The sequence below is a fragment of the Trichogramma pretiosum genome, unplaced genomic scaffold, assembly GCF_000599845.2.
Source record: "Trichogramma pretiosum strain Unisexual culture from Peru unplaced genomic scaffold, Tpre_2.0 scaffold130, whole genome shotgun sequence".
NCBI lineage: Eukaryota > Metazoa > Arthropoda > Insecta > Hymenoptera > Trichogrammatidae > Trichogramma > Trichogramma pretiosum.
Window position 1 is genome coordinate 84904 of NW_019640806.1, and position 144179 is coordinate 229082.

General features: G+C 38.3%; 7 protein-coding genes across 11 annotated transcripts in view; 4 read left to right on the forward strand and 3 right to left on the reverse strand.

Annotated features, from left to right (window-relative positions):
• The first annotated feature begins 7209 nt into the window (after nt 1-7209).
• Nucleotides 7210-24391, forward strand: LOC106660466 (zinc finger protein ZIC 1). Of its 2 annotated transcripts, none has more exons than XM_014383434.2 (3): nt 7210-8546; nt 23187-23356; nt 23437-24391. In XM_014383434.2, exons 1-3 carry the CDS (start codon nt 7478-7480, stop codon nt 24142-24144), a joined length of 1947 nt encoding a protein of 648 aa, XP_014238920.1. In that variant the 5' UTR covers nt 7210-7477; the 3' UTR covers nt 24145-24391. The 2 variants fall into 2 exon arrangements, with proteins under 2 accessions (XP_014238920.1, XP_014238921.1); XM_014383435.2 differs by having other exon boundaries at nt 23461-24391.
• Nucleotides 24392-35377: 10986 nt separating this feature from the next.
• On the forward strand, nt 35378-38769 carry LOC106660282 (atlastin-like). Its single transcript, XM_023460246.1, has 6 exons — nt 35378-35404; nt 35666-35873; nt 36580-36941; nt 37040-37451; nt 37524-37727; nt 37802-38769. Exons 2-6 carry the CDS (start codon nt 35679-35681, stop codon nt 37961-37963), a joined length of 1335 nt encoding a protein of 444 aa, XP_023316014.1. The 5' UTR covers nt 35378-35404; nt 35666-35678; the 3' UTR covers nt 37964-38769.
• A 25817-nt stretch (nt 38770-64586) lies between these two features.
• LOC106648048 (dedicator of cytokinesis protein 2) lies at nt 64587-76889 on the reverse strand. Of its 3 annotated transcripts, XM_014364699.2 has the most exons (19): nt 75414-76888; nt 74798-75039; nt 73979-74721; nt 73772-73913; nt 73139-73690; nt 72838-73053; nt 72444-72766; nt 72029-72377; nt 70261-70359; nt 69856-70046; nt 69145-69772; nt 68827-69074; nt 68108-68743; nt 67722-68003; nt 67332-67641; nt 67156-67262; nt 66867-66989; nt 66095-66362; nt 64587-66010 (listed from the first exon to the last, which is right to left on the reverse strand). In XM_014364699.2, the coding sequence occupies exons 1-19, from the start codon at nt 75460-75462 to the stop codon at nt 65513-65515; spliced, it is 6006 nt and encodes a 2001-aa protein (XP_014220185.1). In that variant the 5' UTR covers nt 75463-76888; the 3' UTR covers nt 64587-65512. The 3 variants fall into 3 exon arrangements, with proteins under 3 accessions (XP_014220185.1, XP_014220187.1, XP_014220186.1); XM_014364701.2 differs by lacking the exon at nt 66867-66989 and having other exon boundaries at nt 75414-76889; XM_014364700.2 differs by lacking the exon at nt 70261-70359 and having other exon boundaries at nt 75414-76887.
• A 2310-nt stretch (nt 76890-79199) lies between these two features.
• Nucleotides 79200-83846, reverse strand: LOC106660395 (UPF0430 protein CG31712-like). Its single transcript, XM_014383343.2, has 6 exons — nt 83159-83846; nt 82548-83071; nt 82061-82207; nt 81737-81962; nt 79976-80059; nt 79200-79716 (listed from the first exon to the last, which is right to left on the reverse strand). Exons 2-6 carry the CDS (start codon nt 82856-82858, stop codon nt 79552-79554), a joined length of 933 nt encoding a protein of 310 aa, XP_014238829.1. The 5' UTR covers nt 82859-83071; nt 83159-83846; the 3' UTR covers nt 79200-79551.
• A 17993-nt stretch (nt 83847-101839) lies between these two features.
• Nucleotides 101840-128744, forward strand: LOC106648061 (serine/threonine-protein kinase svkA). The gene is made up of 11 exons (XM_014364719.2): nt 101840-102515; nt 112269-112846; nt 119097-119321; nt 125846-126011; nt 126172-126329; nt 126776-126961; nt 127231-127376; nt 127476-127668; nt 127831-127980; nt 128046-128357; nt 128520-128744. The coding sequence occupies exons 2-11, from the start codon at nt 112514-112516 to the stop codon at nt 128742-128744; spliced, it is 2094 nt and encodes a 697-aa protein (XP_014220205.1). The 5' UTR covers nt 101840-102515; nt 112269-112513.
• Nucleotides 128745-137570: 8826 nt separating this feature from the next.
• Nucleotides 137571-144179, forward strand: part of LOC106648036 (uncharacterized protein DDB_G0287625) — a 23391-nt gene continuing 16782 nt past the window's right edge. For both annotated transcript variants that reach the window (XM_023460214.1, XM_023460217.1), the window contains exons 1-5: nt 137571-137851; nt 137935-138059; nt 138137-138269; nt 138434-138689; nt 138935-139050. In XM_023460214.1, the coding sequence (XP_023315982.1) occupies nt 137586-137851; nt 137935-138059; nt 138137-138269; nt 138434-138689; nt 138935-139050 (896 nt within the window). In that variant the 5' untranslated portion in view covers nt 137571-137585. The remainder of the gene's footprint in view (nt 137852-137934; nt 138060-138136; nt 138270-138433; nt 138690-138934; nt 139051-144179) is intronic.
• On the reverse strand, nt 140107-142232 carry LOC106648038 (prolyl 3-hydroxylase OGFOD1). Its single transcript, XM_014364683.2, has one exon. The coding sequence runs from the start codon at nt 141774-141776 to the stop codon at nt 140196-140198; it is 1581 nt and encodes a 526-aa protein (XP_014220169.1). The 5' UTR covers nt 141777-142232; the 3' UTR covers nt 140107-140195.

Genomic DNA, 144179 nt, shown 5'->3' on the forward strand with positions numbered 1-144179 from the left:
TGATTCACGGCGCACGAATTTCTGCTCATTCAACGCATACAGAGTATGAATATATTTTTGTGAAATATTATAGTCTAAAATGAATAATGCTATATCGGCTCGATGTCACAGAGTCGGCGCCACTATAATTTGCCTTCATTCTCTTTACTAAAACTTTATTCTCCTTAGATATTTTTGCACTTAAAAAGACACACAAGAAATACATATTTATATTATTAAAAAAAGAGCTCCACTGACGTATAAATTTAATAAGATGTATATTCATAAAAATGCGATGTCTAAGAGGCAAAACGAAATCTTATCGTGCGTTATATAATGAAAAAATATACACGAAAACTGTCCGATGATTTATTAGACAACAAGGATCGTTCTCTTATGCGTTTTTTATATTGGCAAGGAAAAATATGCCTGCATGAGAGATATATAATATAACATAATGCAGTGAAGTTCAAATTTGTCGACGGTCGCACGATGATTACACGATGATCGCAGAAAAAACGTGAAATCGTTGTCATAAAAAAAAAATCCTAATGAAAACGACCAAAAAATTGTCAAAGGAATCGAATGCCCAAACATCTTAAAGAACGAAATAACATCCTTTTTGCTCAGTTTCTATCCGAGTGTGAGAAAATTTTTTACGTAATTACTTGGTCCCACTGTGATTTACACTCCGTATAATTGCATTTAACTCGTCTGTATTTTACGCGAAGAAACTCATTAGAATACGATTCGTACATTTAAGATTAGACATTTGCAGCTTATGTCAAGTAAAATTCGAGCAGAAAATAACTTGGCCAAAACATGACAATCATAAGGTAATCGTGAATTTTCAAGATTTTTATTTGGCGCCATGCAGTTGCATAAAAAGCAGAAGATTGACGAAAAAAAAACATTATCAGAAATCTAGCAGCGATAAAAATCGTCAGGTATAGATAAAGATCTTGTAGCTAACAGCTAACGTGTTGTTATATCAACTTTTGCAGGCCAAGAACAAGCAGAGAAAAGATGGAGAGTAAAAAAGAAATTTTTGAGCGGGGGCGTAATTACGAGAACAAGCTGCAACATCGTCGTAGCTTCAAATCACATGCGCGCACGTCTAGACATTTTAAATTTAAATAATATTTTTATGAATGACCAATAGCACCATTAATCGAAAAACTACGGTAAAAATCTCGAGGGAGCTTAGTATGCTGTTCCATATCATGCTGAAAACTTAGATTCGTTGTAGCATATAATTGTAAGGTATATGTAAAGTAAAAGAGTTGTTTCATAGAACTTGAAAATAGTAAAAAGCGAAACAATGGGAATTCTACACTAATGCATGGTAACTCTAGCCCCGGTTCGTTTGCAACTTATACTTTTAAGTCATGAAAAAATAAACACGATTTGACACATAAATTACCTTTGTGTATTTTGAGTCATAACTCCGAACAGCAAGTTTTTGAATTCGCTTATACCGAGGGATAGTTGTAAATCAAAAACCACGAATACGCGAAAATCGCAAATATTGAAACCGCGAATAGCGAGATTCACCTGTTGTAGACTACATGTCCAGGGAGAAAAAAACTGGAAAACCTCAAAGCACGTGCAATAATAAACATTTCGTTTTCGAGACGATCGCAGAGTTTCCTCTAGAAGGTAGCAAGAAAGTCAACATAAGTAGTACAAAGAACAAAAACTATGAATAAAAGAATACTTTTACTAATAACCAATACCCAAAATAATTTCAAGGATAACTAATACTATCCAAACAACAATTTTTCCATCCAGAAGTATGCGAGTAAAGTGAAAAAGAGGCAACATTTTTTTTGAAAAATTATGATTTTGAAGCCGGATATAACGAGCAAAAATTTTGAAAAATTTTGGAAAATTTACGTTTGCAGAAATACAATAGCAGAAATTTGTAAAAAAAGCTTTGTTTAAACAAGTTTAATGATTCGATCTTACATACATAATACAGATTTGAAAAAAAGACACTTTTCGCTGTCCCGCAGTGCAGTTAAAATGCGCATGAGATTCGATATTGGTATACGTAGCACAAGTTGAATTCAGCTAGAGATATATACGCATGCGCTGGTACACACCATAAAAGACGTCCAGAAAAGCTCGGTAAAAAAATCGAACAAGCAGGAGCTATGCCACACGGCAACAACAACAGCAGCAATAACCTAAAGATGCTCGCCATTTCTCGCGGTCGAAAGCAATAGCTCGCGAAGAAAATACGCGAAGCAAAACAACGAGACAGATGAACTAATGCCAAAAGAGCCGCAGGGGGCGAGTATACTCAGCAAAGAGCTCTTTCTTGCGTCCCAGCATCCAATGATTTAGATCGCCTTCTCTAGCGGAACGTGCCTTTAGGTTACTTTTCCACTAGTAATCATAGCAAATACTGCCCAAAACTTATTTTATTTATTTATGTAGCGTAAGCATGTAAGACTGAAAATAATGCTCTGCGGAAAGGAAATTTAAAAAATTTGAAAGTAATATACCGATCGTTTCATGTAAAAGCGCACTTGACCACACTAGCTAAAATTAAAATTCATTTTGGTCAAATGCATAATCAGTATTTTAGTCATCGCGGCCTACTTCGAAGCATTAAATTTTTTAACCACATATCATACAATTTTTTCGGTAAAAGGTAAAAAAGAATTCATTGAGCGTGCCAATAGTTTTCTAATACGCAAGAAAAGTAAAACCCATACCATCACTCTAGGCAGTGATGTATTTGTACTCCTATTTCGTTGCCATTGCAATTAGAACTTTACCCCGATACGTTTACTTGTAAAAATATGAATCGATAGAGCTGACATTGATTCGATAGAAACATGTAAAAGATCATCAATTTTGATATGAAAAAGAAAGTATCATAATAGTTCGTCCAAATGGGTCGAAATGTACCTTCATGCTTTTTTACCTTTTATTCCGTTCCAAATATATATATTAGATAATAAGAAATAAAATAAATGAAAAAGGTCTTGATGGATTCCCGGAACATTTTCCGATGGACCCTCGCTCGGCAGACAACTGCAGAATACTAATAATAGTCTTTATGTTGTAGCAAAATAAAACGAGCCTCTGACCGTATACAGCACCCACACACACGCACACATAATAATGCATCCTAAAGGGAGTTGTCGTCTCGAGGACGATCGGCGTTCAGGAAATCGAGCTCAAACAGATCTACAACGGCATTACAATATTTCAAGATGCAATGTGGTTTGCCAAAGAATCGTGGCTAAGGTGCACCCCTCGTTATGGCAATAGTACTATTATGTGCTCATGAAATATATGACTTTAGAACGTACGGACTAAGAAAGCTTGAAATTGACTCTACGACAAAAGCTTTGTATTTGTCGAAAAAATATTTGGATAAAAAAGTAGAGAATGAGAATAGATGTATCTATATTTTGCTCTCTTACGATCGCCTATGCTACAGAATGGTTCCAGAGGAAAAAGGAATGACTACGACTAGCTTCACGCAGCGTGAGGGACTACTGCAGGTTCAACTTGGCATATCATCTAACCTTTACTCTTGTGCACCTCTGTAACAAATGACAAAAAACGTCGAGGTCCTGGAAAGATTTTTTACGTTTTAAATTATCGATATATCTTTATAGCGAGAATAAATATATTTTTCTTTTCAAAATCAACAATGCTAACGCCTACGCTCTTAACAATAACGCTATTTACCTCCAACTAATTATAGCATGGTTGTCTAAAAACGACTATAATAAAAATTGAGTAAGTTGAAAAGATATTTTGATCGAGATAACGTCAAATTTTGCAGAGTTTAGCTTACCTACAATTGTTGCATGTATTTAAAATGTAAGAAAACTATTTCAAAAGTATATTCAATGCTACTTTGCAAATATACTTCTCACACGAAGGGTAGACATTCAACAGACTTTTCATTGATGATAATTACAAAACTCCTTTTAGATTTCCGGTACCGCTAATTATTAATGTTAACACGTTATTCCAATGTGTCTGCCATAATGGAACTTGGTGATGAATTACACGAAACTAACTTGTATCAATTTTTACGATTAGTGAAATAAAATTATTCGACAAAGTAATGTATTGTTCGTGCACTGACGAATAAATATGAGCAGGCGCTGAGTGACAGCTGCTGTATATTAATGAACGGTTTTTGATGCGATTTATTAAGCATAATGAAAAAAAAACTTCTTTTAAAATATTCGACGAGTGTTGTGCATAAGTGTTGGTATGAGAGCGAGGGAGAGAAAGAGAAGGATAAAAAAGGCGCAGGGTTGGCTTTATTTCCGGAGGGCATCTTTCTGTGCTAGTATTATATGCGTTTGCTTGTTCGCTCGCAATGGGTGGCTTAATTGTAATGAAGGTATCATTCGAGGGCTGTATATACGCTTCTATACCGCACGCATTTATACGCCAACTCCTTTTTCAAAGATAATTGCGAGTAGCATCAATTCATCTGCCAGGCCAATGGAACAATCTCTTCTACGCGGACTTTTATTTTGTTGAAGCGTGCACAAATTAATCAATCGTATCTATCTAGTTCCACGTTTTTGTTGTATGCCAAACGCAACTAGTAAATGTAATTCAATTTAGAGGTATTTGTGCAATCATGTACTCTTGTGTCTATTATCTGTGTGGTATCTACAGCAATAACTACTCATTTGTAAAAAAAAAATTGACTCAATTCTCCCTCGCTTTTTTTTCAAAAGTAGATCGATATAATATGAGTTTCCTTAATTGGCTTCATTGTTTTGCAGTAGCGAATGATCGAAGAAAGTCCCCTTGAAATTAATACACTGCGTGTATGCCGCTGCAGGCAAGCAACGAATAAAGACTGCTTATCTTGCTTGGATGTCAGGACGCATACCGAGATAAGAATCTGTCTCGTTGATCCGATGAGTGGCTCGTGTCTCGTGTCGACTACTGGATCGGAGCCGGCATTTATGACTAGTCTACCGCAACTTGACATCGCTGCGCAATGTAGATGGCCTTTAGATAAAAGAACAGGCGTAAAATTTCATCGGGGTGCCATTCATTATTATGCCCACGCGCGCGAGCTTCTTTCTGTATAACTTGCTACATCGCAAATGATATACAAACACGCTCTCCTACCTATCAGAGTTCTTATTTTTTTCAAATGAGTCTAAAACGTCAAAATAAATCACTTTTACGAATTTTTAAAATTTCACTCGTATTCGTTTGATGCGATCAATGCAAATATTTTATGCACGAGTTTTCTGTACACGTCGAATTTTCAATCTCAAATATTTTAAACATCAAAGTCCATGGGAAATCGGAAAAATTCTCCTTTCAATAACAAGTAATTCCCGAAATTTTTGTGACAGAAATCAGGCTCTTTAGTTTCCAGTCGATGAAAGTACGCCCCTTTCTGCACTAGACAGAAATTAAGCTGAAGTCGTAAATTTTAACTCAATTTCATGTCGTGTCACGTGCGTAAATGAGATAACATGTTATTGAATATTGAAAATTCTCCGAATTACATGGCTTATATAAAAACTTGGGACACGTGGACATGGACTCATGGACACGTTTAAACAATCAGTTTTTTTCATTAACTTTTAGTGTTGCGCTTAAATATTACTACTATCTCGATATTGATACAAACTCATACATAGTATATATATGAATTTAAAGAAGACAACATTTCCAAGAAATCAAAAAAATATCGTCCTGATACGATGAAAATAGATCATAATAGAAGCATTTGAAAATTGACAAAATTTCGATGAAATTTTTTGTTGCGATAATTTTGTTGAATAGTGTGCAATGCGATATAGGAATTCCCCGTAAACATCCACGTAAATAGTTAGACAACTGATTAAAATGCACCGACAGATATCGAAAGAATATCGATAGAAAAAAATAATACTCCCTGATAACTGATTTGTGTACCGACCGATCAATAATAAGATGAAAATTGATTGTTCTCAACGATACCAGCATAAATTTTTAATCGGTCTGTAAAGCTCTTGAAATTGAAACGTTATTGACGGATGCGAAAGAAAAGCCGCAGTACGTACATTCATGCACTCATGCAATATAGCATAAGCTATAAAGGCACAAGTTGCTCACTTCCCGTCACTCGTGACGCACTTCAACCTGTTGTACATCTTCAGCCTCGGCCAAATCAACGTTGCATTATTCTATTTACGCTCTACTCCCTCTATTTTATCATTATTGCTTTATTCATCGAATCTATTAAATCTAAGCCAATTGCACATGAGCATGCAAAATGTTGTCCGTTGTCTTCTGGTAGTTGGAGTGATTTGGCATTTATTTGTTGGACAACTCGTTCAAATTGATGCGCACTGTAATCAGATAAATCTTTTGCCATTCATAATAAAAACTTGGGTGGTTACGAAATATCTAAGTTTGCTAGTTCAAAAGAAACATGTATAATCACATGTTATAATAATACGAAGATATTTTAATTCTCTTATCATCGTTTTTTAACAATGATATTAAAAAAATGATGGGCCTTCTTTCGCAATCAACCATCAAACGTAAAATGTTGATACTTTTGCCATTAAAATTGTTGAACCATTCATACTTGAAAGTATTTCTTACTTCACACGAAATTCTATTTTTATTTATCAATAAATGAATTAATTTCTAAACGATTGAACAATTCCTTTTTCACGCAAGAAATGTGACCCACTCAACATGTTTCATCTTAGATCAATCGATGAACGTATTTTCAATCATATCTTAAGAGCCTAATTAAATGTCGTATTTAAAAAATTAGGCTTGTCAATTACAAGAGCTGCAATCGAACTCGTTTACTACGCGCGGGTATTTATCATCAGGAATCGTTGATTCGTCGAGGCGGTACGCGAATCGACGAATAAATTCGAATTCAATGCTCAATGATATAAGCCCGGAACGCACGAGAGCTTGAGCGAATGGAATTATTTAATCGGAGAAAAGCGTAAAAAAGCTCAAGTACGGCATATAGGAGCGCGAGCAACTGCGATGCACCGCGGCATATAGAGTGGGAGCAGCCGTATTCGAAAGGCGTGACCGGAGCGCGAGCAGCGAGAGGCTCCGCTCACGGCCGGCCGAACCAATGAGCGTTTGGTACCCGACCCCACTATTGGCGATCACGCTGGGGGGGCGTGACCCTTGGCGAAAGACAGCCAAGATACTCGTCGAGGCCGCGCACCTTCTTAGTGTATCGTTGAACGGTGTCGATGTTACATCGAGTTTATAACGCTGTACTTGGCTTCGATGCCTTCGGCGAGACAAAGCTAATGTCAACAAGAACAACCTACGGCTTGAACACGCGAGTGCGCGTTAACTAATTATTATTGGTGAATCGTTTTATGGCGCGCATGAGTGGACGAAAATCAGTTCACCGATCAGCTAATATTAACAAACAGTGGTGATTACGAAATCGTTCTAGTGCTAGAGTGATAATAGATAAGCGACAAGAGAGAGAGAGAGAAGAAAGGAAGGCGAAATGAACACGAGTGTTTACCTGGGGACGGTGTCGCCGGACCCGGTGCACCACCTGACGGCCCTCGGGGTGAAGATGTCGAGCCCGAGCACGAGCTCGCAGGCCGGCATGGGCGGCGGTGGCGTACCCGCGGGCGGCGTCCCCATGCAGCACTCGCCGGTCGAGGCCACGGCCCAGTACGCCAACTACTCGGGCGCCGGCCAGAGCGGCCTGCAGCCCGAGGCCCACATGAGCGCCTACCACATGAGCAGCGTCTCGCCGCACGCCAACTACGACTACCTGATGCGCCGAGAGCCCGAGTACGGGCCCAACGTGGCCGTGAGCGAGGCCGGGGATCGAAGCGCCACCGGGGCCAGCAGCTACGCCATGCTGCACCACGAGGCCTCGGCGTCGGCCGGCCAGATGGGCCAGCAGCAGTACCGGGCCCCGAGCAATCCGGCCGCCTCGTACGGGGCTTCGGTGGGCTTCGGCGCGAGCCAGCCCAAGGTGTACCCGTCGTCGCAGGTCCCGCTGCCGCCGCCGCCGCCGCCACCTCCTACGGGTCACCAGGCTAGTACCACACAGTACCCAGGCGCTCAGCAGACGCAGCAGGCGGCAGGCCTGAGAGGACACGCGATGCCGATCGGCGCCGGCGCCACGGCTCGCGGCGGCCACGAGTCGCATCCTCAGCTGGTAGCGCCCCCGCTGCGCGCCCTCAGCGAGAACTCGGCTCTGGTCTCGTACTCGCAGGCCAAAGCGGCCGACAGCGAGGAGGACAACCCCTCCGGTGACTACGAGTGTCAGTGGACCCACGCGTTGGGCTCGAGTGTCATTTGTGGCAGGTACTACACGAAAATGAAGGACTTTGTCAATCACATAACCAACGACCACGTCGGCGGGCCCGAGAACAGCGACCACGCCTGCATCTGGAAGGACTGCCCGCGGGACGGCGAGACCTTCAGGGCCAAGTACAAGCTCGTCAACCACATTCGCGTCCACACCGGCGAGAAGCCCTTCAAGTGCGAGTTCCCCGACTGCAAGAAGAGGTTCGCCCGCTCCGAGAATCTCAAAATACACAACAGGGTGCACACGGGTAAGCTTTGCCTTCTTATGGCTATACTTTCTTACGTTTTCCTTTCAAATTTGCATCGTTAGCGCCGCGCTGCTATTGTCTTTACCGATACTCGTCATCTCGATGTACACCCGCTCGAGAAAAAGAACAAAAAAATTAGAGAAAAAGTCCACCTATCGAGAGATATCATCGGTGACTCATATATAATATTTTATATCAAACTTTTTGTACGCATTGTGGCCCGCGCGAACTAAGCAGCGCTTCGAAGGCTGTATTTCCACATATATATGTACGGCTCGCTCGTGTTTCTCTTACCTACGACCAAGTTCTGCTATTTCTTCGAAAGAGTCATAATTTTTAAAAAAGAAAAAGAGTCCGATCGCTATCTAAATTGCAAATTTTTAAAGTCTAAAACAGCTTAAAACACATGTTTTTTAGGACGATAAAACTTTATGAGTCCGACGAGCGAATTCACACGTAGATATCCACATGCATACGTTGCCAAGAGAGCATTATGTAGTCACGCGGAAAAAAAAACAAGATATTAAGAATGCACGATCCGAGCGCCGAAAAAAGATCAAACCGTGTCAGCACGGTCACTTGTAAATGTGTATCTTTGTGTATGCGAGCGAGCGCGCGTGTGTAGCGCGGATCGCACAGAAAACGAGTCCGAAGATTCCTGTTGCGAGCAATTAAGAAATTAGCTATTTGTTTTTTCGCTCGCTCAGAGAATGCGGGCGCTAGGTCGATCGATTGAAAAGGTGCAGGATTCGGGTGAGCAAACAAAGGCGAATCGCTTCCGCACGTGGTCTTAAATTAAAAACTGAGTTTGTTTACGTTCAAAAATCGTTCATTTAATTTTCCATTCGGAATGGCGCATTTATCTGAATTAGTGCACACGTGAAATTTTGATTTAGTTTTCATCAGAGGCACAAAGCCGGGGAGTCCCCCTGCTGTTGCGGTACCGCGACTCCGCTGCACACGCCCACTATACTAAACGAAATTCATTTTGCTATCCCCTTGTGCGCGCCAACGAGGACAATCCCCTTTAAACTCGAGAGCTCTACTTCAAATAATAATAAAACTCATTCAACCCTTTTTTATTTACACACGCTTTTCACACTCGTACCAAAATACGACTACGCCGACCGAGTGTATACGTACACATACGTGTGCTTTTGCATTACACTTCCCTTATCCTCTCGGCCCTGCACTCGATTCATTTACATAACGTGCTTTGAATTCGTCAAACTCTCCGTATGTCCAACTTGGTGAAACGCCAGCGAGTTAACGGTAATTTTCACTCGCTGATCGACCACGAGCGTCGTATAACACGCGAGGACAGATTTTGTGGCTTATTTTAAACCGACCGAATGTAAAATCTGGGAAATTATTCAATGAACGCCAGTATGATGATAGAAAAATCTGTGGGATGTGTAATATGAGGAAGAATCGTACAATCTCTTCGTTAGCATGTTTAAATGTGGGCGGGGAAAAATCTGATCGAACATAAGCGACGAAAGGAAAGTGCGAGGCGACATAGAATCATGGTCGGACAATAGATAAGAGAAGAAATGTGTAAAGGCCGCAGGAAGCTCAATTACTCTGTTTCGGTGAAACTCGGATGTTAATTGCATTTATAATTTTGGGATGAAAACGAAGCGAGCGAAGCGTAGCTGGATCGACGCACACTCAGCAGACTGCACCCTATCACTGTCACGCTAGGATAAACTGTTGGCTTATCCGCAGATGTGCCGGCTACGTTATAAGAAGTGGAGACGGTACAGCGGCGAGAGATGCGAGTCGATGTATTTATTAAAGCAATGCGCATATAGTAGCAAGTAGCGTATATATATGTAGTATAGTGTTATATGCGCTTAGGTACGCGTATTATCACCGAAGCTGCGCGAGACTAGTGCGAGAATAGCTGGCATGAATGATGAGGATGGCCTAAAAACGAGCGAGGCGCATGTACATTCACGGAGACACACACGTGCGATTGGAGAGACTAGCGACAATGAGTTTCCCCCCTTCTTTGTGTGCGCCAAGAGAAATAGGACGATGCATCCGGCCTCGAACTAGCACTTTCATTGGCCGCAGCCACGTATGAGCGCGAGAAAAAAAAAGATGAGCCTAAAAAGGGGATGAGCTCCCCCTTATGATCTGTTTCAATGCAACCAGCAGCAGCTCTAGCTCTCTCTCTCTCTCTCTCTCTCTATTTTTCAGCGCAACTGCAAGGCTCGTAAAGTGAAAGAGAGAGAGAGAGAGAGAGAAAAGCAAAGATATATACACGCACGCGAGTATGGCCGACTCGTAATTGCAAACCGGTTCGTCTCTTGCGTTCGAGTAAGCTCGAGTCTCGTTTACGTGCAAATTTTTATATACAAATATGCGTCGATTATGCGCTGATTGTCCCCTTTTCGACGGCAAAGAAAATCAATGTCGCCTATTTGTCGATTTTCATTTCTCTCAACTTGCATTACAGCCGAGTCAGAGAGACTATCGTTGCTGATAATAGTCAACGATTATTTCACTAAAAAAATATTAAAAATTAAAAAATATAAAATAAGTTTAGCTGTGGCGAGTAATTTTTGTGGCTTTGAAAGAGGTCGCAACAACGAGCCACTTCGCTTCTCTCCAATATTGGGATTTATCGATAGCCCAGGCAGCAAAATTATTATAAAGTCGATTTTTTCATCATTTTTCCGGAAAATTGCATTTTCCAGAAAACGTACCACTTTTCGCGCTTTGCGAACGGCAGGTTCGGTTTCAGCGGGCAAAAATACGTGAGAATACATGTGTTTCATCCATTCCTAATGAGTTATGAACGAAAAGGTACCTAGCTCCCTAACTAAGAGTTTTGTTAGACGCAAACTTTTCTTACTCGACTGTATCCATTAGTTGACGAGCATCCGAGGCGCAAAGCACGTATCATAGCTAGAAAAGTTAATATTATTGCTCAATTGCAGGTCTCGTTTTGAGATAGCTTGTACGGACGGTCGTAAATCGCGCAGAGCTTCTATTCGCGGCGGCTCGAACAATAATGTACCTTTTTCCGCGGCTCGCTCGCGTTCGATCGCTGTGCAGCTCGGTGTGTTCCTCCTCCCCGCGGGATGCATCTCCGCCGGCAAACAGAGGGAGGTGCTGCCGAGGCAACCGAGTCGAGCTGGCACGCGCGAGCCCATCGAGAGATCTCGAGTCACGATTTGCCATTTGTCCGAGCACGCCGTGTACCTATAGAGCCGCCGCCGCCGGATCGTGAGCTTGCCTCGACTCTGCCTATATGTATACCTCTTCGTATATATGCGCAGCCGTTTAATAAACAGCGATACCTGCATCGAGTCATAAAGATGGAGCGGGGAAAAAGTTCTCCGATCTCACTGACGCACTTATCGTGCGATTGTATTGCGAGTGTCGCAATTTTTGTCTCGGTTAATTAAAATTTGCAGAGAACCGATCGCGGATGTACGTTAGAGGATGTGCACGAGGATGGACGCTTGGCAAATGTTCGCTTATAGAGAAGGAATGAGAAAAAATGCGGGATAATCAGCAGCGAAGCCGAAAAGCCACGAGCTGAGAGAGAGAAAGAGGATATTATATATTATTGGTGTTGCCGAGTGGAGCTACCGATGATCAGGCGGGCTGCTCTCGCTCGACTGGAGGCCTCGAGGCTTAAAAAACACTTAGCCTCGGCTCGTGACTGATTTAGACAGGAAGATTTGTGCGCTCGGTACGAAGAAGCCTGCAGCTCTGTATCGCGCGCGCCCGACACAATAACGTTTTTTCGCCGCGCTTCACGGGGGCCCGTGATCCTTGCCATCAGCTTTGCTAATACTCTCGCTAATAAGTACATCTCAGTTACTGTATATAACTGTTGCCTCGATCGGGCCATCTTTTAATCGTTGAATCTCGCTCGATGCGTACGTCTTGATCGAGCCATCACGCACCTTTTTTCAATTGTCCAACGCGACATTATTAGTGGCTGGCGTTTTCTTGTTAATCGTATAGATAATGATTTAGGATCGTGTACTATGTATAAGAGGTATATTACATTTGGTAGCGGAATTCGCATCGACTAGTCGAGCGCAGCTACTCTATAAACACGAGCGCACAGGCTCGAATGTGCTTTCTCCATTTGGAAAAGGACGAAATAAAAGTTCGTATACATGTATTACATAGTGCAGACATACACGGGCCTCGTGTAGAAGAGAGCGCATTTGTAAGGGAGAAAAAGAAATTACGTAAGTGCAGACTAGAAGTGCATACAATGTATAACAACAATGGAGGTTCCACGAAATCCTTCTGCGCTCGCACAAGCCGAGAGACAAATTTCTACCAGGAAATTCCCATGGAGGCGCAGGCACGTTGTCGAAACTCTCGATGTAGTGTACGTAGCGCGGAGGATGTCCGCGTGCAGCTGTGTCAGAGGGCAAACTTTTCATCGGCGGCCGATCACGACTATCGTCGGCCCGAGCAGCAGCGCACCGTATTCGCGAGACAGAGAGAGTTAGTACTAGAGTAGCGAGAGTCCGCAGCGATTGGCGCGCAACGATTTGCCTCGTGTAGCGCACTCGAGGGCGGCTCGACCGATCTGCGCCCAATTCGTTATCCTTATCAATCTCGCCGGAGCGAGGAAGCGAGCGCGGATACGGCGCATTCCACAGCCACGACCCTCTCTCAGCATCTTTCTTTTTCTCTCTCTTCCCTCTCTCTCTGTCTCTCCTCGCGTTTACGCTGGCGAGACACGCTCCCTAAATCATCGCGCGAGTTGGCAATATTCCGTTTTGTTTTCTGCCTTTTCGTATGGCTACAAGTCCAGCGGCTCGCCAGCGAGCTTCGGCGACATATAACCGGCTCTCTCGTTCGTTCGTTTGCTCGCTCATTCGCTTGCTCTCTCTCTTTTTCTCTCTCGCGAGCTCTTTCTCATTCTCTCGTTGTTGTATATTATAAATTTACATCGTGTGGGAAAGAGGTACCTTTTGGCCATATTTTTCTTTTCACAAGTCGCACTCTTCCCCACGTGCGCGTCCCGCTCTTCTCATTTCTTTTTATTTTTATGCCTGCGCGCACTAGTGTAGATCGACCTTTTTCATCGCAGCCTCGATCCTACCGAGACGCTATAAAATACCGTAAATTTTTTTAAAAATGTACCTCTGCTACATATACATAGCTATACATATAATGTGCAGCAGGTAGGTATATGAGGTAGGTATAGGCATACACGAGAGCTCGAGTCAAAGAAATTGCAATAATAGTGGCCGTTGTGAGGCTTGAATGCAGACGGGCTCTATGGGCAAAATTACCTTTTGCATCGGTGGCGAAATTCGATAGTTTTTTTTAATGAAGTCGCGGGGGTATATGATGTACGGGTTTCGAATGAGGCCTCTTAAATTCGAATTAACCGCACAAAAGGACCCCGCGCGCGCAACCCGTTACATTCGTATTCTATGCCCACAGTCACTTTTAACTTTGATACGTTTCTCGAGAATGGCAGCGCAGAAGCGAAAAAGAGAGCGAGAAGGAGAGCCTAACTCTTTGCCGAATACACTAGATATAGCTATTGTGTTGTACAACAAGAAAAGAATGAAACGAAAAAAAAAATAAGGAAAGAATGAAAGAAAAGTTAGACGCGCTGCTAGGGAACAGGTAGCAGTTATAACCGCAAAAAGCACGTGGATGGATATATACTTGGTAGTCGCTGCCGCTGCATAATATCGCAGGCATTTAAAAGCGGCGCTCTTAAACACTAGTTATACATACGCGCCGAGTGTTGCGTTACTCGGCTAGTCATCCGATATTTTGGCGGATCAACCCCAAAGGGATGAAATGTTGGGCCAGCGCGTGCGAATGCTGCCGGATCGCCTTCGTGCACATACGTACGCGCGTAAAGGCTTGCAGCTATACAGCGGCAGTTAGCGATCCCGCTCTCTCTCTCGAGGCCTAGAGCTCGCGCGATAATCTCACGAAAACGGCGCAGGACAGTTTGCTACACATACGCGGCAGCCTTTTTATGCGTACACGACCGACGCGCACCTGTATAATCATCGTGCCGCGCGGCAAATAAATCTCCGGGCTAATGGCAGTCAATGACTGAGCGTCGTCGATTCTACTACACATAGCCCAAAAGACTTTATTATTTACTGTTATAGAAATATCGACGTTTCAGCTCCGAGTGCGAATTTCTCTGAAGCGCGTGGATTTAAATAGTCGAGCCGATGCCGGATCGTAGTACGGGCGAATAATAATTATATACCTGTTTGCCGTGGCTCGGCAGAGCTATTCTTGATCCTTTGCTCGTATTGCGCGGATATGATTTATTGCATCATATCGTTTACAATCGCGATCGTGTCATAACTCATAGCTTTGCATATAAACTGCGATAGCCGCTCGTGTGCCTGTTTACACATTAAATCCGGATGGCCAATGACAATAATCAATTCCGGCTCGCTCGCTCGTACTTTGCATGTGTCGCTGGCTCAATCGAGCGAGAGAGAGCCCCCGAGAACGGCCAGCGAAGCCGCACTCGACAATCGATACCGACTAATTTACACTTTAACTATTATTTCAGCCTGCGCATGTACGCGTGTGTGTGTGACAAAATCAGAATCAGTATACGTATATTTAGTATAGGGCTTCTTTGGCGTGCGAACGGCTTGCGTAAGTCAGCCGCTCGAGAGATCCGCATGATTCATCGCGGCTCGCGCGGGGCGAATTTTTCGCCTTTGTAATAAGGATCGGGGCCCCGATGGCAATGGCAGTGCAGCGCGCAGGTCGACTATATACTCGGCTCGTACGCACTCGCGGAATCGGTCGCGGATGTGCCGTATATATCGAGCTGCTGCAGCGGTGGCGGTGTTGCTGCGCAGAGCATAAATTATGTTTCACGCGAGATGTCAAATTGTTCGCCGTATCGTAAAATATATCCATCTATATACAACTCTCGCTCCTTGCATTGCTCGCTGTGGGAAACATTATGTTCTTTCTTTTCTCTCTCTATCTCTCTATCTCTCTTCTCTCATTCGCTCGCTCGCTCTCGTTCTATTCGCATTCGTGCGGGGTGTGGAGTCCAAATGGAAAGGATGAGTTTCTCCTTGATTATTGTTTTTCTCTTTACCTTTCGAGTCAAAGCGCAGAAAAATATTTTATCCAGGCAAGAATTGAGATATGACTTTTTTGAATTTTATCAAACTTTGATCAACGCCTACATGAACTCGACTACGCGTATGCACTCAAAACTGATCGTTTGCCGGGTGTTTTATAAATTTTTCACCTTTTTCTAAAAGTTCTTTGCGATTGAAATTAAAAAAATTATTTTCCATTTTCTCATCGAATGAAAATTTGAAAGGGTATTAAATGTTTTTTTAGTATTAGTCCTATTTAATAGCTTTTTCAAACTATACTCTTTCAAATGTTTAATTTGAAAATTTATCGAAAAAAAACGGAGAAATACACATATGGAGGCCGTTATGAGTGCTGGGTTAGCAAGCTTCGATCCCATTGTAAAGGGCCGATCTTATTTGGCTTCTTTCATCGAAGACAACACAAGTAAAGATGAAAGGAAAAAAGTAAAATTGGCGTTACATTGACCACACGCGTCTGTATTGTGAATTAATACATATAACATGCCGGAACGAATGATTTGCGCTTATTGCATAGGTATACGTGCGCACGCGTCTACAGGTAAAAAAATGTCGAATCATCGACAGTCATTATGGTACCGATCTCGATGTATAGATATCTATTTAATGAACGAATTATCATTGCAAGATCGCATTGAAGATCAAAAATCATCGTGTTGGACTATTAACAAAGTCGCTGAGTTAAACTTTCTTGTGTAGCATCGATTTCAGCGTCGAGTTATCGTCGTGTAGCGAAAGCAGCCGAGTTGGTTTTTTACTCGCGTTCCGCTGCAAGCAGACCGAGCTACGGAGAGAAAGAAAGAGAGAGAGAAACGCATAAATCAACGCGAGTCTTTTTCGACACTTCCGCGCCTGCGACGAAGTTCTTGGCTCGGCAAGACACTCGGGTACTCGCGTACGGAAGTCGAGAGCGTAAAAAAAGTCAGTATTTTATACGAGCAGGGGTGCCAAAGTCTCGAAAGCCTCTGAGCGACTAGGACGGCTCCTCGGCTCTCAAAGAGGAGTACTTTGCGCGCCGTCGACGAGCAGCAGTACATAAAATTATGTTTTCTCGTCTCGCAAAATCATCATCGAGAGTAGCTTCATTACCCGAGTTTGGTGGTCAGTAAGTGTTATTTCAAAGCCGCCACGCTCCAAGTAGACGTGTATACGGAATAAAAAGTCTCGCGTCATTCGTGTATGTATGTGCCGGAATAAATGTATTCGCTACGGGTATTGATGTACCGTGCGGCCGTAACAAGCATAAGAGAGCTGATCCATGGGCAGGCGCAAACACGGGCACGCGCGTCGACGAGTGGAGAGCCGCTCGAGCGGTAGAAACGAAGCCACAACAATGCCAGTTCGTTCTCTGTTGCTATAAAAATACGTAGCCAAATATACCAAGTGCAGGGAAGATCCGGAAGATGCGCCTCTCGCGCAGAGAGAAAAGTTTTCCCCCGCTCTGGACAATGGATAATCGGGCTAACAAGCGGGATCAGTAACGTCCGTGGCGTGGAAAAAGAAGAAGGAGCTGTTGGGCAGCGGGCGCGTCGGTGGCGTTTAGCGTAGGCCTCACAAAGCTACCCGACGCCCGTCTTCAATGGGCCTCATCATGCGCGCGAGAGCACTCGGAGCCTGCTTGGACGCGGCCCACGGGCTACCTACCTACCTTATAGAGCTACTCCTCCTCTCGGATTGCCCGTTGTCGGGGGGGATTATAATATATTGGGCCGAAATTCGATCGCTTCCCTGCTCTCTCTGCCTCAGCGGCCCTTTACTTGCACTTACGATCGGTACTGTATGAGAAAGCTATTATGGTCGCGTCGATCCAAGTGCGCATATATACATTATATTATGTGTACTCGAGGGATGATGTGCTCGACACTTGGCTATTGAGCTACTTTTACACGCGAGCTTTTTTACCTTCTATACCTCTATCTATTGTGCCTTGGCTTTTCCCCGATTTCGAGATGAACGACGAAACCTCGAGGCTCGCCGCCTCTCTGCGGACTGCCGCATTTTCAGATTTTTTATATGCAGCGTGCCATTAAACATTTTTTTCTGCGCCCGAGATAAAGCGCAAGAATTTCGAACCAAATTCTCTGAATTCCTGCTAGCCACTTGGGTATGTGTAAAACAAAATAAAAATTCCGAGTCCAGCTTGATAGACAAATGAGTGCGCGCGACGGATTAAAACAAGATTCGTATAACGCGTAACCCTAGCCAAGCGCACCTCTGCCCCAGCGGTCTTTATAAAATAGCTACAAATTTATCGCTCGTCTTAATCTCTCTCTCTCTTTTACTTTTTTTCTTACTCTTTCTATTCGTTTGCGCGTGGACACTCGTGCGCAGGAGTGACAGCAAAAAAACAAAAAACATACGCGTAAAAAATACTCCGAAAGAAGTTACACTTGTAAAGGTAAGCGGAGTGCAGTCGAGCGAGCGACGGTAGCCCGTGACGAGTCGGATAACAAAGTGCTGCTGTTGCGAGATACGGTTATCTTAGCCGCGCGCCTTTACGTGACAAGAGTCTGCCAAGCTACTGAATTTTCTCTTTCTTCTTTGCACCAGCTGCTGCTGCTGCTGCTGCTACCAACGCTATAACACTACTCCTAATCGTGCTCGCTGCAGCGATGACAACGGCGATTTTTCGGAACTGCCGTTTTTAGATTTCCGAGGCGCGCACAACTTATTATCTCGCTCGAATCGAGCTGCGAAGCAACCCTTTTTCGGCCAACTGCCCAACTCTTAATCGTAGAATCTAACTAGAAGCGATGATAAATCATCATCATCGTCGTTGTGCTTCAAGTCGGTGTCGTCATCCTAGTGTAAAGATACAATCGAGCACGCGTCCACTATAATTAAATCGTTTAATCGTTTGTCGCTTGTTCGGTGAGCACAAGATTGCCGATCCACGAAATATGCTAAGGCCACTTTCGAAGATCGTGTCATCCTTTTCGCGATCGATTCCATCGATAAACCGTTTAAACATCCAACCGAGAAAATAATAAAGAACAAACGGCAGCTAGTCGTGTCGCAGTGCGTTATGGAGCCAGGCTCGAGTTGTCACCCGTACATATAAATTGTCAGCTGATATTGTAGCAATGGCAGCGCGCAGGGATAGAAGCAAAACATCTGTCCAGCAGCTCTCTCTAGCCTGGCACTATATATTCTCATCTCCAACTTGGCGGAATGATCGCTCGAAATCATTCCAAGTGTATCACGCTCGACCGCTCGGATTTGTGGTTCTTTTTTTTCCTTCTTCTCATTTTCAGTTCTTCACTTTGACTCGTTCGCGTGCGAATAATACCTGCTTACACACATTATAAAGAAGTGGAAACTTGCGCTGGCTGAATGGCACTGCGTACATCGACAAATCCATTGTTGCTTCTCGGTACTTCAGGCCTAGCTCTTTATTGATTTTCTGCTCTCGGCTCCGAGGGAGTGCTGCTGTGTTTATATTGAATATAGAAAGGCGCGAAGCCGAAAGAAGAGCTCTAATCTCTTTCTTGCAAGAGAGAGCAAGAGTGAGGAAGAGAGAGAAATATATAAGTAACATTTGATTTATTACAAGCAATAATCCTTCAGATGAATATTTGAGGAGACTGACTGGAGGCGTCTTCTTCATCCGAAAAGATCGTTAAATTTTATACCTGTTCGAAGGCGAGCAACGTGTACAGCTACGCTGCGAATCGATATACGCAGGCGTCCAAAAATTGCCACGAGTCATGCTGCAGCCGAGAGTGCACGAGGCTCTCGTTTCTACGATATTTACAGGGCGCGCAAAGTGTCGGGCAAGCATTTCACGCAGGTTGACTTGTTGGCATATTATAGGCGCTTAAATACAGAATAGCAAATAAGCCCAATCAATCAAACACCCGGAGATCGCGATAATCTAAATCCAATATCTTATGGAAGGCAGCGGTCTAATCTTGACTCGCACAAGCTCGATCTTGGCTGTTTTTTGTTCTCTCTCTCTCTCTCTCTCTCTCTGTCTCTGTCTCTTTCTTTCTCTGCGATGTATCGATCCACGCGATCTTCCTGGGTCCTTTACTTCTTCCATAGAGCACGCATATAAAAAGCCTTGCATGCGCCTCGCGCGTATGTATTATTAGCTGGTCAGAGAGTTCGTTCGGCAAAAATACTTGGAAAATGAATTTGGAATAATACAGGAGGAGAAATAGATCCATCCATTCTACCGGGCCCGACAATATTTATGGTACGAGCGGCCGAGTATACAAATACACAATGCTTTTCCAAAATGACTGGGTTACTTCCAAGCCAATGATGATGTTTGCATTGCTCATTGTTGGCCGATTGTCCATGTCAAATGAGCAAAATACGCGCGGCTGCCGCCACCGCCGCCGTGGCTCATAAAATCCAGGACAGAAAGCTGAAAATTTGGAGCGAATAAGTGTAAAAGCGAGAGGAGACGCGGGCAAACGAGTTGAAATAACAATCTGCGTTGAGTTCGGTAGGAAGATGCGCAACGATACCAGCGCGTCGGCAGATTCTATCACAATTTACTGGTATTATAGTTTAATAGGAGATTCATAACGAGAAAATTATCCACTCGAGAGAACTGCAATGCGCGACGACAACAACAACGGATCAAGCCGGCGGCGGCAGAAACTCGAAAGCGCACGAGGGGTTGCTGCTGCCGACCGACTCCAGTCATCCCCCTAATCTGGCGAGCCACTGCCGAGTACCACCTATGTACTTCGGCGGTGCACGCGATGCAAGTATAACGCCGCGCTTATCTGCGCCTGTCTGCGCGTCTCTGCCTACGTGTACGTGTACGTGTGCATATATCCGTGTTTACTTGCAGTCTTGGCGCTCTTCGGCCTGGAGGGGAGGTCAGTTCATGTTTATATCGCTTTTGGGGCATCGTGCAGCCTGCGCATACACATACACGCTCGTTTTTTTGGCTCATCGCTCGTTTCTTACCCCCCTCCCCCTCCCCTTCTCTTGCTCTCTGTCTCTCTCTCTCCAGTCCACCCCTCCTACCCTATAGTAACCCTGAAATGTAGCCTCACAATAGACACGAAAAATCATCCATTATAAGCTCGGGCTGAGCGTAGCATGGGACAATGGCGTACGCCCATATATCACGAGCCACACTCCGGCTCAGCTTCTTCGTGAACGCAGCTTCTCTCTTTTTTTTTTTTTTTTTTTGAGAAAAAAAAAGAATCCAAAACGCGCTCTTACTTTGCAGTGACCGTACTCAATAAAAAGATGCGCGCTGTTTACCGAGAAAAAGCAGCATTTTCCAGCTAGTTTATTCTCACTTTGTACTATTAAAATTGCCTCGACCTTTCCTGAAAATTGTAATTTTTTAACCTGAGCTTCTTCTTCGCGGCTCGAAATTCACGCGCACCGAGCTGCAGACAACAACATCCTTTCCCGAGTACACAATTATTTTTGTCCCCATCCAACTGCTGCGAGGTAAAACGATGATCGCTATAAATTATATTATATTATTATATTTACCAAGACTCGAGAATCTCTGTGAAAAACAATCAAACACGTGGTCGGAATATTATTGGTTCATGCTTATTGTATCTTGTGTGTCGTGTGTCGTGTGCGGGGGCTAGGGAACTTTTGAGAGAATCTCTGTCTCTCCTCTCTCTCTCTCTCTCTCTCTCGTTCTTATTGCTTTCTCATTGTCAGAAAATCTTGGGTCCATATAGTTGCACCATGCAGCGTGCCAAATTTGTTATTCAGTATACACGTATGGACGTATAAGGCGCTCGTGATTGTTTGCTCTTTCACCTGGTAGATGAGAAATAAAGCGAAAAAAGACTGAGAGAAAGAGAAAAGTCACGCAAAGACCTTAACTAGATGCTCTTTTTCCAAAGACGCAACTTTATTTGCTCGTGAAATTTCAAATAGCGCCCATATTATGAGCGCTAGAGTCAAATAGACACATTATGAAGCGTCTGGATAAAGGTAGCCGGATATATCCGAGCCGAGCAACCTGAATAGCGTTTCATGTACGTATAAATTACAAAAAATTTCCTCGAAGCCATTTAGTTTGCGATGAAAAGAAGAAGAAGCAGAGGCTAATTTTCCGTATCGACGCTGGCGCCTCGTCGTTGCCAACGAGCTGCGCTTCTCTCGCGCAAAAGTATAACCGGTGAAAAGAAAATACCCGAGCCCATCATCGATATCGATCCCCACACGGCCGCTAATTAATGAAACTCCAAGAGATAGTAATAAGGGTAGGTATGAGGTCGCTCATCGATTCGAGCAGCGTATCATAGCGCTAATAATTTACGGCTCCACTGCGCGATAGGCGATACATAATAAAAAAAAAAAAAAAGAAGCGAAGAGATTCGCCTGGTCGCCATCTGCACACGAGTTAGCGGCGGCGGTGCCCGTGCCTGCAATATAAGACCTTTATTTATCCACCATTTATCATTGTGCCAAAAGAAAAGCGAGCCTGTTGGTATTAAAGTATACGCGGATATATTTCTCTCATTCTGCTGGAGACAGATTTTCGGGACGCGATTATTAATCGTTCTCGAGTTTTTGAGCGGCTCAAGACGCTCGAGCAACATCTTCTTTTCAATGCACATACATATACGTGCGTACGTATGTACGCGTACGTGGGTACGCTCGCACGTACACAGACGTACACGCGCGTGTATTCGTATAAATACAAAGTATGTGTGTGCAAGAAGCCACACGCCAGCCTGTCAGCTACCCTTTGTGTCGTCGGGATGTTTATATATCTATGATAGGGAGACAACGAGATTCTGATTGTGAAGCTCGGCATCTGCAAGATTGATTTATCCGCGTCACGGTGCGCGCTATTGTGCACGTACAGTTTTGTATTTTACTCCGGCTCCGAGTCTATCTTTCGCCGAATGAGAATTAATTCAAATCGAAGCACTTTTTAATATTAACACGCTGTTTTTCTTGAGTTAAATCAATTTGTACCAGCATCGAAAACGTTTCAGTTATAAAACAATGAAATGTCAAAAGTCACACTCGTCGTGAGGGATTTATAGTTTATTTCCTCCCACATATCATACGGTGAAATTTGTAAAAAAAAAAAAACTTATTGTTTTCTTTGCAAAAACAGAGTATCGCTAGGAGCAAAAATGCGTCTGCAAAGCGAAACTCGCACTACATAGAGTATCGTGCTCGAGCTTCGAGTTAACCAGGGCATTTTTACTCGTAAAAAATTCGCCAACTCTGCGCTTCCGCCTCCTTTTCGCGCCTTTCTCCCTTCGCACTAGAAATCACCGTCGAGGGGTTGGCCGCCCGCTACTCCGAAATATATATTCTGACTAGTTCCGGAGGAGATAAATAAAGTCGCTGAAGCGCGTGTTCGCGCTTGCCTTGCTAACCAGCCAACGATCTCTTTCTTCGCAGCTAGCTCGCTCGCCTAGACCGGCGCTTTACTGGGCTGAACCTCGGCTTATTTATATTTGTACGCCATATAGCCTTGTATCGTGCATTTTTCCTCAAAGTCGAAAGCTCTTATTGATCCGTAGCAACAAGTTGAGTCACGAATTGTTTATGCTTTTTGTTACAGGAGAGAAGCCCTTCAACTGCGGAGTCAAGTCTTGCGAGAGGCGATTCGCCAACAGCAGCGACAGGAAAAAGCATCAGCACGTGCACTCGTCCGAAAGGCCTTACCTCTGTAAAATTGCTAATTGTTCAAAAGCCTACACACACCCGAGTTCGTTGCGGAAGCATATGAAGGTAAATATTAGAACAACTATAAAAGCATGCCTTTATTATTTAATAATTTACTAATCTACGAATCATGGAAATGTCACAAGGAATTTCATGAATTATATTTACAGTCGCACGGGATAAATTTCCCAAGAATAAAGCGCAGCAAAAAGTCTGGTAGCGAAGCAAGCTTGGAATCGGATGATACCATGAGTAGCGTTTCTTCGTGCAGCTCAACCAGTAGCAAAAAAACTAGTAGACAAAGGGCACGGGCGAATCAAAGAAAGACGCCCAGCCCAAGATCCAACCGAAAGGCCAAAAGTAGCATCGAAATACAGGAGAGCCAACCAAACCATCATCCAGCACAGTCGCAAGCCCAGTCGACGCTCAGTCATCAACAGGTTCAACAGTCCAATCAAATTCAGCATTCGCAGCAGCACCCGGCAGCGGTTCAACAACTGCCGAGTCAGCATCAATCGGAGCACGGACAAAACTCGCGCTACTGTCAACCGATGCGCCATGCGAGCCAACCTTTGCATTTGCAACATCAAATGAGCATGCAGCAGGCCCATGGCGTCCATCAACCTGCCCAACACATTCAGCAATACCCACATTCCCAACTTCTCTTGCAACACCAGCAGCACCATCAGCATCAACAATTCCAACAGTTTCAGCAGATGCATCAGCAGCCGATGTTGAATGAATGGTACATGTGTCCGCCTCCGGTTATGCCACCTCAGCACCATGGCCCAACACCTTATTTAACGGGGCATCCGTACAACCATCTGATGCATCATAAAACGGCTGCTTTTTAAGCAAGTCGTCGATTAGCATAATCGACCTTTTAAAAATTCTTGTTGTGAAAATTGAATCAATCAAGTGTATAGTATTTTTTGTTTGTTTTCTGGGCTTAAACAAAGTTCATTACGGAAGTAAGATGTCAGCTTAATACATATAACTATTCAAACATAAGATTACACTTTAGCATAAACTGTTGAAAAATCGATGCATCATCACTAAAAATGCAATAAATACATCGGATAACTGTGCGATACATATATGTATATTATTCTATTAAATCATAATAATTATATTAATAGAATAATATATGTATTATTCTATTAAAACACCGACTATTTTTTTTTTTTAATTTTTTTTAATTACTGAAAACTTTAGCTATCTTCTATTCTTGAAAAACTCGTTCTCAAAACGTCATCCTAGCGTAAAATGGTATCTTATGAAAATCTTACATCAGCCCTATTTTATATACGACTAAGATATCTTTTTGACCATGAGTTTAATAACGATCTTACTGCGCTGAACTGAAATAACCATTTGAATGATTAGCTGCACTCAAATTACTTCTGTATAGTTGTTAATTATTATAAAGCTATTGTGAATAAACATATTTATTATGATACAAATTGCACCAAAGTTAATGATAGTGAAGATCTTACTGGTGAAAATCACCTCCAAGCCAAAGCTCATCGACGATTCGGGCCATTACAGGGTAATTTCTTTATAATAATTAATTGTATATATAATTTTTTTTTTGTATATAATCTGAAAAAACCTTGTATAGCCATGTTCCACGCTTATTACTTTTGTAAATAGTATTAAAATGAAGGTGAGTATTGAGTAAGGCAACATATTGTACATAAGCATCGAAATTATATAAATATATCGGTCAATTGTACACGAGAAAACTGCGCAACGACTCGCGAGATTCTGTACAATTATTTATTGCAGAGCATACAGACTGATGAAAACCTCGTGACTGAATCTGAATTTTAGATGGTAAGAATGTATTGAACTAAATTTTCTTCGAAATAACGTTCAGAATGCTTAGCATTAATCGCTTGATCATGTTCACGAATTATTCAATGTATTTTACACGAAATATGCTTTAAGGAGATAACGAAACTCATGCAAGAAAGGACATTTTTAAATTCGTTTTTTGACATTTTTACTGTTTATTTTTTCAAAAGGCTACTCAGATGCTATGGTTTTATTGTTCCAGAGTCAAATAACTTTTTAAAAATCCAAGTTGAAAATATCAAAAAACGTGTTGGAAAAATTTAATTTTCACTCCAACTTTAATGTCTTCTCATAGAGGTTTTCGATATGTAGTTAGTCAAAATACATTGTACATAATGTTGATGTAAAAATATTCGTACATTTGAGTGTATATATGTTTGTACGTGTGTATGTACTAAGTCATAGTCTGCTGGCTGCACTGTTCAGCGATAGCATACTTATTGTACCACTATAGATTTATCATATGTTAAAAACTTATGCATTAATAAAAGTATATTTGTCCACGTATTTGAGTTGTGATTATATCATTATTAAATATACATTTCCTTACACTCTACTTAATCTGCATAAAACAAAAAAAAAATTAAGTGTTTAATTATTTGAATTATCCTCATCCTTCGGAAATCATGAAATGGTCAGAAAAAGTGCATTGATTCATCTCAAATTAAAAATTGTCTTGCACACGATGCATATACTAATACTTACTAGTTCAGAGAGGTGGATGGAAGGAACTCTGAAGGAGCTTAAAATCGCTTAAACTTAAAATTTTATTAGATTGCATTTTCTCAAAAAATTTCGAAAAAATGAGTCGAAAAGGAACGAAAAATCATTTCTAAATGAAAATGCAAATACCTTTTACTAACAAAAACCTAAAATTATTGTAAAAATTACGCATTTTAGATCAAATTACGAGGGAAGAATTTATTTTCAGTCGCTTAGGACCTTAATGAACGTATCTATCAGTCTGAATTTTGAATAGCACAACATTATTAATTGCTTAGTTACCAAAATATGACCATTTCAAATATTTTTAAAAATACCACCAATTAACTTATATTTCGTCAATTTTCTATTAAACTTATGTTGAAAAAATTAAACAAACTTTAAATGAACTGAAAATGAAATTTTAATTATTTCAAAAATTTTAGACTAGTATATAACTTTTCAAGTTTAAAAAATGTTGACCTTCTGTAACTTCATTAAAAATTAAATTATCGGAGAATCGATTTTTCAATAATATCGTTAGATAAAAATTACCGTATTTTATGCGGTATTCGAAAACATATACAAAAGACAAAAGAAATTAAAAAATATTCATGGTTTATTGTTTGACGTATAGATTCGAAGAATTATAAACTACTCGTCAAACATGGAGAACAGTTTTATCTTGTGAATCGATCTAATTCTGAGCATTAATATATTATTTGAGGAATGTTATGGTTAGTAAAAATAAAATCATGTTTTATCAGATGTTATCTGTCTTACGGAGCAATTGTAGCATCATTTTTGAGAAATCACGATAAATTTCCTTACTTTTATTATCTTCAGCATATGTATGTACAAATAAAACATAGTGCGAAAGGCGATTTTTGGAATTTGTTTTGTATTGCGTCCTTAAACTCTTTCTCTTGCCCTCTTGCCCTCAACGGCCCTCACGCCTTATTTTAAGTTTATCGATCTTTCTTGCGAGCTGACATTCAGCGCTACAATACTATAAAGCTGAATACTTGCTTGTATTCACAAATAAGACCAAAAAATAAAACTAGTGAGAATAAATAAGAGAAGGGAATAGACATTGGAGAAAAGGAAGGGTTATAAAGAATGGATAATAAAATGAAAAAAGAACGCATACCAGTGACAAGGGACAGGAGATTTGAAAATGATAAGAAAATTACTAAAAGTGCGATTATGCTTCTTTATTCGAAATTTGAATGCATGTGATTTTAAAAATAACTTCATTTCTAACGTCTTATTTCTCAAGTATCGAATTTTAATTTAAAAATAAATCTAATCGGCTAGGAAAAAAGTGAAAAAAAATTTTGAAAATCAGCTTTATAGTTGGTGTATGCAGCGTGGCAAGCTTGCTTTTACGGTCTCTGGCCGAGCGGTGACAAGCAAAGGCAGCATTTACTTCATCACTGCCAATATAATTCACGCAGGGGAGAAATAGACTGGGCGCATTCACGAAGCACAGGCGAGAGCGTATATTGTCAGGCATGGCGCGCGCCAGGCAGGTATACATGTATACACGCTCGAACGACCGATTGAAGAACGAAGAGAGAAAATCACGAACCAAAGGGTCGAATACGAAATGAGTAAAAAGACAACTCGGTGCAATTTACCTTGGCTCTCATATGTTACCGATTCAAGTCCACGCTTCGTGTAATCTCAACACCTCGTTCTTCGCTGCAGTCGTATCTTTTTCGCTAGCACTTCGTATGATTTACTTCCTTGTTTACATTTACTTTTCTATTTGTTATATTGAATTTTCCAATTTCAAAATACAAAATATTATACATCCACAAAGGCAAAATGTTACTGCATGCTGCAATTATACTATATTTCATTTTATTCATTTAACATTAAATAAAAGTATCTCGAAGTAGTTACCGAAGAATTTGTTAAGACAAGAGAAGATTGCATAGCTCACTTGATTAGCAAAGGGCTCGGAGAACAAATAATTACGGTAGTATACCTTTTTATAACATCAATACTATGCAGGCGTTTCCACTATACCTCATTAAACAAGACAGTAAGTATTTAAAAATTGTTGCTTTTTTACAAATGTTGATTATCCCTAAAAAATTTTTTTTCTCCGCAAAGTAAAATGTTTTATTTTAATGCAGCATCAAATACTAAAAATGATTGTATGAAACATAATTTTTAAACTCTTTCCTTGAAAATTTTCTACTAATATTTAAAATACCGTATAATTCGTCTTATAATATCCACATATCCACTTAACTTCAAAAAAATCGTTTAATAACAAAAAAATTATTTAAAATAAGATGATAAATTTATGAATATATTTTAGTATGATTTTTTTAATTCAATGTATAAATTTTTATTTGTATTGTTGATATAAAATTTGAGACGAAACCTATGTTGGTTGGAATTTTATATGATGCATCGCTCGACATGGACCAATCGAGGACATAAAACAGTCTGCAGCTAGCTGAGTTAAAAAATCATTTTGACGAGATAGTATCTCTTGTATTAATCAGAACATTTAAAAATAAGGCTGCAGCCCTAGAGCAAACGCTTTTAGCCGCGCGCAGAAAATGGAACCTAATGTTATAAATTATTTATTTGGCTATCCAAATGATTCTTGAAAAATCACGGCATTATGCTAATTCGATGATTAACATATTGGGAAGAGCCATCGAGATATTTCAGTTATTCATTTGCCAGCTTCTTTACATGGATTGAAAATAAAAGATGATAAAAAACAAAGAGGAGCAGTAAAAACGGGCGTGTAGAAAAAGAACGAGAAAGATGGTGCACATCGAAAGAGCGCGTAAATGTCACCTAAAGCAAACAAATGTTTTCTCTGCGTAATTATCGGTAAAAAGATATTGTAACCAAGAGAAGTTGGCAAAAAAAAAGAAAAAATAAAGTTGGGAGAAAAAAAGCTAAGATACTCATATAAATGGTAGTAAATGAAATGGGGTCCACAAAGCTCGTAAATGATTCATAGCTATGAATCGGTTCGCACGCTTATATTCTATCTCCCTCTCTTTCTTTCTCTCTCTCTCTCTCTCTCTGTCTCTCTACTGCTTCATGTGCTCAACCTTTTTTCTCTCTCAATCTTTTGCGTGAAGGGTTGAGTTGATGTTGGTGGTGGTGGTGGTTGCAAGGCAAACGTAATTAACGTGACCCTATCATTATGTGGTAGCGAGCAACCACTCCCTCGTCACATTATATGTTTATAAATTAGAGCCTCGACTGTGCGGGAGCGCGCGCGTGCACGCGCTTAGCAGTCTTAAAATACGAAATATGCGAGCGAGAGAAAGAGAAAGAGAAAGAGAGAGAGAGAGAGAGAAAGAAAAAAAGTCAAAACGAAAAAGATGAGAAAAGACTATACGGCATGAAACCCCGCGCGTACTCTTCTGGGGAGTCTTCTGATGCGGGGAGCACGCCGAGAATGCGCACAACAAAAATGATCGAAAAGAAGAAATGCGTGTATGCGAGAATATGTGTCTATATATAAGCAAAGTCAGCCAAAGAAAATAAGACAGAGAGTTTGAATTGCAACAGGTAGAGGAATTTTTATGCTAATGATTTTATGACTGGGGAAACGAATGCTCGTCATATTTTTAATTGCAAAGCTTTACGCATCTTCTTTTGAGTTGTATGTTGGCCAATATCATGGACAGAATAAGAGAAGGAGAATGAAAGAATCGAAAAAGAGAAATAACCTTACCATAGCCCCATTCGCTTTTGTGTCTTGCTATTCATCTTATGGACGTTATTAAACATCGACACTTATAGCGTGTCTTTATTATTAAGCACCTTCATTTTATTACATAGTTTCATTGCTGTTATTTGTTTTATGAAAATAAATTAGCTTTGATTTATAAATCGTACCCATGTGTTCAAGACACTACCAGAGCATATAATATTTTCATAACAATTATTGTTCTAGGGTTTCTCGTGATAAAACGTTTTTTACTCTAGTTAAAATTCAGTGTTTTACAAGAAAAAAATTGTTGACTTATTTCATTGAACTAGCGAGCAATTCATTTTTTTCTTAATAAACAAGTTTAACAAGCTGATCGCATTAAAAGATTTGTGTAAATTAAATATTGCATAATATTGTTCATGTGGATTTAATAACTAATTCGCCGAAATAAAAACAGGTAAAAAATTGTGAACAAAGCTCATCTCTTTTCACATTTAAATCCCATTTTTCTCGGCAGAAAGTCGAGCGCGAGTGTCGTGCTCCTGTCGTGTAGTAAATAAGTAAAAAACGAAAAAGATAAAATTATGCATGCGCGGCGAGAATAAATCAAATTTGCTCACGAAAAATATAAGACTGCTTACGATGATGACTGCACACATGCCGCTAAAGCTTCAAATCGCATTATATTATTATTTTCACGCGCAATAAAGGCCAGTAGATAAAAAATTGAGCCTAAGATCAGAGATACCTGCTGCTGCGATCGTGCTGGCAGCGCAAGGTGGAATTGCTGATCTAGGCTCCGACGTTAGCCTTATCTGCAAGGGTTATCGTGTAAGGCAGCCGTGTAATTAGAAGCTATTCTTGAGGCTCGAGAGCTCAACTTTGAGCCGAGCGAATAAAGGCCGAATACGTTTTACATCACTACGTGTGCTTGCTTGGCACGTATTTTTATTAAAGTTGAATGAAGAAAGAAGGCGAAATGGAAAAGAGGCATCATGCATTTAGTACTTGCACGAATGCGAGAGTTAATATTCGTCAAGCCTTTTCGAGCACGAACAAAGAGAGACTCTCGGCTTTCCATATACCCATCTCATACAGCCGTGGCAGAATGCGTCGAGCTACAACAGCAGGTATCTCTCTGATATTCCCTCACGCCCTGTATCATTGTGATTTATTTCGTTCGCAGCGAGTAAATAAGACGGCACTAAATAATGATATGTTTCTGATTATTATTTAATGCAAAATTAAGAAAAAAATTATATTTACAGTCGACGACATTTCACATTTATGGGAAAATTTCAGTTGCTGGAAAAGTTTCACGTTTTAAAACATATCGGCATTATTTTGAACGACTCGAATATAAATTGAAGCGAAAAACAAAGTGCGCGCGTAAAATCAAACAAGTCGGGTTCCATCTGATCGGTGCGGAGGTATGGCCTAGATTTTTCGAGACTGAAACTTCCTGTAAAAGCACGTACGCAAATGTGCAGGTGCATCGACGTAATTTTCTCGAGCGAAGGCGTCGAAGCAGCGGGGCTATTTGATTTTTTTTTTTGCTCCGAAGCAAACACATGGTTCGCACATGGTATAGCTGCAAAATCTGATGCCCTCTGGATGTGGGTCAAAATTAGCATGCGTTGAGGCGTATCGTAAAATGGGTATTACGCTGCCGCCGAGGGCAATCGAAGGAGGTGATCTCGCGTGGCTGCGGCGGTAGTAAGCGCCAAGGGTCAAAGACGCGCAATGCGCTATAATGAGAAAAGGTAAACTTATGAGATCGGACGCGTACGTTGGCTCGCGGTCGGGTCGAGAGTAGCAGCAGCTCGAGTCGGCTCGCGTGGCGTGCGCCATTTTCTCGACGAGCTGATAAAGGCTAGGCTGGACGAGGAAAGGAACGAGGTAGCCGAACAGCAGTAGTAGTAGTAGTTGATATATGATTTCATTGGCTACCAACTTGTCGGATATACACGAGAGTCGAAGGAGTTTCTCGAGCGCGCGCGCAGATAGAGAGAGAGAGAGAGAGCGAGTGAGATAGCAGCTGCGTGCGTGGGTTAACACAAAGTGCGCCTCCTCCTCGTTCTCCTCCTCCAGCTCCTTTCTCGAGGTTTGGCGTGGCAAAGTTCTCTCTTTGCGCTCGCGGGTATATAGCAATTAAAATTCTTTGCGTGGCCGTGTTGGGCCACCACCAGGTTTTCTTCGAGCGTCGAGCTGTGTATTTATATTCCTATATAATCTACACACGAGGCCCGCGCAGCAAGTGAAGAAAGAGGGCTGGCTGGCGAGTTATATTCCGCTGCTTCCACTCACGCTGTGCAGCGAGAATCGCAATTAAAAGCCGGCGGAGGTGCACCTACTCCAACGGATAGTCTATATACCCGGCTTAGCTTACCTTATGGTGTGTACGCGCGCACAGCTACCCCAGCGCACTTACGCCAACTCGAGCGCGACTTTCCCATACGTCTATTTTTCTAATGCAGCTAGCAGCCGCGCGCCGACCCGCGGCTTATCTTTTAAGGATGCCTGCATCTATGCGCACGAGCAATGGACTTATTAAGACTTGACCGGCTCCCCCTGCAACTTCCTCGCGACTCCTTCTTTCCGCCGCCGACTTGATTCTCTGAATCAATTGTGAATCTCTACTCTAATTCACCAAGTGCAATTAAATATTTTCTCACTTGTATGTATCATTTTATATTTGCATGTACTGATAGCACAAAATCTGCAATTAATTCACTCGTGGGCAGTGTCAACTCGAGTTACGCAGCAATAAAGTCGCCTTTAGTACCACAGTTTAGAGAAAGCGATGACAATATCGTTTAATCTAAATAGATATACGAGTAGATTTTAAAGATACGAGAATAGCTGCAAGTCAACGGAGAAAAGGGAAATTTCCGATTAGAGTGAGCCTGGACTTTCGAGAAATAGTTTTGTCAAAGAATAAATCAAGAGCAATGAGGCTCCTTGTTTGTGTTGGTGCGGCGTCATTGCGGTCTAGCGACATGTACGGAGCCGGAGAGCCCATATTTGTTTTGTTTTCTTTCTTTTTTTTTCACGGAGCCCGCACTGGCATAAATAATAATACAAGAGCATCTTTCGATGGGCACTGCAAAAGCAGTGGCAGCAGCTTCAGCAATAACAACGATGGTATTAAATCAAACTTGTAAGCATATCGCGTGCAGACTCGTGACACGAAAGAGAAGATCTATACTCGCGAAGAAATATAAGAAGCTTTTTTTCCTCTTTCTTTCTCTCCCCATGGTATTATTGATGTACACATGTAGTAATCGCGAGAAACTGGACGAAGGAGAGAACCGACAAGGCTCGAACGAGGAGCACCCCCGTAGTGCCAATATGCCCCTGCCATCGAGGAGCGCGCATCGCTCTCCATCGGCCAACTATATGGTACCAGAGATGCAGCACTGCCTCATCCTACATGCTAACATTCCCTGATCCACCAAATCATCCTATCGTTCTCATTTAAATCTTATCATACTCGTCATTGTTCTAAAAAGCCCTACGAATAGCTTCAATTCTGATCCTTATAAGTATTCTACATATGAATTTATCTATAGTACGTCGGGCGCAAATTAAAATTTACAAGTGTTGGGTGAAAATGCTTCATGGAACTAAAATATTTAGTCTAACAAATCATCTTTTGAAAAAGCAGCGCAAAGAAGTTAGGACTGCTATCTTGTTCTTGTATATTTTCGTTTATTAAAGTACATGGACAATCGTATATAAATTAAAATTTATTTTTAATCTTGAAGGAAAAAAATTATTTTTAAGTGTGGAACACGAATAGTCAAATCAAATTTACTAGATTCAAGATATGCAGCGACACGGTCCAGTACACGTATGCTTATAATACTAATTATATTTCGATTTAAAAATGTAAGTCGTAAAATTATGTTCTCAATAATTGTTCATTTATATAATTTTTGATTTTATTGTATGTCTATAGTTGATATATATTATATCTTAATATTATGTAACTTAAAGTAAATAGTGTTTTTTTTTGTTTAATTGAAACAAGCTTGCACTATCGCGGCTATTCGTCAGAAATAAGAAAAATTAACCAATTTTATCGCATTACTTCATTTCCTATGTCAGACGTAGACGTAAATTAAACTTTTGAGTATCATGAAAAAATGTTTCAGATTGAAAAGTACTTAGCGTCTGGAGTTACGCGCCTCTACGTTATGGAAAGAATAGAAACATGCTATTTATTGTAAAGGGCGTTCTTATACTCACACTCATGTTCAAGGCATAAACAACTTCGATATGCTCACGGCATTGAATTTGAAACGATATACTATAATGCTAATAACAATTATTATAAAATATAAATGAAGCTGTATGATCATCGCTGCTGCTATTGTACGACTGAGCCATTACCCTAAATTCAGGAGGATTATTCCCTATTATTAAAGTCATTTTTCTCTGAATAATAATTTTTATCATAGTACATCAAGGTCTGATTAAAAAGAATTCGTGATGGAGCATCATCATAACTGTTTAATAATTTTACCAATTTTAGGTTTACTACGTCAAAAATTATGCAATGCTAACACATTTTTAAATGCAATCGAAAAAATAATGTAAATCAATATTTCAAGTATTTCGTTCATCAAGTATATCATTCAACAACTCAAAAAAATACGAATCAGACGTATAATAAGACCGCATGGTTTGCATGTGCAGTCTTAACATACGGTTCTAATGTTAAGAAATGTAAAATAACTGTAGTTTTTGATCATTTTGAGAACTATACCCATGATTCCTACTTCAGATTATGATGAACTTCTTCCCCAACTCTCTGTTTAGGTCTTAGAGCTCTTTGTCATAAGAGCTGCGACCAAGTATTTTGTTTTCCTCCTACCTCTCTCTCCTTGCACTTTTGAGGGCTTCATCAACTCAGGGATTCTCACGGCCATAATCTGCCTAGGCGAGACTATAGTACGCCGGATAGAAAAGACGCAATCATATCATAATTGTGGTAGGGAGACAAAATCTCCAAAACAAAAGTTCCAATGCCAAAATATCCAAAACCCAAAATTCAAAAAAAAGTCCAAAGGTACAAAAGATCCAATTATCTGATGTCCAACAAAATAAATATCCAAAATTAATTTGCCTAACCCCCTGAAGTCTTTAGGATCAAAGTTGTACCATATTTCGAGGTAAGTCGTATATTCTTAACTTGTTATCTCTTTTACTTAATTTTTTTAAATCAAATCATTATAGAGAACGTATGTCCGTGGGAAGAAAGCTAGAGGCAGAGCGAAGGCAGTGGCAGTCCGTTACGCACCAGTACTATGGAATCATTATCAGGCAGTGCTTGATTTTACAGCAAGAACAAATAACGCGTCAGAAGGTTGGCACAATCGGTTCCAGGTGATTGTGGGCAAGAAACACCCGAGCCTTTATACTTTCCTCACGGAGCTGCAACATGAACAAGGCGACACCGAAACACTGTTGCGTCAAATTCAGTTGGGCCAAGCTGTTCGCAAAAAGCCCGATGGTCACTTCGTCACAGTCAAGGATCGAATAATGAACATCGTGATGCGTTATGATGAATGCGTGGAGGACGATTCGCAGCTTAAATATATCAAGGACCTTGGCCACTACCTACACCTTTAATAAAAGATTACTTTTTTATACATATCTTTGTTTTATTTTTCTTGGGGATATTTTATTTTTTGGGCCTACAATTTTTGGATTTTTGGACTTTTTGGATATTTTAGATTTTGGACTTATTTTTGCCGTTGGATCTTGCGGTCTGGATCTTTTGGATTGGAGGTTTTGGTTTGGAGATTTTGTCCACCAATCCATAATTGTATAACATTAATACTTAATTGGTGAGTTAAGTACCTTTTAACTGTAAAGTTGCAAGTATTAATAAGACAATTTTTAAATTTGATAAAATAACTTTAGGCAAGCTACTGATCAAATTTGGCATTAAAGTATTTTATAGCACTCCAACCTAACTTTTCGGCTAGTTTTAGACTCTTGTGCTGTATAATATTGTATGTAAATTGTGTACATAAGCTTTAATTCATGTTTTACAAAATGCAGTAATAATTTTAAAACGATCGTAAAATTATATATTTTTTTCACAGCTACATTTAAACAATGGGCCACCCGATCGAGATAGTAAAAACTTCACCCAATCATTCTTCGATTGTACTTGACGAAGAATCTCTCATTCGAATACTAACTCAGGATGACATGGAGGATCGTCGCTTGATCATAGTGTCGATGTCAGGATATTTCGACAGGTCCAAAGACCTGATGCTCAACTTTTTTTTGCGTTACATGAACAGTCAAGTAAGTATTCGTACTTATTATATGTACTGGGTCATTTAAACTATTTTCCAGCATTTTCCGGGATCATTGAAATTTATGTTACATTTAAATTATCTAAATAAAAAATTTATCGTAATGGAAAAAGTTTATTCGTACTACGTTAGGTGCACATATTACTTTGCCCGTCTATACTACTGGACTTTTACATGTAATCAAATTTCTTGTAATAGAGTATTGAAGGTTATGTTTGGATCACAGTAATAGGCGTTATACCCTAGTTGCATACAATATTTCATATAGAACAAGAACCTATAAAGCTAGCGGCAAAGTCGCGATTTTTAGGTTAGAGCGCTGTAATATACTATTTTTTATAGAAACTTTTTTTGCGTTCAAAGATATTTAGTAAATGAAAATTTTACACTATATTGTCGCCCTTGGGTATAAAGGTATCTTTTTGAACTTAGAGGTAAAAATATACCTATGTATCATGTTATAATATAGAAACTAAGCATCTTCATGCCTCTTAGCTTAAATGCATATGTTTTAAATAAATTTGACGTTGATTTGTCACAAATGAAAATAAAAAATCCGTTGATTTCAATGGAAAAATAAAAGACTCAGCACGATTAAAACCAACTGGAAAATATTTTTAAAAAAGAACGAGTCTAGAGTACTTATTGAAAATGTTAAAACAATAACTCAAGAGATATGCATAACTATTTTACAGTACAAACTGGAAAATAGATCGAAAGATTGGATGAGTGACGAGATGCAACCACTCGAAGGCGCCTCCTGGGAAAATTATAATACGGAAATTGGCATTCAATTGTGGTCCGAAGCGTTCAAGACCGAATTGACGAATGGCGAAAAAGTCGCTATCTTATTGATGAACACGAAGGGATTTTTCGATTGTGATTCGATTATGGATCATCTTAGTGCCTCCGCATTAGCATTGACTACAACATTGTCGTCCATGCAGCTCTTCTTTTTGCCCGAATGTATGCGCAAAAAATTTTTGCAGCATTTACACTTCGTTATAGAATATGCTAAGCTTCCACATGAAAATGTCAACCGTATATTGTTCCAGAGGTTCGTAAAACACTTTTTAACTGCTTATTAATGCAGTTTCTTCAATTTAATTTCAGTATTTACTGAAGCTATATAGATAATTAATTTTATTGTGTCAGATTGAAATTTCTCATACGTGACTGGCCTTACCCTCATGAATACAAGTATGGAAACGAGGGAGGTCGTGATTATTTGTTGCAAACTTTTGGAAATGCAAACATCCAAGATCCAGAGCTGCTTTGCCTTAAAGAAAAACTGGAATCTAATTTTTCTGAATATTCTTGCTTTCTTATGCCGCATTTTGTCTCTAACCCCGCTCAAGATATCAAGGTCAATGGTCTCTTATCGGATTTGAGAAACGATTATAAACAACAGATTAAAAATTTGGTTCCGATGTTGTTGGCACGAGAAAACCTTGACACGAAAAAGATTGACCTAAAGTACACTGCCGCTACACTACTTGAAGATTTCAAAAAAGGCGTGAAATTCTATCAAGAACTGGATTATATTTTATTTAAAAATAGTTTGAACGTGAGTTTACTTTATAAAACCCTTTTTTTGTAAAAAAAAAAACGAATTTAAATATTATTCCATTTTATATAGACAAAATATAATGCAACTGCAACGCGACAAGCTGTGGTTGAATACGAAAATTTGATGAATACCTTTTGCGGACCTAAGAAATCTTACTTGAAAAACAAGAAATTCCAATCAGCACATGACATTTGCTACAAGCAAGCAATTCAATACTTTGAAAAAGAAAAAAAACTTGGATACAACGATGAAGCTGATAAAATCTTTAAATTGGTAAGAGTCCATAAATGAATTCTAAACGAATTTGAATTTTCAAACTTATTTTTTAAAAATCTTCAATATTTCAGCTTATTGATTTAAAATACAAAGAGTTTAAATCAAAAAATGACGATAAAAATCGTTTCTCTGTGAGTGGATTCATAATATTCCTCATTATAGCAATAATGTTTATCACTTGGCGGCTAGTAATTCCGTTGTTAAAGTTAGCGAAGAGAAATAATTGGTTCTAGGTTGATATATGTAAGGGTTTAATTTAAATTACAGGCATCAAATGTACATCCATAAACTGTAACACGATTAATTTAAAAAAACAAATTAAAATCTGGATTGTATAACTAAAATTACTTTTTTTATGGAATTTGAATGGTGAATGCGGCCATGTCTTTGCAGGAAAATTTAAAAATCAAAATATTTGTAGATTTTGAGTGCAAATATGTTAAACCTGAGCCGTCATCTCTATTGACAAGAATCTTCAAAACTGAGTATAAAAGTTGCTTACCTATTGTAAAAATAGAAAACCAAGTTCAGATTAATAATTACTTGAATGGAAAAAATCATATAATTTTGGTTAAAAAAGGCTTCGACTACGATAGTAACTGTCAATTTAAAGAAAAGTCCCGACTAAATTTTGAAGAATATAAGAATGAAAAAAAATGCTCTACATGATCGAAGCAAGCCCTTTGAATGTAATATTTGCCATAAATCATTTGGACGAATAAGTAGCCTCAAGAGACACGTCAGGACGGTACATGATCGTATTAAACCCTTTAAATGTGAAATTTGTCTAAAATCATTTGGCCGTAAGCATAAACTCAAATCGCACATAAATATAGTTCACGACCGTAGTAACCCTCAGAATGTGAAATTTATCTTAAATCATTTGGAAACTAAAATTTATTCAAAATGCACATAACGACAGTACACGATTGAAGAAAACCTGTCCATTGTAACACTTATTCAAAAGCGATATTAATGCAGTGCATGATAGACCTTAAAAGCGTAAGATTATTCACGGGAGATTTGGATGCAGTGAAGAATTCTACAATCACATGACCATGTAACGCGATTTTCGATGATCTTTCACATAAATATCGTTTAATTTCGTTAAAAACAATAAAGTATTTCAAGTTATTCATTTTTTTGTGACTGCGAAAAATCTTTTACTGACCTCTCCTACATTAACTACAAAAACCACGTTTTCGTTATTAATCTATTTTTTTTGATTATCGCTGTTGAATCGATTTTCAATTACCTGTTAATCAGTTTAATATTTTGACAAGTATATTCTTACTTGTATGCTGATAGTATATACTCGAAACTAGAATTATTCTTGAACGCTGCATGCTACAACTAATTCCTGTACTCGCGATAACTTAACAACATTTTTAACATTATTCAAAAATTAGTCGTTATCGCTAAAAAAATGACTGCAAATGTATCCTTGTAGAGAAAATGATTATGAACCTATAACATACAAGTATAAACGCATACGTACTGCGAAGTAGGAAATTGCGACAAAACTCGTCAAGTCACATACTCAAAATTAAAAGTTGGGATTGGATCTTTCTTCGCATCTATTAAACCCCGCGACCTTTGTCCAAGTACTTTGGTTGATTGTAACAGTAAAATTGTATTCCAGCAAAGTAAATTCCACATAAATGACGAGAATTGATCGATTGCGTTAAATGTAATCATAATAAGATATCGGGCGGTGAGTTAGGCTTACTCTTATCTCGAAGAAGCTCGGGTCAATTAAAGAGCTTCGGCAGTCGGCAATGCTCTAGGTAATTTTGATTTGCAAGCCGTAAAAGTGCAAACGCAACGCGCACGGCCATTCATCCTACTGGTCAATTAGAGTGAAAAAAAGTAAACTTTATGCTTCTCATGCTAGGAGGTAGGCTTGCGCGAGCGTCGAGCAAACGCAGCGGTATTATTTATTGAATTTATCTTCGGACTCGGAATGATGAAGCGCTCCTGCGAGCCGCTACGAATGACGCCGTGCCTCATTACGGATATATAGGCTGCGGTACGATGAAATTGACTTACAAACTGCCCAGCGCTAATAATTCGCGTGATTCGCCTCGATATACAGCGAGGCTCGCATTATGCGCGTTTGCGAATTTCGCAAGCCATAAAGCAGTCGACGCACGGGACGGATGAAAAGTACATCGGTAGAAAATGAGCTTGGCGAAGGGTCGCCTTTAGACACACGTAAACAGGCAGGCGGCGTTTAAAGGCCTTTGAAGGACAAGCGGAGGCTCGCGTGGACATTATCGATCGTAGGCGAGCTGATGCTCCACGAAAGCAGCGATAGAATATGCGCCAGGCAGGAAAGCAGACGCAAAACAGTAGTCGCACGTTAGCAGCCGATAGAAGCCAAAGCCATATGCGACGTTATACAGGCGCAGGAGCGAGCTCGAGGGGCCAGAAGCTGTCAGCTCCAGAGATATTTGCCGGGATGGCCGAGTCGACGATCTACTCCTCCTACGTGCGCGCTCCTCGTACGTACGTTTGTCTGGCTGATCGCGGGGGTGGCACCGACGACGTCGTCCCCTGTCCACGACAGCGTCGTAGGCAGTTTTTGTTGTTGGCCTCGACGCAAGGCCGATATCTGCACGTGCGCCGCAAGTGCCAACTGCCAACTGCTGCCTGCACCACCTACGCGCGTTATATAGCAGCCTACATGTATATTGCGTGTTATATCGTAGCCGTCGGCTTTGACTTTGCTCGCGCCAGCTGCACTCGACTCGCAGTCCGCGAGTGCCAACGATCATCCGAATAAAATAACGATGGATCGTCGGTCGAGCGAGTCGATCGCTGCCCGATAAAAAGCCGATGATCTTATGCGTCTCGGACAAAAAGTCCCACCAACCGTCTTTTGCTCGACTGAGATTCGTGCGTTGTTGATCGCGACGAGGAAAATCTGCGCGCGATCGCATTTGGCGCAACTAGCGAACGTCGAATCGGACCGCCGCAGCTAAACGCCAACGAATCGCAATTAAAAGCTTACGGCGATCATAATTTCGCTATCTATCATCCGTGACGAGAGTCCGGCCGTCTGGCTGGCTCGACTCGCGCGCACCCATCGACAGATTTATAAATAAATAGAGGGGTAAAAAAAGTTTCGAGCGCGAACGCGGAATACCATATTGATGTCGAGATATTGCCTGCCTGCACTTATAAAGCTTTTGGCTCCACGTCCGAGTTATAAAGGACTGCGGGGCAATAAATATGTCTCTCCCGATCGATCGGCAGCATCTCATCTTGAGATATCGCGCAAATGTAGCAATGCGGACTGCGCCTCGGTGTTTGACTTTATGTATGAATGCAGTATCCGCGGTAGAGCCCGGCAATTCTTCTTCATCTGTCAATTGGCAAAACTGCGCAGCTTCGCTAGCGGCGGTCGAACGAGCAAAAACTGACCCCGCGAGACGCACACGAGAAGTTTATACTTTTATCGGAAAAAGAAAACGACGCTGCGCTTCTCGCATCGATTTCAAGTGTCTACGTTTCAATACGAGTGCCTATTTTCCTGACACCGCCTCTATGTTTACATGCGATTGCAATGTGTGCTGTTAGCACGCATTTAATCGAATGCAGATACGACTGAATTTTTAAAAGATGTTAAATCGGATTGAAATTCAATATGCATGTGCTGATTTATGACCGAAATATATCCAATGTTGACGTAGAAACAGGCGGTCAAAATTAATATTCATGATATGCTATCGAGTAGCTATTGAGTACTTCGATGAAGTGTAAACCACAATTTAATTAATTTCCGTACATGTATAATAGACTTAGAAAGTACACTGAAGCTTCGGAAGTATTAGTTACTTTGAATTTCAAACGCCCACTAAATGTTTCGATACACAGATCGTGAACAGCGATAAAATTTATATGTGTAATTGAAATAAAGTAAACAGTTGTAAGCAGAAGAATCACAGAAGCTGCTCGTCGATGGGCTTTCAGTCGCAATAGAGCTATAAATTCATCAAGAGATAGCCTCGGCGACACTTGATGGTTTTCCGTGGTAAAAAGTGGTATCGACAATTCTCAGAGCTTCGAGTCAGTAATCCTTACACAAAAAGAAATAGCACATACACGAGAAGAAAGAGTAGCGCTATTGGCTTTCTCTTGCAATAAACAACACGCGCATCTACGAAAGGCTGGACTTGAATTAACAATAATTCGTTAATTTGGTCAGCGTATGCGGCCACAGAATTTGTACATAAGCTTGGCACGCGAGTCTCGTGCGAGACCTCGGTCTTCGAGCGGTTGAACGCGCGTCTAACCATAAATGAGGGGAGTTGCCCACTTGTCCGGAATCGTTTGAAACATCATACATAGCTGTGAAATAGGCGAATGAAATTAGATGAGAATATGGGCCATTAGCCGTAATGCGCCGTAATAGCTCGCTTTTGTTTTTTATGCATATCACTCAATTACAATAACGAGCGCGATATAGAGCTGGAAATCTCGGAATTCCGGGCTCTGTAAGATTTCAGTCGCGTGCCTCCCACAAACGTGAGCTCACGTCGTTGGGTATAGGTCTAAAAATGAAAAGTTTTTGCGCTGCTTCGATCGGAATCCGGCCGATCGCTGACCACCCGTTTGCTGTACTCGCGGACTCCAGCGGGAGAGACGACGCGCACGCGATCGACGAAATATGCAGCGCATCAGTCAATACAGGGAGCCTTTACTTGAAGCCGCCGTCGACGGGGCTTTTCTTTGCTTTCTCTCGTCTCTCGGTTTTTCGGGGCTCGCGTCGTTTTTCAGCACGAGACTCGTAAGACTCCGGCTCATAATCGCTGCTGCTGCATTATGTATAGCATGTGGCGCGCAGGTCGACTCGATGCATACATCGGCCGATCGGTCCCTATATCACGGGCGCGAATTTGCATATTTATAAGGCTGCTGGCGCGCGCGCGCGATTTAGGCTGCAGCGGCCGGCTCTGACTGCAGCGCGCAGCACAGATCGCTCCGCACATCGATCTTTCTTGACGCGCCGGCGCTTATTAAAAAAGCCTCGTTATTATGATGAGACGCGCTTATGAGTAAGGGGCTGCGTGGCTCCGTATGAATGTGCAGGCGCGGATCAACGAGTTGCGCAGCATCGACACAAAAGCCCCCCCCGCTCGATTCTCGCATTTATATGTATAATATTTCGAGCCGGCTTGGCGAGATAAATCGAAAAGCGAGCATCGGAACGCAAACTACTCGGCTCGCGATTCCACACTGGATCAGAGCCTCCAGTAAAGTCGAGTCGCGAATCGAAGCCGTCGGCGGTTGGCGCGCGTGGCGCGTGTGCCGAGTAGCTGCGACCGAGTCTCGTTCCGGTTCTTTGGGCTACTTCCGGAATCCTGCGCATCCGCCCGTGTCGGTCAAACGCATCGAACGAGCATCTCCTGTGCTCGAGCGGCACATAGATCAGCTCCTCACAGATATATATACATTGGTGAGCGGCAGGCGTGATTTACAAGGTTTACAGCGGGAGAGCCCCACGCGCCTGTATATATGTGCGGACGGACGCGTGTCGGGTGTCTCGTGTCCGTGCCGCCGTATACGCAATTACGCATATATATTACGCTGTGGACATAGTTCACATAGTGATGACTGCGCGAGTACGTATTCGAGCGAGATCGAGGCATTATGTGCGTCCCGTTGTTAGGATTGCCCGAGCCTCGTAATTTACGATAATCGTCGCCGCCGCCGCGACTGAGCCCACCGAAAGCGTCTCGAATCACAGCGTCACCGCGGTCGGCCTCGGGGCTCACCTCTGCTCGGCCAACGCTTCCCATCGCCACCAGTCAAGACGCTTAACGATAATCTACTTTTCTTGTCAACGCGCGCGAGACACGGCCCCGCCATATTACGTCCATGCAGCCGATTTCAGTTTTGCCTTATCGCCGTCCGATCGATGCCAAACATTCCTCTTAAACGAACACGAGTGCGAGCCATTTAATAATGTCGCGCTCGAGTCCGGACGATCATTGACGAAGCCGAAACTGGACCAAGCGAAAACTCGCGTCGCTACATAGAGGAGCTGCGTTTCGGGCTTCGTAACGGGGTCGCTTGTGCCTGCGATAACGTAATCCATGATCGGAGAATAGCTGTTGACGTCGAGGCCGCATCAGCCCCGTGGGGGAGACAAACTTGTCACAAACAGTCCCCCCGCCTATGCGTGCACAATTCTACGTATGCACGAGCTATGTCTATAATGTAGAGCGCGGACGTTCACCCCCCTCGTCCTGACTCCTGCACTGTCTCCGTATTATTAACTTAAATGATACGGTAATCAAGACTGTGCGCGCTCGACTCGACCCTTTTGGCAGCTCGCCTCGCTTTTTCGATAATCGCCGCGCTGCAGCTCGTAGGCTTTTTATTGCTTTGACTACGCTACTCAAACGTCTCGGTGTGAGTATTTTTTTTCTCTACCAAAGATAAGAAAGTTCGCGTATATAACGAGGAACGAGAATGAGTTAGCTAACGCGTGCCTGCATAATATAAATTATTACTGAAACTTGTTAAACAAGAAAAAAAACTTTGTTAATCAAAGGCTAACACCGAAACAACAGGACATTAACTCGATCCTTTCCTCGGCCTTTATAAACTTGCATAAATTATATAGATTTTATCAGATAACGTTATAACTTTTTTAGATTGCAATCAAAGGCGCCGTAGTTACCGCTCGATGGAATTCCAACGACATGTGTGAACCGAGTGACTTTTTTTTGCAACTTGAATAATTTTAACAATGCGAGAGTTCACAACTTCAATCTGCATTTATTTATTTTAATGCTTTCCCGCGAAATTACTTTTGCAGCTGCGGGTCGCAACGTCGAAAGAAAAACGTCTCGAATGCCCGACTCATCAAGTCGAGAACACTCGCACATGTGCGCTCCTTTCGTTGTTCCATCGGGCAGCGAAGAAAAATCTCATATTCATGCGTAAGCGTGATGTTTATATCATCAGGTTATAAAAGTGAGGCAAGTCGATCCTTCACTCTGCGGCATTGTGCAACTTTTTGTACGAGCGAGATTGAGAGAAACGAATCAAGGAGCATATAGCTGCGCGAACTCACCAAATATCACACGGCAAACCCCTTTTCTCGACTCGTAACATCAACCTATCTTTTATTTTATTTTTCATTTTATTTTGCTTTTTTGTTTCTTTTTTCAACGCGCAAAGCACGTATGTGTCTCGGCTCTCTTTCGTATTTCGCTTTTTTTACCCATTTTGCTTTTTAATTTTTTCGTCACTCATTCGTCGTAGTAGCTGTCGCCGACGCATCTCGGTTCCTTTAATCTGCTCGTCGAGTGCTAATCCATTTCAGATGATAAATCGAATGACCAGCGTACCCAACGTTCAAACGTGAACTCGACCATTGCTTGTGATTCCTTAAATATTCTTACGTGTCATTAGCGTAAGGCAATAATAAAAGAAGAGCGACGACTCTTTCAATTCCAAATTTCAACTGGAACGTGAGAACTATAGACGTCATTCAAGTTCGTCCTGTTTTCAACGTTTATTCATATACTGCACTGTTGCAAATCATAAACCAAAAAGAAAATCTAATTAGGATATAAACTTTGAATTTTAGTTCAAAACTCTTTCGAACTGTTTAGCATTGGTCTTTGAATTTTTTTCTTCGCTCTCTAGTAATTATTGAGCGCCCAGATAAAATATGCCGAACTACATTCGTTGTAGTTTTTTCAAACGTGTTTTATAGAATATATTGAACTTCGAGTCTAAAAATCTTACAATAAATTCGACAAAGACATTAGACACAGCAATGAAAATATAGAGCACAAAGTTACGAAAAATTAATCAATAAATCATTAATAATATTTGGTTCACTTGTTCCCATTAGTTATCAGATTCAAAAAAATTGATAAGAACTGATAAGATCGCACAATAAAAAAAAACAGACAAATTCAATAACAGGTCCATTATGTTATAAGAATATTTTATAAAACAAATATTTTGAAAACTATCTATTCATGTACATTGAAGTCTTAAAATACATCATCAAAGCGAGCAAAAGGGAAAAACAATTCATTTCTCACATACACAATAGCCGTGTTGGCTAAAGAACCGAGACAGGTGCTTGTGAACCTTGAGGCACTTGGAAGAATGGATGGGTATGCAATGTGTGTATGAAACGAGTGGGTGTCAAACTATATTCCTTGAATCGTATAAAGCATCTCACTCGCTTGCTTCTTTACGCCGCAATTCATTTTGATTATAAATTGCAGTTTTACGGATATCCTATGTTATTTTATTTTGCATTCTTTTGTTTTATTTATAATAATTTATAATAATTAAACTAACTGAGGCTTTAAAAAATACTTTAAAAAGAAATGTTTTCGTAAATGTTATTTTGTAAAGATTAATTTTATGAAACCTCTAATGAATTTTATGTTCGTTTTATCAAAAAAAGGAAATGTCACATTGTACACGATACTGAAACACTTGAATTATTCTCGACTAACTTGTTTCTTATACTTGAATGTAGGTATTCTATTACCGGTGGTTCATGTAACCGACATTATGTAAATTTTAATTGCGTGTATTAGTAGAGATAAATCATGCAACGCCGTTGACTCTGCAAAAAATCTACTCCAATTTTTGTTGCCATGAACATTTTATGTGTCGAGTAAAATTGATCGCGAATAGAATTTAATTATTAAGTAATTTTCATCAAGTTAGGATTTGACTATATATTTGAAAAATTATAAAATCGTGTCAACCCATAAGTGTGCAATATTATAAGAAAATTACTTTCAACTTAAAATACGTATTTGCTATTTCAGAGCATGAAAATATTATGATCATTTTTTGAATAATATCGATGAATGATATACTAATTCGAATGATACTACTAGACTAAACTCGAGTGCTTCTTTCTTTGGATCAGTCATGTAAACTCAAAAGTACTTGTATATGTGATTTGTTTTGTTTGAATTTTGCTGAATGTAAATCACACCTAAATAGCTGATTAATGTTTTGAAGTTGAGCAAAAGCCGCCTCTGATTCTTTTTTATTCGATGTTTATTCAGGACATTCGCTTTAATGTACACGGTAGAACAATCGAAGAATCTTTTTACTTATCATGAAAGAAAGATGCAAGATGGAAAATAAATTTAGTACAAGATGAGAGAAAGTGATGGAACTTGAAAACAATCGTGTAGCTGGAACCTTTTTATGTAGCAGAGCGAGATACTGTTACAAATATCATTATTATTCTACCAGATGACATGAAAAATGTTCAACGCTTTAATTGGGTTCATTTAATTTATTTTCACTCGAGCAATCATGATCGAAAATATAAAAAAGTCAAATTTTTGTGAAAAAGACTCGTGAGTCGGTGAAGCGTGAGTCAAGTGGAAGCATAGAAGAAAAATAAAAGGTTAAGATGAATGTCGAGCAGTTTGGATGTTCACATTAAACACGAGGGCCTCAAGAGAAGTATTTAAAGAGTATAGAGCCGCACGCGCACGGGAGCAAAAAATCAGTCTCTCGAGGGTAGGTATTATGTCGGCGACACGGAGTAAACATCGACACTCGAGGCTGTTGCCGAGTCCCATAAAGCCAAAGCAACGTGCAAAGTGGATGTTCGTAGGGGGCAGATATTCTTCTGCTTGTCGCGTTTTTCCTTCTATATATATGTATACACTTTGCCGCGCGCCTAAGTGTATCGCGAAAGCCTTTATGATGTAATGCGAAATACAGTAGCCATGTATATGGAAAGAGAGTGTATAGTGGTATATGGACGCGCGCGCGCTAACAGTTTGCGGTAGTCCTTTATTATACATCACAATAATGTATTTGTCTATATATGTGTGCCGCGCGTAGGAGTGTATTTTGTGGAGGCGCGAGGGTGGTATCGATTGCCCCGCCTCCCGCTGCGTGTGTAGTCATGACGACACACCCTGCTTTGCCTGATGACGTTGTACTTAGGTATAGTTACTTTCTTATTTATTGTGCAGGCGCGCGCGCGCACGTATATAAGACTCCGTCGAGCTATCCATGACCCCGCCGTACTGCTGATCGCATCTCAAACGTGTTAATAGGATAAAAAATGAGCCACACTTTTTTAATTAATTTACTCGTAAACGCCGCTCGCCAGATACAATGTAATAAGTTTCATATTTTCGGAGAGGTTTTTTCCTCGTTTTATCGGCTGAATCAAACTTGATCGAGACCGCGGCTGTGCGGTCGAAAAATATAAAAGGTTTTTTTTTTCAAATTCTCAAACTGTCCAACTAGTCATGCAAGAGTGTATAAGTTTCAAAGATGCCATCAAGTCCGGCTCGAGTGTAAGATAATTCCAAGTACTCGGATAAAGTTTTACAAATGTCTCAAAGCCGCCACTATTATAGCCGAATGATAGAATCTAGCCGAGAATCCATTGAAGTTGCAAACGAGATTATTTCAGAAAATCAAGCTCGAGCCTGCAAATAGATATACTCGAATGCTGGACGAAAGCTACAATAGCGTACATTTCCCAAAAAAAAGGGCAATAATATGTAATCCTGGGTGAAGCGCCAGGACTCTGGGGTGCGTATATATAACGCGTAGGTGAATTGACACGTAACAAATTGACGCGTACTCTTTGGGCAGATCGCACATTTCAAGAAAATAGGTGGACAAGACAGGAAAGCTCGTGTGTATAGGCGCGAAACACACACATATGAGTCATTTCACGTCAAGTCTCCTAGCGCGGCGCCCGCGCGGCATTATTAATCGAAATTGTTCAATTTGTAACTCGCCAGAAAAGCACCTAGATGCACCCAGAAAAAATATGTGCCATATGATCTTGATAGGAAATTTTCTCAGCTTTCCGATGATGAGGTCAGATTTTTGGAAATTTTCCATTTTCCCCGGAAAAACTTGACATAAACTTTCAAACTCAAATTTCTCAAAAACGGCATTTTTAAGATTTTTTTAAATAGTGCCAATCGAAAGCTGAGGAAATTTCCTATCGATATGCAAGTTTTCAAAGGGTACTTTTGATAATTACTCAATGAAATACAGCGACGAACGTGTAAAAACGTGAGATTTTGCGCTGCGCGGGGTACTGCGCGCGGGAACAGCTGCCGCACGGGCCGAAATCTCACGTTTTTACACGTTCGTCGCTGTATTTCATTGAGTAATTATCAAAAGTACTCTCCGAAAACTCGCATATCGATAGGAAATTTCCTCAGCTTTCGATTGGCACTATTTAAAAAAATCTTAAAAATGCCGTTTTTGAGAAATTTGAGTTTGAAAGTTTATGTCAAGTTTTTCCGGGGAAAATGGAAAATTTTCGAAAATCTGACCTCATCATCGGAAAGCTGAGGAAATTTTCTATCAAAATCATATGGCACATATTTTTTCTGGGTGCATTTAGGTGCTTTTCTGGCGAGTTACAAATTGAGCAATTTCGATTAATAATGCCGCGCGGGCTCCGCGCTAGGAGACTTGACGTGAAATGACTCATATATGCGAGAAAATGGGATCGCGCGGCAGACAAAGGGCCCACACTCGAGGCGTTCGTGCACAAGCCTCGAGTCTCGATCAGCCGAGATATAATCGAGCTGCCGCCACCGAGGAGGTGACAGCGGCACAGGCGACATTGACTCTCTATACCTATATATCTGTGGCGCGTGTGCACAGTTTAATACGCAGTGTATAGCCTGGACGACGGGCGCACGTCGCTCGAGTGTCATCGGCTGAGGCCGTGGGCAGGAGGGCAGATATTCCTTGCCAGCCAACGAGCAAACGCTCAACGGCCAGTGCTATCAAATGCACGCGTACCTACGTACGAGCGGCTCTCATATGCGTAGGCGTATTCGCTGTCCCGATACCGACTCCAGCCGATCGAAATTGCAAAGCGAGAACATCGAAAAGTGGACGAGCTAATCTGACTATTTTTGCCTTGCTACATTGTTGCTACCTATCCTTTCTCTCTCGTCTCTTTCTCTCTTTCTCTACGTATCATCTTGTCTTTTCCGGATCAGTGCTTTAAAGCGCTCATCCGGAATTTAGTCTCGGGCCCGGCCTCTTCTAGCATTAGCGACGCTCGATTCACAGAAGTTATATATTCGCGAGCGGCTATGATTTTTGCCGAATTTACCTTTTCAGCTTCTTCGGATTTGCCGCTCATCAAATTTAAAAATTCGTTGACCGTACTCAAGAGTGTCATTAATATGGAAATTAAAATTGCAGCGCAAGGATTAGCTCTTGGGACGTTTTATTATTTGCTGCGGCCGCGTAAGACCTAGGGGATTAACTTTGATTATGATGGATTTCGAAAAACCAAAATACGACCTTGTTTCATTAGAACTCGTAACAATTATTTCCATTTTATACGTACTACAAATAAAAATATATATACAGCATCCATGTACTCGTTTAAAAGCATGCATCATTTATTAGATAGAGGAATATCCTCTCTTAAAATAATGATGGACCTGAAAGTGAAGGCATTTTATACGGCTTCTGATTGGTCGACTGACTTTTGACTCGAATCGGAATTGAATAATGTGACATCTGAAGTCAAAATATCAACTATTTCAAAGGACGACTGAAAAACTGATGCGCTCGGAGCGCGTTAGAAAGTTATATAAGAGAAAAAAATGTTACAAATTGTCTATTAACAAAAATCATATTTTTTTGTTTCAAAAAATTTGTTTCGCATTAATTTTATTAAAATTTTAATTTTAACAATTTTGCCGTTATCAATTGTGATAATTGAACAGAAATTAAACTCGCACAAGAGTAATGTAGCAAAAGGTTATACATGCAGGGTTGTGTGAATTTCCTCGCTACCAATGGATTGGGGAATTGCAGTAGTTGGAGATTTGCATGCGAGCGAAATGTAAGTGCACACCCCTGCGCACGAGGCGAGCTGTAATAGCTCTGCAAAGTTTATATAGGCAGCAGAGGCGCTGGTTGATTAATTCCTCTTTTCAAACGCGAGCAGGTTATTGCGCGGATTGGTGGAGTACACAGGAGCGAGCTGCATTATCACTTCGCGCGATCCGTATAATTACACACAAACGTATATAGCCACATTTCTCGAGGTTCAGGTTTCGCTGCAGCTACTGCTACTGCCTCTGAGCACATATATGCGTCAAAGATGCTCTCGAAAGACAAAGCTATACGTTTCAAGAGCCAAAAGTACGATATACACACATACGCTTATTTGATCGCTTATCGTTGCTGCCGAGACAAGGGCGAGAATCGAAAAGCGATAAGACTCGACAAGCCGATGTATGTGCCCGAGCCGCTTAATTCCTGCAATCTTTAATTTCCCATCTAAACTTATCTACTGATGTATGCAATGAGATATTAATCAGCTTTTTCTCTTCTCAATTTCTTACCTTTTACAATACTAGTAACTTTTAGACATGCTTCGCGCGCATCAGTTTTTCAGTCGTCCTTTGAAAAAATTGCTATTTTGACCGTAGATGTAACTCTATCCAATTTCGATTCACGTCAAAAGTCAGTCGACCAATCAGAGACCGTATAAAATGGCTTCACTTTCAGGTCCATCATTATTTTAAGAGAAAAAAAAAAAGAAAGGGGAAGATGACAATTGATATTGAGTAGTAAGAAAAATATATCTCCTTAATTTTCCTTCAATTTCAATAAAAATGGTTATAAAAAGTTCATTTACTTTATATTTATTTTTCTGTACTTGAATTAATTAATGTATTTGACTACTAACACAAACCGCAACAAAATTGATCTGTTGAGTATTATGGCTTATTTCAACGGGAGAGGCAACATTCAAACTAATTTGTTTTTCTATAAACATGATCCCTGTATTCGAGGGACGATGCCAAATTGTTTATAATCACATTATTTACAATTAAGTTTTGGGTTCATTTGTTTATTATGTATTCCTTATAATGTTATAAACCAGTTCCAAAATTGAACTCGATGACGATTTGTTTGAGGGATTTTTTATAATTAGTACTCAAAAATAACCCCTTGTAATATTGAATTAATAGATCTTTACACAACTTATTATTAATAATTAAAAACTTTAATATCCATTTCAAAATTGGCTGCCCCTATCCGCTGCTGTCCTCTGGCCATAGCGTGGTTGATGTGCTAATACATAATCCGCCCCCGCGCTCACCATTTACACTCATATTTCTATCAATTTCATTGGAAACGGCAAAATAGATTGAACGTTCAAGTTTTATAATCAAAAGATCATATTTTTATCGACAAAAGTCCTTTCAAATCGGTATCGATAGAAAACAGACGTAGATACGGGGTGCGGACAGTATGAGCGACCTAGAGATCTAGAATCTTGATTTTGAGACCCTTTTTCAATGTACAATTTGAACAAGAATCTTTTTTTCGCATTACTTTTTCATAGTGAGCACAATTTTTATTGGTTGGAAGTTAATTGAAAATGTTGTTATGGTAGCTTTTTAGCCCCCCCCCCCCCGACCTCAAAAACATAAATTGGACGCATGAAAAGCTAAAAAAAAAAATTGAAACGCAAAAAATTGAAATTCAAGCTATTTAATGATTTTTTATGCATTTATTTATGTAATCAATACAAAAAATTTACAACATCAAGTAGAAACGAACAAGATTGAATGCTGCAAATCACGTGTTCTAATCTTGATTCGCCAAGCAAATATGCCACAAATCTTTGTTCGCCAGCTGCTCGATGATTTTTTCGCAGCAGAGAATGGGCAACTGCAAACGGATCAGCTCCAAGAAAGAATCCAGTGCCCATCGACGACAAAATCTTCTCAATAGTACCTCGTTCAGATGCGAGTCGTACACCTTCCTCTTGCAAAGGCCCCGATACTTGTACGAGCGCTCGAGCTTCGTGTAATCCTCGTAAGCGAGTAATTTTTTCGCTTGTTCGAGTGGCAACTCGATCAGGTCGTGGAGCGACAGGTTCGAGCGTATCATTATCTCTTCGGCTTTGAACACCCCCACGTCCTTATACCAATATTCGCCGAAATTCGCCTCGAACAATCTGTACTTATGAAACATTTTCATGATTGTCAGGGCGTCGCTTCGGTCCAATTCGTATCCACCTTTTTCGAGACGTTCGACGATCGTCAGTGCGCCACACGCTAGACTCATTTTAAAAGTCACCATAAGTTCTTTGTAACTCGGGCTTAATATCTTGGCGAAGTAATCCTCGGTGGGAAAGCTGAAGTTGGCAAGATCGGCACCACGAGCCAAGAGCGCGTCGACGGTATTCGGCGCGAGGCTCGCTACGGCCCACTGAAGAGGCGTTCGACCCAACTTGTCCCGTGCGTCGACCTCCACCGTCTGCTGGATCTCGTCGTTGGTCTCGAAAAATATCTTCGTAAACCTGATGTCGCAAAGCCACTCCATCGTGCATCCCTTAACGATAAGGTGGAGAGGCGTCGATCCTTGAGCATCGACTAAATTCGTATCGGCGCCGTTTCTCAGCAGTGATTCGGTCAACTTGTTTCCCACCAAAGCCAAATGAAACAGCGTCTTATCCAACTTGTTCAAAGCATCGACAAGGCACAACTCGTTGGTTATCTCGTTCATCTTGAAGGTTAGGTTTATCAGGTCACACAGGAAGTCGTCGTTGGAAAACCTTTGCAAAAGTGTTGTTCTGTCCTCTTTGAGCAAACTTGGATCAACGACACCTTCCAGCAGCGATTCGACCGTCTTTCTGCAGTCCACAGCCAAGTGCAGCGGCGTCTCACCCGTTTCTGGCCAGACGCAATTTGGATCCTGACCGAGCTCGAGAAATTTCTCGACGACGCTGTAAGATCCACACGAGCAGGCCACGTGGAAATGCGTTAGGCCCAACTCGTCGGTGTAATTCACATCGAATCTTTGATAAATTTTGAAAAGATCAGAGATGATGAAACTTTTACCACTCCTAGCCGCCTGATGTATTGCTGTAGTTCGAGAAAAAATTGGCTTGCCTTGTCTATCGACGTCGGGCTTGTCCTTGTAGCCAGTCCTGATCACGAATTCGACGAGTGAGATTGCATTAGTCGGTTGGTCATCGGATTTTACAGACTCTGTAAGAAGCCAATCGATTGCTTCCTTTCGAAAAATGTCTCGGAGGTTGGGAAGTTGGCCGTGCCAATTTCTTATCAAAGAGTAAAGTCGCCGGAGAAATTCCAGGCGTTCTTCTTCGATCTCCCAGTTGACCGCCTGTCGCATGGTTTGCAGTCTTCTCGAACATCTTCTGGACATCGTTCAACAAGGTGCACTTTTTGACACGATTAAACAAACACTTTATCGTATACGAATATCACTCGGTGCCGTCTGCTGCGCAATTTTTCTCTGTTTACTTACTGCATGAGCTGCGCGTAAATATGCGTCGTTTGGCCGAGAGAGACAGTCGACAGAGTTGATGCTATATGGCGTTTTCAAATTGTCACGAAATGGTCACTTTACTGATTTGCCTGGAACAATAACAAACGAGGTCTCTTATTTACTTAACCGGCAACACCTTGTTTGTTATTCCTCCAGGCAAATCAGTAAAGTGACTCTTGATCAGTAAAGTAGGCTCTTTCTCGCTTTTCAATTACCATTCAATGATGAATAATATTTATAAAATGCACCTAAATCATCAACTTGAGTTTTTTCTTTTAATTATCCAATTGTTTCATATTCCTGAAATGAGCTTGAATTAATATAGATATACTCCAAACGTTTACACATAAATTTGGAAACTCTACATAACAATGATTTGCGTGCAAGACCGTATGTTACAACTCACGTGCGTATACGCATTTATTGTTTTATAAATGGATTAAATAAAAATTGGCGTTATAAGAGCGGCCATAACAATTTCAGCTGCCGTACCGACCAAGTACGTAAAGGCATTATAATGTTTTATATCGATCGAAGATATTTTATATCAGCTTAAATTATGGTAGAAAAAGTTTGCTTTGCCCTCTAATATACCTACGTTGACACATCATCCAAACCAAGGTGGATTGAGGAGCAGATCCTGATTGAGATCTGTAATGTTATTGTTTGCTTCATTTCCTGGTCACAAGGATATGTATTCATGAGACTTAGAAATCAAAATCATCGTTAATAATCCTCATCTACTTGGCTCATGAACTTCTTATCAAAAAAGTAAACCGCTGCGAATTCATTGGAAAAGAGCTTCCTCGTGAACGCTATTATATTATATATATGACCACTAACACAAACTAAGCAAACCTCTATAATTGATAAATTAATTATTAATCTTCAATTAAAGCCACTACTAAGAGATCGCTCAGCGAGTAAATTACATTCTGAGTCTATGCGCACACCACACATTGCTCATACGTCACTGTTAGCCAAAAGGTTGAGAAGGCCAACATACATACAGACATTTGTTCGTTATTCAATCTAGTTTACAAAGACGTAAACTAAATTGTCCTACGACGTCTTACCTGGTTCAAAATCTCATTTTCGAGCATATAACATAGCCTCCTCTATAAGGTAGCAAAATTTTACGATTTGAAAGTCAGCAGTACCAAAATTAAAAGTAGTTGACATTCTTCGATGTGTCATTATTTCTCCATGAAATTCTGACAACAAAAATTAAAATAATGAATAAATGAAAACCAAAATGAAAAATAAATTCCTTTTTTTTTCAACAATTCTGACAATGAATTATGAAAAAAAACATATTACATAAGAACCAACATCTTGATAATTTTTAAAGATTGGAAATTCATGCCCATAATTAAAATTTGAGGCATTGAAGGATTAACAGCCCCTAGAGCCTTAGACGTTGGTTGATTTTTCCACATTTGCTTTCTCCATAGAGGAAGCTATGTGATGGGTTCGAATATGAGTTTTGAACCCGACCTCGTAGGACATTTGGTTTACGTATTTGTAAACTAGATTGTGCATTCTTAACACGCGTCTATGGGTGTGTGTGACGTGCGTAGAGCTATATCTATAGAAAACGGTACGGCGAATCGCGTTGAATTAAATTGTATTTATTGTCGAATGTATCCAGGATAAAGCTCATGAAATTTTTTTTTAATTAACGGAGAAAAAAATGTTCAAAAAAACCTAACATTCAGTTTATCATATGATTTAATGTTTTAAACTTAGTTTCATAATTAACAAATTGAAAAAATACTTAACAAACTTTTTTTTCTTTTTTTACCCTTTTTTTTATATATTGACCGGTCCTGAGACTATCACAAAATCTGGAGACAAGCCTTTCTGTTAATTCTTTAAAGTAATCACAATTAAAAGGCAGGAAAAAAAATGTTATTTTTTTTTATTTTTAACAATTAGGAAAAACCATCTTTGGACGAAGCTCCTTGCCAATAAATTGACAGCGGTTTTCATAAATTAGAATAGTTTGAATGATGAGCTTGATTTGACTACTTAATTTTTTATTTCTATTGAACTTTAAAACATTTTCTTACGTCGTTTATTTGCATCGATATTTATGCTGATACTTCAAAATTTTGATTATAATTTTCAAAGTTATTTGTCGACAAGTTTGTTGCGATACGGAAAGATAAAAGTTTACTTCATTAATTACTACACACTGAAAATGAAATGATTTTGAATTACAACATTTAGTTGCTTAAAATGTACAATTAAAAAAACCAAATAAAGGAAAATTAATTTTTTATATTGAGCAATGACTACATTTGTAGTTGGACAATTTCACGAGTCCACAAATACAATACGGCGAAAGAATTGCATAGGGTCAAAAGATCCATCTTATCATAAATCGAAGTGCCGTCCGAAGTAAAAGAGCATAAAAAACGCAATGCAAGACGGAGAATTAAAAGGGGAAAAAATGCGGAGGATATCTTGTAGACATAAAATTCCTCGGCGCGCGGGGCAAGTCTCTCGAACACGAAGAATGATAAATGATGATGTATTCAAAGCGCTACACAATATAAGCTACAGACACATTCGATAGCATAATGAACTGCATTGTGCTTTAGCTTGTGTTCGGTCGAAATTGCCAACAAATTGCAGCGCGCTCGCCGAGAGCCGCGCGCCCTATCAACGAGATTAGAAGATATTCCGTTGGCGCGAGTTCGGCCGCGGTCTATACGTGAACTTGTTTCGCTCGTGCAACTTGACGCTAAACAAGGCCATCGGCCGTTAGCCGTCATCAGTTCACGATGAGTACACGCACTAACTGTTTAATGCCTACTTCGCAGTTCACTGACACTAATTAAATAATCACGAAGCAGTGCGTTTCTTCTACGGCGCAGATCTCGAGGAGTCAACGTTTTCGTCCGAGCACCGATTCAGCCGTTTCGAATATTATATACATTTATATAGTCATTGTTGGGAATGTTTTGGGTAAGGCGACACACCTATTAGCGATTCAATGCAGTAATGAAAGCGTGACAAAATTTTGACGTCTCTCGCTTGAAGCTCGGGTTTTTAAAATGATACCTTTGAGCTCTGTGCGTCTCTTGGAGTTGGAAAATTCGTTTTACACTGGTATTCGTTGGAACACCTGTGGAGTCAGTCATTTGTAAATATACACGTTAAAAAAAAAAGGAAGGCCGAGAGAAAAAAATAACCCATCGGCTTCGAATTGAAAAAAATTGCCCAAAGGGATTTGAACGACTGAAAGTAAGTGCGATGATTCAATTTCTATTTGTAAGATGTATACGATAGCTCTGAATAATAACCTCAGGCTACCGAGCCCGTTGAAATGAGTTCGAGCGATATACTCATATGTATCAATTCAAAGAGTATGAAAAGAACCGTGAAAACGAATATCTCATCGCATTTGTGTATGTTTCTCCATGTTCCTGTGCTTAAAAGATTGAACATCACTCTGATGGATAGATTGGAAAATGATCCTTTTATATTTACATAAACAAAGACAATGAACTGATTCAATGATTGGTTTTACGATTCATAAAACTAATCATGTCTGCAGACGTAATTAAATTATTATTTGTGTATAAAAAAAGGAGTAAACCGAACATAACGAGAGCCATCGAATGATGTTGAAATTATTAAACCTCGTAGCAGCGAAGAACAAACAATCTAATGCTGCAAAAAGAAAAGAAATCAACGTGGACTTTGCAGGGCAGTTAAAAGGTAAAATAAGAAAGGTGCTGGAGTGTGTAAGCGAGCTAAGTTGTCTAAGTTGACTAATATTCGTTTATAGGGCGGAGGAGGATAAACGAGTTGGAAACTAATCACCTGGTGATGAGAACGCGAGTTAGCGAATCCTCGCTCTCGTGCGCGTATTTTCGAAAATCGATCTCTTATTACATTCGTGCGAGGCTGTGCGTACACGTATAACACAACGTGCGTGTGCGTGTAAAATGAAATAAGTTGGCTCAGAAAAATCATCATCCATCACCGTTCGAAGCGTTCGAGGCCGTCGAACACATTCTTTTGTGAGGCGCGGGTGATGGACGGGCTGATCTGTTTCGCTTTCCAGCTTCTCTCGCTCGAACTCTCGTCGGGCTTGCAATATATTTTTTCGGTGACCCTCCCTCCCTCCGTCCCTCCGTGACTCCCTTTGATCCCTCCCTTTTCTCCCTTCCAGTCCGGCGCGCTCTCTCTCTCTCTCTCTCTACGATATATCTGTCTTTTTTCTCCCGTTGGCACAGTGGAGATTGGCTTTTCTATTGGACAGAGAACACGACTGCATGGACAAACACACTTCATAAAATTGATGAGTGTTTTTTACTAATTTATTACTCGAGACAATAAAAAGAACAGCAGGCGTACTTAGGCACACAAATGATGGATCGTAACCGGCCGCTACTCGTGCCGCACTCCAAGAAGCATAGGCATGTGCTGTGCATGTGTGTGTACACAGAGTGCGGCGAGGTGCATTTAAGCATTGTCTGTGGAAGGCAATGTGCGCGCCTTGAAAAAGACTATGATAAAATGCAAGCGATGATCGACGCGATCATTACGGATATACGCAATTTCCTCTTTGGCGAGCGCGCCGATCTCGTTGCGCCGCGGCTTACATGCTCCGAGTCTTGAGTATAGTAGGCCAATAATCGAGCTTTGAATCGGACAAACGAAGCGCGTCCGAGCGATTCCGTCGCTCGTTTGATTATATTTCGAGTCGTTGCGAGCTGGCGAGCTGGAGAGGATCGCAGGTATATGCATAAAATGACGCAGCAAGTAGCGTCGGTGGGTCGCTTGGGAGCTGCTGCACTCGGAGCTGGATTCGGCTCTGCGGCGCTCGGCCCTTATCTGCGGCTCCGATCTCTCTCTCGCGAGCTGCAACGGCTCCGAATACTCTCGGTCTCGGCTCGCGTGGATGCTCAGCTTGTATATATAGTCGTGTGTGTGTATATAGGCGTGCGTGCACACGAGCAGCACACGTTCGCGTGCATATATTTGCGTATTCGCGCGTAGGATATATGGTCCTGGGCTGGCGCGCGCATTAAAAGCTGTCGTGGGCGGCTGCATGAAATTCTGCGCGACGCCGGCTGATGCATTGCCGCCTCGAGTGCGTTTTGCAGAAGGCTGCGCAGAAGCCAGAAGCGCGCGATTGATTGCCCCTGCGCATGCACACAGGCTCCGCACCAAAACTCGTATCCAACTTGCCTACCTTATACCCGCATAATGCACGCGTATATCGTGCGAAGCAACGAAATATTGCAAATACTTATTCATCCTGCGAGGACTGCGCGCCGAAACTGCTTCTGCGTTGCGACGAAATTGCGATAGCAGAATGTGGGCTTTGAGCCTCGCACCTCGTTTCGTTCGCGGCATTTTCATCAATTTTCTTCGGCTTACGCCAGTAGCTCGCAGCTGGAAAATTAATGCAACGAATCGTCGCGCGCGCCTTGTTGGTGCACGATGGAGACGTCGTTGCTCTCTCTCGAGACAATTATTTGGCTCGCTCGAAAAAGGAAAGGAGAGTCGCGCTCGGAAAAATATCGTTAAAAAGTAGGCATTGTACTTTTCACGTATAGGTACGGTGACAAAAATGCCACGTCAGGCGCGCGCGCGAGCATCAATATAATAATCAATGGGGAGCGAGCGTCAATGGGAAAAATCATCCTTTCATGCCTCTCTTTTCTCCATTCGAGGAAGTACGCCGTGCGGTCTTTGATGCTACTGCAATAAAGTGAGGAATCCTGACGATTCTCAAAGGCATAAAGGCAGGCAGTCTCGCGAAAGAGAGCGAGAGAGAGAGAGAGAGCATTGTCACGCAGTAAGTGTAGGAGTGAGCGGCCGAGTGCGCCCCGAATGTTTATTTACACGGGTAAATGCGTGTACTGTTATTACGCACATACAAGATATAAGCCGGGGATGAAGGAGCGAAGGCGCGCGCAGGCAGCCCAGAGCCCAGAGCGACGGGCGCTGCCGATGGAGCCTGCATAGCAACAACTTGTTCTCTCTCTGCTCCTTCGTATACTATACTTACAGGACTTGCGCGCGTACCAAAGCATCGCGTATATGTGCGCTTATAAATATAAGAGAGCGAGAAAAAGAAGAGGGTGAGAGGCAAAGTCAAGTCTCGGGATGGTCGGATACAAAGGAGGCCAAGAATAAAACACTGCGTACGCTCTCGCGAATGCCCTGTGTGTGTGTTGTACTCTTGTAGCGTGTACATGCGTGCATGTGGAATACGATACGTACCAGCTGCATGATTTTGTTCTGTTAGGCGTCGAGTCGACGCGCGTATGCGATAGGTAAAACACAGCTGATTTCGTCGACGATACAACACATACGTATACGTACAAAGGCAGCCTCTACCATACATGTATATCGCCCCTGCACGGTCCTACGCGTCCATGTAGCTACGTGAGAAAGGGTGTCGCAGTCCCGTGCGCTTTTATATTCTCTCGTGTTTCGAGAAAACCACTCGCGCCACTTACTTACGCCGCTGCTGCTGCAAACCGGCGCCTACAACACTTGCGATCTCTTCATTTTCTCGCGCTGCAACTCCCGCGCCTATACCTATATTGCATTTGTGTACTTTATTTCGTTCTCTCTACCTATATGCTTGGCGAAATTTGCGCGTCCTTTCGCGATTCCCATAAATTTCAATCGGATGAGTTTCCAATGGGCGTCGAGCCTTTTATTTTTGTGCACGCAACAGCAGCGGCAAAATCTGACATTCGCGTCCGCAACTGAGCCGCCGCCGCCGCTAAAACTAGTATTGTGAAACACGACGTCAAAGGAGGCGGAAACGCTCGATGGAAAAGACGCGTCCAAGTCGATCGCAGGTTGCGTCGAGCAGGTCCAAAGTAGTAATAGTAGTGGTATATTCGAGTAAACGGATCTGCGATCGCGACGCTTCGCTCGTTTCAGCCGGCTCAAGCTCTCGCTTAGCTCGGCTCGAGATTTTTCAATCGCGGAGAATTCAGAAGCGAATCGTTGTTTGCTCCGCCGACGAGGGATTATCCCTGTTGTCGTTCGCTTCTCGAGCGAACAATGCGCGGCACAAAGTATAAACACGCGGAATCTCGAGGTGTTTTCTCGAGTTTGTCGCTTGTGCTCCGCTTCACCGAGTCGGCCCGATGACAACTCGCTACGAATAATAAGCCATTAGCCGTAGAACTTAATCTTCTGTAAAATAGGCTCGCGATCCTACGCCACTAAATAAAAGTCTCACGTGCATCCTAATGTATCTTACGGACAAAGTGCGCCCGAGCCTGTTGATCGCGACATAAGATTTTTATACCCTCGACCGAATTAATTGGGCCGATCGCTACTTATAAGTGGGAGGCGAAAATATATACGTGGGTTACTTGCAGCTCACCGAGTGCGGGCGAAGGTGTCCGCGTATACGAGCCTACAACATCGACTGCACATGCGATCCGTACAAGTGACGCTCGGTACTGCGCAAATGTGCATCGCTCAACATGGCCAATAACAGGCGTAATGCTTGTTCGAAGCTGGCAATCGTCGTGTATCATTAAGTACATACGTGCAGTCTTTCTCTCTTTCTCTCGGGACGAATACGTCGGTCGTGTGATTACGCACCTATATATGTAATGCGAGTGCGAGTCCCATAGCGTTGCTAGTCGTATATGTACATAATGCAAACATAACGCGCACAGTCGGTGGCTTAATGTTGGACCGAGCTATATAGTTATGTGTACAAGGGGAGACGCTGCCGTTACAACATCGCGATAGCCGATCGCAGCTTGCCCCCACGTAGTTCTGGGATTCTGCACACCTCTCGTACTGGTATATACAGAGGCCGATTCGCGCGGCCTATACTTAGCCGTGTGTACCTACAATAATGCATCTGCAGCTAGTATGAATGGTAAATGGGCAGGGGACCACTCGGAGGCGAGCTCGTTACCTGCAGCGCCGCTGTCGATCAAACGCAGCCTTTTCTATAGCACTGCCGAGCCAGAGTCCCGAGAGCCGAAGCAAGTGCGCCCTGCACAGCAGTTACATATGTAATATTTCCCCAGCTTCCCACTCGCAAATCGAAAATCAAGCGTGTCGAGTTTGGATCCACGTTAAGGTGCCCGAAGGCGTGAGTCAATAGCGAGGAGCTGTAATGCGCGTCTCGCTTTAACCGAATCATCGTCGCCGTTCCGAGCGAGCTGCCTGCCGATCGCGAGTCGACCTTACCGAGGCCATAAATCCACGCGGACGAGCTTCGAACGACGAGCGACCCGCGCCATCGCTGAGTAGGTAAACAGCCTCGACGCAACCGTGATAAACGTGCGACTCGGCTCAACTTGACTCGGCTCTGCAAACATGCCCGAGCCTCCGAGCAAATAATTAAGCTCGTCTGGCCTGGGCTACCAATGCCTGCCATTGCTAATCTCTATCCAAACTGATCGAGGGAACCCTCGTTTCGCGAGAGCGTATTCCAGTCCCGGACACCCGAGCGTATAGCGGCGACGCGCGGCTCTTTTTGCAAGTCTAATGCCCCACGCATGATCGTGTTATATAAATGCCCCCCACGAGGGGGGAAAATAAGATCGAATCAAGACACAACTCGTACACCACCTTACTTTCGACCGCCGCTCTATTTTATATTAAAGATTTCGATAAAAAATATTTATTAGTCTCTTTGTCTATGATCGCGTTTCGTGCGCGCCCGACTGCTGATATATTTATTTGAAGATCATAAATTAAGCCATTCGTGTAATAACTTTTGTTCTGGCCTGCAGCTTATTTTTTTCCACCGTGAGAGATATATGTTCAACGTAAACTGCGCATTTTTCCGTGGCTTCTTGAGAGAATTGAAGGTTGCCTCCTGACAGGCGTATTTAAATGATGAATACATTTACATCACGAATATGTCATCAAAAAAAGAATTTTACTACGGATAACAAAAAGGATTAGACGCGAACAAGTGTATATAAAAGAGAAAAAAATTCAGATTGTCAATTTCGATCATTTTTACTCGGCAACAACTATCCCATCGATAAATTAATTCCGAACAGAAAGTAGAGAATTTCTTACTATCGCTCAATATGCAACTTACTAGCGATGTCTTGTACATATAGCTTAAACTAGACAAAGGGAGAGCGTAATTTAACATCGGCTAATCTGATTTTGATTAAAGTTTTAGGCAAAGCGTACGATAAAGAAGCAAGTATAATTAAACGACGTAAGCTTGTATGATAAGCCGATTTTTATTACATTACTTAACATATCGAAAACCATCAAGACCTGTTTACTTTTTCTATCACTCCGAAACTAATGTTTTTTTCTGTGTGATTGATACATTAGAGCAAATAGAAATATTATACAAACTGGACGAAGCGATTTTTGATGTGTAACGTTGTAAGTACGAAATTCACGAATTTTCAAGAAATATAATATATCATTTTTGCTGTAGTAATTTTCTAAAAAAATGAGACCTTGGTTTCTGAATCTTCTAAATTTAATATAATGTGTTCGAATCAAACTTTAATTTTCATTTGACAAATAATTATAAACGACAATGAATCTCTTTTAAAGAATTGTAAATGCATAATTGATTTTTCAGAATAATAAAACTAAATTTATTTGCTTTTAACGCCAAAACTAAGCATTTCTACAAAATTCAAGTTACTAACGCTAGTTTGAAAATTAAATGCGGAACATAAAATTAATCCTTTTCTCTCGCAACTTTTTTCTCACGTATATCATCAACGCAAAATATACAAGTTAATCCTCTTGTACAACATATTTTATAATTAAAATTCGGTAACAAATCAAGTGGTGGAAAGAAAGTTATAGTAGATTTTCTTACAAGGGGGTAAATAGAATTTCCCCAACTTCGCCTTGGCTTTCATGACATGTACATCCGAAAATTTATCTCTCTACCAACGTAAGAAAAAGGCGTAAGTAAAAACAGTAAAATGTACAAAAAAAAGAAGATTTTACTCGGTAATGAAAAATAAATTTAATCCCAACATCGTGTACGTAGAACGTACAAAAGTAATAGCGTAAAGAAAACTTTTATTATTAAACTCACTTTCTTTATAATTACTAAAATACTCCATGCATACAGCATTCAATTGTTCATTTGATAAAATTAAGTAAATTTATAATTCAATATCCTAATAAACTTACTTTTTAGAAATTAAATAGGCTATAATTTCAAAGATTGGGTGTAAAAAACTCATGTATATTTCGCAATATATATTTCAGATATGTTATAATTTCTTCTTCTAAATATTGATTTTATCGTATCAATTTAAAATTTATGCGTGAATATTCATAATAATGAATAACGAATTTGTGTGTTTTCATGTGTATACTTCACATTTAATTATTTATGATTATGGATAATATAAATGAGTTATAAAAATATTCAAGAATTTACAATTTATAAATGTTCGTAAATACATATGGTATATTAAGGATGATAATACACTCTACAAGGATGTACTTTATTTTTGGATATTTTGTTGAAAGGTTAAAGTAAAATAATTAGGCAATAATAGATGTGCTTTGAAATAATAAATCTATATTATACATAAATTGATACGATTAACAATAAGTGAGAAAACTCTAAAAAATTTTCTTAAAATTATCATAGCCTTTTGGTCCCTATACAAAATCTAACTACAAAAGCTTTCTGCCTCGGTAAATGGCACTATAATTTAAAATTTTGTCATAAATTTCACATGAGTGTTTTGAAAATATGATATGAAACTAAGACTAGGGGAACTATGTTAATTTTAATTACATTCTGAAATGGCGTTGATTAATACGTACGTTAATAGAACCTCGGTAATATGCTTTCATTGTAATAAAAATTTGTGTTTATTACCTTGAACAATCAAGGAACAAAAATAAACAATAGTAATTTCTTTGGTATGACAAATGAAAGTTAATAGTGTTTAATGATTACGTACTAACGAATTAGAAAATGGTATTTTCAATCTTACAATTATTCTAAACATAAAATCTTAAGCAAATATAATCGTAGTTATTGCACATTTTTTGTAAAAACTCACATTTTATAAACGACACAATTGGCTAATTTTACTAATTGCATTTCCTGCAATATAAAATATAACAATGTTGAGAACAATTTTATCTGGCTTGTCATAATGAATAAAATCGTGAAAAACTTCCACTTTAATTCTAATAAACTCTAAAATTCTCTTCTAAAACTTGTCAAAATCTAATGGTCATGGTTCATTAATAACGATTTGGCAAATATCTTTATTAATATAAAAATTAAGTCATAAAAATTTAAATTTGCCAATAAGACTTCTGCAACGCATAATATAAATCATTCGTACAAAAAATATATGAATACATGTTTATGTTCTTGTGATAAATTATATCAAATCTATTATAAAAAGCCTACTCTAGAATTAAAAAATAAGCAATATTTTTACAAAGTATGGCTGCGAAAATTGTCACGCTGCTAAAGAGTCCTGATTTGAGCTCTCAGAGTCACTTGGAGAAGCAAATGCAGGTGTTGCAGTAACAGTAACAGCAGCTTTAGGTAGATTGTTTCTCTTGGGTTTTGGAGGAGGTGTAGGTGGTTTAATGTTTTGGCCATCAAGACTGTCTGTAGGTATGGGCATTTTGCTTTTTGGTCTATATACAACAGAACGAGTTATACTCGCTAAACTACTCGTGCTACAATAATTGAACGAACATGAACTCAAAGCATCATCAGGTAAATTGCAATAATCAACTTCGCGAGTTTTGAGTGGTAATGGTGGTGGTGGGTCATCTTCTGAAGCTGTGCTATCAGTTGTGCCAATGCTATCACGATTTCCTTTACCAAGACTCTGAGTGTCAAGTCCATTACTTGTCGATCGCAAATACGTTTGTGATTGGCCAGACCAACGATTACTAAGACGTCGCTCTTTTTCAGCCTCTGATCGCAGAGGTCTTTTAGGCGTTAACTGAGAGCGTAAGCAAATCATGATAAATATTTATACAATTTTGTATAGTATACGTTTGACTAAGCAAAATCAAAACTTTCTTACTTCTTGTCTCAGTTCGAAAACAGGGGTTGAAGGAAGACTTGGCGTTGAAGCTGAAATTAAAGGTGATGATTGGCTCTGGATTGTTGGCTCCGGTGTTGTGTACCACTGACTCGTAGGTTGTTCTGCTTTAGGAGTCACTGAAGCTTCACTTTTTCTATTGCTACGGCGTTTGGTATCTTTCTTTTTGTTCGTTCCTGTATTGGAATTTCCAAGGGCCTTGTGCAAAGATGTCGTCGATAATATATGAGAACGAGTTGAACTACTATTTCTAAAATCGAAATTATAATTATTTAGAAAAAAAAATTTTAATGATAATTTTCATTAACACATTCATCATTCGTAGTTTTTTACATTAGTAGCATTTTACATAAATGATTGGTTGAATAATTTTCGATCATTGTAAGATAAAATCACACTAAGAGTTAATATGAAACACAAATGAAATGTCAACAAAATTATTTTACAAAATATATCTATATATATCTAAATAAAATGGTTTTTATGCGTGATACTTAATTTATTTAATGTTAGGTATTCAGGTTTTTGAACAAAACAATTGAGGTGTTAAATGTTTAAAATGTATTGGTGCTTAATAATGATCCACTTTCTACAAAACGATGATTAAAATTTAATGATTTGATTTTAATAAATATCCTAAGCCATATGAGTAAAAAAACTATTAATAGCTTTTAAAAAATAAATAATTTTTTTGCATTAGGCTTCAGACTGCATAGATGACGTTTCAACTTTTTTTCCAAAACAAAATTATTACCTTGTAAATGCAACACTTGGTAATCCCGAGATAGGATAATTGTTGAAATTAAAGCTTGCTAGAGATTTGAGAGCGCCTACTTGTGATCTTGCGGGTGAAGCAACTTTGGTTCTTTTGTCAACACTAATCATTAAAATTTTTAAAAATTGGCAAACGTTATAATTCAATTAAAATTAAATTGTACATTGTTTTGCTCTAAAAACCGTTCAAGTAAAATAATCCAACACCATTACTTCATAATAGTTTGTAATGTCAATATTAATATTAAATTTAAAATGTTTAAACTCACTCATTGCTTCCTATGCTAGTCTCTGAGAGTCTGTTATTTTCTCCTTTAATTACATTTCTTCTCATAGTTACATAAGGAGTGCTTACTTCTGCTTGCAAGTCGCATGTCTGTAATGATATTTAAATTAAAGATAGGCTCAAAAATTGTAAATTGTCTAATTTGAAATAGTTTTTTACTCTTTTTCCATATCGAGCTTCAACCTGGGTACGCATTGCAGCATAACACTGTTCTAAATGTTGATGGAAAGGCGCAAGATCTACGGATGCTCTAGCTTTATGTATTTTTACTCCAACGCCCAATAAAGGAATTTGTTCAGCAATTAAATTTTCTAGTTTAGCTAAATCTTGAGCATCTTCCAAATGAGAGTCACGATATTCTGCATTTAAAAATGCTTTTTCATAGTTGTCAATTCCACCCATAACAGCTGGATCTAATACTCCATTGAGTTTCATACTTAATGGATTTAAAGGAAGACTCGTGTCAGCTCTGAAATTTGATTTAAATGTAATGTTATTTACATTTTCAATTATGAAGTTCAAAATGAAATTTTTAATTATTGATGTCACCTGTATGAGATGATTAAATCTCTTAGAGTTGCATTGGTAGCTTCCATAGTTTCAATAGCATTACGAAGAGGGCTCACTAAGTAAGTGTCACTATATGTAACTGGGAACCATCTGAGAATACCTGGCAATGAATGACTGATTGCCAATACAGTTCTTTCTAACCATAAAGAGGCAAATTCGTTACTTGGTTCTTTTTCTTTTTCACCATTCATTGCTATGATATCTTTTCTTGGAACTGGTCGTGAAAAGCGGAACTTCTGAACATTATTAACACGATGATATCTAAAAAATATTCAATTTTTAATTAAATGGTTGATATTTCGGAGAAAAACGGTATAAATTTTTCTTATTACAAATTTCGGAAAAAATAATTAATAACTTTATACCTTAAAACAGGTTCAGCAGTAACTGGTTTGCCACTTAATCTGTGTTTCTTTTCGTCCATCACAGGATCAACTTTGCAAATTTGCACATACTGGACATTAGATTCCATTACTTTTTCACTAGGAGGAGACAATTTCATCATTTGTTCAGCGTTTGGCAACTGATTAAGCATTCTTGAACAAAAATCGCTTAATCTTTCGTATTCTTTGCCTCTATATACAAAAACTTTGTTTTGTAAAAAGGCTGGATGGCCCCGTCCATAATAAGCAACCCGAAAATATTCAGGTTCTGGCCTGAGTTGCTTTACAATCGAATCGTAATACTTTGACATTCGTTGTAAAAGTGCCGATAGTTGCAAATATTCATACGTTTCTTCTTCATACTGTGCAGCTAATTCTTTGCAAACACCCACGGCAGATTCCCACATTTTTCCCTTATCAAAATAATCTATAATATCATTATAAAGGCACTCTTTTAATTCGCGATGCGTTTGGCACTTGGGATATCTGCTCGACTTGAGCAATGGCGATAAATTTTTATCACTCCAGGTTAAAAGTTGACTATGAAGTTGTAGCGTGTAAGCAGCTTCAGTAAAATTATCACATTCCAGATGTAGTTCACACAGTTTATTTACATATCTGTAAAATAATAAAATATTATTTTACTAAGAGCTCTAATACATCATGCTAAGTAACTTTCAACTTTTGACGCAATTACGTACCTTATATACATTTCATTTCTGTTGATCTCAGAGTAAAATTCCAAAAGATTAACAGTGCACAGCATGCGATGCTCCTGAGACTCGGTATTTATAATATCACGATATTGCAACAAATGGTCCAACAATCTAGCTACAATATTTACGAAACGCAAACCTGGCTCACGCAATATACTATGATTTTCACACAACGGTGTCATTTCTTTCAACCAAATATCACGAAAATCTTTGTCACCTTTGCCACCTTCGACCTGAAAAATGTACAATATTTTAATTGATTGATTCGAGTAAAAATATCGTAATATTGTAAGTAAAACAAACCAAAATGTCGAGTTTGGCGATCATTTCATTTTCAAAGTCATTGAAATTCGCTTTGACTTTGTTCTTCCGACCGGTTGTATTGAATCCTTCGTCGTTTTTAGGACTGTAAAATTCAGTCTGCATCATGTCGAAGAATATAGGAATAGCAGCTTCTTTTCTCAGTTCATTGTCGGGTATGAGAGCCATTTCAAGAATGGGACCAACTAATTCGGGCACAAAGAGCTTTTTTCGCCCTCCAAGATTGATCCACATTTTATGAATTTCCATGGCCGTGTCGCAGCGCATGTCTTTGTAACGCTCGATGATGCGTTTGTACTTGGTCTGCGAAAAGGTTTCCAGCTGCAACGCCGGCTGAGTGAGGAACGCGATGGCACAGTAAAAGAAGTTTGACCACACTTGGTACTCGAATTCGGCGTTGAACAATTCGCGAATTGTGGCGGCAAAAAAACGCATGGCTTTCAGTATCACGCTGTTCTGAAGCATGATCATATCACACCAATCACTTGGAAAAACATTTCGCGACACCAGATCTTTAAAGACCATCAGTACTTCCATCAAAAAGTCCAAAAGATCGTACTGCGTGCCGAAGTGCTGAATGTATATCTCGTAGTGCTGCTGATTCATTTGCCTGCAATGTTTGCGTATATTTTTTTTAACTTCCGCTCTCCACCGCGAGATAAGGACTGTGGTATGGACGGCGGATATACAAACCTAAATATAGACAGCATGACCGAGACCAGATTTCCGACTAAAGGATTTTCTTTGTCCATATTCACCGATGTTTGAATGATGGTCCTCAGGGTCGTCAACATGATTTCCTTGATGTCAGAAACGGTAGAACCGATGTCTTTGCGAAACGTTAGATCCAAAACATCCGACAAAATTTTAACGCACAGTTCAACCTATAGTGCAGGATTAAACGACAATTTTAAATCTGACCGGTTTTCTTTGGCAGTGATTACCGAGCTCTCGAGCTACGAAGAGAAACCCTTCGCTCTCAAAGTTAATAGTATTAGTTAAATTGGTTGAAAAGATCAGCCAAGTTCAAAAGTAAATATCAAAATACAAAGCCATATAGAATAAATAAATTAGAAAAACGCGTCTAAATCAAATTACCTCTTCAGAATAGCCACGATGCTGGTTCAGTCGATGCTTATTTTCACCGAGCAGCCTGGCTACCTTTGCCACACTCTTGCCAGGTGTGCCCGACAGTCCCTTTTATATTCGCGAGCGAACAACCAAAAACCGTACCAAACACAACAACAGATAAAAAAAGGGTAAAAATAGACCCGAGGTTAGTACAAACTTCAGCAAAGAATACATAGTCAAATATTTTCATCATAAGTTCAATTAAGTATAAACAATTTTCATTTATACAATATAGTTTACTATAAAATTTTTATAGAAGAGTAGAAGTAAAGAGTTTTTCAATAAAGCCTTGATAGTTATGATTTTGCAATGTTGTTTTTATTGTTTGTTAGTGTATTTTGAAGTGGTTCCTATTTTCTATAATTTATAAATAAATTTAAATTATTATCAATGAAAAAAATTTTAATTCAACAATTTTCGCATGAAAAACTAATGTCAACTAAAATAATGAATGTTTATCATAATAATGTACGTCATTTAAATCTTAGAATAAATGTTCCTCCAAAAATGTTTTCAAAAATGTAATATCAAATAAATATTGTATTTTACGTCAAAAAATAATCTTTTAAAAAGTAAATGAATAAGCAAAACTTGATAAAGTAGTTGATAAGATAAGTAACGCACTAGAGTACAATATATCTTTTTGCTGTGTCTCGAAAGATTGTGACAATCACATTTCACGTTGATTCGATACTAACTAACTGTCATCTAAACATATCAAACAATCCAATTTTTTCCAACTTTGCATTGCTAGTAAAGAGAAACCTAAGCCAAGGTAGATGTGAGAATTTTAAAAACTGTTTTCCAAAATTTTCACCGAATATTTATCAAAATATATTTAATGAAAAATAATCAAAAAGGCAAATAATCTCCTTGACTTTGGTAACTACTACTCAATACATTTTTATCGTTTAAGTTGTTTGAGTTGAAATTTTTTTAATTTTCATGATAAAAATTATTCATCGTTCAACGTCAATTACCGAACTATTTTTCAATAAGATTTAATCACAGTTAATCAATAATGCATTCAAGTTAAATCTTTTTTTAACTGACAATTCTTATAAAATTTTAAACTTGTTTCTAATAAATAGTCTAAGAATAATTTTGTACCTAATCAACTTTTTTTCAGCTGATTTTCGGCAGTTGACGTATTATCTTGTAAATATAAAGCTTTAATTACTAAGACATCATTTTCAATTGATTGAAACTTTTACTGTCATGCTTGTTTAATAACTATTCCTACAAATGTGCATGCTATATCTAATGTTTAGAGCATGTGATAGTGCAATTCAAATCAATTAGCATCTATTACGTCCAAAATGATAATTAGTGATAAATGAATGATAAATAAAATTAAGAATTGGTTTCTCGTCTGATTTATATTGTGAAACATGATAAAGTTTGATTTAAAATCAAATTAATCGTATAAAATAGCATTTCTCTGGAAGGCAAAGGTCAAAAATATGAAAGCCTAAACTGAAGCATTTTCAAATGTGGTTTAATGTTTGTGTGTATATGTATGTGTGGGTGCAGGTGTATAATGCAAGACGATAGGACGTCAGGCTGCACGGCAAATAATAAGCGGATACAGGTTACACTGATTCACCAGCATTAGAGAAATCATCATTTTATGAAACTACGAGAGCAAATTGTTAGTATGTACTACATGCCTAATGCTAAATGCACTACTAATCAGGCTGTTAATCACGATGGAGGTGTGAAAAAATGAGATTACCTCCTCTTTGGTTTCCAATAAATCTCGAACAAGAATTGTGATCCGCGGTAGCAGAATTTGCCGACACTCGACAGTCAAAAATAATTGACTATGCACAATATCATTGACTGTCATCATCTTTTGCTTGGTCAATCTGCCAACTGGCAGGGTGACCAACAAATCGATCAGTATCATGCTCAACTGCTTACCGCTGTAGACCTTTAGTAAATACGGTATCGTAGATGGCAAGTATTTAAGACAAGCTCCTTGTACTAGTAGGACGGCATCGGCTTTGTACTTCATCAGTTCAACGATCGATCTTAACAAATCGGTTAAACTTTGCGAAAATTCTTCGTCGTCTTCGTGCAATCTAAAATGAGATTTTTATTATTATACATATACACCGTTATGAATTTTTACAAAAGACTGTACGTACGCTATAAACAACAAACGAGACTCAACGATAAATCGCATACAGTATTGTAAATTTTTCATCGTTTTTAAAAGAATATCTTTGTCAGCTGGACTGCATTCACTCGCATTATCGATTCGCTTTTTTAAAACAGCTATCAACTTTTTATATGCTAAAGTTGCAGAAAAACTTTCAGAAATATATAAATCTAAAACTGGCTGAAAGTGTTGATATTTTCGATCAGACACTAAGGAAATTATGTATAAAAGGCACTCGAAAACGATGTCATCGTAGTCATTGCTATCTGTGTACATTCTTAATATATTGAACAAAGCATCTAAAACATCCTGAAAAAAAATGTAATAAGTAAAGTACATTTCATAAACTAGTTATACTTTTGTGAAACATCATCACTTACCTGTAGAAATTTTACAACTTCTTCACCATCTACCTTCATTAATGCTAAAAGTGACTCTTTTAAATCTGTATTGGAACCACACCAGTTCAATAATCCCAATAATTTAACATTTTGTGTTAACTTGGTCGAACAAACATTTGTATTTATCAAAAAGTTATCTTTTGAAGATAAACTAATAAAACCTAAACTTGGCTTTTTTTCTAAATTCATTGCATTCTGAAATAATTAACGATAATTTTAAGAATTAAATGTTACTCAACTTTCGTCGAATGAAAAGAAATAAAACTTTTTTTTAATTTACCATTTCATCTTTGGTAGATGGAAGTTTCAAATAATTGGTATCATTTTCATCGTATTTTTTATTGTCAATCTTGTATACTAGCAATTCATGTTCTTTATCTTGTAATGTGGTACCATTAGATTGCATGAGTTTCACGTAACTCATAGCAAATGGTTTTTCTAATTTATCTTTAGCTTCATTTGAGCTTCGATGTTTAAAAGTAAATTTCAAATGTGCTAATTTGAACTCTTCTATTGGAACAGCAATTTTGAATGTTTCATACCACTTTGGTTTGTCTTCATGATAATAAATGACACTACGGTATTCATTAATTTTATTCCCACCACCACCAAGAGAAATAACTCCAGGAATAGCAACACCTTCTTCATTGCATACTTTTACTGTGACTTCAACATTCTTATCTGTAGATTTAGAACCTCTACTAAATTCCCCACTTACTAATGTCAAGTATAAATCATTTCGAACATCTCCAGGTAATATTACTTCAGGAAATCCCATTTTGCGTGCAACTGATACATTGCCAAGAACTAAATGTGGGTTCTCATCTCTCACCTAAGGGACAAAATTGTAAAGTATAAATTTTATTAATAACAATAAATTTTTATAAATTAAATGGCAAAAATCATTATGTACCTGTTTGATATCACCTCTCAACAATTTTAAGCTGCACCACAAACCTTCACCAACATGATTTCCAATACTATTTTTTTGTAAACTAACTTCTTTTTGAGTAAAAAACCGCTTCAATGTTGCATCTAAACTTTCTTTTTCACAACTACTGAAACAAATGCATACAAAAAGTATCACAGAACAAAAGTTAGTTTAAATTAAAACACTTACTGCAAAAAGGGTATGTAGTGTTCAACTTCTGGATCACCTTCTAATTTACCATTTATAAAAACAGTTACATCCATAGCAGCAACTCCAAAAGGCCTTCTCATATTTTCTTGACCTTTGTTTTTTTGATTTTGCAATGAACCGGAACGTCTTTGATCAATCTCTTTAACTTCCATGCTTCCAACCCTAACAGCGTAACAAACTAAATAAACTTTTTCTCTAGATAAATCTCGACTTCCAAGATCCGTGAATAAAACTTTGAGATTATGTAGTTGGTCGATATCTGTCATGAGGCCTTGTTTACTCCACGAAAAAACATAATTTTCCGTAATAGCTCTGTTTTCTTTAGTATCGTACAAGGTAAGTAGCAGTTCAACATCTTCGATCATTTTACATACAAAATTTCTAATATTAACAAAAAATATGTAAGAGTAAACTGGTGCTTGTGGTTTGGTTGGTTTCTTTTTGGTTTCAATAGCAGCTTTTCTAATTCTCTCAGTGGCATTTTCATGCTGGTAATATAATTGCACCGTGCTAGTATGTTCTGGATTTAATATATTACCATGTTCATCTCTTACGACCATATCAAGTCCTAGCAATTGGTTACCACTGTCAATTTTAGATGTGGCTAATCGTTTCATATCCTTCAATTCATCAACTGTTAATGTGCCACTTAAAATTTTGACACGATACTCTGCAACTTCTAGGATTAACTCTCTCATTACAGTAAAATTCTCTGAGCGTTGCTAGAAGAAAAAACGAAATTAATAACTGCACATCATTGATTGAAATATTAATAAAAAAATTAGTTTTAATACATACAACATAAAGATTTTTCCAGTAAATTCCCCATTCCCTGAGAACGTTTGTAATTTCGCTCATAAATGGTTCTAAACTTGGATTTTTTTGTATAATACAGACGTAAGATTTCGGGAAAATTCCATATTTCTTTTCGTGTTTTTTGCAACCATAGTACCATTCTTGGCATTCTCGTTTTATTGTGACAGCGTCGCCAACGCTGAGGAGCAATCGAAATTCTCCTTCTTGAGTGAAGTTGTAGATGGCTGAAATGAATAAAATATTTGAAATATTAAAAAACATTATAAAAATCGCAATATACTTTATTAGGCGGAAACAATCATAGAGATTTCAAGGGGCATGAATCATTGGATCGGGAAAAGCCTGAGTCATATTGGCATTTCTCTGCTAAGAAACGAAGCTGGGAATAGGTAAGAATATACAGAGAGACAAGATCAATCAACTACAAAGCAATTATCGCTGAGAGTCATACACGAGTCGAGAACAAGGATCAGAGTTGCAGGTAAATCACGATCACAAAGCTGGCAAGGTAAAATCGAAAAGAAGCGAGCGCAGCGCAAATAAAGAAAACAGCCGAAAGAAGTGTCGTGCGAATCGTAATAATTAGATTGTAACTTACCAACGCCCATCTGATACTCCTTGAGCTTCTTCCATGTCATTGTCATCATTGTGATGCTCGAATCGCTCGACGAGCATATAGATGCCAGTCAAATGCTCGTTTGCACAGTAAAATGAAAAACAGCAGCCTGCCAATGCTACTGCAGCGAGTATAGCGAACCAACACCAGTTGCTCACAAGTGCAGACTGCCCAGTGCAGCGAGCAGCCGCACGATCGTATACGTGCGAGCGTATACACACAAGCGTATTATACGCAAGGCCTATGTAGACTGCAAAATAGGATCTTTCACTCGGCGATCTCGCTGGATCCCGAACTAAGCGCAGTTGGCGCTTTGATGTGTATCGGCTGCAGCTGCACAGTGCAGGTATAACGAGCGCGATAACAGGTTGGCTCTGCTCGTGTTATGCTTGGCCCTGCAGAGCAACGACAACGATAAGAGCCGCGAGCATAGTTCCCTCGATTCGATAATTAATTACATCTACAATCTTGAATACACAGACACATCGCGACTGCCGAGATAAAACTCGAGTCGTCGAGTCGTCACCGAACGATTACGCACGCCACGATTATTCACTACTGCACTGATGCAGTATCGGCTTTTGTATGAGCCGTAGCGATCGCGGATCAGCAGCGAGGTGTACACTATCAACACATGTAAACACTAGGAAGGCACTCATCTGCTGCTGTGCTTTGGTTATCCAGCTTCTTCTAATTCCAAAGCAAATAAGCACTACAGCACTCGTGTACGGCATACAAGAACGACTGCTGACTCGTTTATAGGAGTGAGAATTGGCGCTAGTCGCTATATACACGCTACACACTACACAGACGTATACTGCTGTAAGCCTGCGGGCTGCGGTGGTCGACGAGACTCGAGACTCAGTCGTCACTCTAAGAGTCGACAGTAAATAATATACATCGTACGTGCAGTCATCCGCTACACTTACCCAAGTGCCACTCTCAACGGCTTCCAATACATGTATGTAAGTCGAGGCGATGGAAGACAAATTCCTAATTACGTTTAGTTTGGCTCATATATAGCGTATACTTATGAACGGAGCTGCCGAGCTCAGCATTTGCCGTTTGCGGAGAAGGAGGAGGACGGTGTGTAATGTGTGTTGGTGTGCGGAGGCAGCACACGGAGTACAGAGCGGGGGGTCCCACGATCTCGGCTCGGCTCTCTGCGGACTCGGATGCTCGCTGCGACTTGCGATGGACGGATCACTCCGCGATGTATCCCGACTGCTACTGCGCTCTTGAAATTCGAGCCTCTCCCGACAAATCGAATATCTCGATCCTGAGTCAGGAAGAATCGAGCTCGAGCTTCCCTATTTACAGATCGGACGATCTAGACCTGCTTTCTCGATCACGAACTCGTCGCCCCTTACTGGCAACGAATTGCGTTACATCTACGATGATTTTTGCTGATTCCCCACGAATTACAGGGGAAGCAGCGAAAGAAGCTGATCGGAAATTAGCTCATATCCAGGACGTTGAATTACGAGCTGGTGGCCGCTTGAACGGTATATGTAACGCAGCGGCTGGAGAACGTTTGCGCGACTGCATACGGATGGAGCGTAAATAAAAGCCAACACGTGAAGGCGACTCGTATACTAGAGCGACGATGGGGGACCTCGATGTATCGTCCGTTTGGTCGTTCCGAGTTTGTAGGCCTATAATAACACTACTGGCGGTGCGTGGGAGTCTGCGACTCTGCGCGGCCCAGCCACATCATATCTACATGGTACACATAACACAGGGGACTTGTGGCATAATTATACACATTGACATATGACGTTATAAACGCTTGCGCGCGCGCTGCTATGTGTGACTTTCGGCTTACAACTTGCCGAGTGCAGAATTGTGACCCACTACTGACTGCAGCCTTAATGAAAATGAAAATAACAAATAAGCCATGAATGATAATGAAAATTGCTTTTAAAAAAACGTGAATGGTCCAATCATGAACCAACAAATTCAATAAATTAGACCACGATAAGTGTAGAACCGACCACATACAGAATAGCCTGACCTAAAAATTATTCATCCTCTTCTAATATTATAATTTTCATTAGCGATTTGTTTATTTGTTCAAGTTTTTCCTTTTTGTGAATTTGTCAATTCATTGTAACTAAAATTGTTACGTTTAATGCTCGCAAATATTAATCTCATATACATTTTTCCATTTTTGAAGGCATAGAATTTTCGCTGTTTTCACGCAAAAATTGAATCAAGTTATATCCCGGTTGAAGATGGATGCAAAGTCACTTAAAATATCGAAGTAATTTTTTCTCTGAATATCCCATTTTACTGAACCTTAACAGACTTTAGGTACAACAGCTCGTCCTTTCAAAATGCTGTCGGAAACGTTTAAATCGAGTTTAGGGTGTCTTTTCAAAAATAAGTTCTCTGGACCTGGTCTATATATTTGCGTTCTCCACAGTTTTTTTCTCGGTATAAATGAACGAAACTGTTACTTTTCAACGGAAAGTTCGATGACACACGAATTTTGCACTCATTCGAAAATCCTTAACAAATTGTCCTATTGCGACGTATTCTACTGAGGGGAAATTAGATTTACGACCAAATAAGGTAATGAGTTAAATTTTTTAATAAATGATGAAAAATTCAATAGCGAGAGTGTATAGTTAAAGCCTCATTATTGATAAAAATCAATTTCAGCAGCTCCTAGCTTTAAGGCATTTCGAAAACATTTCATGTATGACTCATCTAAACTCGTCAATATCAGTACTGTTTTTTAAAGAAATAAAAAAATTCCTTGAACTCTTGCAAGACCTTTGAACGAAGTTGAAAACAAAAAGAATAAACAAATTTTGAGCACATTTAAAAGTTTTTTACTAATTGTACCTCAATACAATATTTCAACGTTATTTTGGAAAATTAGATTTTCCGCGTTTTTTGAAGAATCTAAATTTATTCTCTTAAAATTTTAAATAAAAGTTGTTTATATTTTAGATAAATTCAATAGTTTTATAAACTTTACTTTTAAACTTAATAGTTTCCAAAAAAATATTAGTTTAGTCTTTAGACGGTTCCGACGCTTTTTTCAAAAAATTTGTTCACAAATTCCATCAAAATTTACAGCTGTACCTTAACTGTCGTAATCATTGGTCATATTTAAATCATGAATTTTTTTTCGATATCAAAAAACTTTTTTAAATGGATCTTTTGTTGATAATCTTTCCTAAATACCAAACAATTCGATATATCTTAATACAATAAAAGAAAAAAATTACTATGAACAATACTTTTTTATTTAGTTAAGTAATCACAAAGTTCTGACATATGTATATGCACACCTCTAACTTTAACTTTAAAATACACTTTCTGAAACTGAGATGTTAAAAAAATTTAATGAAACAAAAAAGTATTTGAAGTCCATACAGCGATATTCTTAAAAAAGTCTATATTTATTTAAGTATTACAGTTTTAATCATATCAATTAAAAGGTAAAAAAGAATGAAATTTACTTACGTTTATATTATAAACATTGAGCGGGTAATTAAAAATCAGAATATTTGTGTACATAAAAACATTATATTAAACCAAATTTTTTATCAATATACAGTTATTTTCTAATATTTATATTAGAATATTAATTGAATGGTTACATTATACAGGTGCGAATACATTAACGCTTAATGTGGGTACGTTTAATATCTTTATTAAAAGTATAAAAGTGTTTAACTGATTAATAACAAATTTTTATTCATTGAATTTTTATTTTTCGAAACTAATTAAATTGCAAAATAATATATTTTGTCATTGAATTTCATATATGTTTATTCGTAAATAATACGTAGAAATCATTTGTACATTAAGCATTCAGACATTTTTACACAGAATTATCCCTAAATCACTATTAAAATCCATGAAATCTAATTCTAAAGCTAATATAACTTTAGAATCTCTGCGGCATTAACGCTAGTCTTTGGAACTTTAAAAAATCTATCTGCATACACGTAATTATATTTAAATAATTTACAAATAGTTACTCTAATTGAAAAATCTAAGGAAGTTCTTAATAATAGATTTAATAAAGCTACAAGGACAAGCCTATTATGCTTTTTATAAATTAAGAAATATCACATTAAGAAACTAAACCGAAGAAATCAACTCACGTAACGGATTTTAATGAAAAAGACAGCTTAGGTCTGGAGTTGTTTTTGCCAAGGATTTTTTTCTGTTCTTCTTTGACGCGTTTTTCATGCTCTTTTCGCATCTTTTGTCTTTCCTCCTCCATGAGTCGCTGCTCTTCAACCATAGCAAGTCTTTCTTCAGCCTAAAATAATAAAGAAAATATGAAAGAAATGATTATTTAAACTTATTTTTCGTTATAAAACTGGAATTATGAGTTTATTAAGTGGAGAAACAAGTAAGTGATTCGAGAATCAATTTTATGACTGAACTCATAAGTGAATTACGTGCTTGGTCTTTACTACTTTTCTTCATCCGTGAGCGAAATACGAAATATAATTTACGCACGAAAACCCATTTTTCACGCAATTATGCAAAAAAATTGATAATATTAAAATACTTACAAGTTTCTTTTGTGCTTCCTCAATTTTCCTGTTGTTTTCTTCCAAAATCCTCTCAAGTTCCTCACGTTTTTTCCTTTCTTCTTCCTACAATGACATGAGATTATATTTATATTGTGTAATAACACCATTGGAACAACTCATTTTGTTAAACCTTTTTATATAAATCCAAAATCAAGGTGCTGCTATTAAACCTATACCTTTTCAGCTTGCCTTGAACTTTGTTAGAGGAATAGATTTTAGAAGAGTAGGAAAAATTAGAAATGTTTTAAAAAGAATCACTCAATGAAAAACAACTTAAATTTCCTGTAAAATAAGTTTGGTTTTTTTTTGAAAATTACAAACTTAAGAACACCATCGATGGTATCCGTTTCAGTTCATGAAAGTCACAACTGTTACAGAACATTAAACATATTTCTTGCAACAAAGTAACTCAATACCTTAATAATGTCTCACTATATTTTATATGTGTCAAATTCTTTCACTGATGGTTATTAACCTGTTTGAAATGATTTATTTTGCTGTTCCTTGTGTATAAATGAAAATAATATCAATTGTTTCAAAACAAAACTTACAACTTTATGGCATGCTGGTACTAGAATTTATGGTCATCCCTAACTAGATTCCTCACATTATAAAAATGTTGAATAAAATTTTTATGTGAATTATGAATATATAAATTGGATAATACCTGAATGAGTCTCTCACCAGCTCACGAAGAGGATGCTTTCTTCATCAACAATCATACGGCAGTGAGTAAAATACCCGCTTCTTCTGTTGGTAGTCAGTTAGAAAGGTGACCTATATTTTGCTAGGTCGTGCTTTGTCGTTACAAGATTGACTTTAAACTGGCCTTGCCAAATTCTACCTTGCCCGTTTCAACCATTTCCTTAGCTTTTTCAGTTTTACTCACGTAATTTAATTGATTTTCCACAAATTGTCAATGACTTAATTAAGCATGATGATAAAACAATTTTACTAATTTATCATATTGAAATTGCAAATCAATTGAGATGATTTTGTAAAAGCGAATTCCAGAAAAAGTTAATCATTACACATACAAAATGTTTATATCTTGATTCTTTCAAAATATTAAATTATATTATTTTCAAAAAACTTTGTTCAAATGTTGAATGAGTAAACTATACTTGATAAATACCCGAACTTGATTAGGATTGTTTAAAGTAGATAAGTGTCAATACCGTCTACCATATTAAAAGCTGTAGAAAAACTATTGTGCTAAATTTTGTTGTAAAAACTGCACATCAGACATTGGTTCTTCATGTTTCATATGCAGACATGTACAGATATGCACATTTATTTTTAGAGAAAAATAAACTCATATGTGGATACATGTCATGTTGGATACATTTAGTCATTCACAAGTAAGTCACATGCGCCTATCTCTTAAAAGAACCCTTTATTTACAGGACTGTATAAGCAGCAATCAACTGTAGGATCTCAAAAGATGCTGGACGATAGGAAGCACTGAGGTTCTCAAGAACTCTTTCAATTTTTCAAATATTTTCAACCACAATGCTTCCAGCTCGAATACATAAATGCTGCTAAGGTATTATAAAATATTATTTGATTTTAATAGTACTCGATTGACTTAAATTGAATGATAATTAAAAAAGTATTTAAATATCATAGAACTTGTTTGTTCATAATACAAGAGAACAAACTTAACATTAAGTTTCATGTAAAGTTTTAGCAGCATTAGCATTTGAGCTAAGTACCTATAAATCTACAGATAATTCTTACCTCTCTTCGCTTTTCCTCTTCTTGTAATTTTGCTTGTCGCCATTCCATTTCCTCCATCATCTGCCTTTCCATGGCTTTCTTAGCCTCTTCTACTCGCCTTTGAACTTCTGCTTCAATTTCTTCTTTACGTTTTTCTAATTCTTCATCAACTCTTTTTTGTACAAGGTCTTCAATTCTTTTGGCAGTTTCTTCTTCAACAATTTTTGCTTCTAATTCTTTTTGTTTTCTAAATTATGTAAAAAATATACATATAAAGTAACTATAACCATTGACCCTACATGCTCCAAGTTCTGAACAAATGTGTACTATGCATAATGAACTCACCGTTGTCTTTCCAATTCTGCAAGCCTTCCAACTTCATCTAACTTGACACGTTCTCGTTCTCTGTAGGTGCGTTTTTTGTGAGATACAATGTGTATGTCGTCAGAATTATCCGTGTCACTGGTAGATGATATAGAATGTGAACGTTTCCTGCAATTTATAATGTATGTTTTATTCTTTGATTAAAATGGTTGGATGCGTTATTGAAAATTTTTTTAAAAAAAATTTGTGGTTTAGAAGTCTTTGTTTGTTGTAACATGGTTTTCGGTCTGTTGAATGCTTATTTTTCATGTAAAATATTGAAAAAATAGTATGTAAAAGTCTATATAAGAACATAAGAATGAGTGGGAGTGGCATAAATTAGTTGGTCATCACTCAGATAAGCACTTGACATAAGAGAATAAACAAAGAATTTCAGATATAGCAAACAAAGCAATAATTAATTGAGAAATGTTAAAAAAAACGTGATTGATATGAACTAAGTTCTTACCTGGATTTCGAGCTCTTCTCGCGTGGTTTGTCGGCGTATTTACTGTTGGAGCGTTTTTCTCGAGATTTTGATCGATGCTTGTGTGAATGTTTGCTCTTGTGGCGTCTGCGGCTACTGGGAGACTTGCTACGCGATCTCGACCTGCCCATTTTGACCTGCAACGAGGATTCGATAGCTGGGGAAACGGAGTTTTGGCGACTGCGGCTACGGCTACTCTTGTGACGATGCTGGTGTTGCAATGTGGACGTACTGCGTAATACGTCAAGGGATGATTTGCCAGCTAGTTCAGCTACAGCTGCGTAATGGTCCATATACTTATTCTGGCAAACTTGGAGTTCAACTGCTCACTGTAGCATACTGAACTATTGACTCAAAGACGATAGCTCGCTCAAACCAAAGACTCTCACGAGAACTATACGTGTGAACTGAAGCAGCGCCTCACATATACTAAGTCGACGGAGTGAATAGCTATAGTTATACAATACACTATACGCATTGAATATGACTATTAGAATGCCAGAAAACTAGTTGAACACAAATTATTTCAGACTTGAATAATCGTATTAGAGTACAAGATCGATGTCGCAATTTAATATTGATTAAAAACAAACCCGTGATGCAAAGTGACGGAGGGCTGCATCTATCTATGTGCGATGTGTACACATGTAGTAGAATTTGGTTATAATTTATAATGCTACATGCCCTGATGTGTAAGGACCTCTGGTAGTAAAACTGTGAATCAATCTGAAAAGCGAACTAAGGAATAGTCTGCAGTAGCACCATCTAAACTTTTCGGAATTTTTTGCGCACTTAAATTATGCGTGTTGTTGTATTTAAATTCAGGGATTTAGCTTGAAAGCGTGTAATTTCATTTATCTTGCATCTTTTGTGTCACATCTTTTTAAAAATACTAATCGGGAGATATTTAAATCAATTAATATCTATTACCTAAATTTGTTGCAATTTTTGTAAAGTAATTTGTCAATCAAGCAGATTTCGTTCTTTTCAGGGCTCGATCGGTAGCAGTCGAGGTTGAGGCATCATCTTAAAAAATAAATTTGTATAACTTTTTTTTTAGATTTCTAGCAAGTACGTGCATAAATGTCCTCGTTTTGTTCGATTGTGGCATTTTCAGTTTTATAAAATATGTCAGATATAAAAAACGGGATTGAAAATGTTAATATGAATTTTGGATTGAACATCGTTAAAAGTAAGTTACTAAATGACTGAACTATAAAACTGTAAAAGCTCGCGATACGAAGGGATTAGAAGTAAGTCAGTGAGAACAAGTCAAAGTGATCGTTGATAGAGAGTCTCATTCGATCACAAGGTTTACGGTTGAAACGAGCGCCGTCCGCGCGATTGGCAGTCAGTCCGCGCTCGCGTCTGCTTGCAAAGAGTCGCCATCTAACGTCAAGCTACGGCGCAATAATAGCATGGCACTTTTCTATTATGGATCATGGATGGCTTATAAGTTGTAGTAGCGCGCGGTGGTCCCCTTCTGACCCCCTCGGCTGATCGTATTATTATTGTAATGTTTCGTTGTGCTGCGTGTTGTGCGCGACTGCTCGAGGTACACAACCCGAACTCGGCTGCGAGCAACGAGCAGCAGCGAGCGACAGCCACCGAAGACGAGTAGCAAAACAGCGAGCTTCGGGACTTTCTGCGCCACTGCAAGTACAGTCGCTGCATTCCCAAAGACTGGCCAACACGGCCTTAATACATAAACAATTGACGCGAGTCGAGCTAAATTTGTGAAAACCTCGATATAACTCGATATAACTCGGTGCATTTTCTTGGCGTTACGAGAATTCTACTGCTACTCACTGCTGCTGCTGCTGCTGCTGCTGCTTGCTGCTATCGCTGCTCCACTGCTCTTAGTGCATATAAATTGAACAGTGTCACTCGTAGTTGAGAGCTGCTCTAGAGTAAATAGGGAGTCAGTGGACCTTGACGGAGACTCAGCTCGAAGCTGTCGCGCGACTAGCTGCTCGTTTACGCGCGTGATCGTGTATACGAGTGTACGTGTGTTTACGTGAATTCGAGCTTGGCCGAGAGTTCAAGAGAGCAGTGCATGGCCGCAAGAGCAAGAGCAGCATCGCCGAGGACACGTGAATCGCAGACTGGGCGAATTCGATGCTGGAACGAGCGGTTGCGCGACTCCACGGACTGCGAGCCCTGCGACGACGAAGACGACGACGACGTCGCGATTCAAAACACTCGCTTGGTCAGAGGTTATTAGAATAGCATTGGCAGTTGCAGCGATTCAGCGCACTGCTCCTCCACCGCTGCTGCTGCAAGCCAGTCGGCTCGCTCGTTGGCAATATTTTTGCTTGCAGTCTCTCTTGGCGAGCAATCGCTCCCAACACCCAAGTGCACTTATATAAATATACTTGCGCTGACGACTGCATAAGACAACGGCTGCTCTCTGATGTATACAACACATACACAAGTACGACGACGAATTACGAGTCGCCAAGCAGAGTAGTTATTGTTACTACTGTGATCATTGTACCGACGGCCTAAAGCAACAACACCTGCAACGGAAGCTATTGCTACTGCGATTGCACCAGGGGGGACAGTTCAATCGAGCACGATCTGCGTAACGTATCCTACTCGTCGTCGAGTCTATTCTTTCTCGCGCAAATACACACCGATATATGTATATATCTCATCTTTTGTGCTAGTGGCAGTTCAAGTGTGAGTTGGTTCGTCGGTGTTTGCAAGTGTGAGTCGTGAGAGATCACGAACTAGAAAATACAGAGCGAGAGAGAGAGAGAGAGAACTATAGTGGTACGGAGGTCAAGGTGCTACGAGAGCGAGGGAGACGAAGACGGCCCGTTTTTCGTGAAACGCGCGCGTGCGACAAATCGATCGGTCTCTCTCTTTGCTGCTATTGCTGCTCTAGTATCAGCTGACTCGGCACACGACGCTCGAATCTCGCTGCATTCGCAGTATCTCGCGCGCGTCACAGTGCAGTGGATCGCGACCGGCCTCCGTCGACAAGTTGCTCGAGGCAACTGGTCCCTCCGTCGCATGTGTCGCCTTGCTGCATCTTCGCCTCGTCGCACTGGCCCGCCGCCGTCGCCGCTGCCGCTGCTGCTGTTGTTTTGCTCTCGTCGTTCGATGCTGCCAGCAGCCGCTGCCACTCCTCTCGCTGCCCAAAGGCCGCTGTCGTTGCTGCGAGCCTAGCCCAGCGTCTCCAGGACAGCTGCAACAACGACCAACGACGACAACAGCAAGAGGAGCTAGCACCGCTATCTCGACGCTACCGGGTCGTACTCCATCTACGTAGATACTCGTCGAGCCCGAAGCCTAGCCATTAACATGGCCTTCAATCAGGTGAGATTTTCTAAACCTTTTCTACCGAGTTTTAACGCCACCCTCGGGCTCTTTTGAAAATTATTCCCGGAACTTTTTTCATTGGCGTTCCTACGCGATTACATCAGCGAGGAATAATCATTGGCACGAGTTGCTTGTTTCGCGCGAGAAGTGCAGCAGGATCGACTGGCCCTTGCCGGCTTCGAGTGCAAAACGAGTCGTGTTGCCGTGGTCTCCAAGAGCAAAGTATACTTGCTCGAACGAAATAAGCACGGCGTTCAGACGCCTGCGAACGCATCCGAGCAGCTCGCGTGCACGTACGGCTAAAGGTAAACATACACCTGGCTACTGCTGATCGCTTTGTGCCTGCAGCGCGAGCTACCATGCCTGCGTGCTCGCTGCACACATTGCGTAACATCGACGCGATCGTTTCTTTTTGCCAACTTTTTTCCGCAATCGTTAACTGTAGTGGAATGTTTACATGAGAATTTTCAGCCTTTATTGCGATTATTATATTCTATACCTGTGTACTTGCTTCTTGCGAACTTCAAATCTATCGTTCTTTCATCGGTACTTATGTAGACTATATCAAATAAAGGCTCGAATGATCGTTTGGGATTTTCCGCGTTTTTGCGCTCTCACATCTCTGCGTAATTTCCTCGTGAGCACACGAATGCCTGTACGTTATTGATGCGTGCACGATTTGATTCGCCTGCACATACACGCGTAACTGATTTAGTTTCAAAAACCATACACAATTTCACGTGCAAACTAAAAAACGAAACTTTTCTCCTATGCATTCCCCGAAAATATTGCAGAAAATTTTGGATCAGTTGCCGATCCGGCTACTACTATTATTAATGCATACTAATCGTAAACATGTCTCATTCGACGAGCTTAGGGCAGTCGTGACGAGAAATTATACGTGCTACTTGATTGGTTTTTAAAATAATTCGTTGCTCCCTGCGCGACGAACACGCGTGTAGTTAAGTACTGCTATTTTCTTACTCTTTTTCTCTTCAATTTCCTGTTTTGCTGTGCGAGTTGTTTCTCGTACCGAGATCGAGAATCCAGAGAATCGTAACTGCAGAGCGTCATCTCTCGAGTTTCTTCTCTCTCCCTGCGTGTCTCTTTTGTGTAGCGACAACAATGAAACATCACGATCTGCGCTGCTCTTCTGCAGGCACTCTTATTGACTTTAATTAATGCTTCGATGACTCTAAATATTAGGCCAGCGTGAAACATAAATAAAATAACCTACGCATCTTCGCTATTTCCTGAATTTCTTCTACTGGTGCAATTATATACCTTGCAATTCAATACTGTTTTACTCTTAAATAAACGTACTTTCGTCTTATCAAATATATCTGCCGATAATATATTTTCATAATATAATATTATTAAGCGCTTCAAATTGTATCCAATTTTTTCACGTTAAAAAATTCAAGAATAAATAATGAGGATCTAAGATGATGTGTTTACCATTTTTGCTCAATCCTTCTCTGACTTTATTTTTCGACATTGACTCGGCTTAGCGATTTTGCTTTGATAAGTGAACGCGATAGGTAGAATTTCTGAAACCCTTTTCAGAGCCATCAATAGTATATTTTTCACCAGATGCAGTTGCGGTTTTTTAGCAAAAGAAGTGATTACAGCCCGAATCGAAGGCGAGTACTATAATGAGATTTGTTAAAAAACCATATCTGCACTAGTTAATAATACCATTTTTTCTCAAAAAAGTCTAAAATTAGCGGAAAAAAGTTCTTTTCCTAAATTCACAGTTTTTACTGGATATTAAGTAAAATTCTAAGCTCAACATAACAATGTTTTGTAAACAATATCGTCTTACTAAAACGTGACTAATATGAATTGAATGCACCGCTTCGAATTGTTTCATTTTTTTACAATATCTAAAATTCTTGATTTAATAAATGAAGATCGATGATTTTATCGAGATAAATATGTTATATACACTTTATTATTTTTCCATTGTAATAAATATGCTGTACTTGCAATGCTTACATTCTGTGTTGAACAATATTTCATTACATGTCTTTTTGATAAAGGTAGATGCTATCAAAACATGACTCATTTGCAACATCCGAGAGCAGGTGATTCTTAGTACTCGTAGTAGTCAGACTATGATAAAATAATATACACACGCCTATCTTAAGTTTAATAACATAATTTAAAAAAAAAACGGAAATTTTTGAATGATCTTAAATTATTGACTATTTTTGTTGTTGTTCTGAACATTAATCATGTTTGAATAGCTACCTGAAGCTTACACGTAGCGTAGTTCACATAATACATTTAATTAAATCCAAAACAAGAACTATTTTTATCTTATTAGGAAATTGACTGTTCTGTAACCGAATTCTAAGCTTTGTCCTTTTCACTTCAAAGCTTTAAACTGTCTAAATATATAAGTTAATGAAAGTCATTGCCGCGTTGTTCATTTTCATGTTCCGCCACTAGATGGCTTGTCCTCACTAGGGTAAACCGACCAGTTGATGACAAAATTTTTGTTTTTCAAAATTTTAATATGTATATGGCCGATTCTCTGTGAAATCGAATGGCCAAAAAAATTTTTTTTCTGCAAATATGACAAACTTGCTGTTCCCGATGTCAGAAATGTCCCCAAATTTTATTAGAATTTTTGGGACCATCTATCACTCTTTTTCAGGGGCCCGAAGTTGGCAATTTTAGGGTTTTTTTGAAATTCATGAAAAATCACAAATATTCAAATAATTCCTGGATCAGGGTAGAATGATTCAAAAGTAAAAGTGCCCAGCAACTTTTTTGTTGGAAATTGTCCAAATTTTCAGAAAAAAAATATGCCAAAGTGATTGGAACAATCTAGGTAAATGTAAAGCAAAAAAACTAAAAAAAAAACATAAAACAAGAAATCTACTCGAGTTCGAACCGGACTTTCATTTCCTAAACTATGTAAAAAGCTTCCCAAAGATGTCAACTAATGCCTGATAAAGTTTTGTAATGGGTCTTAAAGTTTAACGCAATGTAGACAACAATGTGTGGTGAAAAACGTGCAAAAAAGGTCTGAAAATGGCTGTTTTTGGTGATTTTAGGCATTTTGGGCCTATTTTTGACCTTTTTTGCATGTTTTTCGCCACACATTGTTGTCTACATTGCGTTAAACTTTAAGACCCATTACAAAACTTTATCAGGCAGTAGTTGACATCTTTGGGAAGCTTTTTACATAGTTTAGGAAATGAAAGTCCGGTTCGAACTCGAGTAGATTTCTTGTTTTGTGTTTTTTTTTTATGTTTTCCCACTATGCTCTCTTTGGGTGGCTCCAATCACTTTGGCATATTTTTTTTCTGAAAATTTGGACAATTTCCAACAAAAAAGTTGCTGGGCACTTTTACTTTTGAATCATTCTACCCTGATCCAGGAATTATTTGAATATTTGTGATTTTTCATGAATTTCAAAAAAACCCTAAAATTGCCAACTTCGGGCCCCTGAAAAAGAGTGATAGATGGTCCCAAAAATTCTAATAAAATTTGGGGACATTTCTGACATCGGGAACAGCAAGTTTGTCATATTTGCAGAAAAAAAATTTTTTTGGCCATTCGATTTCACAGAGAATCGGCCATATCTATAATTACGCTCATTTGCTTATTTTTTACGGATCAACTCACCATACTCACTGCGATCAATTAAGCTCTGCTTTAAATAAATCTCTTATGATTATTCTATTTATTTTTTCGCTATTGACATTTTAAAGAAACTTGTTTGATACAAATCGGGTGTTTTTGTAATTGAACAAAATCTCTTTATAAACGAAAGTTATTTAAGATATAGACAAATTCATCAGTTCTCCTATGTGAGCAAACATCTTGAGTATACCACACCTTGGTATCCGGTTGATATCCGGGTGGTCTGTATTCGTTGGGTCATGAACTAAGACGCCTTACCACCCTTATTAAGCCTCGTATAGTGCACATCAGTGAAGTATGTACTTGTCGGTGGCATTGGGGATAGCGTGTGGCTCGTGTGCGCTGCAGAGGAAGCTGATCCTCCTATCGTACGGCGCGTGCTTCGTTTTCAGAAGGGTTGCGCCTTGCAGCTTCGCTGCTCAGCCGCGTGCGCAGACTAAACGGCGGCTCGACGGCAACGCAACATCGACGGCGACGCGGTGAAAAACTGAGTCTTTCTCAGTCTACATCGTGCTCTCTTACGAGCTTTTTTAGCTTTCGCAAGCTTTTCTCTCTCGCGTTATCGCGTTTGTGTATCAACTTTTCGTACGCGAGATTAAGTGGAGTAATCAAGTCAATAATAACTTTTATAATCTTCACTATTAATATTCTTTGATTATAAACATTTTGTAAATGTTGCGCGCCACTGACGGGTTGATGCCCGTCTAACCCGGTCCTTTTTTCATAGCGACCGGCGTTTTTTATTCTCTTTTATCTTTGAAAGTACAGGTAAACTTCATTTTATTTCAGTTAATTTAAACCCCAAAGACTATATAATGTCAGTAAATCTCATTGCAAAGTAAACTTATGATAAATATTCAACGTTTATGGAAGTTTATAAGCTTTTTGAAAAAAATGCAAATTAGACTCTTGTTAGGGATTTATTTCCAATACATTTCTTACTAATTCAATATTATGGTTCTAATTTTTCGTGAATCATTACTATTTTTTATACCTTTTTCATCCGTAAAATGTGATTGAATTTTTTTTCTTTTCTTTTTTTCAATTCCATCGTTTTTTATTTACTTATTGCTGTACCTTTTTATTTGTAGAAAAAATTGCAATTGAAAAAATATTTTTTCAACGGGATCTTTTGTTGGCTACATTTTTAAATATATGTATTTTCTTTATGAGTAACATAGTCTTTTGGTCTTTCATCATTTTAATGTGTTTTAAAATTTTTTGTTTCTCTTACACGTTTCGTACTTATTGTTTATTTTGTGCTTGACGTCACCTACTGTAGCTAGGTTATATTTTGAGGAACATCTCACCTTTTGAATAAAAATCCAGTAAAAATTTACAATTCTACAAAATTTATCGTTAAAGCTGTGTTTTCTCTATTCTTCAATCTATGTATTATTTCAAACGTTTCATTTAATCAGAGAATAAGAAAAAATATTATGTACGGGTTGCAATAAAAATTTTTTTTCGCGATTCATGATTATATTATTTACGTTAGGCTCAATTCTTAAAATAATTAATTTTACTTGTAAAGTACTTTTGATATTCGTTAGGATTTCAAATTTAAAAATTGAATGTCAATTAGTTAGAAGATTTACGATGTAGTGAACGATGTGTATTTAAAGCGTATCCAGTGTAGATGGCCAAAAATGATTTGAAACCAAATAGTACATCCCCAAACATATATTTATTATATATTTTAAAAGTGAAATGTAATAAATATGAATGCGTAGAAAGTTGAGCTAATTTTAGAAATATCGAGTAAAGTGAGCGCATCAGCATACATTGATTGCTGTAACAATGCCAGTGTCAGTATTAGGGATGTGCGACGATATATTTTTTATTTTTGAATGGAGAGTAAAGTTTCAGTAGCAAGCTGTGGAAGTACTGCAAATAGATTCATTCGCGAAAGTCTTTGAGTTCAACCGTCAAATAACTGCATTGAAGCCGGTGTTAACCTATAGGTTTTTACTCCCTTTTCCTATTTGTCTCTTTTTCTGTTGATTTCTCTTGGGTTACAGTTGCCATCAATACTTTTTACTGAATTCTAATTACTTATTTTCTCTCTTAATCGTGCAAGAACAAATTATCTAGCTACGCATAATATTTTCTACTTCTACGTTCGTTATCAAAACAACACTATAATCACAATGACATATACTAATAACTACATCGGTGATACTAATAATTACTAAGTCTGGTTTCTTTCATATTTTTTTTTCTCTTTTTGAATACATTTTTTAGCTTCTTTATTAGCACTTTCCGATAAATGGAATAATAGTGAATTATTATAAGACTAACTGCAATTCTAGAATTGCCAGAGCATTTTAGCAATCGCCCTAGTCAATCGAAGACAATAAAAATTCGTGAAAATTTTCTTTTACTTTTAAAAACCGCTGTCAATACATTGATAAACAGCTTCCTTCTAAACATTTGATTATTTTTATTTCCATGTATAAATACTAATAAAATAAGACATTGTCTAATTCTAAAAGTCTAACCTTGTTAATGAACTTATGAGTGTATTTGTATATTCTGTTAAAGTGCACTGTCAAAAATATTTTTCATCGTAGTTTTTCATTGAAAAGTCACTTCCTTATTACATTTATCTCTATTACTATCTCTCTGTCTATAGTCACTCTGTATTAGTGAAAATATAGCTTGGTGAATATCAGTAAAAAGCTTTTGCAGATCAAATTTGAGTTAAAAATTGCTTCGGATAGACTTTTATCTCATTAGGATATATAGTAGCTTGAAGCGATTATTAAAATAATCAAAAAACAATACTAAATATGATGATAGAAGGTTCATATGTAGTTTGGCCATTATCCAAAACATAACGAGTTACATTAAAAATTAAATTATTATTTGAAATCAAGAGAGACATAAATTATTGAGTAACAATAGCTTTATTTGTCGCAAAGAAACACAAACCGTTAAGTCATAACAATGACTAGCAATGCAACATTTAACGTGAAAAATTGAAATGCTGCAAAAAGACATTTTTACGAAAGCTATTGTCTTCTTGAATTTTCCAGCAAAGGTTGTGGTGATCGTAATGAACAAAAAATTTCCTCAAGAAATCAAAGCGGCGACAATCAATCACTGGGTACCCTATTTAAGTACGAAAGTCTATTATTTATTAGTGACCGTATCTGAAGTACATTGATGCGGGCATGCTACCAGAAGGTTAAATTGAACATAAATTAATTTTAAAATTAATAAACAAGTATTAACAATAAAATAGCTAGTGTTCGCGGTGGCTATTTATTAGCAAAGACTTCTTCTTATCCTATAGTGCTCAATGCATAAGGTGACCTTACTGAAGCTACGATCCAAATATTGGACTACGTCGATTTTATAAAATACCAATAATTGATCCTCTTCACCAGTTTTTATTTTATCTTCCATGAACGACTGATAAGATCTATTCAATTCAATTACGTAATAACTGCATCTATAGTCTGTATTTGCTGTTGATATTACCCATATTTATTCTATTAATTGAGGACTTAAGTTCACTTTGCACCTGAAATAACGTATGATACTGACGATTTTATGGTTTTCCTGTACTCTTGATGTATAACTTATTCATTTTTTTTTCAAGTGGTCTCTAAGTAAATTATTTCAAGTAATACAGAAAATTTTGCTGAACATTTAAACAGTTATTGAATCTAAATCAATAAACTGCAACAAGTGATTTTTAAAAATCCTGTTAAAATAGTTTGACTGTAACTTCATAATTCGTGAAAATGTTTGCAATGGTACTGCAACGTCGCAATAATAATCAACAATCACAACACAACAACAATATAAATAAGTCGACATTAACGCCTGGTTATGTGAACAACAATCATTACAACAATATAAATAGTCTAAACCATCATCTCTTTGGACCAAAAGTGGTAAGTTATAAAGCACGTGTTATTTCCTGCGATTCAGAAATCCAATTCTGTTATTTGAGTAGAACAAGGTAGTATCTATAAATACTACAACTCTCATCCAATACACCATTGCATCGCGTATCAGAATCGATACGTTGCTATAAAAATTTGATTACGGATTCGCCAAAATTCTACACTAGATTGAAAGCTTAAATGTCTAAACTAACTATATCGGTAAACGAACTATATCCTCTTTGCTCTCGATATTGTTAATCAAAAGCTGACTTAATCTATGAACTCGAGCAAGTAATACTTGCGCAGGTTTCAAACATATACACATCTACATCACCCGAGATGAATTTAACGAAATTCATTTTTCCGTCCTATGGGCAGTAGTTTTGTATCTCCTCAATTCAGTTCAACGACTTACATGGCTAGTCACTTTGTTTTACCTTCAATTTGCAGAAGCAAACATTCATGAATAGTATTTTTTCAATAATTCGAAAAATGTAAGCACTTTTATCGACGACATGATCTATCTCCCTTTCTCTTTAGAGTGGAGTTCAAATGAAAAACTATTTTTTAAAACTTTAATGTCCCGAACTTATTAGTAAAGCATTTTTTACTTTTTTTTATAATGAAACGATTGTAATCTCCATTGAGTTGTAAAATTTGTTTCTATGGAATCTTACAAATGAACTTGCAGGACTTTTTATCAATATAAGACTGAAAAACAAGTGAGTATTCACTCAAAAGCTTTTAGCGTAGCCAAATAAAGGTTGCGCCTCTGAGCATATAAGATAGAAAGTCGGATTGTCTGTTCTGGCAAGTCGCCCTCTCGAATAGTTGTGCTTTGCTCAAATTATTCCGCAGGATTAAATGAAAAGAATCAAAAGGCAGCCAAACTTATTCCATTGGGCTTGCGCTAAAGCTCGATTGCGGCGTTCGTTTGCACTAAGCTTTTAAGACTGAGATTCAGCATTGGTTGTGATGATGCAATTTTATGTTTTATGTATCTGGTTAGACATACTTAGACGACCGCTTGACAGATGTCCATCAAACGACCTATATGGGGATTTTGGTGTAAATTTATAAATAAACTCCAGAATAGAATGAAATAAACCGTCATATCTTGGTTTTTTTAAATTATAGACTAATTCAAATTCATTATCAATAAATAGTACGCAAAAATTGGGCTCATGAATGTAATGCAAAGTTTTTTATTGAAGACTCATACGAACGTACTCACACGAAAAAAAAACAGGAAATTAATGCAAAAAGTATACTAAACGCGAATGAGTATCGCTACATCATATGAACATTAATGGCATCGTTCTACTTATATACAGCGTCTCTGTTATATGGGTTATTTGAAGTGAGGGGCGATGGACCTGTAGATATGTAAAGAGACTCTCGCAATAATTACCAGCTACGCATCTCACGTGAACTTAAATTTGAGATAGTGATTAACAGTCCCTCTGGGCGTAATACTTCATTTGGAATATATCTCCCAGCTAGGACTGGTCCGATGTTCGTTCTTCAAATGTACATGCGTTGTACATATTCATTTTAGTAAAACAAAACAAAAAAATTCAATTACATTTGTAAGAATGCAGCATTCAGCTGTTAAAACGAAATGCAGGATATGATAAACAATTTTTTCCCCAAAATTTTTAAATTCATAGATTTTAGACGACTTTATTATTAGATTATTTTCCATATCGATATAAGCAGTCATAAAGTTGAACGACCATTGAGATTATTTAATCAATTAGCAGCTTCCCTAGACTACGAGTAAATTGGAATGCATAACTATTGATTGATAGCTAGTATAACATATGAGTTTCTGTGAGTTTTTGTGTCATCATGACCTAAAATAAAGAATTAGTTTAAAATAACATAAGTCGTGTTATTGATGTGTATTTTTATACTGCTTAGCTTTTCTTCAAAAAATATTAAAATGTTCCAATGTTGTTCCAAGACTGTATCCCCTCACATTATGTAGTTTCAATAAATGCGTTCGATTTTTGGAATATGACTTCAGTATTATAAAAAATAATTAAAAAAAGATACTGATTATCATCATTATTTTTATGACTTTTTTTATTTTCATCTAAAAAACTATTTACTTTCAAAAAATTGTATATTATTAGCGTTATTATCTTGATAAATTATATTTTTTTCCATTACAGGTGAGTCAATTTTTTAAGTCAAAATTTCCTTCTGAACGTAAGTAAATCCTATTTTTTTTGTAAATTTAATAATTTAGCCATTTTTTTGAAACAGTGTAAGTCAAAATCCCCTTGAAATATTACAAATTGATATCTTTCTTGTCATTAAGTCCAATTCGTACGAAAGTAAAGAAAGCGCAGAGGCGCGCGTTAGCAATAAAACGGTAATTTCCGCAACGAAAACTGGAACTAGCTTAAGTGGAAACAGATTTCCTTATTCGTGTAAGCATGGTAACTTATACATATGACGTTAATACAAATAGGCGTATTATACAGTTAAAAAACTCTCCACCTATCTTATCTCTCTTTTGCAAATTTACTATTTAGATATATTTCATATCTATTCAGTCACTGTTTATAATATTTAAGGCAACATTTTCAAATGTTCAACAAGTCAAGAAAGATTTAAGGTAGTTTTAACAGTAAATATTTGCTTTTTGATCTTCGCAGTTTGTGCATTTTGTTCGAGCTGACTAATTTTTTTATGCATTTTTTTGTGTTAATCTCAAATTTTACTCGTTCTAAGGAATGAAACCGGTATAACTATGTTTAGTGTGCACCGACTTTTTAAGTCTAGCTCCTAGGTATAAGATATAAAGGTGCACCCTTATCTATTATTTAACAGTCATAATTAAGATCCGCCCACAATTTATTTCCCAATCGGGTTGAAAGATTAATTAAGATTAAGTACACTCACTTTAATTCTGAATATGTCATACCTTACTACTAATGCTAATGTTTTTCATAGTATATACACAACATAATATATTATTATATGTTTTGTTTATGCATATCTACCAAAATTGAAATTGACCGCTTGAAAGTTAGTGATGCGACACCTTTAGGCGATGAGCTAACTATAAAATGTATTATTTGAGATATTACCGAACATGTCATGCTTTATGCGATACACATACGTGACCCGCATACGTTTCTTCAAGTCGCAATGTTTACTTTTACTCGCGTGCTAATCTCACTCATAATAGATCGCAAAAAGAATGAATTACATACCACGCACAATTTTAATGATAATTTATTGGAAATTGAATTCCTTATAGAAATAAATTGTGTATTCCCCAAAACATTTATTATTGTAATTAATAGATATTCAAATTTTATGGTAAAATGTTTGATAAAGTAACATTTTTGCCAAGCATTATTACAAATTTTATTTGAAATTCAATTTAAAAACTGTAATGAATGCAAAAATATATGTTAAGATTTAAATATTATTCTTCACAGTGAGAAGGTGTAACACCCTGTATTCATTATCGTGATTAAATTATTTACTTAAAACAATTATAAGGTGGAAAAATTTTTATTTTATAATTTCCATGTTTTTTCGATATAATCATTCACTTAATTTGTTTTTTCTATTACTGATATACACTGAGATACAACTTTTTGCGGAAAGCAGTTAATAGCAATTCGTGTATGTTCATGCGAGATTGTATAGGCAACAATAGTCGAGAGCTCTGATAATAGAATTAATTGCCAGACCATACCTGTGTCAAATCAAACATTGTCGTAATTGTATAACTAGCTGAGCAACGATCATACGTTATAGCAGAAAAGAATAAAAATAAAAAGTTGGCAAATCGCGCCATGTTACGTGCTGCAACGGCTAGATTCGATATCCTGACAGTATATAAGTAGCTGTAACAGCGGTATAGCAGCGGCAGAGTGCAATATGGGCGCGCTCGGCTGCGAGTTGCAGCTTACGAGATTCTTGAACATCGACGACTGCACAACACAGAACCGTTCAGTCATCTTTTTTCGTAATTGCATCGTCTATCTCGCGCGTGCAGCACGAAATGCGGCACTGCTCGAAATGCCACTGCAGCAATAACATCGGAGACACAACGTTTCGAGACCCACTCAAGCATCCGCGCTTCTCAGCTTTTTCCGCTGCCGTTGCTCTTCAAATGCTCCGTAGCTAATGTACACATATTAAGATGGTTTTCTAGTGACTTTTCAAAAATTGTCGCAGATGCGAAACACTCTAAAAAGATATTTTTTGCACTCATAGAATATACGAATGAGTACAGTCATTCGCTGAAGCAAAGAGCAATAGTATCGTACGTGAGATTGAATTGCATACAGCGAGGCCACAAAAGTATCAGCAGCAACAACAATTCACAGCACATACATTTTGTACCTACATAAATATATATACATACATACGAACTCATGCGCAGCAACAGCGTCCTCGTCGTCGCCTTTCACTTTGCCCCTATACAGTCGAGTATGTGTGCGTTCATAAGTGCATTATGCACACGCAGAAATGTACGGTAACAGCTACAACACAATGATCCCTGTTTTCGCACTATCGCCTGCGTTTCTTTTTTGCTTTTTCATCTCTACCTTATGATCCTAAGTTGCGTTATCAGTTTTGTATGCATTAGAGAAAATGACGTATCGCATTCAATAAAACACGATACTTATAATTTGTGCGACGTAACGAATCAAAGATGATGCCGAGGATCGCGCATTATTCCAACTTCGCGTCTGTATTGCAGACGGATGCGGTGCTCGCGATTGCATAACTTCGGTAAAGCGCAAAAAGTCGTCTTCCTCCGCCGAGTATTTCTGCAGCGAGTCGCTCTGCCGCGCGCAGCTTCTTCCACTGACGCTTCACCGTTTATTTAGCTTGTCCGACAAGGAACCCGGTTTCAATTTTTCATACTTGAGTTGCATTACACATACGCGGTTATCAGTATCGGTATGAACTCGTCGATCAATCTTATTTAACTCTGACTTTGTCCTTTAATTCACCAACTTTTTCATAATGATGCCTTTTTTATTATTATGCAGCTTTTTATTGGCTCTTATAGTTTTTTTAAATTGGTTTTTGAAAATATGAGAAGTAGAAGAACCTTCGGGAATGTACACATTACTATTGTTTCAGCCAAGAACCAGTGGAAAAGTAATCCTTAAATAACAAGGGTAAAACTTTCATGGACACTTATTTCGTCGTTTCATTTGCGATCCACAAAATGCTTGTTTATCGAGCGTTTAGAATATGCGCAAAAACCTGACCGAACCAAGAGTGATAGAGGCAGTAGGCGCTTTAGTCAGTAGTGCTGCTGATAAAGTTTTATAATGTTCTACATACACTGGGGCTCGGCGTACATCCGCATGTAGAAAATAATATACGTCATGGATACGTGTATAGCTGGCTGCTAGTGTAGCGAGAGCACCGTTACTTCTGTCAAAGCTACAATTAATATATTCAATTGCCGCTTGTGTCACATCCTCTCTTATGCGAGTGCGCTAGAGCTTACAGAGAAAACAGGTGCGTACAACAATAAAGAAAAAATAGACGCGAGCAAATGAACAATGAGAGAAAAAGTAGTTACGAACGCGGTGTGCGTTGAACGAACTACGCAGAAAATTGGTCGAAAATTCATGTTATTACTCGACGAGCTAGTCAAGTTGGTGCCAGTTCTAATTACTCGTTGCGTTCGGAAAATGCGAAAATGGAACGGGAAACAATCACGGCGAGAATATTTTCAACGGATTTCGTCAAGTATATCTAAAGCAAGAAGAGATGTCATCAAGCGCGCGACCGCACAATATTTCATAAATTGCTGGCGGTCACGAAGAATCTTAAAAGCATTTCCTTGACATTTTGATACGGCGATCGTGTGCAAGCAATCGATGCTCAGCGCTCTATGCATTTGGAACGCAGTGCTCAACAAATAAAAATGCGTGGTTATACGCAGATGAACCGTTCAATAGGAGAAATTCAGCTGAAAATGTCGGAATGTCGTGGCTATACAAAATGCGATTTTTTTGCCCATTTAAATCGTATTGATTCGTTTTTATGGAAGAGGCTCTGCTCGCGAAGCAGCCGTGTGCAACAAAAGCAGCAACGAACATGGAGCAAGCAGCGAGCGTCCATAGCGGAAGCTTTTTTTGCCTCGTAGTTTCAGCGTGACCGGCTGCGGACGATGTTTCTTCTGAGCAAGAATTCAGCATAGACGGAGCAACGAGATGACTCGCAGTCGCGCCTGTGTGTGTGTGTGTGTGTGTACGCGCGCGAGCGAGTGAGTCAAGATCGAGAGGTACTTTTTGAAAATCGCGCAAGTTTACACGAGGCGCAGAATGCGAGCTTAGCGGTACATCGACACGCCGATATAGAATGCGGAACAGCCTGAGCTGCGCCGACGTGCTGCATCTACATTTGTACACAGGTGCGTGCAGGTGCGAGAGCTGCCTCGCAGACTCCAATCTCCGTGCGCGCATATGCATACAAAACCGAGAGCTCGGCTCTTCTTTCTCATTCATATGTACGCGGCTCGCTGCTACTTCTTATACGATCCCGTATATAAATATCGAATGCAGCTCTCGTCGCGCAGCGTCTACCGGCTGAGCCCCCACACACATACACACACCGCTCGAGCTAGCTCGCTTCCGTTTGAATTTCAGATTCGTTCGCCGAGCTTTTTCTCTTTGGAAATTTGGCTCGCTTGCTATCTGTGTACGCTCTGCGGACTTTTTCATTAGACCTTTCTTATTGCTTGACAATTTTTTTACTTTCGTGACAGCTTGTTCCGAAGCCCTCCCATTCAGACGAGTGCGTCTTTTCTCAAATGACAAATGACTCGATTGACTTATCGATTCTCGTTGGTCGAATTAATTTAATCGTGCGTAAGTCTATCGCATTCCGCAGCCGATAAAACAACGATTGCGCAGCAATAAATTCAAGTACTACAATAACAACCAAACTTAATGTTAATTTTGTTGTGTTCGAGTGCCAATTAAAATCTTTAATAACATTTCAATATACTTGCATATTGACGGCCTAAATAATGTTGCTTGCAAGTTCCATTTTCAGTTCGCATAATTATTCATAACCACAAGCCATTTATTATTTTTACTAGCCTACAATCGTACGACTTTGATATTTCGCTGACATTAAACTTTTTTTCGAATTCAAATGATGCCCGAAAATTGATAAACTGTGACTTCATTCGACAGTTATTAATCGATGAAGATTGTTAAATTGATACTCGTTTTTCAATCACAATTTACGTATATTTTTTTTGTGAAATTAGTAATTTAAAAAAGTCGCAGGAGTTCCTACAGTTTCCGCGTAGTATATTATAATGGCGTGGAGAAAGTTTGATTTTCGAAGCACGTTAGAAGCTTGAAAGTTTCATTCCACATGTAGTGTCGAAAAGTAATGTACACAACTCGAGTGCGAAATCTAGGCATTTTCGCAACTTGTACGTCTGTCGTTCGGATGCAGCGAGGAAAGCGGAAGCACAAGTAATCTACTGTAACGCTTTTTGATGTGTATCATGGAAGACAGCATCGTCGTGCGACTGAAAATAATATCTGCTGCACGAGGAGAGACATTTAGACGTAATGCGTGCTGGAGACAATAGCGCACTGCATCGACAATACCCATTGCTTCCGGTTTTACAGAATAAGATCTTTTATAACACAACTAGTATTTTTTACCTGCGTATTCGCTTCCCGCTCTTTTTTGCAAAGGTTTTATCTGCGTTGCGCATTACATTATTTATGTGATGCGTGTTCACTTTTTTTACATTTCAATCCAAACATTTAGAGACATGAATAAACTCGGGGCTTTCAAGTATTGAGGTGGAAAAATATTTTGTTTCGTTTATTCAAGAGCTGATTAGCAAGTAGAGAAAATCAGTGGCGTTGAACAAGTACCAGCGTTCGATTGAAAACAACCTATCCTTTTATTTTTTTAACTCTCGATACTTAAGATGAAGTTATGGAGGAAAAAATGTTGCTTTTAGAGAATATAATATGAAATAAGAGTTTACAAGTGTCAGGTAAAACGGAGAGCAGAAGATTTGCCGCTTAAGCCGACAGCAGAGACAGAAAAAACGTACCGAGCTTGAAAAAACAAAGAGGAAAAATAAGCAGCTCTGGCTTGCAGTTTACGTAGTGAATTCAGTTGAGCAGAGGATGATCGAGCGCTGCGAGGCCCGATATACGTGCTAGATCGGCTAGTGTACGTAGGCTGGCGAGTCTCGTTGGGTATCCCCCACCTTGGGGCCAGCTGTAGGCGCAGAGATAGAGTGAAGGTACGACCGGTGAAGCGGCGGGGGCCTCCGATCTGCCTCTCTCTCTCTCTCTTCGTCCTCGTCGTGGCTCGGCGGTGCTGCATCGACGAGTCGCTCGGCTCTCGCGTACGGCGCGCCACTCCCGCGCCTTTCTTCTCGCGTGCCCCGGGCCCCGCTCTCGTGTACCTCTATATACACACAGTAGACACGTCCATGCAAAGCTGCAGCTCGCTCGGCATTCGGGCATTTATCGGTTCTCCTCGCGCGACTCGGTAGAGAGAGAGCGTCGAGAGCCGAGGTTCGCTCGGAGAATCGAGATCGTCGAGCGCTCAGTCAGCGTCGCGCGGCGGACAACTTCGCAGCTGCTGCCTCACACGACAGTCGCGACGCCTTCGATCGAGAGAGAGAGAAATCGTCGGTGTTTCCATGAGCGCGTCTCGTGCATTACCTGCTATATGTTATAAGCATTGTTAGTGAGCAGTGTTGACGCGGCGTAATCCGTGGAGTTGCTGCCGCTCTGCAGCTGTGAATCGTGTTGTGTACACATATATACAAGTGCGTTTAGTGTGTTCCGTTACAGTGCGGCTTTCCTTTACTGCTGCCGCTGCTGCTCCGGAGTTGCAGCTCCCGAATACGCAAAGCATAGAAATATACCTTGGCAGTAGAAGAAGTAAGGTGGCTCGTGCAGCTGTCGACGGCTTGCGGCTAATACAACGAACGCCACTTGTGCATACTATACACTACTGGCGCTGTAATTGCGTCGCGTTTGCCTGCTGCTCCGCAGACTGCGCATAGCCCTATAAGGTAACCGACTGCCCGTCTATTTATGTCTTGGTGCATTTGACAACTGAGCAAAGGATTCGATGAGTTTGTTTCGATCGGCTAATTCGACGCGTATACAGCGTTCGCGTTGCGTCATGGCGAGCGGTGCGCGCATACAACAACACTTTGTCTTGTACCTGTGTGTTTAAGTGTATATGTTGGCATGTGTGTGCGTGTGCATTTGTGAGCATGTGTGAGTGCACGTGCATACAGTATAGCTAGCGCGACTATGGCAGTTTTACGTAAGCCGACACAATAGTGCAAAATTCATGAGAGCGCGCGCTATATGGCAGCGGAGAGAATTGTTGATTTCCCGCTGCTCTCCTGCTCGTTGTTCTTGTTGTTGCTCAGCGCTGCGCACTAAAGCGACGACATGCGCAGTAGCGAGCCGCGGCGTTTTTCAGCGCAGTATACCTGCTGCAAGACACGCTCGACGCGTTGCTGTATGATAATGACGATCGCTGAGGTGCGCAGCGTTGAGCAAAATATGCCGATGATGTTTTGGTCGCGCGTGACGTTGGCGACCGGCGGCCGCGACCGGTGTGACGCGCAGCCAACATCCTGCAGCTGCCTTATCGACTTTGTCTTTGCCTTAGCCTCGCTTAACTTCGACCATTTTCACATGCATAATGCATGCGCGTTCAAGCTCTTCTCCTTCTAACGTGCTATATTTTTGTAAAGAGTGCGAGCTTCGCTACGACAAAATTAGACAAATGATTGTTTTAGACTCGAATACAAACTCGATGAGCAGCTGACGTAAATTATTCTTTAAGCGCTGCTAAGATAATTCTCAGACGTATACATGCGTGCGTATTCAATGTAGACAATCGTTGGGCTGTCGCGATGACTAATATCCAACCAGTTAATGTTTTTTTTTGATTCCCGAAAAAAATCGGAGCTATAACTCGTCAACCATCATATTCGAATTACTTTAAATGCCCGAGTCGAGAACGCCAAAAGTAGAAAGTGTCGCGGTTCTTTCTGCCTTAGCCAAGCCGTACGAGACATGACTAATTTGCGCCGAGCAATGTCCGCGCGGTACACTATCGGTCGTTTTCTCGTCTAGCTCACGGGCCATAGACGTATTTAGCTCGACGCTCGTACGTATGTGTCTACCAAAGACGACGTCTTTGACTACAACAACAGCAGCAGAAGCGACAAACAGAGCAATTATCTCGATGGCGTCGGGAACGCGAAAACAATCGGTCGTATCTGGCGCGAGCTCCGGAGAGCAGATGAGCACGTTCGCGAACTCGCGCACACCACGCGCGCCTCAAGTGTGTGGACTGCGCCAGCTGATAAGATAAAACAATAAACTTGGCAATTGCGAGGCGACTCTCGTCCGAGAAGAGAAAAAGCGAAAAATAATCGAGAACAAAAAGTAAGCTAATGCGTTTTCTAATAATTCTCGACTTATTCTCTTTCTCTCTCACGTGACCGGCTCGCGAGTTCCTGTGCGTATTATGTAGAGCGTAAAGCTCGTCCGCGAGAACGCCTCGTGCCGCTACTGTTCTCGCCTTCCCAAACTATCTCTATATCCTACATAATGTTATATTATATATTATATGTAGCATATAACGCAGCCACTGTAGCCAGCGCATGCACCGATGCCGATGATGATGACGCCAATGATGATGCTGCTGCTGCTGTTAGAGGTGTAGTCGTGCTCATGCAAGTCGATCCTTACGGTTCTGCGTGAAGTAACGATCTCTATATAGTAAAGTTGGCCGCTGCAATGCTAAAAAACCACTCGCATCGACGGCGCTCGTAAAATCGAGCTTCCTTTTTCTTTTTCTCTTCTTTTCAACCAGATTCTAGCAGCCGTCCTTAAATAACTGTTCGATAAGTTAAAATATTTCGATGAAACTTCAAGAGTTCTACCCGAATGATTTTGTATGAAATAATTTGTTGATAATTTTTGTTGACTTCTTGTTCCTGATATCTTCAATAAAAATTCAATTGTCTCTTCGCGCGTCTTGAACATTCCGTAATCATGAAACTGAAGTTTCACTTTTTCCAATCTTTCTGTTTCTCACCTCATACCAAAGAAATCAACTTATTTTTAGATATTTGTTACTTCAATCCGGCAATTGAATGTCCTACGTTTTATGGCGTGCAAAACAATTCGAGTGTGTCGACTTTCACAAAAAAAAAAAAAAAATGCGCAAAATCCACAACTCACTATAAATATTGAGTATCATCAACTCAATCGTTCTTTTGTATACGATTTTTGGTTCGATCGTGCCAAACATTAATTTTGTGGTCATTTAGTTTTATACTATTTCCAAACACATTGAAATGCAATTCAATAGCTCAACAGTCATTCGTATTGCTTCTACACTACGATCGACGAATGCAGTAATTTCAGCAAACCTTGACTTATGTGATCCATTCTCCATAGCAGAATATCCATAAAATAATATTGAAAATGAAAAAAACGAACAATATGTTAGTGAACTACTGCTATGTAGAGAATACTGAATACATTTTGATATCATACAAACTTTCAATGAAAAAATTATGAATCGATTGCTTTGAACATGTTTAATAAAAAAAGTAAAAGTTTTATTGTCTATGCGTACACGGCTTTCGAGCGCGTACACATGAGCACGCGTTGCGCGAGGTGTACAGCGGTAAATGAGATGATCGCCCACTCACTAAAAATGCATATTCCTCACTTTCTAGCGGTGCTGACTCGATATTACTCGATGGTTTTTTTCTAAATACAAGCGCAGCTGCAACGCGCGATAAAAATAACGCAGACTACTAGACACCTCGTGAAAGTTGGCGATGCATGCATAAGCTGCTCCAGACGCAAGAAGCGACTACATTTGAATGAACGAAAGAAACATCGAGTAGAAAAAGCAGAGCATGCGTTGAGCTGTATTGGTGCGCAAACGTCGGGGAAAAATTTTCCATACAGCGTTAACAAAAAAAGGCTCGAGCGAGGTACTTAGCGACAAATCGTATCTCTTTGTTCGCGTTTTGTATTTCTTCTCAAGTCGACTCGAAGTCGTCGACATAAAGTACGTGCGACGCGACTCCGGTGGCTCAGCCTGGGAAAATCTCGCAGTCAAAGACTCTGCATACTTGTTGAACGACGACGACGACGACGACGATGACGAGCAGCTAAGATATAAGTGCGCTTGCCAGTCTCACCAGGTACAGGGCGTGCGCGAGTCCACGGCCTATACACAAACGGCCAAGCTATAGCTGGCAGCAGCTGTGTCGCGCTAACAAGTCTCACTTTCACTGTACAAAGTCGTGCATAACGTGGCATTGGTCGCTCGAATCGACGCCAAAATAGAATGAACGGCTTTTCGAAAGAACTGAATCGCGTCGTAATCGCGATGCAGTTATATAAAATTAATTGCCCTGCTTATATTCTGCCCATGTGTCTTCCGGAGCATCAATAACTTTCGTACAAAGAAAATCGCACACGCGCTCGAAAAATTTCCAATTAGTCACTCTTTCAGCAAATATACTACGCAGGCTTACTGAATACCGATTTTTTCCCTAAAAAATCTGCTTGTCGTTATATTGGTTTATGAGTGTCTATAGTTTGTCTGTGTGTCTATATCATGCGAACGCACAAGTGAGCCAATGTTATACGAACCGACTGGCTCATTTTCTCCTTTCCGTAGAGACCGATATTGCAACTATAGCTGTGAATTCCTTGCAAGTTTCGCTGCCTTCGCGATGTTCGTACACCACTGAAAAATACTTGAAATTTTCTTCCAATTGTCGAGAAATTTTGGCCTTGCCGTTACTGGATTTTTCGTTCGATGTAATAAGCGCTACGCACAGGTCATGCGCTCGTAAGTCTACCTAGCTAATCACGGTTAGAAAGGCATCTCCAAACTAGTTTTTACTTGTATAGGATAGTTACGAATACACATGTGGACCGTGCCAGCTATAGACTTTACGGTAAAAGTTACGATCAGTTCTTCTTACTTACAGAGTACTTTTTATTCTCTTTGTAAATAAATAACTATCTCTTTGGTTTGTTTTCTTACTTAATAGAGTGAATTATTATTGACGATTTTACTAAAATGTCAATTTACTGTATGACAGTTTATTTGATTGGCCAATTTATGTACCCTGTCTACTGCAATAAGAAATAGTTCAGTGGTCTCGAAAGATCGATCGAAAAAAAAACATTAATTGATTGATATTTGTCACCACAATACGAATTGCTACTTGAAACATTTATTTGTCAATGCCTCTGTAGGTAAGAAATTTTTGTCTACTTCGTACGTACAATATTATAGATCGTTCACCTTGTGTCTTTAACTTTTTTTCAAAGCAACTGTGATGTTTCTAAAATAATATATGTAAAAGAAAATTTCGTTTGAGTTAGTTCGTTTTGCAGTGTAAGTAAAAAAAGAATACTGATATCTGGCGTGGCTTTTTCCGGCGTTTTACTTTTTCGTAAAACTCGGGGAAAATGCAAAGTTACAAGCACTAGTTATGATAAGCAAAGAACCTGTGTTCGCTAACTGCAAAAATCGGCGACAGCTGGCAAAACTCCAAGTCCTTATACTGGTTTCTCGTCTTTGCTACTCTTTGTTTCATTTGATTTAATTTTTATTTCTCTACACTCTTAAGCCTTCACAGTGTTAATGTATACGGTTTGAATTTCAGTATCTTCTTTATTTTTTTCTTGAGTCCAGTTTTTAAAATCAGTCTCTTAATTGACGAAACTTGGCTCCCGCATTCTACTCACATTCAAGGTTCTCAGCTTTCTTTTTTTTCGTGATATACTCGCGACTGTATTCTTGAATTCAACTATTTAAACGTACGTAAGCAGTACATTGATCGGTAATGTTTTTCTTGATTTATCATAATCACACCGTAAGATAACTCGAAAACAAAAATGACCTTGAATTATCACCATTTCTAAAAAAAACAAACATTAAGATTGAAGTAAATTGATTTTTTGAATATACAAGAGTTGAATCTTCTTACCAACTCTGCAAAATGCATGGAAAAGGCTCGGCTCGTACTAAATATGCGCTTACTGGAAGAATGCGAGAAACACAATGAGAAGAGAATTGCGCACTTTGACGCGCGTATGCGTCAGCTTACATTCGTATACATTTTATGTATGTATGTCCGTGTTTATTCGTGCGTGTGTACGCGTTCAACGCAGACGTGCGCGCAATCCTCGACGCGTGTCAAGCGAACACACGCACACGTCCATATGCTATGTAGGATTTAAAAATAAAATAATGTGGCTGCGAATTTAACGAGATAAGTCACTGCAGGAGTTTAATTATGGTTTGCGTTGGGAGAAACTGCGACTTTATTCGCGGTGTCACGCGCTCGAGAAAGGCGAGCCAGCTTAGCTTTCGTTTCACCTCCATTCCTTGGGCTTTTCTCCCAATAAAAATTGCGCCGAGAATAGTCTTAATCGCGATAGTTCGCGATCACGCCTTCAATAGGGCGCAACATCGATCGTCTCTTGCCAACGCTTTCACCCTTTGAATTATTATTTCTCAACTCGAATGCTAGAAAATCGACAGATATCAAAGAGTGGCTGCTAGCTAGCAAATTAGTAGCGTCTATACAAGAACCATTTGGTTGCCTGTGTCCCTTCATTTTACTCGCGGTTCAATGAACTTATTTCAATTTTCGCAACTTACTCATGATTAATACGTTTTATTTTTTTATTTTTATGGCTTTAATTCGTATTTTACATACTTGCAATATAAAAAAAATTTTCCCAAACTACGTTATTAGTATTTCACTTCTTGAAAAAATTGAAATTATGTTCGTTAAGTTTTGATCGACTAAACCTCATGATCTGTTCATATTTGTTTCTCTGTTACCACTTTATCTGTAAGCTTAAGAAACTTTCAAACTGTAAACTAGTCAATGATTGGCAATGAATTTTCGATCTCATATCCACCTATAACATTCTTCGTGTTGATTAAATAATTGCTCCTGGAAAATAACCCATATGTTCTGGTACATTATAAGTTCTTTGTTACTCGAGCTGCAATGGGGGTGGATATATATGTATGAATGCACAATTGCATTGTATGTTCAATGCAATAGAAGGGGAACCAAGAAAACAGGGACAAGAGGGATAGAGAAAAATTGTAAATATGGTCCTGCACAAAGCACGAGTATTGTATGCTGGATTGTTTTTGTTTTCTACAAAAATCGTTCATTCACATTTATTTTTTCGGTTTAACCTATAACTAGTAACGCAATGAGTTTTTTAATCGAGATCACTATATAATGTTTGAGTCAACGAGTTTTATGGAAATTAAACTTTTCGTGCAGCAAGCACCTGAGCACTTAAACTGACTCAATAGATTTATTTTTCATTTAAATGCAAATGAGAGCGTATACTTTTACTTTTCCATTATATATCCAACCAAGCTATCTAACAAGGAGTTTTGGCGAAAATTTCCATATCCGTGATAATCAGCAGTTTATAGCTCCTATTTGCGTGCACGCTGATCACGGCACTTTTTCATGAATGAACTCGTGCAGTTAAGCTTGACACCTGGTCACGATACTCTTCCGTACCAAAGTTGCGAAAATATATCAGGAATAAAAATTGGTCTACTTTTCACGCATTGAAAGGAAGGGAGTGAAAGAGGAAAATTAGTAGCTTCAAAAATACTCGAGCTCGCGGTTTTCTTGCCTGCGTGAATTTCCTTTTGCCACTTACTCGGACAAAAACTTCTGAGCCGAGAAAGAGAGTAGGTAAACGGAATAAAGCTAATAGCTCCTACGTAATCTTCCACACGCTTGCCTAGCTTTATCCTTTGTATTTCATTGCGCGACTCTTCCCACGTTTTCGCCTCGCGATCGTTATATGCTAAGTACGCGTAGAGAAATGCACACGGCTTGCATTGTAAAAATATACGTGGCATTACGGAATTTTCCATGCTGCATTTCGTAATTCGACAAAGCTCCACTCTATTAGCAGGAAAAAAAGATGAAGTCCCAAAAGTTGAAATCTCTATGAACACCGTGGGCTGAACATTTGTTTTGTGTCACCAAGTAACTTTTTCGCGCCTTCGAGATCTCTCGAGTAGTCGCAGTTGAGTTCGAGCGACCTCTACGGGGGCAATTAAATGCAATGGACTCTATCGGGTATATTTGTACGATATTTTCATGCGCTTACGTGAGCCCGCTATCCTGCTGCTGTGCACATACATTTTCTCATTCATTTAGGCTTTCTATTTTCCGAGCGTAGCCGAGGAGCGAATGAGTTATGGTTTCGTATGCAGATTGCTAAGAGGCGATACCGACAAAGTAATCTTGCGCACAAATAGACTCCAAATATATTCGATTTTTTACAGCGCTTCTTACAAGTTAAGGTTATCTCATCGTAGTTTAATTAGTTTTTCAGAATTTATTTTTTACATTTTGGTGTAGGAATTGCTTTTATTACCTGTTTTTTTCAACTTCATATTTGTTTAGGGCTCTTCACTAAAAAGTCTAAATGATTATTTTTCTTTTTTTGTCATTAATATTCGAAATAGTTAGTATAAAATAAATTATAAAAATTCATCATATAAACATAGATATAATTTAATAAAGGAAGCTGCCACGATGAAAAAAAAGTAAATTACTGTATTTTCATGCATTAATTGACCATTGCTTTGTTGGTAAATACCTTGCGCTAGGCTTTCAGCCACTGCTTTAAATTTTTTAAAGCTTGCGACTTTATATAAGAGTATGTTAAATGAAGGGACTTGTGCTGAAAAACTATGGAGAGTCAAAAACTAAGAACGAGCTGTTTGTGGTAGGCAACGTGGCAAATGAAGCATAGAATTTTTTTTGCAAAAGCATGTGCCTAGAACACACATTTTTACACACATTGCTCGGTGTCATTACTCCCTTCGTAACTGTGACTGTTGAAGGTGCCAAGTTGATACCCCTTCTACCTCGTTCTACTTTCCATCCTTATCTTAGTCTTCTTCTTTACTCGCTTTGGCATCTACAACATTCAGTACATAAACTACTTTTTCTGTTTTTTTTTTCTTTTTATTTTGGCTTTTTACAAACTAAGATTATGTGGAACACCATTGTATGTATGTTTTTTTACTTCTTTTAGTTACAGTGCTTAAAACAAGTCATTTTTCTTTGTTTTTTAACTACGCTTCTCTTTAACAAAGTAAAAACAAAAAATACATCGTGAATTTTTTATACTATTCTCATTTCGGATTTAATAGGAAATGAACTTCTTATTTTCACAAACTCTCCGCAAGGCTTGATATAATCCACATCACTAAAGTAAACCGAATGTGTACAAAGACATACTTTTCATATTTATTCAGAAATAAAAATATTACCATAAATATGAACAGGAAAACAGGCTTGGGCGTCGTGAAATTTTATTGATATTCAAATTACTGTTCAAAAGTGAAAAAAAGTTTATCATGAATTTTGTTGTTTGCTTATGCAAACTTGATCAGCAAATCAATTTTTGCCGCAAATTTTTCTATCTAAAATTTTCACATTTTTTTTCTATGCTCTTGAAGAAAATAAAATAAAAAAAGCTTTCACTCTTTTAAATTATGCTCATAAGTCGCATTTTTTAAACCTTTCAACATTATATATTCATAATCTTTGGAATTCTGTGTATTTAAGCCTTGGTCCGTCTATTCCAAAAAAATTCATGCTGAACAAACTATAGGCCTTTATATGAAAAAACACATGTTTTTGTGTTTATATGATGGTACAGAGTGTTTTTAGTTTGTCACAGAGTGGTCACGTTACTGATTTGCCCATGTTCCAGGTTAAATACAAATGTACAAATGTAAATGAGACTACTTGTTTTTTAGCATCTAGACAAAGCAGTAAAGTTAGCAATCGTTTACCATCTAAAAACGCTTGATACATAAGTAAGCTTTCATTGTCATAATGTTAACAGAAGGTGATTTCCAGTTGTTGCAATCTATGATCAAGAATTCAAACTATGTGGTATACCTTTTCCCGAAACAAACCTCTTGGTTATCCCGAAAAAAATTATCTAACTTTGTAATGCATTTCGTTTTGTCTTTTGATCAAGTAGAAGTCTAAGCGGACGTGTTTATCGTTACAGTTTTCCAGTTTGTGAAGATATCTTTATATAAACTTGATTCTATTTTCTTCTGGTCTCTATAAACTTCGAGTTTTCAATTCTTAATTCTATTGATTTCTTTTTAAGAAAAATCATGCGAAACCGACTAATCAGTTTTTCGGTTGGTCATGTAATTGACAATAGTGCGTTGAGAGCAGACTTAAAATATGAAAGACAGGTTATAATAGATTAATCACTCTCAATAAGTTATTATAAAGTCGTACAAAGTTCGTTAGATTAAACAAATAAGTGAGAAAGTAAGTGCATTTTAATTAAAATCGTGAGTGAGAGCGTATTAAATTGATCTTTAGTAGAGCTAAACACCAAAGTCATGAATGTAAATGTTACAGGGAGCAAGCCATACGTGCTGTATTTAATGTGAATTAATTTATGATTTTTTCCCCGATTATCGAAGAATTAATTTTATTATAATTGCATTAAGTTAGCAACGCCAAAAAAGAGAAAGTATGTTTACAAACAGTGAAAATTTTTAATTTGTGCATGTGTAAGAGCGACGTTAAATGTAAAATTCGTATGACCGTATAACATTTTCGAATAAAAACAAACTCATCGACGCTCAAAGTTGTCAAAAATGTACGTCAGCCATCGAGGCGATAATTGATGCCAAAATATATTTAAAATTTCAGTTTTCCTGAGTGCATCTGCCAAATCGTATAGAATACATAATTCATCACATGTCACGAAGTTATCGATATCGACATAAATTACTACACAGTGCCTAGATCTCGAGTGATATAGCAGTGGAATTTGTGAATAATAAAAAATGTGTATAAGGAAAAATTGAATTGATCGTGACGTTTTTCGAGAAACGATCAAGAAAAGCTAATAAAAATAAGGGCGTTAAGGTACAAACTATCAGTGCGCAAGTGAAATGCGAAACGGTAGCCAGTTTCAACAACAAGCAGCTGTAGTGATGGCGCCGACTAACTTGAACGGTTCGCCCCAGTTTGCTGGCCCTTATGTTGGCTACCCACAGTCGCGTCACTCTTGGGGCCCTCAATATCCAGTGAATCACAGGCCAAATTCAGGTAGCGGCCAGGTAAGCGCTCGGCCGTTATCGCACCCTCCTCCGCCACCGCCTTCGAGGCGCGAAATTCAGCGAGCTGCGGCTATACACCAGCAACAGCAGCAACATCAAAAAAACAGCAAAGATCGGACGAACCTGTTGCAACCTTCTATGCGTTCTAGGTCAGCTGCGCCATCGGTAAGTGTCCCTTGATGCGATTTATCTGCTCTTGAATCGTCTAATCGTGGACTTTTCCTCCATTGCTAAAAAAAATAGCGGATTGTTTCCTGGGCTTCATTATCGATTCGTCAGAATTTATACAATTTTAAAATTATTGAATGCTGTTTCTCTTTAACCTTTAGTATGATATATACCTACTACTCAGTAGACTTTATATTATAATTTCTACTAATAATTTTCTTATATTTTCGATCGATTTATATTTTCAATTTTTTTTCCTTCGCTTCAAATTGATCCGTAAAGTATTGCCGGTTTTCATGCATCTCGCTATAAATATTATAAGTATAAGTCAAGCGTTTAACGGTATGCAGACGATGAGCCAGAATCAAAAGAGAAGTTGATATGAATAGTTGTGTAGGTTAGAGTTAATGGCTAGTGGGACAACATATGTAATATCCTACATTTACTGAGCTGTAACCCATTTTTCATTCTGAAAGAATTCATTAAAATATTTTATATATTTTTCGCCATGATATTAACGAAATTAACGTGAAAAGAATACCTACTTTAAGCATTTTTTTTCCTAATTTTTCCAAGAAATTCTGGTAAAAGATTTTAGTGTGGTCGAGGATTGTTTTTATTAGAATAAAGAAAATTAATTGACATCCTACGATTCAACGATTCAACTGTACAACGTGAATTTGCATCTATAATCACTAAGCTACTTGTTATTTTCTGATCGATTCAAATGAAAATTAATTGTCTCAAAAGTTCGCGTTATTATAAGCTGAACTTTTGTCAAAACAAAAGACATATTTTGAGGATGATCGTGAATTTTACTGGGCAGTGAAATGTACCGGTATAACAGGATCGTTGGAGACCGCAAACCTCCAGCAGAAGTATTTTTCACCTCTCTCTCCCCTCTCTTTCTCTCTTCTCGTTTGCTGCGATCGTGTGCGCTGCAACAAGAAATATATTTACAAGAGTAGGATGGTATAAAAACAGATCGAAGTCACGAGCTTCAGTCAGGATACGTATGGACGACTCGTAGATGAGTGCATTTGTAGTTGCAGCCCGCATACTGTTGAATAGTTATAATTGTTTGATTGTATATAAAACCATGAATTACAATCATATGTTCCACTGATTTTGCCTGAAAATGTTGATAGCTGTTTTCTTTCTCTTTCTTAATACTTATCTCATGGTCATTTCTTTTTTCTATCAGTGCAAAGAAAGCAGCTGCAGTTGTCTCGAATCTGCATGAAGTTCTAATATTTGTTAAGCCCGCTATGGAAAATTTCAGGACTATCGATTGTCTTGAAAGCAAGCACCATAATCAAGGTTGGCTTATTATTTCCAATTAAACCAGGACCGCAATAAGTATGTAACAGCAGCGTACCTACATCGAAGCGAAGTTAAACAAATTTTTTTTCTCCATCCACACGTCGTTTTACGCTTTACGTCAGTAAGACTGGTTTGCGTTAGTCGCCGTCTCGAACCGAAAATACGTACTTAACCTACGTGTACGTATGGTCACGCTTCAGACTCGCTTCGTCGAAAAGTCTTCGCAGTCGTTTTGCGCGATTCTTCTCGTGTTTTGCCTCTCTTTGTTCGCTCTTCGTCCACATCGAGCAGCGAGTTTATGCGTCCTACGTGCAGCTGTACACATTCAAGCGGTACAGAATAGATGGCAATTGCAGTCTCGCGTATACAGTGCAGTCGGCGCGCGACACCTCGAGCAGGCCAAGAGCCACGCTGCTGCACGATTCAACTGTAAAACTCATTATGCCGCAATCCGGTTTTGTGACGACTTTTCTCTTCGCGAACCTCTTGTTATTGCCATTCGCTCTTTCAAAAATACTAAATGCACAATTTGTCGCCAATGTCGTTGTAACTCTTTGCTGAAATTCTTCTCTCGGAAAATTGTCGTTCTTCTTTAACATACTTCAGTTTTAATGTTGCAACACGCGTCAGTCTGATCCTCGATCGCTAGCGTAGTAAAATTCTTGCAACAACCGCTATATTTTTAAACGCTGACGTGCATTTTGCGCTGGTAATAAACCCAGTAGCAGAATATTTTTTCGCGGTATCGTAAAGTTGAGCCAACGATTTTATAAAAGCATGTACGCACACCCTCCACTGCAGGTGAAAATACGCATATATTCTGACAAAGTCGTACATGCGGAAAACGTTGTAAATAAGCCCTCGCCGACCCACATTTCAACGTGGCTAGTTTTAATTTACTTTTTGCTGTCATGCAACAGGCCGCATTCGAGCGCGTTTTCTTACTGCACGGTGTAGGCTTTGCCAACTGGTACTGGGCTGCTTCTCAACGCAGCACAACGTGGAAAAAGGTATGGAAATTGAAAATCGATTTCGAATCAAGCGACTCTCTAGATTATCTCGGCAACCTGAATTCGTTTTCAAACTGAAGCCATCATATTCGATGTGTATTTTGAGCCTTTGATTTTTTTTGCGTACGACTTTAGATCAATGTATTATTGTGTCATGACTGAAATAAATAAGAACATTTTAAAGTCAAACAATTATTTACATAGAAAAATCAACCCCGATCAGAACTATTTTTCATTCATTTTAGAGCTATTGCACTTCCGGCTACTTAATTGCAACAGTGCACGGCATACTTGTAAAAAAACAAAATTACGCCGTTACATACAGCTAGCAAATCTGTAATTCAAACTTCCGCTGGATGATCGTATAATAGTCTTAAATTAGGTTTTTTCTGTGGAATATTTTTTTGAAAAATTACGTAAGCGAAGACTTTGATGTTATATTGCTTTTTTTTCTTTTTTTTTCATTATAATGTCAAGAATTATAAAATTCTAATGATTTCAGAAAAATAAAAACAATTTTCGTGGAAATAACTCACTTTTGTCGTACATATACGTTAGGAAGTCGCTTAGATCCTCGCTTCCAATCCTTTTCAAAGTTAGTTTTGGCCTAAAAATGAAGATTTCCGTTGCTGTGAGCTCTAAATGAAGCTATTTAACCAATCCTGTCCTTGAAAATCGTTATTTTTCACTTAAAAACATTGTTTTCCGTAATTCGAGAGTAGTGCATTTGTTTTTTTTTCAAAGAAACAGATTAGTATTATCATCTTAATCAATACTGTCGAAGATGTAGATGATTCGTGGTTTTATCGTTAGTAAAATTTAACTTTGGAATGCTATTCAAAACTTGTTAGTTCATCATTTTTCTGAAAATATTATCTCTGCTCGGTAGTTCAATCAACTGAATTACGTGATTGCGTAAAAGCAATTATCGTTGTTTGCATTAGTGACTTTTTCTTCATTAAACGGCTGCAAGATTTACATTTTCGCACAAGGGTAAATACAATTTTTGCATCGTTGGAAAATTACCTGCAGCACCAATTTTACCCTTCTCGTCAGTAATGGCCCGTAACTTAGTAAGGTAGCAGAGGTTCAGGTCCGTGAAGAGGTAGAAAATCACATCAACCGTTAGATTGCAATTCGAGTTTGTAATAGAAAAGAGAGAAAATACAGTCTCACCTACTGCTTCGCTTTCGCAGTCAAGTCCTTTTAAAATTCATATCCTAAAATATATATTTTCCTTCTATTTTAATTCATTTCATGATCTGCTTCACTTTTTTCCTTTTTTGCTCTTAATAGAAACGTCACTAATTGAACAATTACTTTCAAAATATGATTAACAATACAAAAAAAACCTTAATGATTGATACCTTTTTTTATTGCATGTTATAAAGTACACGTCTTATTCAATCTACAGTCCTCAGAGTTGCTATTTCTAAAAACGAATTTATTTGTAAAATTAATGCAATTATTTTCCTGATACAGCTATAATACTTTTGCTCCAAAAATATTGTTAACCACAGCTTACTTTGGAAACACATGCCCGGATGCATAATCTTTTAGTTCAAATTCAGTATTGTAGGCTGATTTAGCCGTATTCTAAAACACGCTTTGAATTTTAATAGTCTATAGATGTTGAACTCCATTGTAGAAGAATTACAAGCTAGGATTGTTTGTTAAATTTTGTAGGATTTATGTGAATTTGTTCGCATGCTTATTCGGATCAAAATCAGAGAGTTACGTTTTGTAGTATATAGGTACTTAATATCTATGCATAAAGTTAGGAGGTAAAAAAAACTATCAGAAGTAAGCGGCATGAAACGATCGAGTCAAATTTTCGTCGACAATCAAAGGTTATCCAAAATAAAATTTATTGATCTGATAAGACTACCCCTCGATTTATGGGCTTGCAAAAGTCTTTATTCTGCTTGTCGGCTCGTAAATGTAATGTTTGTTGGCAATAATCATCCTGAATGCCAACGTCTTCACGAATGATCCAGTGGTTTCTCATTAATGCGCATACGCCAAGTTTATATACGAGTACGGACCCGCAATCATGCATACGCAATCATGTGCACATCTGTGTGATATATGTATAGCCAACACTCGACGCGCTATACGCCGCGTTACGATTGCGAGCTTTTGTAGTTCGGGCTTTTATACCGCCGTACCGTTACTCGGGCATCGAGAGCATTGAACCTCGAGCAGCGCAATAAAGCTTTTGATGGTTTTTTTTTCTTTTTGAGCTGCGCAAGCTTTCAAGTCCTAAAAGCCGTGCGAATCCCATGTGCTTTTTATAATGTTTATTGTGCTTGTTTGCTATTGCGCGTACGTAAGTCAATTTCGCTATAGTTTTAATGTACCGCATATTTTTAAAAAACGTATGTAAATAATTATACATGTAACACTGCTGTAAATGAATTTGATTTTGAATTTTCTCGTGTTTTTTACTTGATTATTAACGTGTTTGTATTTTTTTTACTTTTTTAGCAATTTTTTATAATTATTACTCATAATTCATGGAAATTCATGAATAATTTATTTTACAAATCCATTGTTTAATCGAGTGGTCTTGATATATTTAGGGTTATTGACTTGGCGAAAAAATTTTCACAGCGGTACATTTTAGACTTTTAATTGAAAATGAAACAATTTATTGTCATATTGTCAATTATGATCAGACGCAATGAAAACAATATAATTTTGATGTTATCAAATTTTATCCTCTATTCAATATTGATCATATAACACTCTGATAAATATAGACCACACATATGTACGCTGAGCAGATGTATATTATTACTTTTTATCCTACATGGTATTGATAAGTAATCAAAACATTCGATTCGATAAGGCTGTCACGAGACTCCAGGGAACATTTCTTCCCTTAATTTGCTTTATTGATTTATTGATCTAAATTTAGTTTTCCGCTCAGAAGAGGGAATGCATGTTTGTTAACAGAGAAAACATCGAACAAAATTTTCCAAAGAATTATAATCGATTTTTTTACTATCGATTTAATAGGTATTTAATATACACAATATGTGTAAGGTAACTTGTGCCAAAGATATCCAAAGTTTCGGTATTTTCTACCCCCTGTGAAACTTGATGAAATAACGTACGATAAAATAACACATATCATCATCAAATAGCACATCATAGAAAAAGTAATCTTTCTGTGTAGTTGGTAGGTGCTTTTACATTCATAGTATCAGAAATAAAAGTTGCATATTAATGCAGAGCCTGACTAAATTGTAAATGTTTTATTATTTTGTTATAAAATAAAACAACGTGGTTTATCTGAAATTCATTGCTTATTCTGAGGAAATAGAAAAGTATGTCGATCAATACATCATGTTCAGTGACGTTCAGAGTCTTTAATCGTTGTTCTCAAATCAAGCCCGAGATTCACTATCTCTAAGTTTCTTTACAAAAAAGCTACAGTAAAGTATGACCATTTTACATCGATGTGACATCAATGTTACTAGTTTATTTGTCAGAAAATTGATCGAGTACACGCTGAATAACAATCAAGTACTAACCGAAGTGTCAATTTTTAAGCTTAGTATATATTCGATCAAGTGTTACGTCCCCAAATGCCACGCGCAAAGTTTGCAATCTTAGGTTAAGGTCAACGTAAAATGTATCAGCGTATTTAAATTAAGCATTCAATGTTTTTTGGTGCATTTATAAAGCAATAATAACAAGAGATATCAAGGTGGAAGAAAGGCATAATATCAATAGTGCTTTCGTGAACTCATTTCTCAAGGAATACTTAATTTAATGTTCGTGATTATACCCTCCTCCCCCCTCCAACAATTTTACTTAGATCTCGATTTTACCTCTTATGAAATATAGTAATTATGTTAAATCATACTAAATACACTTACATTTTCGTTTTTGTTGTTTATTTGCAGAAGGTAGATCCCGAGCTTATATTTACAAAACAGGAACGAATTGGCAAAGGAAGCTTTGGGGAGGTATTTAAAGGTATTGATAACCGAACGCAGCAAGTTGTCGCAATCAAAATCATCGATCTTGAAGAAGCCGAAGATGAAATCGAAGACATCCAACAAGAAATTATGGTTCTGTCACAATGTGACAGTCCCTTCGTCACCAAATATTTTGGATCTTATCTTAAGGTAGGTCGGCTTTTACTTTTTGCAACGATTTTTAACCTTTGAAAATTGAGATAACTTATAAAACTCAGTACTTTTAAATAATCAAAATTTCTTGAAACAATAAAATGGATTGGGGCCACATTCATACTTGGAGAAAATATAATTAGTATATTAGACAACAAGGGAGGAAAAGTAAAGAATGTCTCAGATCACACGTAATTGTCACCTAAGATGAATCCGAGGGATACATGTAATCTGAGACATTCTCTCCTTTCTCCCGTGTTGTGTATAAGATTTTTCTTCATACCTTGGCACGACGAAAAATAATTATTTAATAAACTTTTATTTATTGTAAATCTACTTTTATACACGTTGTGATAATGTCACAATGTTTGAAGTAAAAATGCTCATAGACTACTCCTCGAATCTTTCATATAGAAAATAGCGTGATTGTTTCTTTTGTTAGTTTTCTCAAATCTTTCTCGTATAATTCGTGCATAAAAATGATCGTAGGTGGACGTTCTATTGTATCTAAAGAAAACAAGACTTAGCGCAATCCTTGTTTCAAAGGACTTGTTCATTTGTCATTCTAGTTTGTTCTGAGTGTGCATTACGAATCTTGCGAAGTTCTTTATGTAATTGCAAACTCCATCGATTTCGACTTTACTCAAGACCATTTCATAAATTATAGCTTAAAAAGTGAATATGAATCCTAATTGTTAATTTGGGTTATCTGTACTATAAAAGTTGGGAAATAGGTGAACTCTATCTTCCTTTACCTTTTTAGGCTTAACAGATGAAATTGCTTCATTGACTATTTAAAAATGATAGAAAGCATTTAAAAGAAAATTGCTGTAAATGAACTGACAGCAATTATTTAGGGGTTCACTTAAATTGCTTTTTTCAAGTACTTGAGGATGTCGCTAATAAAGTATGTACATGGATCTTACCATATCAATAACCCAACTAACATAAGATTCAAATCGGTGATTTTTTTTCAAAAGTTGTTTAGTCACAATGTACTCATGCAGAGAAAATTAATGAGTAATCAATACCCGAGGCAGTCGATTTTTTTCGGGAAAGCAGCTGCAGAGACGTATGGATTAGTATTATTGAGCCTACAAGCGCCACAAATGGCTGCAGCTCGTCGCGCCGGTGAGCAATTTGGACGATACTGCCCGGGTAGACAACGTACGCTTGACTATGGCGAAACAATGGCAATATTATTGTGAAGCAACGAGCGGTGAGCACGATGCGATGACACTGCGGATGTTATGTACAGCTGCACTGCACAAATACCTATATACGTGGTAGCTAATGCAGCCGCCGCCAGCACTCATGACGTCATTCCTCATTTCTCCTTGTCGTACTCGATGCTCGACGAACATCTCGAATGATGATATAAAACATCGATGACAGCAATAACGAAGACGTTCCTTTTGTGTGCAACCCACCGCCTGCGTCTTCTTGCAAATTGCAGAAGACTCGAGAGAGCGATCCTATGGTTCTGTGTACAATAATGTCACGCAGGCGCGCCTAGCTATTACTCAACGCCTTTCTTCTAAGCCTACTACTGCCTTTGAGCCGTACTCCTACGTACCTTTCTTTCTTTTTACAAATGCTCAAAGTATTATTATTTGAAGAGAACGGCCAGCTATAGCAAACGTTGCAAACAGTACATGGAATACGACGAGGCTTGCATTTAGCTAGTCTAGCTAGCTCGCTAGAAAGTTACCAATTATTATTTAATTGCCTGGTATGAAAACCCCACCGTCTTGTTCTTATGTTCTTCTGTTACAGCTTCTGGTCCAATGCTTACATTATTCTAATTTTTTCAATTCTTGCATATGAACATAAGAGAAGTTTTATTATAAAGAAAAGATAAAAGTATTGGCAGGAGTACATTGTAATTAGCAACGAATGACGAACATTTTGAATTGACCAACGCTTGTGGTAGAGCTTATCATGAATAATTCTACAGACCTATCAAGTTCTTAATCATCCCAGGTCTTTGGGATTTATTATAGGTACTTGATCTTTCTCTAGCTAGCTCTTTCAGTTCCTGTAGTAAAAGTAAATTATGATTTATTTCAAACTTAGATATGTTTTTGTATATTTTATCTGATCACACGATTCTTTAGATATGCATTGAATAGTATATGACTGACTCTTGCGACTCTTAAGCCGATTATAGTTTCTTAAGCTTCTTGAATATGACATTTCTTTTTATCTTTACACACGAATGCGGGATTTTTATCCGCTTGGAAATATTTAAGAATTATTATTTCGAATTTTAATGTTAGAGTTGCAGCATATATTTAAACAGTTTCTTAAGTAGATACATTTTTATTCTTTTTATAAGCTTAGCATCAACTTTATTTTATAAATTTTATACAACAAAATTCAGTTGGCTGTTTTAACCATTTTTACACTAAACTCAGAAATGAAACATTTTAAATTACATTCGTTTTTTAAATTCGATCATCAGTCTCAAACGGCGTCAAATATAAGCTACATGCAAGTATCGACACATCAATCTGAGAAAATCATGGCTTTGAGTCTCAAAAATATTTTTTTCCCACTCTAACCTAAAATACGCAACTTGGCCGCTAATTTTAGGCTCTCGTAGGAAAAAATAGTATCATCAACTGGTGCAGATATGGTTTTTTAACAATGAATGTGCACCCGTTGAGAAATATACTATTAAATCATCGGTACTTAGTACATTTAGCCGTATGCTCCTCAAACAACAACGATTGTAAATTTATAACCGATAATTGCCTTGTTTATTGTGGGCAATAAATCTTTTTGACGAGATAGATTACAGGCATCATATGGGGTCTCGCGAAACTGCTTGGAATCGATCTGTAATTGAACTAAGTTCTAATTTTACCTGTACGTATCAATCATTCTCTTTATTTTGCATCGGACTTTCCTAATAATAATGAACTCTCTTGATATATGTCTGTTACTGCACTAGCACATGTTATTTTATAGCATTGTCTCGAGTGTATAGAAACTAGAGACTATTCATGACCTATGCATTCTCACGAGACGTTTGACCACACTTGACACATTAAACCACCTACTTACGTAAATCTTTAATAGTCATTAATCCTTTCCAGTTTGTCTATCTTACTTGTTTAGATTGCCCAAATCATAATTTTCTTTGATTCTTTCACAGGTAAGTTATTATTGCTTTTTTAGGAATCAAATTTGAGTCATAATTATAAAAACATATAGTGGTTCGAACTTTTCATTTAACATGTAAATTGATTGATAGATCAAATGGGTCATTGGTAAGAGAAAAATAGTAGATTCAAAATCTTACAATCTATAATCTATGAATCTTTCAAATCTCGTATCTCATAATTGATGAATAGAATTTTTTCCTACGTGGACTCCAAAAAAATGAAATTTTAATCCTTCAGTTACGATTAATTTTTACCCTTTTAGTTATACTCGGAAATCATGGCATATCAACGTATATTTAGATGACCTGAACAATCTTGATAACATTACAAATTTAAGAGTTCATTCCGACTAGTCATCTGTCTATGTCAAAGCCATTGCGACCATATTGAAGCGAAAAAAGCTTCACATATTGAAGGGGGCATAGAAGCCAACCTGTGTTACAGACAACCACCCCATTCGTTACTTGCGATAACTTGCAAGGGTGAATTTTTCTATTTATTTTTCAAGCTTGCTTTCTTATACTCTTTTGCTCGACTTCTGCAACTTTTTATCCTGACAAATAAACTGAACAAGAAGTGAACTCAACCATCGTAAATAATCATTGTTTATTTTTTATACGACACAAAGATTGAATGCAGAAATTATTTTGCCAAATATATTTAACAAGTTATTTTTTTATTCAATGTCATGCATACATCGTGGAAATAGCTGTATATGCACAATAGTTTCGTAATCTTATTCCACTTCAGTAAAGAAGTGAAAAAATGTTGCCTTAATACAGTCAGTCTGCCTTTTTTTTTATTTCGTGTGTTTATTTTTATTATAAAAATAAAGGATAGGCAATATTTACTATCCTTATAATGGTAATCACAAGCAAAGTCACCTTTAAGTTCATAGTCGGAATCTTGAGCAAACCTTAAAAGTCGCACTTCACACTGCATTGCATTAGTAAAGGCAACTCAAGAATTATTCTTTTTATGTTAAAAAAAAGAATGTTAAAGAACATTTCGAAATGTTATAACTTATAATGCAAACATCGTTGAAGCCGACTTAAATTAACTGTACTTGAACAAGTATCATACATTGTCAAATTTGAATTATCAAAATATTTCAAAATATTTAAAATTCTTATTCTTTTACTATCTATTTCATATAATATAATAAAATGGTTGAAATTATCAAATACCTGACAAGTAAAAGGAGATCATCCATTTTATTCATGTAATAAACTAGTTATTGAAAGACCTAGTTGCAAAAGGTTATAAAGCACACGCATGACCTAGCCGGTAAACAATATAAACTTGCATTTATAATAAAACTCGGTAGTAAGCTTCGATTGCTTTTGTGGCCTTGAATCAAGATCTGTACAGAGTAGCTGATATCATTGATCGACCAACTTTTTTCTCAGCTTATCGGGAAAAAATGTAAAAAATAAAAAACATTGACGGTGAGAGTACTTGGAATATTTCGCATTACACACTCGGCTAAGGTTTTTAACTTGAAACGTATTTACACTGGAAATATGAAAAGCAGCAGCCAGAGCGAGCGCACCCTCGCGAACTGAAAAATAAGGGCCCGCGTTTTTCTTACGATACTTTCACGATCACAGCCAACAACAAAAGCCATGTACAACCCGTCGTGAGAACATCGCTCCGAAAGCAAAGATCTCTCAGTATGAATGCTCGTTTATAGTAGCTTTTATCCGCGCATCGGGCCAACTGACTGCTCTGCTTCGCCGTATATGGTAAAAAGACACAGCGAATGAACTTTCAGAGCTACACCGTGAGTGCATCTATAGATAATATATATTATGTGGTAGATAAACTATTCTCTCCGCAAACTGTATGGTACACGGATCTACTGTAGACTCGATTGGTGCTTTGCTTCACTGGACGTCACTATCCAAAACAATATTCATATGAAAGCTTCACTGCTCGAGAAATGTTTTGCAATATTTAGGTGACTAAAAAGATGTCAAGATGAATATTAAAAAACTTAAAATGAACTATTGTCTGAAATGCAAAATTGGATCGTAAAAATATAATAATAAGATAGAATTTTGGTCTGTACCTTGTGTATACGAGTTTGTCATTTGGAATTTCACACAATTATTACTATTTTTTTTTAAATCATCATGTACTTGAATTTGTGAATATATAAAATAAGAAAAAATTAATCCTTTTCATCAATACGAGAACGGTAATTAGTGAAAGTAATATGTAATGTGTAGTAATAAGTAACGTAGCATAAAATTGATATAATTACAACAAAAGTTGAAGCTTTACTACAGATTTTTTGATAGCTTTCATAATGATTTATTAGTCTGACTTGGTTATTTTATAATAGTATATAGTATAAGCAATAGCAGCTTCGGTGCCATGTATACTGGTTAATATCGCCATAAAACAAAAGTCCAGATGCCGTTGATGAATCTTCTTTTTCTTAGAAGTAACGGCAAAAATTTCAAACAAAGGAAGAAAAATCGAAAAATATTCCATGCTCTAAATCAACATAAAAAAACATGCTTATAACGTGCAAAAATGTAGGTGATGAATACACTTTCATACGTCCTTAGCCTGTTACTCGTATGTAGTATTTTTTTTCTCTCCCTTATCGATTAATAATAATCATTCCATTATTGATATCCCTTGTAGGACTTGAGTACTGAGAATTATCATATTCTTGAAAATTTTCTTGAAATGAAGGATAAACGAAATTGAATCTTCGAATGTTCAGTAGACATTCAAATTAACACCGTTGACACAGTAAAAACCACCAACATTACTAAATAGAGTAAATTAAAAGATTTATCATGTCAGCGGTAAATTTAAAGTATGGCAAAGCAGTGATTTTTAATTGTCCCCTTTATACGAAAAAAAAATTTTTTTAATTTTTAAACAAAAGAACAGGGTACTTGGACTAGTGATTGACCGCTTTCAACCAGTAAATGACCACTTTCGGATGTGCAATAATCATTATTTTTTCTTGTTATATGATAATTGGACATAGAAAGCAAGATACTTCGTTCGCTGAAGAATTGAATAACGACCATACAAATATATTTTTAATTATTTTTCAAATCATATTTTTCAAAATGTTAATTCACTGGTACCCGGTCATTGATTGGTCCGACTACCCTATGATTAGAGCCTTCTTTTGTCGGGGTATATCAGTTACACCCAAAGATTTTCTTGCTTGCTCTCGAAGTTTTTCCAATTATGTTCATGTAAATTCACTATAATGATAAAATGTTATTAACGTAATAATAACGTTTTATAATCACATAATAAATAATCATTAGAAAATGCATTCATATGAAATTTATTTAATGGTGATATCATTTCTTACAGGGAACAAAACTATGGATTATTATGGAGTATTTGGGCGGAGGCTCAGCCTTGGACTTGATGAGAGCTGGAAGCTTTGAGGAAATGCACATCGCCGTCATTTTAAGAGAAGTCCTCAAAGGTCTCGATTATTTACACAGCGAACGAAAGCTACATCGAGACATTAAAGGTTATTATAGTGACATAAATATTTTGAAGAATTCATGTGTATTATATCGACCTAAATGCAATTGATGCACTTCTAGAAAGTCCATGTTTTTGATGCTTTCTAGAATAATGAGAGCTCGTGCAGTCGTATCTAATTTTATTCTCGGTATTACTCATTGCAGCGGCAAATGTTCTGCTGAGCGAGATGGGCGACGTGAAACTTGCGGATTTCGGCGTCGCAGGACAACTGACAAACACGACGAGCAAGCGTGACACATTCGTCGGTACACCGTTCTGGATGGCGCCGGAAGTTATCAAACAATCCGCCTACGACTCCAAGGTACTTTTCTTGCCATATTCTTTTTTTACGCACGTCCACTAGATTAAAAGTGTTCTTACAAATTAACATTCGATTTTACATAGATAAAATAGATCAAATGGAGTTCTGAAAACATTTTTTATTATTGACTCAGTGCTGTAATAATTTCATGCGTTAGATAAACATTGTGGGTCTTTTGAAAATGTCTTGAAACAAATTTTAGAATGGCTTCGAGATCGATGCGAAAGAAAAAATAAAACAAAACTTTTTACAAAGGGATTTAGTTTTTTTGGAACAAAAATACATTTCTCAGAGATTTTTAATTTTTTTCACGTCTTTTTGTATAATATTAAAGGAAAAATAAATTCTTTGCAATAAATGATAAAGAGTAGAGTATGTAGCTGTAATCAGTGACTCGGTGGTAAAATGTTACAGAATATTCGGATCATCTTTTTCATTATTTTCAGGCGGATATTTGGTCGCTTGGAATCACAGCCATCGAACTGGCAAAAGGTGAGCCGCCAAACAGCGAATTGCATCCTATGAGGGTTCTCTTCCTTATTCCGAAGAACAATCCACCTCAACTAACAGGCAATTACACTAAACAGTTCAAGGAATTTGTAGAAGCCTGTCTCAATAAAGATCCCGAAAATGTTTGTATATTCTTTCTATTATTATAATTTTTATGTTAAATTTATTTATATTTTATATTTAAAAATTAATAATGTTTTATCTAAAATGCATATTTTTAAATTATAGAATTTTTCTATTAGTTTACGAATAGACGATTAGGATCTGAACTTTTGAAATTATTTAAGTTGCACGCTTTTCTTTTGCATTGTATTACAATCATTCAAATTTATTTAATAAGATAACAAATGTAACATCATTTTGATATAAATATCTTTTTGTTTCATTACAGAGACCGACTGCGAAAGAATTGCTGAAGTTCCAGTTTATCAGAAAAGCCAAAAAAAACTCATATCTAATTGACTTGATTGACAGATATAAAAAATGGAAGTCTCAGAGAAACGAAGAGTCCGAGACAGAAAGTGAGAATTCAGATTCGTAAGTAACATTTAATATTTTTTTTAAATTAATGTAATATTGCTATTTTGTATCTCTATTTGTATGCAGTAATTCAAACTTAACATTTCATTCATTTAGAGAGGAGTCTAGACAAGACAGCGATATGGACGAGCCATGGATAATGACGGTAAAGGGTCCACATGGAGTCAAAGGATCTTCGATCGTTTCCATGATGTCCCGCGAGGAACAGCAACCTTCACAGCAGTCGGCACCACTCAACTCTAGCCATACTACAAACCATAGGCCTCAAGACAATCAGCAACAAATACTTGTACCACAGCAACAACAGCAACAGCAGCAACAACAACAACAACAACAACAACAACAACAACAACAACAACAACAACAACAGCAACAACAACAGCAACAGCAACAACAACAGCAACAACAGCAGCAACAACAAAAACAACAACAGCAACAGCAACAACAGCAGCAACAACAACAATTGCAACAACAGCAGCAACCATCTAAGCCTCATTCAAATGGAAAAAGGATTATTGTTTTGAAAGAAAACTCAAATCCCAGACCAGCTAAAAGTGATTCGAGGGAAACTTCGCGTAATGCACAAAATAAACACACACCTGTAAGTCTATTATTTCTAGATTTAAATTAAGACGAGCTTGCATAATATATTTTACTTTTTTCTAGTCTCGATCACATGACGGATCACCAAAACCGACATCTGCTGTTGAAACAAGAGAAACTCGAGAATATCACGATTCTGGAAGAGAATACAAAAGGAGAACCGATCCAGGAAGTGCAAGAGAGCATCGCCGAAGTACGGGTCACGAAAACGAGGAGAGAGAACAACGAGATCGGAAAACCAAATCTGAAATACTGATAGGACACGACCATAGCTCGTCCTCGGATGAAAAATCACAGCGACCAAGAAGCTCACAGGACCAAAAACATTCGCCAAGTATTGTTCTAAATGGTGTCATTTTCCCGCTTCTGTCTGATGTAAGTTTTGGCACTAATTATAAAATTTTATAAATTTTTATTCATGCACTTGAACAATTTACTACCTTATCAAAGGTTCTCATGTTGCATTGTTAAATTGCAAGAGTAGAAAATTATATTTTTTAATTGATTTTTTCATAAATAAATTTTATTAATTTGCAGATGCAACGTAAATATCAATACGCTGCCAGAGACAATGGCGAAAGTGGCAATGTCAGTCGACACAATGCGGCGCTGGATGAACTCAGAGGTGCCTTCGAAATTGCCGAGCGAACTTCACCAGGAATGAGCGAAAATCTTGTAAAAGAAATTCTTAAATCGCTTCTTCCGACTAATCACTCTGATGCTCGATTATCTATGATTATGGAAAAAGTTATTTCAAAGTAAGCTTTTTCAAAGATTTCTGACAAAGATAATAGTCTTTTTACTAAACATGGTGTAAATAAATTATTTTATTTTTATAGGAATACGTAGGGACGTGAAAAAACCTGGATACTTAGAAGTCTAGTGTCAGAAAATTCAATGATTTTTTAGACGATTTATATTTTGAATTCGTCTAGACCGTCAAAATAATGATAACTCGTAGTATCAACTCATTAAATTCTACTGCTTGAATCTGACAATTGCCTTCAAATGTACGTGATCTTGCAGGTTGTACGTCTAGAACGTTGCGCCTGCATCTAGGTTTTTGTTCTACCCTTTTTTCTTTTGATTTTAATAATAACTGTATAAAGTGAAGTTATAGGAATCAAAGTGATGTAAGAATAATTTTAAAACAATTGCGTTTTCGTATAATGCAAAGAAATCATTTTCTTTATTATTTGTTGGGACTTTAAACGATTTGGCTATTCGAAAAAGCCAAAACTTTGTTGAATTGTTCTCGCCTTAATGCAAAGTTATCCGAGATTCGCGCTAGTCTTTAACGGGACTACAATGATTTGTTAACAAGTTTACTAATGATTATTTATGATGAATTATGAAAAGTAATTGTTTCATGACATATAATTAAGATATTAATGTTGCAGTGCCAAATGTTTTAAATAAAAAGTATTATGAATATAATTAAAATTGTTGGAGCTGTAAATGGCGTTAAAAATAAAACCTTGAGTACAAAATATCAAAAAGAACATTAAAAAAATATAGTTATAAAACAGTAGTCCATTAATGGTAATAAAAGAAATTCTAGTTCATAAGAGCTGATTTAATGTCATAAAAATAATATACTCGATTAAAGTAGCCATCGACTTGATAAAAAGTTTACAATATAATATTTTTCCATGCGCATAGATTTTTGACCTGATTATTTTTCATAATTCACATTTTAAAATGTAAAGAATTTTCAAGATCACCTCTAGAATTCTTTTATGCTTTTAATAATCAAATCGTAGAGCGTTAAGCAAATTTTTTTCTCAAGAAATGTCTGCAGAAAATTGTTTCTTAAAAAGCGAATAACTCGGAGCAATGCTGATGGCAGGTGTTGTTAATTTTAAATAAATAGTAATAAATAATTAATGAAAATCTTAAGTGATAATGCGCTTTTCGGATTCAGTTTATGTATTAATAAATTAATCAGTAGAAAGAAGTCTGCCTCATTGTCTGAGGTTTTGTAAATATGTATTTAGAGCGTCAATATAAAAATATTATTCTAATTATCGACGTGCCTGCTAATCGTCCTGAAAAATTATGATGAAAATTTACAGGATGAATCCTTAAGTAGTCAAGGGAGCAGAGTTATCGATTTTGAATTGTAGTTAAATAAACTTACGGCCAATGTTATTACTTGTACAAGTAAACGCATAGTGTAGATGCATTATAATAGAAAAATAAATAATTAGTAATTTTATTTCAAGAAAACTTTTCGATTTTTTCAGAATATCTAAGATTTTACACATATGACCATTCAGAAATTCAATAAATTTTGAAAAATATAATCAAACATTCAAAGATCACTCTCTACCCACAAATATCTTTGTAATATGCAGAACACAGAGTTATTAAAGACAATACAAACAAAAATCATTTGCTCGACTTTGCATTTTCGCGTATCGCGAAAATTTTCACAAAAGTTTGCAGGACGTCGACGCTTGAAAATTCACGTTGTTTGTAAATGTAAACTAATGTATTTTATAATAATTATAATGAATCCTTAAGTACGTAGTTGATTTGTAGGTGGATTCCTCATGAGAATAATTATTGAAGAAATCGTGATACGAGAAGGATACAATTTAAAAAGAGAACGTAAGAGTGAGTCAATATAAAATGTCGATAAATGATCGAAAATGAGCTATGGTAAGAAAGAATAAATAAAACAACAATGTAAAATTTAAATGTAATAAATAAAATTAAGTATTTAAAAGTTGAATGAAAATATAAAAAAATAAAGCAGATGCATCAATGTAATAGTAAGAGAGCAGAAAAAATGGAGTATTTTTTTCAGTGACTTTGATAGAGAATAAATTGATTCTATGAAAATTCTCGTGGAGATGGCGTTACAAATAACTTCTACAAACCAAACACGATTTACGTTTCTCTTGACAGCACATATTAAACTTCTTTGATTATTAAATATACAAAGACAGTCATTATGGTTCGCTTTCAGCTGTTACAAACATTGTGAGAGTCTTGTGCATGTTGACAGAAAAACTACTCTTGCTTCGCTGCCATACCATGCATTCATTAGAAATGCATCGTTATCCCTTAAAATTCATTTTAATTTTAAATAGTTTTGTGAAAAAAAGAAATAATTCTTTTTTATCAAACTTGAAAATATTTTAAATTACGTTATATGTATAATTGTTGTGTAATGAAAATAAAATTATTTCATAACATAAAACATTCTAAGTATTTTTTCTTTTTACATCCTTCTAAAATTTTGGTAAACTTTTTATAATTCATTTATATTGATTTATAGGAGAATTTTGGTACATTCATTTAAAGAAATATTCATTAATAAATGCGAAGTTGTTACTCTAACAGTTTACATAATTTATCAATTGTATGAAACAAAAATTACCAATTATACAAATTTAAAATTTTACTTTTCAGTATAAAATCCTTAAAATCACTTTTCATGCATAATTTTTTCTTTATTTACACGATTTACTTCTTTGTTTCGTGAATTTTGTTTACCGAATGTTTAGGACTTTAAAATATAGTTATTTTAAAGTGGATTTTATAATTAAATGGATTTTTTCAGTAAAAATTCAAAGTTGAATTAAATATATCCTCGGTAATATAATGCATGAATCATAGGTACATAGAAGCAACAAATGACTAATTATAAACTTTTTTTGAATGTTCTCATTTAATAAAGTAAAATAGGGAGAGGCAGGAAATAGATGATTCCTCTACCGCACATGACGTGTGTGTCAAGTATTAAATGCGTCCTCGTATGTAGTAGTACTGACGATAGAGACCAAGAGAATTGACTTTCTTTACAGATTATTGAAGCGCATCTCCGCTATTATATTCAACTTTAATCCGTATCCAGTCGAAATTTGTTAAAAATTCCGTTTTTCGATTATTATTTCAAGGACGAATTGATGAGTAAAATCTAGATTCTACAATGCGACTAAATCTCTTGTACGATGAATTTAAAAAACAAATAACGAGGCGTGCTTTTGTTGATTAAATTATTTGCATGAATTACATGGGTGCAGCGAGCAAAAGTGCGCAGGTCTACGAGTGAGCATTTGAGCTATGAGGAGGTACTGCGGCATCAGCGGAGTCAGCAGCAGCAGCCGTAGCAGCAGAGGAGGAGGTGGAAGAGGAGGAAGAGATGAGCCGCTACCGCTGCTAGCGATAGGAGCAACGAGTACTCGTGTCCGGACAGTCGCTGCCAGTCGATGTGCAGCATCCATGAGCCGCGAGACCGGCTTCGTGATAACTGATACTCGCGCGTAGCTGCACAATTCCGTAAGAATATACAGCTGTCGATATCCCGCGCCGGTCTAGATAAGCAACGGTCGTAGTGCAATTGTCAGAACTCATCCTTCAGCTGCAAGTGGGAAAGGCTCGAGAGATCAGTGGCCGTTTATCTGCTTCGCATTTTGAGTCAAGTGCACCGAGTGGCTAGGACTGCGCCGCGCGCTAAATGTCCCAGGTAGTTTTTGTACGCAGGTAGAGGCGGCAGTTGCCGGGAGCGAGCGCGGTCGAGTCGCGGTATCGCTGGCCTTCGGCACGCGCGCGTCCAGCGGAGCGAAATTGCAGCGCGAGCAAAAAAAGTATATCAGTTCGCTCGGGCGACTCGACGGATACTGCGATACACCACTAGCTGTACGCTCGATCGTGAATAGCCCTTTTGTTTCTCTTTCCCGCACCATTCGTTCTTTTCTGCCCTTTTTGCGAGCGAGTCACGCGCTATCCTTTTCACGCACCAAAGACTCACGTGTCCCTCAGGAATCGATCGCCGGCTTTTCTCCAAGAACCTCAAGGGCGTTTCTCCTGGCTGATCGTTGGGCCAACTTTTCCGAGTCGGCACGAGATAGCTGCGCAGCCTATAAGTTTTGTTGCGGTGCTCCTTCGCATGCCTGCGCCGCATAACTCGGGCGCGTGCAGTGCACGAATCAAATATACCGAGCATTTGCATGACTCGTCGGGACTGTAGTTTGCGCTGGATTTTCTGCAAAGTTCAAGCTGCCAAATCGAAGCGGCCTTTATCCGGCCCGATTGCTTTGTTTGTTCAATAAAGTCCAGAGTGACTTAAATTTTCTTGTCTATCGAGTCGAGCCACTTGGAAGGACAATTACTCTAATCTATCGAAAATTTGCTTTACTCGTTTTTACGCGGCGTGAGTCGGATATTATTTCGAGCAGTTCAATAATACTCGCGCTGACGTATGTCTTTTTTTTTATTTTGTATGGTTTCGCACTTGGTAACGTTTGCAATCCGAGAGTCGCAGCAGTTTTTTTTCTTGCACAACAAAACGAGCTCGCATCTTTCAGGTAAAAGCTCGACTCGAGTGCAACGCCTCTTGTTCGTATCATTGGAAAGCCAACGAGCTCGGCTATGCATACGAGTGTATGCATTTATACTCGCACATTCATATCGGATGTCTGATGCGCGAATCAAATTTACGCGTAGTGCATAAAAAGTGTAAAAAGTCAAGTGTGCGATCGAAATTGACGAAAAAATGAATATTCGTTTCCCTCGATAGTTTTCAGTCAAAAACCAGTGTAAATCTTACCGTTTTTCGCAAGCTCGCGAAGAAAACTTTGAAAAGATTCGAGCAGCTTCCAGCCCAGCGATATTATTGTCAATGGAAAAAATCAACTGCTCGTTTAGGAATTACACGGGGTTCAGTCGCGTAAGCCAATAGACGGCTCGGTCAACACACCTGCAGCATGAACTCGAAAGCTCAGAGAGTCGAACAGATGACACGTTGCCGCGACGAGAGTCGACGGCCTCGATCTCGACTGCAACGGCTGTTATGTCAGAGCAGGCTGCCGCATGAGCGGCGCCAGCAACGAACTCAGCGCCTCGTGGCTGTTTACAAATTGTACGTATTGAAATGCAATGATCAGTAGCTAGGTGCCACGATGCCTCCCAAACGAAAGCTCGAGCTTTTCGCCCTGCAACTCAGCTTATCTTTCACAAAATTTCTAGTTCTAAATTACACGAGACTCGCCTTTTGAGATGCTAGCACAGCGCTAATTGTTCGTTAAATATTTGCTAGCCAATGTTGATTTCTTACTCGCTGTAAATTTTTGTAAGCACGTAAGTATGTTGTTCGAATGATGAAAATCGCTCATTGAAATGTAATGTGCATGCGTAGATTGTTACGCATATAATTGTGAATTGACTTTTTCAGTAGTCTACGTAATAAAAAAATCAGTTATTTAAATTAAAACTTCAATTTATAAATTAATAATTCATATGACACTGTTAAAGATATTCTTTATCTTCAAACCATGAGTGGCCCTAGGTTTGACAAAAACACGTCTTCAGTGTTGAATCGAAAGCACTCATCACTCAAGTGAATATAATAATAAATAGATTTAAAAACGGATAAGCTGATTACATTCTTCTTACATAGACTTAGTGTTGTCTGATAAACGATAACTTTAATTTTTTGAAACTACTCGAAATGTGAAGTAGCTTTTTTCGACTCAGTAAAGTTTGATTTATCAGTTCGAAATATTACTCTTTGAATAGAAATTATCTTTATTAGTATTGCCGCATATTTATCTAGAGCTGTGATGTCATTTTGAACAGTTCCTACCTGCGTCTATCTCTTTTACTGCCCGAGGGGATTTTTATTGCAAACGTGTGTCCGTATAGTGCGATAGATATGTCGTTTGCACTAACAAACAACAAAGAAAAATGTTTAATTGTTGATATTTTTATGGAAGTTTTGATAATGTGGAAATTTTTAAAAATAGTATTATTATTTTTTCGATGCATAAAATGCCGTACACACTTGAATATGCGGAGAAATACGTGCTGTGCAAATGAAATTTTCACACGTAACAAGACTCATAATCATGCAACGTTACTTCATGCCAATATTCGTTAAATGTACTCTTTCAACTAGTTTAATTCGAGAGTGTCCTACGCTCATGTTTTGCCATTTAAATCATTTTTATTAATTGCATCAAGTTCTGATGAATTTTAATTAATTTTTCAAAGATTATCATTTTTATCTATAACTTTTAATAGACTTAAGATACATGTAAGAGAAAACTTGAAGTTGATATTTATAAGAAGAATATGTAACTTTGCATTGACTAATTTTTATAACTCGAATGAAATTTCTGAAACTTTGAGCAAGTATCGATGAATCTCAGTTTCTCGATAGACAGATGTCTAATTAATTTTTATGCAATAACCTAATCAAGCTAATTACTAATCAATTGAAAAGTTGGCTATTTACAGCCTAGAATCTGCGTTTCAGCGTAAAAAGCTGCAGCAGTAGAGCAGTCGAACGTCGGAAGTCTGAGTGAAACGAATATGTAGTCGTATAATAATCGCGTCGGCATGCAGTCTCAATGACTTAATTCGTCGCGAAGAATTTTGCAAGCAGACAAGCTCGGTCGTTATGTTCTTGTAGACATCGTTAAAGCCAATGTGTGTACTATGGATCGCTCGCGGCAACGAGCCGCTCACTCGACTAGCTGCGAGCATTTTTTCAGCGCTCGGGTATTTTATCTAGCAAGACAGAGTGAGAAGTGCGCGCGAAAGACCACACCTAGTCGAGAGAGTTGGGACTTTTTGTCACGTGCTCGATAGTTGGAGACTTTTTCTGCATAAAGATCGCTGCACGAGCTATCGGTGACACTTTATTGTGCGTCGCCTTAATAGGGACGAGCAAAGCGTTATAAATTATCGATTAACGGACGGTGAGAGCGCGAGAAATTTAGATCGTATATTTTTAAACTTATGCATTACTCGTGGCTACATCGCTCGAGCCTGGAACGCGTCTAGGCGGCTCAGCTACCCACCACTGACTTCTCCGGTACAATAGGCTTCTTCATGAACACGTACACATGCATGAACTGCGCGATGTATACATTATGCGCGCATACTGCGATCATGACGATGGAAAGAAACAACTTTCGACCTACATTAGCAGCTTTTATCTCAATTGAGCCGCTTTACTAGTGGGTTCCTGTGTTTTCTCTTTCTCTTTGCTTACGACAGCGCACCGATTCAAGCGAGCGAGAGAAAATTCGCCCCTTCCGAAAAGCCTCGGCGTCGTGAAACGCGTCTTTATCGCCTCTCGTCAAAACACGCGACCCCACAAGCTTATTAGTTTATTGAAAATATTCTATTTTTATTGAGCATAGCTCGAGTCGAGTACTACCTCTGAGATGCTTTGGTATGGATTCGTCGTGCTCGCGGACTCGGATCAGAAACCGAAGCTCATGAATTAGTCATTGAGCTTTTTTTTGTCAAAGGCGTTGCATTATTTGCATCGCGAGCAGCAACGGAGTGTGCGGAGCTGCTGCGACACGCCAACGCGTCGATTTGCGAGTCGATGCTGCTTCTCCCGAGCTCGCGCCTAATTAATTCCAAGTGCCTAATGCTCCCTCCCGACTGCGCACGTACTCCACCTGACGCGCTCAATTTGTATTGAATGGCCGATTAACGCCGGATACACCCGACATTCAACTGCAGTGGTCTTTTGTCTCGGCTCGATTTATCCTCGTCCAATAACAAACTTCACTTTCAATTTCAAGTGCTCTTTTGTCATTTTCTGCCGTCTACTTGATTCCAGCCCCATATTAACAATTGCTTTACAGAGAAACAATATTACTCATTAAGAAATGCCATCGTTCCATTTACATACATCGAGATGAACTCCTAACATTAATTAACGCCTAAGGACACAATATACTTTAGCCATTATAAAGTTATATAAGCTCGCGTCGTTGTTGAGAAATATTGGAAATCATTCGATATAAATAATACCTTACTAGTCGATTTTCGGATCATATGCTTCACTGGACCGTACCTATAAAAGCCATCGTGATTTATTTATAAAATTCAAATATCTTGCAGCTAACTCGTAGAAAAACTTGTAGATGTTAATACCATGTATATTGTTTTTCTTATACAAATTTTCTAGCCCGAGCTCGACGAAGGACGCGCGCTAATAATTTTCTAGAGCAGTTAATTACATAATGAGTATGAAACATTGTCGTTTCCACGGGGAAATTGTTCGCCAAGAGGCAACATATGAGTCAATAATAAAATTCATCTAGATGAGCTTGATTCAGTTGTCGACGTTCAAACTGCACGTGAATTGCTATAGGGCCGGTTTTCAAATTATTACATATCCTGTTTATCTCTTTTGTACATTAGATGCATCAAATCATCTATTTGCTCTAAATGTTTATTTACTTGGTTGATAATTTTTAAATTCTGGGATGATGACAGGCAAAGAGCAATTTTGACGATAAAATGATAAGCTAAGAGTGAAAAGCTAAAAAATTTTTTTTCAAATTCAGTGGAATAGACTGAAATGTCATAAAAAATGTACTCATTATTGCAGATGATGCATGCAGAGAGGATAACTGAAAGTTTCGTGCCAAATTAACGATCAACCATTGCGCGTTAGTGTGAAATGATGTGAAATGTAACTGTGCGCTGAATGCAGCTCACAAAAGTCTATCAGTGTGGCTGCGCTCGACTGATAATAAATAATTCGAACAGCAGTGCGGACATAATGTGAATGAAAAGAAATACTCCAAGGGCCGAAAAAAAAGACTTTGAATAAAATCGTGGAAAATGACGACGGAGGAGGCTCGGGAGGCGCGTCCCAAGATCGAAGTGGTTCGAGTGCCGTCGATCGAGCGCGCGAGCTTTCGGCCCCTCGACGGCGTGCAGCTGCGGGCGGCCTACAGCCACGTGCGCGTCGGCACCTACTGCCCCGGGCTGGCAGCGCTACAGCCGCAGCCGAGCAGCCAACTCAGTCATCCTGCCGTTACTTGCCACAAGCGACTAGCGTCCCGCGAGATTATCCCCAAGAGCGCCGATTCACGCAAGTACAAAAAGTTCGTATATACAGCTGCGACTGTTCGCTAAGTGCGTTAAGTGCATCGGTCGACCACCACCACACGTTGTTCGCTGATTGCAGGAATTTGGGGCCCGTGTCGAGACTGCTGAGGCGGCGAGGACATCACTCGAGCGGCCTCGCGACCAAGTCCTGCGATAATATTTACTGCGGTCAGAAGAGCGCGGCTGGCAATTACCACGAGCAAGGTAAGCTGAGTCTGCACTTATCAATCATTCGGAGCGCGACCGGTCGGTCGTTTCAGTGACTACTACTGGCTTTTTAGCTTTTCATGGCCGCCAGAGCAACAGTCTGGATTGGCGAATGAATCGCAGCTTGGATAGGACCTCTACTCGCTTGGACACTCGCAAGGCGTCTCGAAGTGTCGAGCAGCTGTCGAAAAATGCTCCGAACGCCAAGTAATATCTTACTCCATTCCCAAATATCTAATTCGTCGCTTTCTCTTGAACGAATCGCTAATTTTTGCGATAGCGATATCGGATGATTTTTGTTTTAAAAATAAAATATAATACGTTCAGCGGCAGTGACGTTCGGTAACATCATTTGTGTGTCGTTCGTTCAGGTCCAAGCTCGTGTCGTTGCTAAGGCGCTTGTCGCCTCGTTTGCCACGACCAACCAACAATAAGGGATCAACGACGAATATCTGCCCCTGGCTGCAAGTCGAGTACTCGAGGACGGACGATGAGCCGGACACGATCGACGAGCCGGAATGCGACGAGCCGAGCCAGAAGCGAAATTTACAAAGTCCCCGTATCGATGCTGATTTCGAGCGCGAACTAGAGCTCAGTGAGCTGCGCAAGAAAACCCTCGATTCTGAGGTGAGCGATCTCTGACTGAATCTATCGAGACAATTACTTTGCCGCTTTGATCGAGTTTCGTCAAATATGCTCGTTTTCGACTGATCGTGATTTTAATATTTCTACCATATACTGAGCACGGAAAATCTTATATCTTGCAACGCGCTCAAATTTTTAATGCACGCTAAGACTTGAGCATGTCTTTTATCAGGACATGAGTACTCTCAAAAGCTTTACTTCATTGTAAATTGTCTTTACTGATGCAGAAAGAATCAATCGACGATCTCACGAGTGCAGCTGAAGATATTAAAAATCAGCAGTCGGTATCGAAGCCAAGCATGGGAAATAATGAAGAACCGAATGTAGGCCAATCAAAGCAAGCGTAAGCCGATGCAATTTTTATAAAACTTATTTCAGTACTGATCTATGACTGACTGTTTGACTTTTTACTGTGCATATCAATTGCAAACTAACATGTTTTTTGTATGTATGTTCCATTTACTGTTATGGAAATAACTAGTTTATTTTATCTTTCTTTCTTAAATCTCTATGTGATTACCAAAATTTCTTGTGAGCATGAAAGGAAATATTTTGTTAAAGTGAGTAGCGATGTGATACGTCGCCAAAATGACATTAAAATTCATGAAAAACAATTTATGAACTGCTTCAATGGAAGCTTACGCGTGTGTCTCTATACCTTCGCACACAAAATATGCGCAAGCCGCAAACACACACAACTCAGCCTACATATTTATTATCTTCCGGCCTTGTTGCATCTTTTATGATACTTACTTATACTGTCATAGTCCACTGAGAGGAAGTACATAAATGCAATGAACTTTGCATTAGTATACGTTGGAACATATATTTCTCAATGCGCTTTATATGCCAATAATCAATCGTAAAACATTAGTGCTGTGTTTAATTTGAGAAAAAATGAAACTGCATTATTCTCGACTGTTATTAACAGTCAAACTAGTAGTAACTCACGAGATATGATGATTCTTTAAGATCTTGATTCGAATTTTCAAATTGAAGTTCAATCACAACTCGGACGACGAACCGATGAGACTAATTTCCGTTACTCGAATCAACGATAAATTCAATCGGATAAGAATTTTCGATGAACCTTTAATTAGTCTAGTTGATTGAAACCGTCGAATCGATCCTTCGTCACCGGATAAAAGTACGCTCGTATTTTTCATTTATTTTTTTCAATTGATGGGAATACTGTATTCGTGCTACATAATTTGGTTCAACTTCTTAAATATTAAAGAGAATAAGCGACCGAATGAATTAATTTAAATTACCGTAATATTTTTTATGTACAAAATAATACTTTTTTGCATGAGTATCCGAATATTTCAAATATCAAATTAGCTGTAGAAATGAATTAAAAAATTTTACGTGCTTGATTATTTTTTAATTTCTGAAATTTTTTTATTTACAACTATATACATGGTAAAACGATATCTTTGAGCATTATTTTACATCAACAATAGATTTTTATAGTTACAAGTAAATGTTTTATTCGATATACGCACAAATAAGACAATATGTGTAACCTTCAACGGTATGGTTCATGTATTTTTGAAGCCGCTGAGAAGTTCCTGTTATGTATACAAGAGACAAGTGATTGTCTTTGTAGGGTATTTCCATAATTGTACCGTCCTCTTCCGTCTTATCGACATAAGCAATGCTTTGACTTTTGAAGTTTTCGGTGTGAAACTGAAGGATTACCTCAAGCACTCCTTTTTCGCTCTCTTCTTCATATTCCCCGGACGTCCCTGGTTCTTCATGATCCGAATCCGATAAGTATTGATCGATATTGTCTGCAGTTATTATTTCTCCGTCTCCGTCTTCGTCAGATGAAATATTTTCATTAGATTCTATTTCAATTACATTATTAGAATCTTCTAGACTATCATTTTTTTCCTCTGATTTTTCATCTTTTAGTAAAGTATAACAACCATGCGACCATCTTTGAAGTTCAAAGTTCAATTTTGGTTTCATTTCGTCTGTTTCAGGTACCAAATCAAGTTCAGTTAAGTTTTTTAGATATTGACAAAACGTAACAGACTTTATTAATTTTATAAAACTTGCTAAATTTTCTGGTAAACTATCTTCATCTGCAACCTCATATCTTCGAACATCTGGTGGCCCAACCATTTTCCATTTGATGCTGTTTCCTTGAATTTCTTCAGATAACTTTTTATACATAGCGTCACTGATGAAATCTTTTAAAAGAGCGCTAGAGTCATTTTCAACTTCTTCTTGAATGTCGCAAATGGTTTGAGGATCCAAATACATTTTGGAAACCCATGAACTTAAATCGCACTCTGTCATTTCAGGATCCATGAAAGATACAATTTCTTCTGGTCTCTTAAATTCTGCCCTATCCGCCACAGATCCATGAAACCATCCATTTATACTACATCTTGCTTTAGGTTTTAATATTTCTGATACTTGATGATAAGAATTGTTTGTAACTTCAAAAAATACTAATGAATTATATTCTGGAACTATAGAATGAACAATGTTTTTAGGTAAACCTTGTTCATCAGTATCAAATAAATCTAAAGTACCTCCAAACTCAGCAGACCAATCCTTACTCAAATATAAAATAAATGCAATTCTTCGATCAGTTAATCTATCATCATGGCAGATGAGATAATCAGTATCATTATAACAGGATCCAGTCATGGTAATTTTTTTATTCAGATGAATGGCAGTATTTTTTTCAATCCAATCGGCAACATCATTTTGAAAAGCTGAATACAATTTTTTAATGTTTTCATTTTTTTCTTTGCTAAGATCTGACGTTTGTTCCATCTTGAATAAATCAATGTCTTGCCTGGTACTTTTGACATCCAACAAACTAGCTTTGATTTGGTCCAAAAAATCAGTATCATTAAGAAAATTTGAAATTTTGCAAACTTTGAAGGGTTTGGTAATAATCTCAAGTCTTTCATTTTTTATCGGATTGTCAGTGTTCCAACTTGAAAAGATTTCTTTTTGAAAGTCTGGATCATAAAAATGATCAGATATAATACGACACCTTCTCCTCTTAGCTTCAGGTGCACCTTCGGTACAGTTATTTTTCTCCATTTTTTTATTTATTAATCCAAATCAGCAATAAAAAATTAACTCTTTTGAAACAGAACTATCGTTTGAGATAATGTGCTTATGCAAGCAAAAGTAGGTTAGATTTTGGAGCACATGGACTATATGATCTTAAATATTCTTGTGACGTTCAATAGTCTCTCCGTTTTTTTAGTAAAGAAATGTTGTTGAATAATATTACCTTTTTGTTTCACACACACTTGTAACATAAACAAAAACTCAATCAAGTAATAGTTTTGCTAACACACACAAAGTTTGAATTCTGATTCTGTATTCTGTAATATATATATGAGCTGACTGCTAGACTCGCTCACGTGTATCTACTATGTAGAGTCTGTTTTACATATATAGCAATACACAGTAACGACGAAGTGATGCCGGCTGTAACCATGACATCCAAGTTGCGGACGACTCTTATCTTTCAAAATGTGCCACCTACCGTTAAATAAGTAACTAAAACACCTTGGCGCGTAACATGAAATATTAGATAAAATTTTAAAAACTTGTTTTGAATTAAGTCATTAATTAAAGTTTTTTCTGCTATTTGAGCGATTTACCAACTATTTTCGTGGAATGTTTTAAACTACACAAAACCATGTATATTAAATAAATGCTTTTTTTATAAATATTATTAAAATTTCTCGCTCAACACAGAATATCGTTAGAAAAAAATTGTCAAGATTTTCAGCTGAAAATCATAAACTTGATAAAAGCGAGTTTTTTCTCGCAGTTCAGTTGAGTAATCGATTTTTTGAGTACCCAAATTTTTTAGAGAATTTTTATAGGAAAATTGTTGTGCAACCTCGTGAGTCATAATCAACTTGTGGTAAGCAAGCTCGCGTCGCACTCCCGTCTGCTAGTGCGACGAAGTTGGAGCTGGAGGCGAAAGATGTCGCCAGGCTTGATGGCCTCTAGGGAGCAGCTTATACCATTCGCTGCGCACTTGCGAAACGCTACGCCTGGCACACGGGTCTAGGATAACTTTTGCTTTTGCGGATGCCAATCTGCCTACCTAGTCCTCGTAGACCCATAGCTAGCAGCTAGAGTACAGTGAGCCAGTGAGTAGGCAGCCTACTTACTATCTAGCATCCGCATATAGTCTATGCGTTGGCGATTCGCGCGGCGCACCGATGCGAATTGCTGCTCGGCCCTCGACACAGCTCATGAGCTCACTACTAGTGTTGTATAGCTCTCGCAGACAGTAATTCGTTTCGAGCCTCACGCCACAGCGAGTGTCTGCTTTCGAATCTCGGCTCTTTGGCGACTCGTTCGCTACTCGTGCCGTCTCCTGCAGTTGCGGAATCGCTCGTCCGTATCATAACACCGTACAGTATCCTCTCGGACTCCTCGCCAAGTGTCCAACTTGTGCCAGTCTGTGATTGTGACGTGTGTACAGGTGTCTCGTGTCTCTAGTTGTACCTGTACGTACAACGAACATTTAACTCGACGCATTGGCAGCCTTTTGGAGGACATTCGCGCACGATTTTTGCAATCTGCCCTACGACTGGCAGAGTTAATAGTTACGCCGCAGCCATCGTCGTCGGCAATATGGCAGCAGCCCACGAGATATGACAGAGGGACTAAAATGCCGCTCGTTTCCATGCTTTTGTCCTCGTTCATTGTTGTATTACTTTGAGACTCTATCATAGCACCTGACCGAGAGAACCCGTTATTTATATAGGTATATAAACGTTCTCGAAGCTCGCAGGTTACTTGCTCGTTTCCTCGTTTGCTTGTGCGTCAAATAAAGCGCCAACTCCGAACTTTGCACGTTTATTGTACAACGATCCAATTCATCATGTGAGTACCTTCGATCTTTTAACTATTTTCTCAAACTGCTTGATGACACTCTTCAATCACCTCTGCATCAACACTTCCACTTTCCTACGTTCTATAACATTTGCATTTCTCTTTGCCTATGAGTAATATCGTACTCAATAGTCTTACATAGTCTCAATATATCCACCCACATACTATATACACATCATCGTGCGTTCTATACATTCATAACAGACGATGTTCTCCGAGTATATTGCACTCACTAATACTTGATACTTTGAACTTGCTCGTTTGTCGATCAATTTCAATTTATACATTTGGCAACTATTAATCGTTAAATGATAAAAGACACGTTTTTTTTTTAAGTAAAGTGTTTTTGTTTGCGTTCTAATTTTACGATGCAACTTTACTTCTATTTTTCTACTTTCATACATTATTTATTATTTATGTGTGGGCTTTGAGTAGACATTATCATTGAGGTATTTATTGAGGATTTGGGATTTATTCAAGATTTTTACATGTGCTTAAGCTTGAATTTCAAGTTTTACACTAATTTATGATACAAAATACCTGGAAAGTAATAGCGTTGCGATTTATCATTACTCTTCT

What these genes read in the sequence shown, in the direction of transcription:
- LOC106660466 (XM_014383434.2), top strand. Translation starts at nt 7,478, where the DNA reads ATGAACACGAGTGTTTACCTGGGGACGGTGTCGCCGGACCCGGTGCAC. An exon ending in ACACAACAGGGTGCACACGG is followed by an intron (nt 8,547 to 23,186) that starts GTAAGCTTTGCC and finishes TTTTTGTTACAG; the next exon opens with GAGAGAAGCCCTTCAACTGC. An exon ending in CGTTGCGGAAGCATATGAAG is followed by an intron (nt 23,357 to 23,436) that starts GTAAATATTAGA and finishes AAATGTCACAAG; the next exon opens with GAATTTCATGAATTATATTT.
- LOC106660282 (XM_023460246.1), top strand. Translation starts at nt 35,679, where the DNA reads ATGGGCCACCCGATCGAGATAGTAAAAACTTCACCCAATCATTCTTCG. An exon ending in TGCGTTACATGAACAGTCAA is followed by an intron (nt 35,874 to 36,579) that starts GTAAGTATTCGT and finishes ACTATTTTACAG; the next exon opens with TACAAACTGGAAAATAGATC. An exon ending in TATTTAAAAATAGTTTGAAC is followed by an intron (nt 37,452 to 37,523) that starts GTGAGTTTACTT and finishes CATTTTATATAG; the next exon opens with ACAAAATATAATGCAACTGC.
- LOC106648048 (XM_014364699.2), bottom strand. Translation starts at nt 75,462, where the DNA reads ATGATGACAATGACATGGAAGAAGCTCAAGGAGTATCAGATGGGCGTT. An exon ending in TCTCGTTTGTTGTTTATAGC is followed by an intron (nt 72,378 to 72,443) that starts GTACGTACAGTC and finishes ATCTCATTTTAG; the next exon opens with ATTGCACGAAGACGACGAAG. An exon ending in AAGCTCGATATGGAAAAAGA is followed by an intron (nt 67,263 to 67,331) that starts GTAAAAAACTAT and finishes ATATCATTACAG; the next exon opens with ACATGCGACTTGCAAGCAGA.
- LOC106660395 (XM_014383343.2), bottom strand. Translation starts at nt 82,858, where the DNA reads ATGGACCATTACGCAGCTGTAGCTGAACTAGCTGGCAAATCATCCCTT. An exon ending in GAGAAGAGCTCGAAATCCAG is followed by an intron (nt 82,208 to 82,547) that starts GTAAGAACTTAG and finishes TATAAATTGCAG; the next exon opens with GAAACGTTCACATTCTATAT. An exon ending in AGGAAGCACAAAAGAAACTT is followed by an intron (nt 79,717 to 79,975) that starts GTAAGTATTTTA and finishes TTATTATTTTAG; the next exon opens with GCTGAAGAAAGACTTGCTAT.
- LOC106648061 (XM_014364719.2), top strand. Translation starts at nt 112,514, where the DNA reads ATGCGAAACGGTAGCCAGTTTCAACAACAAGCAGCTGTAGTGATGGCG. An exon ending in CTAGGTCAGCTGCGCCATCG is followed by an intron (nt 112,847 to 119,096) that starts GTAAGTGTCCCT and finishes GTTTATTTGCAG; the next exon opens with AAGGTAGATCCCGAGCTTAT. An exon ending in ACAATCAGCAACAAATACTT is followed by an intron (nt 127,669 to 127,830) that starts GTACCACAGCAA and finishes CAACAACAGCAG; the next exon opens with CAACAACAACAATTGCAACA.
- LOC106648038 (XM_014364683.2), bottom strand. Translation starts at nt 141,776, where the DNA reads ATGGAGAAAAATAACTGTACCGAAGGTGCACCTGAAGCTAAGAGGAGA.